Genomic DNA, 121,896 nt, shown 5'->3' on the forward strand with positions numbered 1-121,896 from the left:
TGATTAAGGATGTCGATTGAGATTTCAGTAGTAACTAATCCAAAAAAGTAAAAATTTTGTGTTTATGGGGTGGGGTAAAACTTATTCCCATTGCTGCCTAGTGTTTTCCTACAGCTGGTTGAGTATCTCTTATTCAAAATACGTGGGGCCAGAAGTGCTTGGGTTTTTATAAATAAATTTAAATGATTTTGTGCATGAAACAAAGTTTGGATACCTCAAACCACCAGAAAGCAAAGGTGTCACTATCTCAGCCACCCATGTGGACAAGTTTTGGATTCTGGAGTATTTCAAATTCTGGCATTCTGGATAAAGGAGGCTCAACCTGTGTTCACAAGTGATTTTAGGCATACAAAAAAGAGCTCGTATGTACACAACAAAACTATGCAGGTGATTCTTTCCATGTTCTGCTGACTACATGGGGCTACATACATATGGTACACATGCAAACTACATGTGAACAAGATTGTATTGACTTCTTTAGTTGAGTTTAACTAGGTCTAGTCCTGCCATGAAAAAAAAGATTTAACAGCTACTTGAAAGTAGAAATATCATCCCCAAATGCCAAAACCCATTTGTGCAAAGCTTGTGCTCCTGACTCCACATTTCATAATTAATGTCATGCTATGGATCTGGGATGTCAGACCCATTTTCATATCAGCCTTATGGTTGCCTTCAAAGGGCTGTTTCTAATGGTAAGACTGTATAAATGTAACTATGTTGTCCATTTGCCACATAAAATGACATGGGCTGGATTTGTGTGCTATAGATGAAACTCCTGATAGCTGCTTTAGAGTGAAGGGTGAGACATAAAATTGATATTCTTTTCAAGAAATTTCTTTTGGTGACTGCTATTGCTAAAAATGAATAGATTAAGCTGTCAAAAAGAAATAGTAACATATCATGACACCAATGCGGGTTAAAAATGTTCAAAGGAAAACCACGATTCATATTGGATAAAATTGTTCTCTGAAGGAATACATGTACCTTTTGTCATTGAAATGTTCATAGTATTTCTCGGCAATTAAAGATTGTTGAACGATAGATGCATAATGATTAAGAGCAAAACGGTGAAGAAACAAGGTTGAGGAAACGCTTGCTGGATCCATGAAGTCCTTTGAGGACAGTAGGGATGACACTGAGTTTTCTAGTGCAAAACCTGCATTTTATTAAAGACGTATTTTGGAAGGCCCATTCAAAAATACATTGTGCTCAGTAAAAATGATTAATTCCCATGCGGATAATTAAAGGTTAAACACAGGATAATTCCCTCCCCCCAGTTTCTTTCTCACACTATTTACACAAACAGTAAAAATTATACAGGAGTTAAGAATGGAATACATGCCTGAAAACAATTCAATATGGTGTTACCATAACATGATACAAGGTGTTTGATAAACACTTACAGATGGTTTATTGTTGGGAATGAAATATTTTTCAAATATCCAACATATTTGCAAACTCAGTCTTAAAAGATTTACATAACTTTTTTTTCAACAACAGAAAGTTGGAACAATTTTTTTTGCCTGAGATTTTGTCTAAAAGGGACAGTGAAAGTGGACAATTGTTACTTATAACATTTCAATAACCTAGAAGGCTGACTCCACAGTTGACTTTATCCATTGGGTTTACTTTGCCTCTCATAAAGCTATATGAAGCTTTGAAATATATTACCTCTGTTATTTTTAATCTGTAATTCTTGTTCAGTATTCAATAATGAAGATCTAAAGCAGTTCTGGATTTCCAAGGATATTAACTGCCAAAGTGTTTTTTTTCTAAGATCTCTACATGCTACTAATAATTCCTGAAATAATGTATACATAAAAATTTACTACTGCTGAATTAGTCATGTTTTTCATGATAATCGTGGTAAAATAATACAGGAGTAGAAAAAAGAAAGTGAATTATTTCGAAGCACTAAAAAGGCTTGAGCAATGCTAAGGAATGCAAAGCTCTCTGCTAAAGTTTTGTGTGTGTCAGGTAAACATATTTGTTGAATATAAATATATGTACGTCCATACTTTATACACCTTTGTACACCTTGGTAAGGCATTGGCCATCCTATGGTGTATTCCAATGCTACTAGATGGACATGCACAAATGCCAATATGCAATTATCCACATAAGCATACCTTTAAGAAATAATGGTGACTGTATTTGCTCAAAAACACTTTCAAGAAAGATTCTTGGATTGTGGACATAAGTAAAATAATCTTGGTTTTCCAGAAAAGTGCAGGGTAAATAATTGTTGTTGGCCATACATTTTCAATTGTTATTTAATTGTTTCTTTCTAAACAATATGTGTGTGGGCAGAGGGGGGCAAAGAAAAGGAAAAAGACATCCTAGCATTTCAAGCCGTATCATTTTCTGAATTCCACCCAGTGAACTGTATTTTGGTGCAGAAAAAGGACAAACGCCTTCTATAAAAATGAATTCACTGAAGATTTTTTCTTCTTCTAGAAAAACTGTGCAAGTGAACACTCTGACCAATATCAACAACATTTTTCTAAAACTATGTCAGTAAATAATCTCCTCTACTGCTTTCCCTGGAGGAAAAAATAATGCAACCCAGTAGCTAAAATGTAAACTAAAGGAAGACTTAAAAGTGATGTAAGGACTGAGCTGTTTTACCACTGGAAAAACTATTCAAAATCTAAATCAAATGACTACTGTTCTTATCCACTTTTCATATATAGACGCACCATTACTGGGCTATTTGATTACAAGCAGAACAACCAGAAATGAATATTGTAAATGCTATTTTTATTACTTGACAGAATACCAGGAATTCTCTAGGCACCTCTTCTAGCTTCTCATGCTAGTTTCTCCAGCATGATTCCATGGTCAACCTTCACTAGAGGTTGACCATATAATCATGCTGTAAGACCTAGAAATGCCTAGAAAGTGTTTTCTCAGATTTAAAAAAATGATTTTACAAAATGTATATTTTGTTTTTTGAAGGATGTCCAAACCCCCAATGTGGAAGGTCAATAGTAATGACTACATTTGGAGGGGGGGGGTGCTACTGTATTTCAAGTGCTAATCAGGCTACTTGAACATGACCTACATTTTCCAGAAGCAGCCATAGATTAATTGAAAGGCATAGTGACAGCTTCAGGCGTTTGACAGTAAATTGGGTAAGACCCTGTCAAAAGCTTTCCTCCCTTTGCAAGTCTACCTTCTCACTGCCATTGTCCCAGATGTTATTATTCCTCTTCCTCTTTATTATTTCTAGCAGTTGCCCACATGGCAGGTAAGCAGCCAAGGAGCAAGTAAGCAGGAGCATCAATTACTCTTCTTTCTCATCAATACAATTGTTTGGACCAGAGTAAGTAAACAAGCAGGTTGCAAAAGAAGAACATGATCCCCATACTCCTGCTTTCTGGAGTATAAAACCACAATAGGCCTCTAACCATATAGGATGCCAAACTAACTCCATGAAAGACAGTTACCAACATTTGCTAGATTACTTGTGAGGAAAGAGGCACCAATATTAATTCATTATTTTTGAAAGATTTACATTAAAATTTGATTCAGACAGAAACTCTCAGTCATTCAGATTCCAGTATAAAATGATCTCATTGTTTTTATGGGATTTTTATTCAAATTGTGGTTTACTGAATGTACACAATGAAGACTCAAGGAATGCCATAACAGTTGAATGAAGAGAATGAGATGTTAATTTGTTCTGAAAGTAACTGTGTTAAACTAAAGGTCCCTAACTATTTGCTAGATTAGAGCCTAGAAAAATTCCATCACCACCCCACCCCATCAGCTGCTACTAATTCTAATGTATGAGGAAGTCAGTATGGACACAAATAACAGAGGATAATGAATTTAGGTGATGAAAAACATAGTTTATAGAATAATAGCATGACGTAATTCATATTTTAAAATGTGATCGGGTTTCCAAAAAACTCTTGTAATACTTCCTGCAGTATACACAATAGGCCTACCTCTATTAAGTATAGTACTGTATAGACATTTGGTACAATGAACCAAAAGTAAAGTTCTGCAGGTTGTTTGCCTAGCGCCTGAATATATAGTTATCAATACCAAAAACAAGAAGAAAACTTTGTCACAGCATTATGGTTATAGGAAAAAAGTCAGACTACACATTCACATTCTCATCTAAGAATGTTATAGGCAAATGTCTGGCTGAATTTTCATCATTCTGTCTCTAACACAAAATAGGCAATACTCAACTAAGAGAGCTGTAACAGACATACTTTTTCTCTTCCAATTGCACAACCATGGATCAGAGCAGTATTACAAATTGAGATTCTTTAATTAAATTTGTATTTCTTCTTCTGTCTTCACTATTTTAGAATTTTGGGGAGGGGAATCATTACGGTATCTTCCCTTTTAGTTGAATCACCATATAGTACGAAAATAAACACTGAATGCAGTTAAGGCAACTGGAATCGTGTAGTTACCACTGTGGATTACTCACTCTTGAGGGTGGGAGAAATAAGAGAAAGGGGGAAGAGAATACATTTTGCATTGAAAGGACTTTTATAGAAAGGTCAAATGAAATAAGAAGTATCGGTGTCACTTTGTTTTATTCCCCTTCCAACCTTGGTTTGGAAAAAAGTCCACAAGTTACTTAAAAAAAAATATTAGTGGATGGGGTTGGAGGAGCTGACCTCAATATTATGAAAGGCTTTAGAAGCACAGAAATGGAAAGCTTTGAATGTATGCAACTAAAAATAAAACATGTTAAATACCTGAAAATCATATACTGAGGTCTTGGGTTGAAATGTCTGTAACAGGATGACGAAATTTGGAATGACAGTTACTATTTCTCTTCCCCCAAATTAGACAATCTTGTCTGCTGCTCAAAATATAGTGTTAATAGGCTCAGACATATCTTTGAAAAAAGCATAGCAGAAAAAATTAATAGAAAACGTATCAAATTTTAAGCAAGAAAATTCACAAAAATACACATAGAATTGATTTAGAAACCAAAGCTAATTTTGAGCAGCTTTTAAGCAGATTGTAGTACATCTGTACAGGAATAAAGGTACTTTTGCAAAACTGTCCACTAATGCAATACCATTTTGAAAAAAAATCAAACGATCTTTCACAAGTCAGTAGACTAATCAAGGCTTTCATCTCCCAGTTAATATCCCTAAATATCCATAGAAACATGTATGCTGTTTTTAGTAGCCTCCATTACCCCAACCAAGTCTTCATATTAGTAGTGCCATCAGAAAGAGAAAAAGATAACTAATGCTTAGCGGTTCTATCCTTGGTAAAGCTACAGCAAATTATTCCTCTAATCTCAGTGAAGAAAAAAGCTCACACTCAAATACTTCTTTAATGTATAATAGGCTTTGCTCTTCTTGTGAGGCTGACAAATCTCCATTAGTCTAATAAGATTTTTTAAACTTCTTAGCATATTTACAACTCTTGGATATGTAAACCAGATTGAGTGGGAGGCTTCTGAAAGAAGACTTTTTCCATTAATAGATTGAATATGAATGTTTTTGTTTTTGAACCACTACAAAGAAAAATCCATATATTGTGGAAATTTATGTTTTAAAATGGCTCAATTCAAACATCTAAATGCATTGTTCTATAATATACACAATCTGATCCTAAATAGTTTTGGTCAGAGGCCCCTTCAAATCAAGAGTGTTAAAATAAATATGCAAATAGCAAACAAGGTGAGAACAATTATTCAGTAACAGAACATAATTTATGGAATTCAGACAGTACTGCTTAGAGTCCAAGTCTCAAAGCAAAATTAAGAATTCTGTATGGAAAAACTGATTAAAAAGTTAGAAACAGTAGGGGCCTACTACAAAATCTATAAAAATCACAAAAGATACTATGTGAATGAATAGATGGATTGACATCCAGTTAATAAGCAAGCTCTGGCATGCTAATTCATATTTTCCATTGTCCTTCCACAAATAACAGCAAAAAGGACAGCTTCCACAAATAACCTCATCTGCTCACTATTGTATATTGTTATACCTGTTTTCTCAATAGCAAAACAGATACATTCATAGTCTTTGCAACTGACAATTTAAGGTTTTGTAATGGAAGAAATGTATTTATTTATTATTTACTACAATATTTATATCCCGCCCTTCTCACCCAACAGGGGACTCAGGGCGGCTTACAAAAAATATTGTGTTCCTACTAAAGAAGTCTGCTAGTTGTGTGCGCATTTGTGTTTAATATATCACATCTGTTGCAACTTTATCATACTGTGAAATACCAGAATACATGTTCCTTAACTTAGTGAGGTACTAAATAGTTATATATCACCAGTACACTGTTTGCTCTCCAGGTAAACTTTTGAAGGAAAAACATATAAATGGAAAGAACAAAGATGAGTTAATTAAGTTGTCCTGTTGTGAAGGTTTAATGATTTAAGATACGCGTATATTATTCTGACACTTTTGTTCCCATCCTCCCCCTTCCCCCACCCTGGTTTATACCAGTTACATAATGGGATGAAATTTTTCCAATTGTCTTTTTCCTGAGTCATAGTAATTGTAAGCAAATGGAATATTAGGTTCTACATATACTATATAGTAAGTCCACTTTTTAAAGTTATTTTAATATTTTAATAACATTCTATAGATAATTAGAAAAATCCAGCACTCTGAAGTGAGTGGAGCTTTAAAGTCTACAGAAAAAATTCTTATAAGTGATATAGGGGAAATACTACATTTCAGCAGAAACTGATTCTTTCCATATTCAAATACCAATGTTACAGGGTTCTTAAAAATTAAATCCTAGAAACAAAATGGAAGTGCCACAGCCTCTCTTACATTTAAATACAATATTTTACTGTCTGCGTAGTACAATTTCAAACAAAGTGCAAAGAATATACATAGGCTTAAAACCTTATACCATGATTTACAGTGCTGCGTCATGCCAACTTTGGCTTGCCACTTGCATCTCATGCTGTGGCTCTTTGGTCTTCACACCATGTATTGAATGGAAGATCATCTGCTCATCACGGGTTGTTTTTCCTGTATGGAGCATTGTAAGCAAGAGTGGGATTCTTATGTCACCATAACACGGATATTTATCTTCCATCAACACAATGGGGAAAGGTAAGCACAGACTTAGGGGGAAATACCCACATTTTATATGACTTTGTGGTTACATAGCTTGATACATTTAAGCTATGACCTCCAGTGGGGGGAAAGGCCAATAATTAAGTCTTAGGTTCACTGTTGTATTTTGTTATCAATAGGGTATCCAATGATGTCCTTCAATTGATGTAAGGATATTTAACTGAAACAGGGAAGGGGATGATTTTCACCAATATTCCTTACCCACACAGTTCTCCATGTCACCTTCAAAGCCATCTCAAATAGCAGGTCTGCACAACTGTGGCCCTCCAGGTGTTTTGGACTTCAGCTCCCAGAATTCCTGGCCATTGGACAAGCTGACAAGGGCTTCTAGAAGTCAAAGGTCCAAAGGCCTGGAGGGCTGCAGGTTGTGCAGGCTGACCAAAGAGTTTAGATGATTTAGATAGAAAAGGAGACAGGTTGCAGAGGAGAGCAGGAAGCAGCAAAAATGGCCTTCGCCCCCATTATATGAATAGAAGACTTGAATGGATCCTAGAATCTGTCATCAGTGGAGGGACATTACTGGATACAACTATATGTCACTTTATATAATAGAACAAAATTCCTATAGTTACAGTTGTATTTCAGTTCACATTCTGCTCCCTTTAAATTAGAAGTATAATACTGCACTTTATATCACAAATGTATAAAAATATGGCAGAGAGTGTCATAACAATACTTTTATTTTAAATGAGTATATTTTTTAAAAGACAGTTATTTACTATATATTTTATATATATATTATTTTATTTTATATATATATATATATAAAATAAAAATGCTCCTGATGCAATATAGGTTAGTTTTAATAGAAACTACTATAGCTGCTCCACCGCATCACAATGTTTCAAACAGCTCAAAATAACTTTACATAGTAACATAAGATATGATTATAACAATACAATAATAAATCATAAATAAAAATTACAAATCCTATCAAATATGGAAGATAAAAAATGAAGACATACAACTGAACTTTAAACCCTTATTAGGAATACCAGTGTATCACATAAACACTATTTAATTATTTTTCTTTTTAAAATCTAGGCAGCAAAAAAGTTTTTCATAAGGGCATAAGACATTTCTTTTAACTCCCCAAAGTGCCTATACAGCTTTGAGACAGATGTGCACTAGGCTGGAATGTAAATGAGAGAAAAGGGCACATAGTTCATTCTCCCTGAAGTGCACATTCTTCTGTCATGAGTATAGATGAATGGCAATTAATAAAGTTCATTTCACTGTAAGATCTCTACTGAAGTGGAACTGAATGGCAGCTCCATATATTGCACACCTTTTATACTGCTGAGAATTCAGTCTCCACCACAATCACCAGCACCGCTATACCCATAGGTAAATCCCTACTACAGCATTCCACGAAGTATTACTACAAAGCAGTCTCTTTTAAATCATTCAGGTTTGGCATTCGAGATCGGTTTGTTCGGTTATAAGTATGCCCATTCTGCCCACTCTTAGAAGGCATTTGATCGGGGTATGAAGGCCCATCGCTGGCACTCCTGTTCACTGGGGAAACATGCCAACTGGGATCCATCTGGCTTGGGATCTGGAGACTCGTTCTGCCCTTTGACTGGGACTCTTGTCGCATGTTGCTGCTGCTGCTAGTACCAGAAGCTTGACTTATAGGATGAATTCGGACTTCAGAAAAAGAAGTCTTAGCTTGCTGGCTCTGTAAGGGTTGGAATCTGGGGTCAGAAGGAATTGAATGATTTGAGGAAGAGGAAAGGTGTAACAGCTTGCGGAGAGACTTTAAAGGCTGACTCTGAAAGATAAAGGAGAAGTGACATTCATTACTACATCTCTCTTATTGCCATTCTCATTCCCAACATCATCATTTTATTTATTTGTACAGCAAAGCTGACAATTGTTCAGTAATGCTTTTGATGGTAGTCACAGTCACCATTAGATATGCCCCTATCCTCTGGGGCAGCAGAGAACAGGTCTGATCTGAATTCTCTGTTACAACCTTTGAAGTATTTAAAGAGAGTAAATATGTCTCAGTCATCTCTTCATTGAGCTGAACATGCCCAGGTTCTTTTCCTTATATGTCCTTTATCCAAATATCTTATCATTCTGGTTGTCCTTCTCTGAACTTGCTCTAACCGGTCTATAACCTTTTTAAAATGAGGTGACCAGAATTGAATAAAGTGCTCCAGATGATGACTGAACACCACAGAATACAGTGAGACTATTACTTCCATCAGTTTCAAAACTATGTTTCTATTATGTAGACCAGTGGTCCTCAAATTTTTTAAGCAGAGGGCCAGTCCATAATCCTTCCAACTGTTGAGGGGGCGAATTATAATTTGAAAAAAAAAACAACGAACAAATTCCTATGCACGCTGTACATATCTTATTTGTGGTGCAAAAAACAAAAAAACAAAAAAAAAAACCAATGAAAGAACAATACAATATTTAAAAATAAGAACAATTTAACCAACATAAACCTATTAGGATTTCAATGGGAAGTGTGTGCTTGCTTCTGGCCAATGGGACAGTCAAGTTAATTAAGATTGTTATTGTTGTGTGCCTTTAAGTCATTTCAGATGTTGGGTGAGCTTAAGTCTAAAACTGAGGGCAGGGGCCAGGTAAATGACCTTGGAGGTCGTAGTTTGGGGACACCTGATGTAGACTAATATAGCATTTGCTTTCTTTGCTGTAGCATCACTTTGCTGATGCTACAATGATAAGCAATAAGCTATGCACTCCCCATTCTGTATCTGTGGATTTGTGTACTTTTTTTTGGGCAAAATGCAGAATTTTGTCTTTCTATCTATGAAATTCCATTTTATTAATTTCTGCCCAGTGTTCTTGTTTATCTAGTTTACTTATTATTAAGATGAGTTTTTTTTCAAATCCAAGACAATACAGTTTAAATTATTATTATTATTATTATTATTATTATTATTATTATTATTATTATTATTATTATATTATGACACAGCAAACAAGATAGATATGCTGGATTTCGTATCACAAAATCACAAGTCAAACACTTCCTAAGTGTCTAGGACTGTGTGATGTATTTTTGGATGATGCGCGCAGATCCCAGCAGGGTGGCCTTTTGCAGTTGGCAGATCGTGATTTTGTCAGTGTCTATTGTTTCCAAATGCCGGCTGAGATCTTTTGGCAGGCACCCAATGTGCCCATCACCACTGGGACCACCTGCACTGGTTTCTGCCAGAGTCTTTGAAGTTCAATCTTGAGGTCCTGATACCGGCTGAGTTTTTCCTGTTGTTTTTCCTCAATGCGACTGTCACCTGGTATGCCGACATCAATGATCCAAACCTTTTTCTTTTCCACAACTGTGATGTCTGGTGTGTTGTGTTCCAGAACTTTGTCAGTCTGGATTTGGAAGTCCCACAGTATCTTAGCATGCTCATTTTCCAATACTTTTGCAGGTTTATGATCCCACCAGTTCTTTGCTGCTGGGAGGTGGTACTTGAGGCATAAGTTCCAATGAATCATTTGGGCCACATAGTTGTGCCTCTGTTTGTAGTCTGTCTGTGCAATTTTCTTACAGCAGCTGAGGATATGATCAATGGTTTCGTCGGTTTCCTTGCACAATCTGCATTTTGGGTCATTAGCTGATTTTTTGATCTTGGCCTTAATTGCGTTTGTTCTGATGGCTTGCTCCTGGGCTGCAAGGATCAGGCCTTCTGTCTCCTTCTTCAGTGTCTCATTTGTGAGCCAGAGCCAGGTGTTCTCCTTATCAGCTTTTCCTTCAATTTTGTCAAGGAACTTTCCATGCAATGTTTTGTTGCGCCAGCTGTCAGCTCTAGTTTGTAGTGTGGCTTTCTTGTACTGGTTTTTTGTCTGCTGTGCTTTGAGGAGTTTCTGATTTTTGACTTCAATCAAAGCAAGTTCTTCACTTTGCTTTACATATTCTGCCAGGGCATGTTCTTCTTCTTTGACTGCTTGTTTTACTTGTAAGAGTCCTCTGCCCCCTGATCTTCTAGGCAGATATAGCCGGTCAATATCACTGCGAGGGTGCAGTGAATGATGAATGGTCATGAGTTTTCTTGTTTTTCTGTCCAAATTATCCAGTTCTGCCTGTGTCCAGTTTATAATGCCAGCAGTATATCTTATGACAGGTATGGCCCAGGTGTTTATGGCCTTGATGATATTGCCTCCATTGAGCTTGCTTTTGAGAATTTTTCTGACCCTTTGTGTGTATTCTTTACTGACCACAGTCTTCACATGTTCATGCTTGATGTTGTCCAGCTGTAATATGCCCAGATATTTATAGGCCTCTGGCTGGTGACACTTTATTGTTTGGCCATTGGGCATATTTATGCCCTCACTTTCAATGATTTTTCCCTTCTTCAATGCCACTGTCGAACATTTGTCCAAGCCAAACTCCATGCTGATATCAGTGCTAAAAATTCGGACAGTGTTAGTCAGAGACTGGATTTCAGTTTGCGTTTTCCCATACAGCTTCAGGTCATCCATGTACATCAGATGCGAAATTTTGTGAGAATTCTTAGATGTTTTTTGTAAGATTGTAAGATTGTTGACAGAGGGATCATGGCAATAATGAAAAGCAGAGGGGACAATGAGTCTCCCTGGAAAATTCCTCTCCTGATGTTGACAAGTCCATAGGTTTCATTTCCAACAAACAGTTCAGTTTTCCAGTGCTCCATCATGTTTTCAATGAAGGTGCCAATGTTTTTACTAATCCCAATGGCGTCCAGGCACTTGATGATCCAGCTGTGTGGGAGTGAGTCAAAGGCCTTTTTGTAGTCAATCCACGTCATGTGAAGATTAGCTTTTTGGCTTTTACAGTTCTCCAGAATCATTTTGTCAATCAATAACTGGTCTTTTGTGCCCCTGCTTTTCCATTTGTTGCCTTTCTGTTCATCTGGCAAGATGTTTTTTTCTTCAAGATAGTCTTGAATTCTGTCAGCTATGATGCCAGTCAGTAGTTTAAACATAGTGGGCAGACACGTTATTGGCCTGTAGTTTCCTGGTGCTGCTCCTTTTGTTGGATCCTTTTGTATCAGGTATGTTCTTCCAGTTGTTAGCCATTCACTGATACTTCCTTTCTGCAGCATCTCATTGAATTGTTGGGCCATTTTTCCATGTAAACTAATCAGATGTTTGAGCCAAAATCCATGAAGTTGATCATTACTAGGCAATGTCCAGTTCTTGACTTTTTGCACTCGTTTGCAAAACTTTAAATAATAAACTTTATTTGTATTCCGTCCTAGCTCCCCAAGGGGACTCAGAGCGGATATATAATAATATAATAAAATATATAAATAATACAATACTATATAATCACAATACTATAAGGTTTACACAATTTTGATGTACATTTTGACAGAAATAGTACCAATTGTCTTTCATTCATATAGCCAGATTTTCTGAACAAACTGCGCTCTGGCACCATGAAATCCAGAGCTAACCTTAAGAAATGGAGCTACAAAGTGGAATCCACGACATGCTAGTGTGGAGAAGAGCAAACCACAGACCACTTACTACAATGCAGTCTGACCCCTGCCACATGCACAATGGAGGACCGTCTTACAGCGACACCAGAGGCACTCAAAGTAGCCAGCTTCTGGTCAAAGGAAATGTAGTATAATGCCAAGTTTTCAATTTTGTGGTTTTTCTATACATTATAACTGTATTCTCAATTCACTTCTAATATGATAAATAAAAATAAATAATTTTTTTCTGAAAATCAATTTTACACAGTTTTTGTTACAATTTGATTTAGCTGATACTTATTTTAATGTAAAACCGGAGTCGTTCCTGCTTTTCCATCTAGTCTAGGAGAGGGCTGACACTTCTGAGGAGGATAAACAATTGTTCCTAAGGCATGCCAACAACTCTAGCTTGTGACTAATAATTATCTATGCTTAATACAGGAAGTAAAGCAGCATTTTAGCCTGGCACAATTTCTATGCATCCTAAGGGGATGTAGTTCAACTACAGTAGAGTCTCACTTTTCCAGTATAAACGGGCTGGCAGAACGTTGTATAAGTGAAATGTTGGATAATAAGGAGAAATTAAGGAAAAGCCTATTAAATGTCAAATTAAGTTATGATTTTACAAATTAAGCACCAAAACATGTTTTACAACAAGTCTGCCACTTGTTTGGAAGTGTGGCTACACTTGTGTTATTGTTGGGCATGTTGGCCTGCTGCACATTGCTGCCTAGAGAAACATCTGTGGATCTGGACCAGAGGCAGACTGCGTTGGATAATACGAAGGTTGGATAAGTGAGACTCTACTGTATAGCACGCCATGAAATTTCCACATAGCTCTATTGGGCCCAGGGAACTGTTTCTCCTTTACCTGTTACGCAATTTATCATTGTTCCAGTCATTGCATTGTGGAGCCTGCAACTCTTTTATTTGCTTTTAAGAAACTGCTGAGTACTACCTCTAGTCTAATATCAGTGGCTTTAATTGGAAAGTGACTCTGTGGACAGACACTGTGGTCAATCTATCCATTATAGACTAATTCAGAAGCAAAGAAGGCAAGTATATCTCTTTTAAAGTTGGTAGAGTGAAAACTGGAGGGGGTTTCTGTTCGTTTAATGGTTGTATAGAAGAGGGAAAATTCAGCAGGTATTAATAACCAAAAATCTTCTCTCCTCTGCCTTGATCTGATTATTTGTCATGCTGGTTCTGTATACAGCAGAGTCTCACTAATCCAACATTCGCTTATCCAACATTCTGGATTATCCAACGCAGTCTGCCTTTTAGTAGTCAATGTTTTTGTAGTCAATATTTTTAATACATTGTGATGTTTTGGTGCTAAATTCGTAAATACAGTAATTACTACATAACATTGCTGCATATTGAACTGCTTTTTCTGTCAAATTTGTTGTAAAACATGCTGTTTTGGTGATTAATTTGTAAAATCATAATGTAATTTGATGTTTAATAGGCTTTTCCTTAATCCCTCCTTATTATCCAACATATTCGCTTATCCAACATTCTGCCGGCCCGTTTATGTTGGATAAGTAAGACTCTACTGTACTTATTTGCCTAGTCCTATGTGTTAAGAGTGAAGGTAAGGATGGGATGTGCCCTGAACAACCCGCTATTTCTACTTCATCTCATATTTAACGTTATGAAGACATTCTGACTCACAAATTGGCCTCTAGATCTACTGTTAGCAGCAAGATGTTCAATGATCACAGAACAGAATGAAGCAATAACCTCACTCACATGACTTTGGATTTCTGCCATCTTCTCAGAATGCCAATCCTTCTGTCTGTTGGATGGGTGATTAGATGAATGAATAGCTTTCTGTAGTGACAAAAGATCCTGATTGTCACTTCCAGGCATCTGCAACACAGAAAAATGTTGGGCACTAATCAGTTCCTGGCAACAAATACTCTTAAGATTCCCCTCTTATAATTGGCTCCCAGATCAAAGCAATGCAGGTGAAACCCATTACTTTTAATACCCTTTTAAAGGAGCTCCATATTCATTATTGTATTTGTAGACAGATGCCATGCAAATTTGTTATGACCTGCACCTTAAGGCATTCACATGCAGTTAGTCAAATCACTGTAAGAGAGAGACAGAGCAGTTAAGCAATTGCATTGCTGTGCTTCATCCTTGTTCCCACAGCATTCCCTTTTGCACTTAAGATCATGAGCCACCTCCACAAATAAAATACGACAGAAAAAAAATTAAAAATAGGTTTTTTTTCTAGAGACAGAACATTAGTGTGCAAATTTAGTTATCAGACTGTCAGGTTATTTATCCCCCAAGAACCTAAAAATATGAAGTTGTAGGCTAAAACTAGGTATTTATACATAAAAACAGCTAAGTAAATACAAGTTAGCTGTTGGAAAAAAAAAACCCTGGTTAAATTCACTAGTTGTTGATTCTAGTATTAATACTGGTAGATTTATAATGTGGTGGTGGGGGGGATTCTTAGCCAGATTTCTCGGCAAATTAAGTTTAGGATTATATGCTAATAAACCATTAAAAGTATATATGGTCTCTTTGTTTAGACTTTATTTGCCACTCGATAGTAATTCTGTATAGGTGTTCACCATCAAACAAACTGAAAATAAAGGCTGTGTGCCCTACCAGAAATTTAGAAAATAATGATTTATTTTAAAGGAAATATTTTAATTAAAACAAAGGGGAACAAAGGACAAACCACATAATCAGTAGGGCTCTATCAAATAATGTATATTTGAATCTCACTGATAGGATAATTAGTCATTTAGTGGAGCAGAGGGTGTTATCTTTAAGGGTTTATTAAAAGTATCTGTTGTGAATGAGTCTTCTGAGGCTGTGAGTAATAATTGAGGGATCAGGAGAGGAAGGAAGAACCCTCGCGAGGAGGGCTCGCTGGAAGATTTACACAGGAAGAGAATCAGGGAGATTGATGAGGAGTCTTCCGAGGAGGATTCATGTGGGGACTTGGGAGGGGATCTTGAGGTGGAAATGGTTGCTGAGGAACCGGTGGTGACAGAGGAAGTTGGCATAGATTGGGCACGGGCTCCAGAGGATCTTGGGGAGGAATCTGGGTCCATGGATACTGTGGATGGTGGAGAGGCTTGGGTATCTTCAGAAGCAGATCCCACATGGTCTGTTTGGAGGAATGAGGGTAGTTCCACAGCTGTGGACAGAGTTGGGTGTGGGCAGGATGATGTTGATTCTGATGGGGAGTTTGGGATGCCTGGTCCTAGGGCGTTGGCTGTTTGGAGCTCAGATTCTGATGAGGAACTTGGGACACCTGATCCTAGGGCGTTGGAAGTTTGGATGCCCAAGGAAACCTAAATAAATTGGGGATGTTTGGCCACTATTCTTTGTGTGTGGCAAGGTGTTGCTGGGCGCCATTGGGTTTCCTGTACGTGATTCTGAAGACTGGCTTGGGACTTTGCAACAGATCTGCTGTTCGCCTTCGTTGTCTTGGCTTTTTGTGCCATCCCTTGACGTGGACCTTCTTGTGACGACTTCACCCTTTGGACCTTGGACTGAATATCGACTTGGCTTATCTCTTCGCTCCCAAACTCGGCTTGGCATCATTCTCATCTCCGTGGCTATCTACCGTTGCTGACTGCTGGCTTTGTTCCCGACTTCGGACCGGCTTGACTTCGCTACAATGCTTCGCTCCTTTGGCTCCTGGCTTGGCTTCCGTTTCTGCAGCGGCTTGCCGCTAACTCCTCAGCGTTTTCCAGTTTTGTTTGTTTGTGCCGCTTTCGGCAAAGAGCTTTTTAACCCGGTTTGGGTTTTTGCCTCAGTTTGGAATCGCTGCTGTACTCCTGGGTTTTGGGGAAGGTTTTGGGGCTTTGTGGTGATTTACCTTTGTTTGTTTCGCCATTTTAAGCCCGTTTTGTGTCTTTGGGCTGAGTTCAAGTACTTTATGTTTAATCCGGATTATATCTCTGGTTAATCCAGATTATATGCCAGTTCATGTTTTTGCCGTTTTTTATGTTTTAACTGCTTAATAACACTGAAGATTAAGTGTTTTAAGCCTCTGACAATTTACTGAGCTATTTTTGAGTTGTTACTTAAATAAACTATATTTTGCTCTCAGTTGGCGTCTGACCTTTGACAGTATCTAGTGCCAATATTTCATGCTATAATTTAAGATACTGAAAATTTAACCCTCAAACTTTTGAACTTGTGGAATTGGCTCAGAATGCTTAATTTGCAAGAGTCTGTGGCCCCGTTGGATAAAATAGTACATGCTCTTGTGGTCAGTAAAATAGATATATTGGAGCGTTTTTATTCAGTGCTACCATTCTTAAAAGTTAATACCAGAGGGAGAGTGACCACAGGAATCTTTTTCAAAGAAGAGCTATGCTTTAAGTTACTCTTTGAATTAAATAGAGGAAAGAGAGATTTCTTGATGCTTGGATTCTCCGCCTTGATGAATTCTGTCTGCAATATAAGATACAAAATCTATTTGCATAAATAACTCTAATTCAGGAGTTACATATATTTTTTATCTGAAAATATATAAAACTTTTATAAGTTAGTAGTTTTTTGCACTGAATCCGCCTTTCTGTAGTTGTATTAAGAAAAGAGTAATTGTTCCACTAAACAAGAAAATGCTTATGGAAAAAGTCTTTTAGGATTACCTGTACACCTAGTACAATTGAAATGTTTTGTCAGCAATATATATAGTTAATACATATATACCTTTAGTGGGCTTTCAAATTTAGCACAGCAAGTGTGATCACAACTATTAACAAAATGTTTATTAGCTGATTTTCCATGCAACCCAAAGGGAACATAATACACTTTTATTCATAATATAATAAAATTCCTCTTTTCATGCAATTTTTTTTTCATGACAGCAATATTCAAGGACAACTGTGTAGAAGAAATTTTAAATGCTGTTTTGTTGTTCTTTCATTTGCACTATAAAAATTTATTTTGTGCTTCAAAATCTTTTTGTTTTTATCATTAAACACAACTGACACTATAGCTAGATTTAGAAAACAGTGAAAGGAATTGCAGAGAATTTGTGGCTTCTATATACATTTTCTCTCTCTTCAGTTTTATCATCACAATAACTGTAGGTTAGGAAGAGAGACTGAGCTAATATCAGCAAGAGTGTTGTGTTCCTGAGAAGTCACCTTAATGTAGATCTCCCTGATAGGAATTTAATTATCTTACAGTTTCACCATTTGATTATATTGTTTCACATCTATTTCAAAAATAATCAAGGCAAGTTTGCTGAAAACATGGAGCCAATCTGGAAGAGGCACAATACTGAGAACGCTCTGTCATCAGCAACAATTAAAAACAAAGCATTCACTGCAGTTATGTAAATCCGTTCCCTGCACCAGTGTGGCTATAGTAGCTTCCTGCATACAGCTATAATACCTGTTAGATGCCAAGTTACATTGCACTGATTTGCTACAATAGTTAGGCACACTGGTTTAGGTCAGTCCTATATACTGGCACACAAAAAGTCTCGTGCATGCTCCATTACCAATTTTGATGTCAGATAACAGTGATGTATGCTGATCTAGCATTGTAGTAGGCACAGTAGCAGAGAGCTACTATGCAGAATAGACTATGTACTATTCAAATATCATAACATGAAGACTTATGTTTACTTAGGTTTAATGCCTTTCTGTTTTTTTAAAAAATCTAAACAGAAAATTATTTATTTCAGTATTATCTATTGTTCAATTCATTTCAGAGCCCCAAATTCCTTTGTGGAAGTTTTTTTTTTTTTCAAATTCATGGTTGCATCCCATGATTGATTATAGCAGTACAAATGAAACAATATTGGCTTGACAAAAATGGCAAAGGCATGCAGGTAGTTTAACACATATAGAGTTGATAAATGAACATTAAATATCATAAGAACAGACAAGTCACTATAATTGTAACTTGTGGTATCCAAGCTATAGTAGATTTTAGAATGGCCATTAGATTAAAATTTCAGAAAGTATGTAAGACATGAAGTCAGTCTGTAATCCAATTTTGACAGAAGCATACAGCGGCTAATGCTTGGGTAAAATAAAAACATTGAATACAATTTCAGTGTTACTCTGTTTGATTTGGGGATTATTTATTCACTTATGTATTCATTTCATCTTCCTCCTTTCTCCCAGTATGGGATCCAAGGCACTTAAACAGCTTAAAATAATTTAAATCATAACAATAACCATGAAAGTAAAAGATACACCCACACAATGAACTATCTGGAACAACAAGCGAATAGTGTAAAGCCTTTCTAAATAAGAAAGTGCATGCTGGTGGAAGGAGAGCAGAGAGGGACGCCATACTGATCATTCTATGGAAAGGAGTGCCACAGCACAGGAGTAGCCACAAAAAAAAACCTCTGACATGTCCCCACAAGATATGCCTGTGACTGTGGTGAAACCAAGAGAACCCACCCTAAGAACCTTAGAGGTCGTGGACTCATATATAGATGGGTAATGTTTCAGGCAGAAGAGTATGGAGCTAGGGTTTGAAAACTCACAATCAAGACTCAGAACTATAAGAAGAATGCACCACCAGTTAAGAGAGCTGCTGTAATAGCATTTTGGAAAAGTTGTTCTAAACACTTTTTAAAGGCAGATCCACATGGATAGGGTTATAGTAATTCAAATGGTTTGCAATAAATGAATGTGACACTGTAGTCAGCTTTACCGTAGTAACTCCATCAATGGCCACAGCTGGTAGACGTTATAACTATACAAGCATATTCCTGGAGGCATGCAGGCTCAAGAGTACACCCAAGCTAGGAACATGAGGAGTTTAACACCATCCAACACAGACTGAATCTCTGTTCCACAATCTCCCTTTTGACTAGGAATATCTCTTGCTTTTTCTGATCTAAGTTTCAATCCTGATAGATCCCATAGGCCCACCATGATGGATCCACAAAGTGTCAAACCAGGATTACCTCAGAACAGCTGAGTTTATTTCGCCAGGTTGAAAACTACAGTAAAACAGTGCCCCCCAAATGCTATCCAAGAGGATCAGTTGAGGAGGATACTGTAGTTAATGGTATTGAAAGTCACTGAAAGATTACCAAAGGGCAATCCAGTGAGCTAAATGATAAATTGGCAAAATTAGAAGGAAAAATACCTCTGCAAGTATAATATTACAAAAAGCATCACTTGTTATGATTCTTTTGTTTACAAATGCATAGGACTTTTATTGTAAGCTTTCAACACATTTTTCTCCAAAACGAACAGCATATTTATGCAGTATGCAAAGAGATCTTATAGCACCTTGGAGACTAACTGGGAGAACAAGACTACTTTCTCAAATGATATTCCAGACTAAAACAGCTGTCTTTGAATTCTGCTAGCATATACATGCATGCAGGCAAAACATTCAAATACACCCTCAAAAATAAGATTGGCTAATTAACTGGTTTATTCTGCAACAAAGTTAAATGACCAATATGTTACCTAATAAATGTATAATACAGGCAGTCCCCAAGTTACGGACAAGATAGATTCTGTAAGTTTGTTCTTGAATTTGTATGTAAGTCAGAACAGTTACATTTTTCAAGTGCAAACAAAATATATATGTAAGTTTCATATAGTATAGGGAAGAGTTAATACACCTGTGGTGTTTGCTTTGCTGTCTATGCCCCTGTTCAGCTGCTTTCACCTCACTTTCTGTCCTTGTGATAATTGGATTTTGAAAAACATGGATGGTTGTGGAAACAAGGATTGGTGATAAAGCTTCAGTTGAGACACCTTTTCCCCATGATAACTCATTCTTGTTGTCTCACCCTAGTTTGTAACTCTGAGTCATTTGTAAGTCGGATGTTTGCAAATCAGGGACTGCCTGTACAATCATTTTAGTCCCCAGTTCCAAATCCAGTTTAATTCTTCTATTGCCCAATTGCTTTTAGAATTCCCCCTTTTCCTGTACATTTTCAGATGCTCATGGGAAAAGGAAAAATACAAATACAAAAATACAAAATGAAATGTCATACAAAACTTTCATTTCAGCAAATTTCATTACACAACTGTTTCAAGTTAGTTTTTGTCCATTATTGCATTGGTCAGGCTTAACTACAGCTTCTTATTATTTCTTTTTGAGGTGCTTAAATCCTTCCACCATATTATGCTGATGTGGAATACTGTTATGTCTCCTCCTCAGAACTAGCATGTTATTGGCAGCAAACCTAAAGCCTAAAGCCATCAGAAAACCAACCTTACTTATTTATTAAATAAAGTTTTTATATTCCACGGCAATGGAGCCTCCATCTTGGTTATTTACTTTCACCCGCACACTGTATGCTCAGGAAACTTTTCCAAGTTTCACCATTGCAATTCTATAGTGGCTCATGAAATGCAGAGACATGTTTTGTTAGCATCTCAGGTAGTAGGTGGCTGAGACCCACATAATTCTCTGGGAAGAATCCACTCAAGAAGAGGAGAAGCCTTTAAAAACATCCAATTTTCTATTATTTGTAATTTTTATCTGTTTCATAATCTCCCTGAACTAAAACATTGGGCTTCCTCCATTCCTTTGTTCAGCAAACTGCCTAACTTCCAATTGCAAATGCAATTAAAAATCTTGGTTAAACTCTCATTTCCCTTCCCTATTCAGCCTTTTTCATCAACATTGTGAGCCGTGATATCAAGGGGTGTGTGAGTGGGCAGACCCTTTGGCTCTGCTGTCACACTTATCCTATTTCCACAGATCTCAGGGCAATATACAATGGAAGCAATTTAAAGCAATTTTCAATTTTAAAATGGTGAAAGACAGTCTAAAAAAATTAGAATACAACAAGTTAAAATAGTCACAATCATGTGACTGCAGACTCGATAGAGTCATTAGATTCCAAACCCATGCTTTAGTTTGTTGCCTGAACGAAGTCAAAAACAGTGCTAATGGGGCCACTAAAGAGAAGTCGTTTTACAATAGGAGTAACCCATTGTGGGTAAGACTGCAACTTTCATGCCATGAATGCGATTTAGTGCCTCCACCAGGGATACATAAAACAGAGCGTCTCTAGCATAGACTTAAATCTTCAGGCAGACTAATCTTGGAAGTCTCAATCTGTTTTGGAATGCCAATATCATCACTGGCATCTTGAATTCAGTACAGCTGAGTGTCATCAGCATGCTACCTGGGAGGGGTGAACTCCATTTTTTGGAGGACTTTAAACAGAAGTTGGATGAGTCTATTACAGGAGTGCTTTAGCTTTGCATGTGTAGATGATCCTTGTAGTCCCTTCCAACTCTAAGAGTCTGTGTTTCTATGAAGCTATAATATAGAAGCAAGGAAGATTCTTTCATTGCCTCTGCTGAAATCTAGCTGCCTCTGGCATTCAGCTATCGGTGACAGGAACATAAAAAATGGGTTACCAAGCCCCCTTTTCCCCTTTCATTCTTTCTATCAATTTTTCTTGGTGTTTCAAGTCCTTTGTATTGCAAGGCAGATGTTAGAAATGTCTTACAGTTGATATACATTCAGGGATCCTTTTTGGATAAAGAATATCATAGGGCATTAATGTTTTAATAAATAAAAATAAAAGAAGCTAAACTCTGGAGGAATTCAATGTATTTTTCTTGAATTGCAATATTGCCTTAATTCACTATATAGAAAACCTCTTCTGAAAAGTAAAAGGAGTATTGAAAGAAAGCTGTGACAATTTGGAAATTCAATATTTAAAAGTAAAAGTAAAAATTACACTGAGCCTCTTGTGTAAGCCTAAGTAGCTCTTCAAATTCTAGCTTACATGTGTATATTAATTAGAGTAAATATCTTGATCTGCAAACTAATAAATAATAGCTTTATCTCCATATGTGTGTCACTAAAGTCATAGGCCACGCACATACAATCTATAACTAATATCTATCAACATTGTACACAATTTTTAGGAACCAAAACAGATACTTACAGATTGAGATTTCTTTTTTTTCTTTTTTATTGACCTAAAAAATCCTTGCTTTTCTTTTTCCTTCATTTGTTCTGAATGAGCATTTTCAGGACTTTTCCTTAAAACAACACAAAAAAACAGTTTTACTTTACAATGCACAATCTTATAAAATAATTGAGAGAAAGGGATATGTTATAAGAATAAAATGGAATTTATAAACATTTATATAATTTTTTTATCTATCTGCTGGATTGGGTGACTGAGTTTCACAGTGACCCCTTAATAGTGGTCTTGTAGCTGTGTGGGTTTTTTTTTAATATGAAGGATTAACTTGAGAACAAACTAGTCACATGTGGGCTATAATATACTACTGTTGGTGGATTTGTAATTGGTTAAGTGACCGAACTCAAAAGATGCTCACCAATGGTTACTCTTAATTTTGTGATGAGTGGGGTGTTCTCTCCTAGGCCCAGTGCTGTTCAACATCTTTATTAATTAAATGAAGGTTTAGGGCAGTGGTCCTAAACCTGTTGGTCCCCAGGTGTTTTGGCTTACAACTCCCAGAAATCTCAGCCAGTTAACCAGCTGTTAGGATTTCTGGGAGTTGAAGGCCAAAACATCTGAGGACCCACAGGCCTTGAACCATTGTTTTAGAGCGTGTGCTTATTAAGTTTGAAGATGACACTAAATTGGAAGGATTAACTAATACCCCAAAAAACAGGATCAGAATTCAAAATGATCTCAACAGATGAGAGAGCCAAAACTAACAAAATGAATGTCAACAAGTAGTGTAGGATACTTAACTTAGGCAGAAAAAATGAAATGCACAGATACAGAATGAGTGACACCTGGCTCAACATCAGTCCATATGAAAAAGATCTTGGAGTCTTTGTGGAGAGCAAGCTGAACATGAGCCAACAGTGTGATGCAGTAGCTTAAAAAGCCAATGGGATTCTGAGCTGCATGAAAAGGAATATAATGTCTATATCGAGGGAAGTCATGGTGCCCTTCTATCCTGCTTTGGTTATATCTAACTTCGAATACTGTGTCCAGATCTCGGCACTACAGTTAAAAGAGATATTGACAAGCTAGAAGTGTCCAGAGGAGGACAACTAAAATTATCAAAGGTCTGAAGACCATTCCCTATGAGGAGTGGTTTAAACAGCTGAGGATGTTTAGTCTGCAGAAGAGAAAATTGAGAGGAGACATGATAGCCATGTTTAAATATCTGAAAGGCTATCATAAAGCAGAGGGGAACGGCTTGTTTTCTGGTGCCCTGGAAACTAGGGCGAGGAATAATGAGTTCAAATTACAAGAAAGGAAATTCCACCTTAACATTAGGAGCTGATTGTAAGAGCTGTTCAGCAGTGGAACTCTCTGCCTTGGTGTCTGGTATAAGCTCCTTCCTTGGAGGCTTTTCAACAGAGTCTGGATGGCCATCTGTTGGGGTGTTTTGATTGTGCTTTCCTGCACTGCAGAGGGTTGGACTAGATGGCCCATGTGGCCTCTTACAACTCTATTATTCTATGATTCTATTACTCTAGTTCAGTATTGACAGAGAGCCAGAGACAGGTATAAAACAACAACTGGAATATATTGATTAGGCACAGTATAAAAATATAATAAATAGCAATATTCTGAACTTTAAGTTTCCCCAAACCATATGTGTTCTACCTTCTATTCTCAAATTGAAATCCGTTTCTACTTCAGCTCAAATCTTTGCATCTTAAAGCTCAAAGTCCTGCCAGTGTCAGTTCCATATCCTGTCTTAATTCTCTTAGAGACAAACCCATGCCGCTTGATGAGTTCTTTCCCTCCACAGCCTCCCTCCCTCTTTCTCAGTATATTTTGGTTAGTTGTCATGACTATATCATGACAAATCAACATAAAATATCATTCAGTGTTGGTTATTCTGCAGGCCTGGCTAGCATTAGTTTTAAGGAAACAACAGATGAAAGGTTAGAACAAGCAAACTGGAAACTAAACCAATATGCAAGGAATGGACTTTAATTCAAAATGTGAAAATGACTCAGTATAAAATATGAAGTTATAGCAGCATTTTTAAAAACAGGAAAGACAAGTCACAAGAACAGTTTGTTTGACTGGGTCTACACTGGAGTCAAATACTGACCTAAACATTCCCTTCTCACTAGTGGCTGCTATTTACTTTATTAAAATATGCACAATGATCAATTGCACAACAAATGTCACATCTACTTTGTTTCTCAGAGTTGAGAGAGTGGTATGTGAAAGGGGACAGACAAATTAAAACGGATGATGACTGAAAAACATCTTTAAAACTTTCTAAGATTAGTGCCAGCTGAGTCAATCAGGCTAAAAATGAGAGGAATCTAAAGACATGAAACTACAGACAGGCAAGACAGAATATCTTTGTAGATGATAAGAATGGTGCAGAAGGGACAATGTGGGAGGAACTGAGCTTCAAGCAAGGATTTTACTAAATCAAGATGACCCTGCATGATTTAAGAAATGCAAAAGAAAAAAGGACATTTGATCAATGGAGTAGGCTGTGGAAATGGATGAAGTGATCTAGTTTAGATATCAGAGAAAAATAAGCATTGATTCAGAATAAGAATGGCAGTGGCAGGAGGAGAGCAATTAAAATGGGCTCCTTTCTGGAGAACATTCAACAATAGTCCTAATCCATCTTGCTCAGAAAACCTTAATAGAGCTATATTTAGTGTGTAAGTTGCTAAAAAGTGTTCCTTCATTTTCCATAGAATTCCCTTAGCCCTATTTTAACTACCTGGTTGTGATTACTATTGCTAAGAACATGAATTGCCTTGCCAAGGTCCATTTTTCTCCATGATTTTCTTGCCAGTTGCAATTAGGTGAATGTCCATTATTAGGGTATTTGATTCTTTCTTTAAATCACAGTCTAAATACTTTGAGAATAAGAAAAATAGAATGTATTTGAATCAAGTCAAGAAAGGCATTAATAAGCAGGCTTACACTGAAAAAGTGATTTAGGATTAATACTGAGAAATAAAAAACATACAACTGGCATTACACTGAAAGGACCTAAAGTTGTGAAAACTAAAATAAGTTTGACTGTTGCTTGAGATAGACATGCTAAGAAATATAAGTGGTATGCACAGAAGTCAATGTTTTAAGAAAACAGGAAACATTAAGTGAACATTTGTTATATTTCTACAACTTACCAGGGATCAAAAGCAGTTTGTCTCTTTGAGTGGCTTGTTACACTACTGCTTTCTGTTGGTAGTGATGGTATTCTGTTTGAGGCACTGTTATCTAGGAATGTTCCTTCTGGGCGTGGAGATGGGACTGTAATAAGAAATAACAAATAGTTAAATATCCAAATAACTTCTTTTATAAAACAATAACTTGATACATTGGTATTTATCCACAGCAGAAGAAGGCGAGATTTCCAGCAATCTAATATTGACAGTTGCCTCTTTACTCCTGAATACTCGCATTGTGTCCTTGTTACCCCCTCTTCCTAGTCTTCTAAAAAATTTTAAACGTTGAGAAACTGGTACACTGTGAACTCACACAATGTCCTCCAGTAACATCTTTATTTTCAAAAATAGCTCTGGGCATCATGCAAGATATAGAGTCATGGAGTTGAAGTAGGCCCAGCAATCCAGAGGAAACAAGAAAAAGATGGGGTGAAGAGCATAAGACAATATTGGGAGTGAAGGGGTTTTTTTTTGGTATATTTTGCCACGTGAGTGCAAGTGTGCATGGGGGAATATATGGTCCAACAATTGGAACTCCTTTTTTATCTTTACCTTGGGCCCATTTTCCTGGTTAGGTCACTTAACTACTCAGAGTACTTATTAGTTTGCCTCCTATGAAATGGAGGTGTGGCAGAAAACTGATGTTATGTTTTGGAGCTCAAACCTCACCTCTGTCTAATGTTCATTTCTTTGGGAAGCTCCTAGGTTCTACCCTGCTTGCTACCAAGGAAACTTAATGAACCCATGAATTATGACAAAGAAGTTCCCATAAGGACAGTCAGAAGCCAGAACCATTTTTAAAAGCAGTAGTTAATGATAAAGAAAAAAAATACTATATTATATAACATACTATTTTTCCTTTGGCATGCTGCAATGTTACGTACATACAGAATATTTATTTTACTTAGGGCAGTTTAAATACACATGCAGGAAATCTGAGGATACCACATCTAGCGGTATCCTCAGTAATCCCTGTTTTTATTATATCAGTAGCGACTTGAGAATATACTGCAAGTAAGAAATATATTCTAAAGACAGGAGATGTGTGATTATAGAATTTATTGTGTGATCATAATACACATACATAATTTATCTCCCACTTTTCTCCTAACATTGAATCAAAAGATTGTAAGAATGTTGAGCATTTCCAAGTGACTCTCTAATGCAGCATCCTAATTGTACTTTGGCTCCAGTAGTCCATGCAAGACTCTATAGCAGTGGTTCTCAACCTCGGTCCCCAGATATTTTTGGCCTACAACTCCCAGAAATCCCAGCCAGTTTACCAGCTGTTAGGATTTCTGGGAGTTGAAGGCCAAAAAAATCTGTGGACCCCCAGGTTGAGAACCACTGCTCTATGGCCTAAATCCAATTCCAAGCACAACACAGAGACACTGATTCAAATGCTGAATGATAAAGCAACACCCATGTAAATGCCTGTGCTTCACTGGGTCTACTCTAGATATGACTAGGAAATGAATTTTGGTTTATATATTTCAATCCCATATCACAGTTTATCTGAGAAACCCACATGGGACCTATGAGTGACCAAAGTCATGAACAGTGAAAGCTGCTTGTATATTTAAACTTAAGGAACTTTAAAATGATTTGAATAAGAGGAATTTGCGGCACTCCAGATGTTAGTGGCCAAGCTAGCCTGTCTTCTGATGAAGAGAGTTATGGTCCAATAAAGTCTGGGATATAGAACATTTCCACTATGGAGTCTCTTAGACCCCTTCCAGGGTCGAACGGTGCTGCCAAACCCTGCACATCTACACTAAAGCAAAAGAGTGGAGAGGAATAACTTTAAGAACAAAACTACTGACTGACTACCAGTTAAAGTCTTGCCTGAAGTTCAAAGGATATTAGGTTTCTCCCACGTATCATGTATTTCTCTGTCTGGAAGAGGCAAAATCAGTTCCTTAGTGAAATGGGAGGTATTCTTTATTAGAACAATGACAGAAATCTTGAGTAAATAAGGGTACCTCTGTAAAAGCTACCAACTCTTCTAGGTACCGGATCATTATACAGAATTCTATTTTCTTTTGTGGATGTTCCATCATCTGGATGCTGATCATGGTAAACTCCACCCTAAATTTAAAAAGGAAAAATACATTGATTAAACCAAACAGCTTGGATATTCTGCCCTGTTTAGTAATGTAACAGTTCACAGCTCTGCAAACCTTGGTCTGTTTTTATTAATATCTGTTAAAATGAGATTTTACTTCCCACAATAAATGAGAGGAAGAGTTTGAGGTTAAATGATTTTTTTTAATCCATAACTAGTGTTTAGAGTTGTAAAAGTGAACCAGATTTAACATTTTTGTGTGAATGACCCTGTGATCACTTTACAGAATCCAAATGATTCAACTATTGAAATCAAATGGGAGAAAAGTAGTTATTTATACAAAAGTACAATCTGTTATTTCTCTACTTGATCCAATACCTATATAAAATAGGCACTAAAATACATGAAACTAATCTGAAACTAAAAACAATGCTGATCCCATCACTCCTAAAAACAGCTGAAATCATCTCACTTGCAAATTAGACTCAAAGCTTTCATAAGTAGCCCGAAGTAGAGAATTTTCTATAAGGTACAATCTACTCTAACAGCACCAAAACCTGTTTGATCTTAGACATGAAACAGAATCATCCCTGGTTAATACTTGGATGGGAGACTGCCAATGAATGGTACTGTAAGCTATATTTCAGAGGAAGGAAACCCCTATGAAATTCATGGGATCATAAGTTGCAGGCAATTTAAAATTACACACAACAGAGTACATGGCAGTCTGTGAATTGTTCTGTACATTTGATTTTCATTATTTGTGACAAAAGCAGGAAAAATCAGGCAATTTAATGTTGGTATATATTGAAAACCCTGCCTATATTCTGGAATCAAATCAGGCAAATAAACAACAATACCACCTCAGCAATCTTGGTAAAAATTTGCTTTTGAGTGGGAGGACAGCTCAAATGTTGAAAATTAGTAGATGAAAAAGACAGATACCATGATCATCAGATATAAGTTAACTACATTGTCTGTGCATAGTCCTAACATTATTTCATGAAAACACTGACAATGCAACTACTCAAGTTTTCTGGCTGTGTCTATTCATTCACAGAAATTTATAGAACTATCTGTATTCCAAAATGCATACCACTTTATAATAAAGTCCAAGAGCTTGCAACAGTTTGTCTTCCTTCTAAATGACAAAAATCTAGCCTCTGCTAGAAAGAGGTCTTTACGTGTTTACTCAAATAATAAACATGTTGGTACATTTGTACTCAAATAGCATAACTTCATATCCTAAGGAACATATACCAGGCATGGGCAAACTTCGGCCCTCCAGGTGTTTTGGACTTCAACTCCCACAAGTCCTAACAGCCGGTCTAGAATTGTGTCCTAATAATCAAATTCTTAAATATACATTTAGAAGTTACATGTGGCCCATAGACTGCAAATTTTCTATCCATGGTCTATAGGGTAGTTCTTGTATATTGTTTTAGGATACATTAGGTTCTATCCTAGTATTCTATGTTTATGAAAACTTTTTTTTAATTTGCTTTTGTGTGGAGGGGCATCTGATTATTCAGGAAGAAGCATTTAGGACCCATTACATCTATTATGAAAAAAATGACAGATAAGTGACATTTTATTTAAAAGTGGACAGCAGGGGAAAGAATGAACATCATCACTTCACTCAGCTTTTGACAACTATCATCAATCTCTGGAAACACATGGAAAGAGGAAGAGTGAAATCCTAAATTCCATTCATTATAGCAAATCATTTGGTTGACTCTGAATGAGGCTGACAAGTTCTTGGGTTCTGCAGAGGAAAACATGTTGGGAGAGATGTCTTACATAATGTCGAATGTTTAAAGCTGAATGGAGACCATAACATGTTTGAAAAGCTCTTGTTTTTTGGCATGGCAAAAGAATTTAAACTCAAAGGAAAGAGGTCATATACCAAGCAGGCTGACGGACTGTGTTATACTTGCTGGGATAGGATACCTACAAGGATACATTATGTAAAATTTATGAGCAAAACAAATAGAACCTTTACGAAATGTAAATCTAATAGCACAGTGGGCCAGCTTTTGTTCTTCAAAATCAGGAGATAGATAGAAGACAATGATAGAAAACCTTACATTTTTGCACTTACAATCTGCTGTTTCATTTCAACTATCCCAAGAAACACAGAAACAAGAACTCTCTTCAGAGCACAGGTCTCTTCTCTGGAGAGTTATCTTGGCATTATTAAGCCCAATTTCAAAAAATTATAAATCACATGACCCTATTTTAGACAATAAAGCAGCATAACTTGATTTTCTAGAGTTTACTCAGACAGATAGTGTGTAGATGCCTCTAAATCAACAATGTGAACTAACCCTGTTTGTGTCTTCTGTACAGTCTTCACGTGAAGAGCCACCAGACCTTGTAAGTGACTTATGCTGCACCTGTGGAGATAACAGTTGTAGGCTGTTTGCTCTGGCTGCCATCCCTTGCCCTACGCTTAAGCCACCCTCTGAGCCCTTTGTCCTCACTCTGTCCCGGCTCACATACATAGAATGTCTATGAGGGCGCTGTTGAGAAGAAAAGGGACTTGTGTAACCTAGACCATAAGAAAAAGATTCATGGGGAGCAGATAAAGAGTGTGAATGGCTTCCATCCATGTGATCCGGCATTTTCAGCTCCTCCATAGTTTTGGAATGTCTTGTAGATGGCCTTCGGGATTCAAGTGTACCGTCACTTCTGTTATTTCTCCCAGAAGGACTGAGCAAAGTTCTGCTGTCGGCATGGCGAGGTGGTGTTGGTGTGGTAGGAGAGTTTAAGTCCACGCAGCTGGATGGGAAGTATCTACTGTTGTTTTGTTCTGCAACTTGAACTCTAGCCTCAGACAGATTACCCACAGATTTGGAATCCGTCAGAGCCCCGTGACTTTTTGATTTGGTTCGATACGAGGGACTTTTTGAAGACTGAGGAATAGTATCAATATAGCTGTGACGACTGTGTCTTTCACCTGGCTGCAGTGTACCAGTTTTGCTTTGGGAACTTTCCATAAATGAATGACGATTATGCTGAGATCTGGAATTTGACTTCAGATATTTTGTACCTGGACCATCTGAACCCTTGGTATCCGAACTAAAGTCAAATTCATTTTTTGACTTTGCTTCTTTTGGACTCAGAAGATGTGGTACATTATTATTTGCTAGATCCTTGCTTCCAGATCCAGGAGGATTGCTTGACTTTTTTGAAAGCATAGGACTATGTGAAGTTACAGGAAGATTTCCATTTAGAAAGCTTTCCGTTGTTGGAAGAGCCTCTTCTCTTTGCAGTCCTATGTCTTTGCTGTTTGATCTATGATGAGACTGCACAGCACTGCCTTTGGTAGCTTGATTTCTGTATCAAAAACACAAAAAAAACCTGTTAATTTCAACTCCTTGAGTAAGAATCAGAATCAAAATGCACAAACCCCAGACACACATAAAATATCAAAATGAGAGTACTATTTTAATTTGTTTTTATACAAACAATTTGGGGCCCACTGAAAAGATTAGTCACAGAGACATCTATGTTTACTGTGTCAATAGTAATGGAGTGCTTTTTCAATTGGAATGTACTGGTAAACAAATGTGTGTGCAAAAGCCTTACATCTACTTCATTAGGAAGTTCACTACAGAGGTTGAAAAAACTTTATATGTAACAATTGTTTTATTCAATTAGAAGTATTTTGTTTCTTTATTAGTCTTCTTCTCAATAACAGACTGATAACAACTTTGACACTGATAATTACTTACAGTCATTTACCTGTTAGATAAGGTGTTGCTATCACCATGATAAGGTTTTCTTTTAGTTGACCTGGACGGTGATCGATCCAAGAGCCTCTGAGTTTGGAATGCTGGGTGGTTCAAACACTGCTCTGTCAAGTATCGATCTGCTGGATCCAGTTTCAGCAAGTTCTTTTGAACAGAAATTCATGTTTAAGAAACAATGCTGAGCTGCGCAGCATTAAAAACAGGAAGTATATGTTTAATATTTATTATATAAAAAGTATTATGCACAATTTGAATCCATCTGTCAACAACATGAAAATAGTTATCTCCAAATCCTGAATCTAAAATGTTGAGTCCCAAAATCTTTTGTTAACTCCCTTCCAACTACAAACAGGTATAATTACAAGCTGTACCCTTATGTTTAAACTGGGGAAAGTCATAAGGATTGGTAGCACTGGCACCTTTACAGACTATAACTTGGGCTACTTCAGAGAGCAGGAACCATGTATCTTCTTACCCTGAACTTAATAAATACCACTTGGTCCTAAATTGCATGAATACCTGTATATATTCATACACTTCAATAAGCTACAGAATGTATTTTTGGTATAAACCACACCACTGTAGATTAAACTAACATGCTTAGTAATAAATACATTAACAAATTTTGTTAACGACTAAAAAGAAACCAAGTTCCTGCTATGCCTTGAAATGGTTCTACATTGTTGTAATATGTGATTTATGCTGTTTCAACATAAAATGAGCAAAAGCAAGCTGACACAAGGGGAACATAATAAAAATAGGTCCCAAGAATACTCAGTAACAAATATATTTTCTAGAACTTTTGTCACCACCTCAAATGTTTGAAGAAGACATGTTTATAAGTGAACAAAGTAAATTAAACACATTTGCTATTACCGCCAGCATACTATAAGGGCCACCAGAAATATAAAAATACAGAAGAACAATGACAACATTCGTACCTTCATAAGGTCAAGTATAACACCACTTAAGATTCCCAAATATCTCCTTTCCAAAGATTGTGGATGGTTAACTGCTGGGAACTGTATAAAAAACATATAATATATATGCACAACTTTACAAAAAGCATTAAAATGTTATCTGTATTCTCAAAAACCACAAGGAAATAGTAGTCAACAAAACCTTAAATCCTACCTGAAATTCTCCATACATAATCATTATAAATAACACAAAATTAATTATTTTGAAAATACTAATTCAGATATGCTATCACAGTGTGATTTGAATGTCTATTTTTCTTTAAAATCAATACTAGCCATGTAGGAGTGGACAGGAGATGATGGATGCTACTGAAATATGTTAATAAAAGATGGAAGCTATCAGATCATGGAATGTGAGCGGAATTAACTTCACCCATCACTTCCCAGTTAATATGTAGATACTATAAGATCTGTTTTTATCCACAAACCGATAGAAAATTTAGAGAGGAGGAGAGACTATTTCTAGGGGTCAAAATGAATTTCCCCACCCAGCTATGGCAAATGTAAATGATCTAATTCTCCTGTTATGGTTAGTTAAACTCTGCCTCTATCACATTTCTATACTGGTGGATTTAAATGAACTTCCAAGGACTCAAAGGGAGTTTTGATATTACTCTATGGTCTGCTACATTTTTTTAATTCAGTATAGCTAAGCAATCCTGACACTATTAAAAGTAACCTGCTTGTTGCAGCATCTTGCAAGTGCAAGATTGCAGCAGGTTGACAGACAATCAGATAATCAGATGGAGGTGCAAAGGGGGATAGTATCCCCACTTTGTGAAATGAAAAAGGTTTATTTTTGTTTTTGGTTAAATGTCATTAAGTGAACTTGGGCTTACGGAATCGCTATGAACGAGAGACCTCCAAGTTACATTCTCTTCAACAGCCCTACTCAGGTTTTGAACCTAGGCAACTGCTTCCTTGATAAGAGCCTATCCATCTGGATTGGGGCCTCCTTCTTTTTCTACTGCCTTCTACCTTTTCAAGTATTATCTTTTCGAGTGAGTCATGTCTTAACTATCTGTAGCTCCGAATATTACCCAAAGCAAATGCTATCCTCAACATTTAAAAAACACATTTACCCACATAAAGGCAGATTCAGTGGTGCAATGTTTCACAGGTGTAGGAGCTAGTCATGATTGTTTATGCTATCTCTACGTGTATAGCAAGAGAAGGGCAGTGAGGATGCATCAGTTTAAGCTTGCCTGATGCCTCTAAACAGCCAGAAGCCCAAATACTATGGACTTCCTACTACTTTTGCCCCTCACATTCAAATTTCCACTTTTTGGAGATAGGGGCTGCTCCACAGAGCCCTCACACCATTGTCTGCTTCTTTCCATGGTATAGGAATAGGTTCTGAAGGTAAAATAAATTAGGCAAGGCATTGTGAAACTGTAAATTAATCAATGACTGTGGCTTTCAGTGCTTGGAGCATTTATATTGTGACAAGGTCATTAGAGGTAGAATTGAAATGTGTAATGTTTTACATGTTGCTTTGTTTAAAAAGGGAGTCTCTATTATTTTAAATCCTCCAGTGGTTCTAGCATGTCAGTCTCATCCTGTGTTTATCCAGCAGACATAGTTTTTGTTGTGTATTCATTCAGTCATTTCCGACCCTTTGTGACCTCATGGACCAGTCCATGCCAGAGCTTCCTGTCGGTCATTGCTGCCCCCAGTTCCTTCAAGGTCAAGTCAGTCACTTCAAGGATACTATCCATCCATCTTGCCCTTGGCCGGTCTCTTTTCCTTTTTCCTTCCATTTTCCCCAGCATCATGATCTTTTCCAAGCTTTCCTGTCTTCTCATGATGTAGCCAAAATACTTCATCTTTGCCTCTGATATTCTTCCCTCCAGTGAGCAGCCAGGCATTATTTCTTGGAGGATGGACTGGTTGGATCTTCTTGCAGTCCAAGGCACTCTCAAGATTTTCCTCCAACATCAAAGTTCAAAAGCATCTATCTTCCTTCACTCAGTCTTCCTTATGGTCCAGTTCTCACATCCATAGGTTACTATGGGGAATACCATTGTTTTAACTATGCAGACCTTCGTTACCAGTGGGATGTCTCTACTCTTCACTATTTTATCGAGGTTGGCCATTGCTCTCCTCCCAAGAAGTAAACGTCTCCTGATTTCCTGGCTGCAGTCTGCATCTGCAGTGATCTTCACGCCTAGAAATATAAAGGCTCCATGCTTTCTCCCTCTATTTGCCAGTTATCAATCTGTCTGGTTGCCATAATCTTGGTTTTCTTGAAACCCAGCTTTTGCACTTTCTTCTTTCACCATGGTGATAAGGCTCCTCAGCTCCTCCTCACTTTCAGCCATTTAGAGTGGTATCATCTGAATATCTAAGGTTGTTAATGTTTCTTCCAGCAATTTATTTATTTATTTATTTCAATTATTTATACCCCGCCCTTCTCACCCGAGGGGACTCAGGGCGGCTTACAAGTGGCAGTTGATGCCGTTACACTGTTATACAATGAACTAACGTTAAAACAGTTAAAACAGTCATAAAATACAATATACAAAGTTTAAAACAATGCAAAGTGCTTATGCCATTCATCTACCAGACCTTATACAAGAGCCGTAATTCAGACCGCGTCGAAGCCAACACATGCTTATTCTTCAAATGCCTTCAAAATTCTTCAAATTTTAACTCCAGCCTTGGATTTTTCAAGCCCCGCATGTTACATGATGTGTTCTCCATACAAGTTGAATAGGTAGGGTGAAAGTATACAGCCCTGCCGTACTCCTTTCCCAATCCTGAACCAGTCTGTTGTTCCGTGGTCTGTTTTTACTGTGGCTACTTGATCTTTATACAGATTTCTCAGAAGATAGACAAGGTGACTTGGTATCCCCATACCACCAAGAACATGCCACAATTTATTATGACCCACATAGTCGAAGGCTTTAGAATAGTCAATAAAGCAGAAATAGATGTTTTTCTGAAACTCCCTAGCTTCCTCCATTATCTAGCGGATATTGGCAATTTGGTCTCTCGTTCCTCTGCCTTTTGTTCCATGTATTGCTGGAGTCTGGCTTGCAGGATCTTGAGCATTACTTTACTGGCATGTGAAATAAGTGCCACTGTACAAAAGTTTGAGCATTTTTTAGCATTTCCCTTTTTTGGTATGGGGATATAAATTGGTTTTTTCCAATTTGATTGCCATTCTTGTGTTTTCCATATTTGCTGGCATATGGCATGCATCACCTTGATAAAATCATCTTTCAAGATTTTAAACAACTCAGCTGGGATCTCCTGCTGCCTTGTTGTTAGCAATGCTTCTTAAGGCCCATTCAACCTCACTCCTCAGGATGTCTGGTTCTAATTCACTCACTACACAGTCAAAGCTATCCTCTATATGATTATCCTTCCTATACAGATCTTCTGTATATTCTCGCCACCTTTTCTTCATCTCTTCAGCTTCTGTTAGGTCCTTGCCATCTTTGTTTTTGATCATGTCCATTTTTGCCTGATATTTACTTCCGATGTTTCTGATTTTCTGGAAGAGGTCTCTTGTCCTTCCTATTCTATTGTCTTCTTCCACTTCCATGCATTGCTTGTTTAAAAATAGTTCCTTGTCTCTTCTGGCTAATCTCTGGAATTGTGCATTTAATTGGGCATATCTCCCCTTATCACTGTTTCCTTTTGCTTTCTTTCTTTCTTCTTTCTCAGCAAACAACCATCTTGCCTTCTTGGTTTTCTTTTTCTTTGGGACACACTTTGTTGCCACCTCCTGTACAATGTTGTGAACTTCTGTCCATAGTTCTTCTGGGACTCTATTTATTAAATCTAGTCCCTGAAATCTATTCTTCACCTCCACTGCATATTCACTAGGAATATTTGTGAGATCATATCTAATTAGTCTGTGTATTTTCCCCAATCTCTTTAGTCTGATTCTAAATTGTGCAATAAGAAGTTCATGATCTGAACTACAGTCAGCTCCAGGTCTTGTTTTCACCGACTGGATCGATGTCCGCCACCTTTGGCTGCAAAGGATGTAGTCAATCTAATTTCGGTGTTGACCATCTGGTGAAGTCCATATATAAAGCCGTCTTTTAGGTTGTTGGAAGAGAGTGTTTGTTATACACAGTGAGTTTTCCTGGCAAAATTCTATCAGCCTACATCCTGCTTCATTTTGTTGTCCCAAACCATGCTTGCCTGTGATCACAGTTATCATTTGACTGCCCACCTTAGTATTCCAATCTCCTGTAATGAAAATAATGTCTCTTTTTTGTGTGTTATCCAGTAGGTGCTGCAGATCCTCATAAAACTGATCTAATTCTCATTCTTCAGCAGCTGTGGTTGGGGCGTATATTTGGATCATTGTGATGTTAAACGGCTTACCTTGAACTCGAATTGAGTTTTATAAACACATAATTTTTACTTTCCTAGTTGCTCATTTGTGAAGGTATCTTGTATATTGCATAGATTTTGCAAATTGCAAGATTTAGAGCATGTATGACAGTTCAGTGTGAGGACCTGGTGCTCCCAAATATACCTTTCTTAACTGAATAACTTTCTAACTGTAGCAAGTAACATCTCAAACTGTTTGTCTCCATTGCTGAATAAGTATTAATAATATTGAAAGCTGGATGAGACTTGGTCTGAAAAAACAAAATGAAAAAGTTGTTGATTTTATTGTGGTATTGTTTTATGTATTGATTATGTAAATTATGTTTTCCTTTGATATTGATGTATTTATATTTATAGCACCGTATGCATTGTTCCATTACTAGTGCTTTGTAAGCAGCCCTGAGTCCCTTTTGAGAGATGGTGGTGGGGTAGAAATAAAGTTTTTATCATCATCATCATCATCATCATCTTTCTTGAATCGCAGTGTATCCATAATAGTACTGCCCTACTGCACTTTAAATGAAAGTTACTGCAATTTAGCACTTTCCTAACTGCAATTAATTTTACAAATTGACCAACTAGAAGTTGCTGTTAAGTACATCTAAAAACATTTTTAATTCTCTCTTTCTGCTGATTAAATCAAACTTCTTCTTTGGTAAGTAAATCTTCTGTCAAGACATGGCTCAAATCCATCAGTATGCATTAAATCAAATGAACTGGTCTCTATAGAAAGCTGGACACAATGAACCATTTGTCTAGAAAAGAGGGGTGACTATGTTTTTTATGTGGTGTGTGCTGGGGAAAGCATTTAATTTAATTGTACAATGTACAATGACAATAAAATTATTCTATTCTCGGTATCAATATTTTTCTTTCTTATTTTTAATTCCTAACATATAGTTTGATTGATTGAATTGTACTTGTTTCATTCTAATGTTTTCTAGCAATAGCAAAGGACAAAACATAGTCTAATAAATTACCATGGCATGTTTAAATGGGAACAAGTCTCATCTATACATCAAAACATGAACAATGTTTCCCTATAATTCTTTTTAATCCTATCAAAAATCGTATACAGATATGGGTAAAACAATCATGTTTACAACCTTTTGTCAACTACCAAGTCTACAAATGATCCAAGTGTGTAAATATAATCCAATTTGCAACTTCTGAAACTCTCAGGAATCAGATATAGAGAAAGTATTTTTCCCATCACCAACAATTGAGTCCTATTATAATGAACCATAACTAGGCACTTATTATGCTAGTAGAAAATAGAAATTGAAATGTGTGCATATATATAAAAGTAATGCTACTACATTAGTAATGCCAAATAGGGAGATCATTTTGTAGACATATTTTCTACAATTAGCTATTTGAGAATACGTATGAAAAATGTAGGCATTACCCGTAGCCCATGGAAACGGGGATTACTGTAGAAAAGCTTCATTTGCTCTGCAGGAAGTGGTCCTAGCACCTTCTGGATTGTAAAAAGTTGGTCAATTTCACTTTCTCCAGGAAACAATGGTTGTCCATCACTCAGTTCTCCAAGAATACAACCTACAGACCACATATCCACAGACTTGCCATAGGGGGCTCTGAAAAGGAAACACCCATGTCATTGCTACTTGGCAAAGTAATTCACATACAAGGGTTATACTGAAAGTAATACCTGCCTGCTATTTCTTCTGAAGCTATTAATCCAAATCTGATGGTATTACACCATCAGACAAATGATTCTTATTGTATGACTGATGTAATTTCTGTGTCTCTAGGTGTTGCATTACTTTTTTTTTTTTTTGCACTTTTATTTATTCATTTTCCATACACATTACATAGTTAAAATAGAAGAGGCGTAAAAGCAGAAAGAAAAAAGAGAAAAAGAAAGAAAAGAAAAAAAAAAGGGATAAAGAAAAACCCGTTGCCTTCCGGTCCTTTTGCATGGCATACCCTCATCCCCTACTCCAATAAACATTGCTGCAGCCTCCTTCTTCGCTTTTTAGTCTTAAGTTCATTTTTAACTGTATGCTATATTTAGCTCATAATTTCTTTCTTCATATATTCACTCAACTGCGACCAGTTTGTCTCTCTGCCTGTTGTGCCATCTTGTTTAAGTGCTTGAGTCAGTAGATCCATATTTTGGATATCCAAAAGTTTCAAAGTCCAATCTTCTTTCGATGGTGTTTCTTTTGTTTTCCATACTTTTGCCAGGCATATCCTGGCTGCTGTCACCATATATATAAAGAGTTTTTCCGTATTGCAATCCCATCTAAAATCTAGTATCCCTAGTAGAAAATATTCTGGTTTTACCTCAAATTTCTTTTGAATTATTTTTTCCATTTCTTTATGTATTGTCTGCCAGTAATTTTTAACTTTTTTACACTTCCACCACATGTGCATCCAGTCCCCTATATGCTTCTCGCATTTCCAACATTTACCGTCCCCTTTTCCTTTGTTCATTTTAGCAAGTTTACCTGAAGTGAGGTACCACCTGTAAAAGATTTTATACCAATTCTCCTTAATTTCTGCGGCATATGTGTATTTTAGGTTTTTGTTCCATATTCTTTCCCATTCTGACATGCTAATTGTGTGGCCTACCTCTCTAGCCCACTTCGTCATTACCTCCTTGATCTGCACTTCTTCCGTGTCCCACATTAGTAGTTGTTGATATAGTATTTTTATTGTTTTCCTATCTACTTTTAGCACTCTATCCCAACCAGTCTCTCTCCTTTCGAATCCTATTTTATTGTCTTCTTTAAAGCTTTCTTTTATTTGCCAATAGTTTAGCCATGTTATTGATGGCTCTAGTTGCTTTAATTCTTCATAGCTTTTCAGACTTAACCCTTGGTTCCCTGTATTCAATAACTGACTATACGTTAGCCATCTTCTCCTGGGTAATTCCCTCTTGTGTTCTGCTTCTATCGGGGAATACCACATCGGAACCTTGGTATAGAATCTTCTCTTGTACTTCTCCCATACTTCTAACAGTGCTGCTCTTATATAATGATGTTTGAAATTCTTTTCTTTTCTCGCTTTCTCCTGCCACAGATAGCTGTGCCACCCTTTATTTAAGCCGTATCCTTCCAAATCTATAGTTTTGTTCTCTTTTAAAGTTGCCCAGTCCTTAACCCAATTTAGACTAGCTGCTTCATAGTACAGCAAAAGATCTGGCAGACCCATACCACCTCTTCTGATATCGTCTTTTAGGTATTTAAAGGCGATTCTGGCTTTTTTACCTTCCCAAATAAATTTGTTTATTTCTCTTTGCCAGCCTCTTATAATTCCTTTATTTCTCAAAATTGGTATATTCTGAAATAAAAATAATACCTCCGGCAGAATCTTCATTTTGACTGCTGCTATTTTACCTAGCAATGAGAGTTTCAGGGAGCCCCATCTTTTCATTTTATCCTTCATTTCTCTCCATTTCTTCTCATAATTATTTTTTTGCAACTGCGCATTGCTAGCTGTTAACTCTATCCCTAAGTATCTTATTTTCTTTACTACTTCTATGCCCGATATCTTTTGCAGGTTTTCTATATTCTTTTGTGACATATTTTTTATTAATATTTTTGTTTTTTCCCGATTAATCTTTAGTCCTGCCACTTCACCAAAACTCATAATTGTCTCCCACCATATTTTAAATTGTTTTAAAGGGTCCTCTATCAGGCAGACTATATCGTCCGCGAAGGCACGTATTTTATGACAGTGGTTTCTAATTCTTAGTCCTTGGAGATCCTTGTTTTTCCTAATTGATTCTAATAGTACCTCTAATGTCATGATGAATAGTAACGGGGATAACGGGCAGCCTTGTCTTGTACCTTTTTCTATATTTATACTGCTAGATAGATGTCCATTTGTTATTATTCTCGCCGTTTGTTGACAATAAACTGCTTTAACTGCATTAGTAAAATAGAATCCCGCATCCATTTCTCTAAGTATCTCCATAATGCAAAACCAATTAACGTTGTCGAATGCTTTTTCTGCATCCAAGAATAAAAAAGCTATTTCCTTTTTAGGATTTTTATCATAATATTCTATAGCACCCAAGATATTCCTGGTGTTCTCTTTCATTTGTCTGCCCGGCAGAAAACCCGCCTGCTCTTCTTTAATCCTGTCTTTTAGTACCTCTTTAAGCCTGGCTGCCAGTATGCTAGTAAAGATTTTATAGTCAGCATTCAACAGTGATATTGGTCTATAACTTTTTACGTTAGTACTATCTGCTTTGTCTTTAGGAAGCAATGTAATATTTGCCTCCTTCCATGTGGCTGGGATTTTCCCTTCTTCTAGAGCTTTGTTCATGACCTGCTGTATTGGTTTGACTAGTGTCTCCTGAAATATTCTGTAGTACCGCATTGTGAAACCGTCCGGTCCCGGTGCCTTATTAGGGGGAGTTCTTTGGATGGCCCTATATATTTCCTCATTTGTTATTTTCCTATTTAAAATCTCCCTCTGATCTTCCGTAATCCTTGGGATTTCCTGCTTCCCCAGATATTGTGTTACTTTGTCTTTTGAGATCTTATCCTCAGAATATAATTTTTCGTAAAATTTAATGAATTGTTTTCCAATCCCTTCGTTATTATAGTATACGTTGCCTCCATCTTTGATTTTACTTATTATATTTGCCTGTCTCTTTTTTGCTAGTCTCCTCGCTAGCCATTTGCCTACTTTGTTCGCGTTTTCGAAATTATATTGCTTGATATATTTCAGTTTTTTTCCCATTTCTTCTACCTGTAGTGCGTCCCATTCTTTCTTGGCTATTTCTATTTTCAATTTAATTTCTTTGTCCCTGGGTTTTACCTTTAGTTCTGATTCTAACTTATCTATTTCCTTTAGAATCTTAGTATGTTTAGCTTTTCTTAATCTATTCATCCTAGCATTATGCTCGATCAAGAATCCTCTTATGTATGCCTTACTGGCATCCCATATTATATCTATTGGGGTATCTTCCTGTCTATTGAGTTTGAAATATTCCTCGAGCAGCATTCTATATTTATTTTGATCCGACTCATTTTTCAACAATACATCATTTAGTTTCCATCTGTATTCTTTCTCTCTCCTTCCTCTGCTTTCTATTACCATTTCTATCGGTGCATGATCCGAATTCGTTCTGGGCAGTATTTTAACTCTGGTTACTTGATTTGTTATTGTTCTTGTACCCCATATCATATCTATTCGGCTCCAAGTTAGATGTCTGTTTGAAAGAAACGTGAAATCCCTTTCTTCTGCGTATTGATGTCTCCATATATCAATTAAGCCTAAATCTTCTTTCACTTCTTTAAATTTTCTGGGTAATTCTCCTACCACTTTACCTTTTTCCCCTTTCCCTTATCTGATTTATCTAATTTGCTGTTTACTACTCCGTTGAAGTCTCCCATAATCAGAAGATCATCGTATTCTTGTTCCAATATTTTTTGATGCAGCCCCTCTATGAACTGCGTTTTGCTTCCGTTTGGAGCATATATGTTACAAATCAGTAAGATTTTCCCTTCTATTTCAAGCCTTACCCCTAGCATCCTTCCATCTTGATCATTAAACACTTTTTTAGATTTAATTTTTTCGTTAACATAGGTTACTACCCCTCTTTTTTTTTCTGAACATGATGCATGATATGTCGTCCCTAAACTTTTTTGTGTTAAATGTGCAACATGTTTATTCATAATATGCGTTTCCTGTAAACAAATCACATCATATTTCCCTTTTTTGATTAGATGCCATACTTTACTTCTTTTATTGGGGGAGTTAAAACCGTTTATATTATTGGAATATATTTTAATTTTTAGAGCCATTGCCATCGTTTTCCTCATTTACCTTCCCTACTACCACTTTCTCAAAGTCCATTAAGTCTACCCCGTCCTCTGGTGATTTCTCTCTCAGTCTTTTCTTCTGTCTGGCCATCTCCTCCCCCTTGTCCCCTCCCCCATAGTGTTGCATTACTATGGATAAGAAGCAGAAACAAAGAACAGCCATTTAGTTCTTGAGGATATACTATTGCTGACATTTGCAGAAGGCTCAGAGATGACAGTAATGTGTGAAGTTGAGGAAAAAGTTTAAAGAAAACAAAACCAGTGCTGAAGACAAACCACTGACGACAGTTACTTGATGAAAATCAAAACAGGGACGACTTGATTAGTATAGACTGATTGACCAGATGATTATTGAGGTATTTGGCTGTGGACACAGTACTGTTGAGCAATTATGCACAACCTTGAATATAGAAAAATATGCACCAAGTGGGTTGCTCCTCAATTAACAGCTTATTTGAAAGAGAAGAGACTGCCCATGTGTTTGGAACTATTGGCATCATTTGAAGTCTACAAGCACACATTTTTAGGGAATGCTTGCCCTGATGGTGCCCTGGGCATATGTGTATAACCCAGAGACCTAGAATAGAGTGGCAGGAGTCCACCTCACCTAGACCAAAGAAATTCATGTCAGCAGTCAGCACATAGGATTACAATGAATGTCTTCTGGGCTGACAAGGGAGTGACTTTGACTAATTTCCTCAATCATGGGACAACAATGAACTGAATCTAATACATTATATCACTTCAGAAACTTTGAGGAGCTACCCATAATAAAAGACCTCAGAAGCAGTAGAATGCAATCTAGTTACATTTCAATAATACACTTCTGAGTCCCTAATAATAATAATTCTCTAGCAACATCACATGTTTTAGCACAAATGCAATGGGCAATGGTGCCACATACGCATTACAGTCTCAATCTGGTGTCCTCATACTTTCACTTGTTCGATCAGACGTTGTGATGACGTAGTCAAAATGGTAAATGCTATCAGATCCTGTCAAGGGAATGCCACTATCCAATAGTCCAGGGAGTGACCAAAAGAGTTTTCTGAAGATGGCCCAAATGCATCACCACTATTTTGAATAGTAACATATTATATGCAAAGAATTACTTTACACATGAATTCTGTTGCATATGTCCCATAAAGGAATTATGACTTGGCAGGCATTACTTTCAGTACAAAAATTGAAAAATGATACGTTAGATTGCTGTGAAGATTCATTTTGGGATGGCAAAAAAGTAATACAATACACTATAACTGGATTTAACAATTACACACCAACCAGACAAGGTAGGAGTTCATATTTTTCCATTGCAACAGTTAATCCCCTTCCCTTCTCTACCAGTTTTATTATCACACCTTAATCTCTAAATAAACCTAACTTCTTTAATTGTATACACAATTAAATATTTTTTCTCTTCCTAGGGAGGGAGGGATTGCTCCTCCTGCCATCCCAGAATGAACCTTCATGTTACTTCTCCTCTGTCATTCTCAAGATGGCACAGAAGAGAAAGTCACTATAAGTGGGAGTTACCTAACTCCTCCTCCCTTTTTCCCCCCTCTGGGTGCAGCACTAACAAAACAGAATACACTACAGGATACATGTGCATTCCTATTGTACACCACATATAGAGATTAAAAAATTCATCAGGTACCAAGTCTATCAAAGCATACCTTAACAACATTTTTAAAGAATACAAAATTGCTAAGTCTTTGAGGGAGAAAAATACTTGACTTAATGCTAATATCAAAGATGGACAAGACAAGATAGGAATTTGTGTGCTCTTTATACAGCAGTAGTATATAATGCAGCAATATCTTCTATCTGCAGTAGAATAAATGTGCATTAGGGAATAATGAATAAGATGAGTAAGATTAACAAAAACTCAACATCCACTGACAGATTCTAAGATTACTTACCCAAGCAAGAGTTCAGGAGAACGATACCACCTGGTGGCCACATATTCTGTGTAATTAGCATTGCTTCCTTCTGACAAATTCCGTGCAAAACCTGCATTCAAGGTGATTTGAAAATCACTTACAACACATTTACATTTTTAAACATCTCAAGTTTTTAAAGTTTCTTAAAATGAAATGCTTAAATCATCTCTATCTAGCTTGTTTTTGTGAATTAGTATCATGATTTTGCAGGAAGCAGCCCTGCCTCTATGTATTAAAACACTACATCAAGAGCACTGTACTGTAGATGCCTTTTCAAAACATAGATGGAGAACAACCTATTACACAGTCATTAAAACTGTATTAAAGAACAAGAACAACTGTTTTGTATACTACGCAGAAGAAGCATAAAAGAAAACATGACTTGTAACCCGTTTCCCCATCTCAAGCAAAAGAGAAGGGGTAATAAATACAGAACACATATCCCTCTTTACACTAGGCTCGGATGTGTGGGAGAAATCCAAATCATCCAATATCTCACTATTTCTGCATAATGTGTGATGTAGATAATTCACTAGAACCATGGCATTTTCCATTTGGGATTCAGTTCTTGCCTTCTAGAAGCTCACGTAGCAAGCTTCTCACTACTGTGTGGGAAAAGGCTGGTTTCCTTTAGGAGCTATAACCACAAAGCAGTATGTTCCAGCATTACTATGTTTCCTCCGTTATGAAAAAACACTACTTCTCTTCAAAGGCCATTTTAAAAAAACCGACTGAGATTCACTTGCTACTGGAAGGAAGAGAGTTATTTCTAGTAAAAAGCAGTCTTCCAGCAGACTGAAGGGAACAAGCTTAGCACCTGCTTATGATACATAGATGATATAAGAGAAGGAGCATGTTTTAAAATAGAAGAATTATGATTAACAGAAACACATCTATATAAAACTGTAAGATACAAAGTTTTTACTGCACAGAATATGAGATTCAACCCATATGATCATTTCCAACCAATTTAAATATACAACTGAATTATTTGATATCACTGTGCCATTTGACCCATCTGCGTGCATTCAAAACAGTTTGCTCTTTCCCTGGACTAAGCAAAATCCTATGCAGCATTTTACATAAATGTTCAAATGACGAGTACTGAAGTAGTGGGAGGGAAACACTCTCAACACAGCAGATGCATTGAAGAATGAAACACCAGAATGCAAAAACCAAGTGCATCTGTCATAATTAGTCTGTGCCTAGTACACTTCCTTCTACATTCTTACAAGAAAAAAACCACACCCACACAACATGTGTTCAAGTAGCTACTGCCTGCAAATTACGCATGCATGCAGTCCAGTCCAGTCAAGATGCAGCAGACATGCACACACTGCAGCCTTTAAAGCAGACCTGCACAATTCATGGTCCTCCAGGTATTTGGAACTCTAGGTGTTTGGAAGTCCTAGCCAGTTGTGAAGAATTCTGGGAGATGAAGTCTAAAACACCTGGAGGGTCACAGATTGTGCAGGCCTGCTTTAAAGGCACGTATGCATAGCATTTCTACCTTTAGCAGCAGCCTGAGAGAACACAAGAGTACTCATTTCCGAATGATCTGACAATACAGTAGAGTCTCACTTATCCAAGCTAAACGGGCCAGCAGAAGCTTGGATAAGCGAATATCTTGGATAATAAGGAGGGATTAAGGAAAAGCCTATTAAACATCAAATTAGGTTATGATTTTACAAATTAAGCACCAAAACATCATGTTATACAACAAATTTGACAGAAAAAGTAGTTCAATATGCAGTAATGTTATGTTGTAATTACTGTATTTACGACGTTAGCACCAAAATATCATGATATATTGAAAACATTGACTACAAAAATGGCTTGGATTACCCAGAGGCTTGGATAAGTGAGGCTTGGATAAGTGAGACTCTACTGTATTTACTGAGTTCAGTGAAATGTATTATTCCCTATTAAATATCTGTCTTCAAAGTAGACTACACTTTCTACCTCTAAGGAATCTTTCCCATAACCCTTTCCTCTGTCAAAAAACTTGTGCGTGCAGACTGTGCTAGGTGTGTTAGGATTCAGACTGGGCATTGGCTAAGTTTACCAAGGGTCAAAGTTGCCCTGCTTTAATCAAAAGGGTTTTCCGGAACATACTGCAGCTGCGTATTAGAGTAAGAAAAATAATTACAATCAAAGCAATGAAAGCCATTTGTAATATAAAAGACTACTTATTTTTTAAAAGGGCAATTTATTTCTCCAGCTGTCATGGTTGGTAAGCAATCATTCAGAAAAGCTTTTTACCTTATTACTGAACACTTTACTTAGAAATTACAATAGAATTCCAAGAAAACGAAGGATTTTTTTTAACTCAGACTGAAAACCACTGTTGTCAAATAATACCTAAAAACCACATGCATACTGAGATTCCCCAAAGAAAACATGAAGAAGCATTTCATTTTGATGGTGGAAAATACTGAATATCATGCATTAACATTGATACTATAACTACTGCTCATCTTATCTGTTCAAAACGTTTAGCTAAGGATTTTGACCACTACTGTCCCATAACATCTGGCCCTCCAAATGTTGTTGGAGAGTAACTGGATTTGATTTTTCAACTTTAAACATTACAATAGTTTTGGATATATTAATATAAATAAAATTTTAAAAGATAAACACATATTGACATTTTTGTATATTTTTATATTTTGTTCATAAGAATGTATTTGTTATTACATGCCTTCAAATTATTTTTGACTTATGGCAACCTTAAGGTGAACCCATCACAGGGTTTTCTTGGCAAGATTTGTTTAGAGTAAGTTTTGCCTTTGCTTTCTTCTGAGGCTGAGGGATCATATATGCAAACGTGACTATATATACCTGTATGTAGTACATGATAGATCACCCACAAAGTTTCTAACATCCCTCACAATGTTAGCTAGTGCTGGATGATCTTGCAACAACTATCAGAAATGCATGTCCCCCATATCTGGGTCTAGGTTGGGGTAGGCAATGCAGATGGATGAGGAAACACTTCCTAGTTTGGTCAAACACACTCAAACTTCTCTCATTCTCTCTCTCTCTCTCTCTCTCTCTCTCTTTTTTTTACATAAAAACCAAATACATATGGTTCAAACCATCTACATTACAAATGTACCCTCAGTTCACTTCTGACATGATAAATAAACCATCTACATGCGTATACACACTCACATTATTTTCAACCTGAACAATATGTTTCTTTCATGAAACATATGAACTCGATGTAATTAAAATTAAATCCTAAATAAATTGCCTGTCCTTTTAGGACAATAGCCTTATATTGCCATCCTTAAGAGGCCTTGAGGTCTTTAAAAACTATTCTTGATTTATGGACAGGAACAGTCTTGCCATGTAAGATCTCTGAATCTGATGTAAGCAAATATACATATTAATCTGTAATTAAATATTTCCGTTATTGACCATCTCCCTTCCTTACAGAGCTTTCTCCTACTTCAGAGCTTTTTTGCATGCCCTTTCCTCTTTTTACTTTCACTGGAAGCCCTCCAATCTTACTCAGCTTGGGCACAACAAGCAAAAGAGGGTTTAGTAGGGATGTGGCTGTGGGGGCATCATCTTTGGAAGATTTCTTTCAATAGCATTGGGGACTGAAATGCTGATCCCTGCTGGCACTTTGAAATAAACTGAGAACTGGAAACTGTGTGCTATTTTGTACTGTGGCGCAGTCTGCAAATCGGTCTCCCACTGCTGATCTTGCTCCCTGTTTCTGCAGTTCCTGGGGACAGAGCCATTATCAGGTTGCTGTGAGAGCAATCTCTCCTTCAATGAGGGGGTGAGATGGCTTGGAACATTTGAGCACTTTGTCTTTTGGAAGAAAGTTGCAGCAACAGAGATACCGTATTTCACCGCATAATAGTAGCACTTTCCCTCATTTCTGAGACTATCATGCGGTAGCAACTACTACTCAGTGAAAAAGGCTTTTTCAACTGGTTAATAGTCGAGGGCATGGCCAAGGGCGCAGCTGCACTGGCCGGTGATGCTTCATCTGCCCACACAGCAGCTGAGTCAAACTTCATAGGGCCAAAACTGAAAGATAAAAGGCGGGTGAGGGAGTGAATTCACTCCCTCGCCCAACTGCCCCTTTTCCTTAGTGCTGCGGGCTTGACTCGGCTCCCAGCTGAGTCAAACCCTATAACACCAAAACTGAAAGAAAACAGAGGGTGAGGGAGTGAATTCATTCCCCTGTCCACCTGCAAGTATGCTGGGAGTCAATCCTAAAGGCCAAAAGAATAGTCCGGGCAAGTGAACTAAAGGTGCGACTATTATGCAGGGAAGAGCAAAATACCAATTCCACTTTCCCGAAAAGGGTTATGTGTGCAACTATTACATTTTTTCCATCAGAGGTGGCTTTGAGAACTTCAGAGATTGGGAAGCTCAACAAAAAAGGGTCTTACATGGCCCACAGTCTTCAACCCAACCTACATAATACTAATGTAAAATTTTGGAAGAAATACTTATTACCAAGACTTTTTATCTGAAAAAAAAGGTAGGATGAGCTATTGCTAATCTGAACTTTTTCATTTCCTATTGCAGTGAGGAAATCCCACAGTTTCAAACATATAAAGTCCTATTTCCAGCTTTCACAACCCCCAATGACTTAATAAAAAAAACTGAAACATATTAAAGAAAGCTAATACAGACATAAAGTTAAGCTAATTCTATCCATACAATACATATTAAAGCCAGAGACACAGTTATTTATTTACTTTGTGATAACAAGCCACCATTAGAATTGCTGTATTATTAGTAAAATTGAAAACATGTTATATCTTTATCAAAGGTATAAAACAGATTGAATAAACATGTAAGCGATTTTTAGGTAGCACTTTAAAATGAATATGTATGTTTTAAATTTAATTTGAAATTATAGAGAAACAATAGAGAAACATATTTTTTAATAATAATAACCATGATAAAATGAAAAAGAACCTTACCAAAGTCACACAGTTTTAATATATCATTGTGGCTTATTAAGAGATTCTCTGGCTTGATATCTGGAATAGATACAAGTCAACAAATAAGAGCACATACTTCATTCTGCATCATTCATTTAACAGAAATTGGGTTATTTTTAAAAAGTAATGTATTTGAACAGAAAAAAATAGAAAAAAAACTAATAACTGCGTATTTCAGAAAGAAATTATCAAAAGGCATGATCCAGCTAAAAGTAAGCACTCATCAATAATATTGTTTGCAATTGGAACTACATAAATATGTGATAACACTCTCCTTTTCTATATTTGCAAGAAGCCATGCACGTGAGAGACAGACTAATCCAAGGAATTTTTAAAAGTGTGACCTCATTCTTCTAAGGTGCAGAGGAGCAATTCATAATAATATGAGTTAGGCCTTGCATTTCCCAGGTGAGAAGCTGGAGTCTTTTGATCTTACAGAATGTTCCTTTACCTTATATCTCCCTCCTCTTAATTTTCTTCCACATCCCTACCTTAACCAGATTGTAATGGAATGAAAGACCAAAACACATCCCATCAAGAAATACAGCATGAATGCTCCAAAACCACCTTGTAAGTTTTTAGTCACTGATTGTGCTTCTGCACCTTACAGTAAAATTAGCTTTTACTATAAGCCAACAATGAAGACATAGAAGGACATAACAATGTGGGACATATACAAGCCCATTTACCAGAACGGCTGCAAGCCATCTCACAAAATGGTCTGAAGTGCATTCTTCTGAAACCCTCTTTTGCTGATTCAGACTTATCTATTTTATAATGTTGAATAAAAATAGTGTGTGTGCGCCAAACTGCAGTCTTACATGTTCCCTGCAGTGATGAATCTATAGCAAACACCTGTGTCATCACCACTGTTTGTAATGAATCATAGCAGCATAGAATATGTATCTTGGTATAATTATTGGCCTAATATGCAGAAAATAAATAGTACAAATAAATGCAGGTTGCATATCTAGCAAACTCAAAATGGGTGGCTGTGTTTAGAAGAGAAATAATCAAGATCAAAAAGTTAAATTACTTTTCATAAAAGTACACAAAATAATCCACAATCTGTCTGAGAGTATGTCATGTTGCTCATCTGCATCTATCCCTGCACAATCTTTCTTTTTTCTTTTCTTTCCTTTCCTTTTATTTTGAGATAGAGATACAAGCTTGGTAGGTGTAGGGAATTATGGGGATGTAGCATATCTTGGGTTCAGTAAGTCCTTTGATTTATTGAATATGCTTGCCTCATTAGCTCATTGTTGGGGTTATGAAAATTTGTAACAGTAAAATTAACTGCACAATTCCAGAGGTTAGCCAGGAGAGACAAGGAACTATTTTTGAACAAGCAATGCATGGAAGTGGAAGAAGACAATAGGATAGGAAGGACAAGAGATCTCTTCCAGAAAATCAGAAACATCGGAGGCAAATTTCAGGAAAAATGGGCATGATCAAAACAAAGATGGCAGGGACCTAAAAGAAGCTGAAGAGATCAAGAATAGGTGGCAAGAATATATAGAAGATCTGTATAGGAAGGATAATAATATAGATGATAGCTTTGACGGTGTGGTAAGTGAATTAGAACCAGACATCCTGAGGAGTGAGGTTGAATGGGCCTTAAGAAGCATTCCTAAACAACAAGGCAGCAGGAGATGATGGGATCCCAGCTGACCTGTTTAAAATCTTGGAAGGTGATGCTGTCAAGGTGATGCATGCCATATGCCAGTAAATATGGAAAACACAAGATTGGCCATCAGATTGGAAAAAATAAATTTATATCCCCAAAAAAGGGAAACGCTAAAGAATGCTCAAACTTCCGTACAGTGGCACTTATTTCCCATGCCAGTAAGGTAATGCTCAAGATCCTACAAGGCAGAGTCCAGCAATACATGGAGCGAGAGTTGCCAGATGTACAAGCTGGGTTTAGAAAAGGCAGAGGAACTAGAGACCAAATTGCCAATATCCGCTGGATAATGGAGGAAGTCAGGGAGTTTCAGAAAAACATCTAACTTCTGCTTTATTGACTATTCTAAAGCCTTCGACTGTGTGGATCATAATAAACTATGGCATGTTCTTAGTTGTATGGGGATACCAAGTCACTTGTCTGTCTCCTGAGAAATCTGTATAAAGACCAAGTAGCCACAGTAAGAACAGATCACGGAACAACAGACTGGTTCAAGATTGGGAAAGGAGTAAGGCAGGGCTGTATACTTTCACCCTCCCTATTCAACTTGTACGCAGAACACATCATGCGACATGTGGGGCTTGAGGAATCCAAGGCCAGAGTTAAAATTGCTGGAAGAAACATTAATAATCTTAGGTATGCAGATGATACCACTCTGATGACTGAAAGTGAGGAAGAGCTGGGGAGCCTTATCACCAAGGTGAAATGGGAATGGGACTCGGAGGTACTGTTCTGCAGTGGCTCCACTCATTCCTGGAGGGTCGGTCCCAGATGGTGTCATTGGGAGACGCCTGCTCAGCCCCACAACCGTTGACTTGTGGGGTCCCACAGGGCTCTGTATTGTCTCCCATGTTGTTTAACATCTACATGAAGCCGCTGGGAGAGATCATCAGGAGTTTCGGGGTCCGGTGTCATCTGTACGCAGATGATGTCAGCTCTGTCACTCCTTCCCACCTGTCACTAAGGAGGCTGTTCAGGTCCTGAACCGGTGCTTGGCCACTGTGTCGGACTGGATGAGAGCCAACAAATTGAAATTGAATCCAGACAAGACAGAGGTCCTCCTGGTCAGTCAGAAGGCCGAACAGGGTATAGGGTTACAGCCTGTGCTGGATGGGGTCACACTCCCCCTGAAGGCGCAGGTGCGCAGTCTGGGGGTTATCCCAGACTCATCGTTGAGCCTGGAATCCCAGATCTCAGCGGTGGATAGGGGAGCCTTCGCAGAGTTAAAATTGTGTGCCAGCTGCGACCGTACCTTGGGAAGCCGGACTTGGCCACGGTAGTCCACGCTCTCATTACATCCCGTTTAGACTACTGCAACGCACTTTACGTGGAGCTGCCTTTGAAGACTGTTCGGAAGCTTCAATTAGTCCAACGGGAGGCTGCCAGGTTAATAACTGGAGCGGCGTTCAGGGAGCATACTACTCCTCTGTTACGCCAGCTCCACTGGCTGCCGATTAGCTACCGAACACAATTCAAGGTGCTGGCTTTAGCCTATAAAGCTCTAAATGGTTCCGGCCCAGCTTATCTGTGTCTCCCGCTACGACCCACCTCGAAGCTTAAGATCATCAGATGAGGCCCTGCTCACGGTACCGTCAGCCTCACAGGTGCGACTGGCGGGGACGGGAGACAGGGCTTTTTCAGTAGTGGCTCCCCGCCTATGGAACGCCCTTCCCATTGAAGTCAGGCAGGCTCCCTCCCTCCTATCCTTCCGTAGGAAGGTTAAAACTTGGTTGTGGGGCCAGCATTAATTATTATCATGTACGCTGGAACTCAATCGACAGTCCCAGTTTTTTGAATTGAACACGCCTACCTGTATTTTATAATGTGTTTTATGAATACTGATGTAAGTTAATAATAATTTTTTAACTGATTTATATGGCACTGTATAATTTTTATATATGCGTTTTATTGTAAGCTGCCCTGAGTCCCCTGTTGGGTGAGAAGGGCGGGATATAAATATTGTAATAAATAAATAAATAAGAAGAAAGTGCAAAAGCTGGGTTGCAGTTAAACGTCAAGAAAACCAAGATCATGGCAACTACACCTATTGATAACTGGCAAATAGGAGAAAACGTGGAGGCAGTGACAGACTTTATATTTCTAGGCACGAAGATCACTGCAGATGCAGACTGTAGCCAGGAAATCAGAAGACGTTTACTTCTTGGGAGGAGAGCAATGGCCAACCTTGACAAAATAGTGAAGAGCAGAGACATCACACTGGCAATGAAGGTCCGCATAGTCAAAGCAATGGTATTCCCCATAGTAACCTATGGATGCGAGAGCTGGACCATAAGGAAGGCTGAGCGAAGGAAGATAGACACTTTTGAACTCTGGTGCTGGAGGAAAATCCTGAGAGTGCCTTGGACCGCAAGAAGATCCAACCAGTCCATCCTCCAGGAAATAATGCCCGGCTGCTCACTGGAGGGAAGGATATTAGAGGCAAAGCTGAAGCATTTTGGTCACATCATGAGGAGACAGGAAAGCTTGGAAAAGATCACGATGCTGGGGAAAATGGAAGGAAAAAGGAAGAGAGGCCGACTAAGGGCAAGATGGATGGACGGTATCCTTGAAGTGACTGGCTTGACCTTGAAGAACTGGGGGCGGTGACGGCCGACAGGGAGCTCTGGCGTGGACTGGTCCATGACGTCACAAAGAGTCGGAGACGACTAAACGACTGAACAGCAGCAAAAGGTTTCTGAATGCCATGTGTTTCACAAATCTGTTAGCAAAAAAAGTGCAGTGCTTATAGTGGACTCTGCAGAAAATATCTCAGCCCGTACTGCACCAAAAGTAAAATCAGCCTGTTTAGAATGCCTTATAAATGCTGATTTTTTATATTTCAATCTGTTTTATATACCTATATACCTGGGATCACATAAAAATTCCTCAGGCAGGAAGGGTTGCAAGTGGAAAATGTTCAAGAAGCCCTGGATTAGACAATGCTACTAACAGGCAGATTTGCAATTGGTTGACTGGCTGAAAGAGTACTCACTAATGGCTTTTCTTCATCCTGTGGAAAACGTGACTATTGGGGTGCCATAAAGTTCTGTTTTTGGCCCAGGGCTATTCAACATCTTTATTCATGAAGTGGATGATGGAATAGAAGGCATACTTATCAAATCTGCAGTTGACACCAAACTGGGAGAGGGATAGCTAATATCCCAGAGGAAAGAATCGGAATCCAAAATGACCTGTTGTAGGCAGGCATAGTCAACTATGGCTGTATGTACACTGCCACATAATGCAGTTTGAACTGAATCAGATGGTCAGTGTAGACCCTTCAAATCACATTATTTGGCAGTGCATATCCAGTCTGTATTAGGATTGGTTGAGAAATAGCTCGAGGCTTATAGCACACATGCTGCTGCAATCTCACAACTGAATGCCTGTGCTTTTCCAGTCCTTCACCATCTTCCCAATGGTAATGCTGTTTAACAAAAGCTTCCAGCTAGACAGATGTCATGGAGGAAAAGGGGATTTATATCCCAAGACATAAACGATCTCAACTGAGGACATCACTGATGTTACTAAAGATGTTATTAAGTTAAGAGATGCTACTAACCATTGATTAGGATAGCATCATGACAAGTGAAAATTTATTTGCTGAGAGGTGTTCATAGCTTTAAATATACAGTAATTCTATTTCAACAAGTCTGCAGAAATTTGAACTACATTCAAAGCAAAAACCAAGTGCATGAGAAGCCATAAACTCTGATGCAAATCCATCATTCAGAGAAGGTACCACGGGGATGGCAAACTTCGGCCCTCCAGGTGTTTTGGACTTCAACAATTCCTAATAGCCAGTAGGCTATTGATGTCCAAAATACCTGGAGGGCCAAAGTTTGCCCATGCCTGATCTAGAGTCTTCAGTTGTCAAACAGTCAGATATTATTGGATTTTCAAAATGACAGATACTGCAACTAACCTCAGCTGAAGTCATTACCTTATTTCACTAACCTGTCTACACCATCCGTTGTTTATCAGTTTCCTTCATTTTTCCCTATCCAAACTTTCTTTTATTATCTCTCGAAACATCCTTTTCCTTTCCAGATCAACCTTGTCTTTTCCAGTTTTTAAAAACAAGACACAGCCAAAGCTGATTCCATTCCCTGTGGCAGAAGCAGTGATGTGCAATCCAATGTCCTTGCCTTCACACTAACCAGAGAACTGACATTTTTTTCTTAATGAAATTTCTGCTGTTGACTAAGGGACCTGCTGTTTAGCCACAACATGAGCAACTCTAAAGCATGTTTCTTAGCTGGTTGCTGACAACTATTGTCAATCTTCCTCTAGCACAGTCTGTTCTCTCATTCTCCCTGACCAAATGAGAATCAGGAACATAAGAAATATTGAAATGGTTTTTCTTTTTCTAGAAACAGGGATGTAGTAAACTAAGAAAATTGAAGAATGCAGAAAAATCTACGAAATTGCAGTGGTAAAGCAGAGGTAGTGAAATTGAACTCTGTTTAGGGCAAAGACAGAAGCACAGGGAATGAAGTTAGCAAAAAGCCTTTGTAAGTTCATGTGACTCCTGCCTTTGGTCTCTGTAATGCAAGAGTTAACCCACACTGTTATGTGAATTTCCTCTACACTGACCAGAGAATGACTCCCATTTTCTCACATTATGGAAATGATTACCTATTTCACATAAAAACTGTAGCTGTAATGTATTAAAGCAGTTGATATAGCCGATTCCTACAAAATCTTCATTTTACTTTATAAAAGAAACATGTGCTATAGTAAGGCTGTGTGCACTGTCCTGTATACCTTGGTTCATATTCTCTCTTAAGTGAAACCATGTTAAATAAAAATGTTGGGATATTTTTCATTGATTTTTGATCTTCAAAGTACTTCCAAAACTTGCGTGTAAGAGTGATTATCTTTTCTGATATACTCACCTCTATGAACAATATCATTCTTATGACACCAATGAATTGCTTTAATTAGCTGGTATATATAACTTTTTACTTTTTCAGGTGGGACTCCATTTGGCATTTCTTCCAGCAGTTCAAGCATATTCTAGGGGTTAAATAGAATTATTTTAGAGGCTAAATGGAAATGGATCCAAATTACCACTAAAATGTTTTGAATATAATTATGAACCACGCAGTTTGACACCTCAAAGCATTAGTCCAATATTAATACAGTAAACTAAGTTCACTCCAAACATGTACCTATCTTTCATATATGCAAATTAACAGAAATATGATTTAGTTATAAACTTTTGATTCTCTTATCAACAGAAAGAAGTCAGTTCTTATTTTACAAATATAAGTGAAATACATATACTATTGATAGTGTAAAGAAACACATAAAGACAAAATTAATAGCAGAAAAGAACAGCAATTCCTATGAACCTCCTAAATGTGGAAGCTTGCTAAATATCCAGGGTCTAACATTTATAATTTATGGAATTTCTCAGAGATCCTAAACCAAGGAAAAGTAAAGTGTTGCCCTACAGATCTCTTTTGCTGCAGCTTCTGAGACATTAGCCAGCATGCAATCAAACAATATCTGTAGCATGACACTTTGCAGACCTTAAAACAGAATAAATCATATTCTTGATTGGCTTTTAGAAGCAATGAGTCAGTGTACATCAACCAGCAACAGAAAACAATAACCTGTTGGAAATAGCAACCTTCTTCAAGCCTTCACTAATAATTTGTTTGTATATGATTCTGTTTGCTTAAAAAGGTAAAGGTTTCCCCTGACGTTAAGTCCAGTCATGTCTGAATCTGGGGGTTGGTGCTCATCTCCATTTCTAAGCCGAAGAGCCGGCATTGTCCATAGACACCTCCAAGGTCATGTGGCCGGCATGACTGCATGGAGCGCCATTACCTTCCCGCTGGAGCGGTACCTATTGATCTACTCACATTTGCATGTTTTCGAACTGCTAGGTTGGCAGGAGCTGGGGCTAACAGCGGGCGCTCATTCCGCTCCCGGGATTTGAACCTGTGACCTTTCGGTCTGCAAGTTCAGCAGCTCAGTGCTTTAACACACTTCGCCACCGGGGCTCCTTAGGGTTTGCTTACTGTATTGTATATGTATGTTTCTTGTGTTTATTTTAGATTGAAATGTTTTTACTGCTGTTTTATGATTTTTTAAATTATGTTTGTTTGTTCATGCCATTGTATGTTGTTTTGACAACTGACTGTTTTGTACATGCTGGAAACTGCCCCAAATCCTCTCAAGGAGATAGAGCAGTATATAAATAAAGGATTATTATTATTATTGTTGTTATTGTTATTATTGGTATGCAGCTTTCCCTTTGCTCTGTGTTTCTTGAGGTTGTGGGAGGGGCTGCAGACCACATGATCAGATCTGGGACTCCATTTTAGAACACAGAGATGCTATTAGACTTTAGACTGTTAAGAGCAAACTCGTGTTGTTGTCGATTATAAGAAAGATGCCCTGTGTTATCTGCACAGAGAAACTACTTCAAATACAGGGTGTTTGAAAAAGAACTCCCTAGTTTTAAATATAAATACATTAAAACTAGGGAGTTCTTTTTCAAATACCCTTGTGATGCCTCATGGGCCTTGTAGTCCTGTTCCTAGTGCTATCGTGGCAGATGAAGATGAAAACATGGGGTTTTCGCCGGTTCAACAAGAACCGGAGTCCTTTCACCTGCCAGATGTTGATGTTTGTCCTCAAGAATTCAGTAAAACAGACCTTGGGCATTCCTCGCCTCCGTTTCCCAGGAGGGAATCTTACTCTAGAGACAGAGGAGTCAGAGAAGCAAATCGCAGGAGTTTACAGATCGCTGCCAAACAACAGGCTGATTAGGCCTGCTTCCCTTGGGAAATTCTAAGGAGTCTTGCATCTGGACAGAGTTGGGTTTCGCTTCTCGTTCTCTAGGGAAAGAGATTGTTGGCGGGAAAACGAGACCCAATATAGGTGTTTGACGCGGGAGATTCTTTGCGGAGTCAACAGAGCTGCTTCAGGAGTGAGATCGTGTGTGGACTTCGTAACCCCAGTTCCTTGCTTCCCGGATCAAGAATTCAAGTACTGCCTTGCTTTGCTGTTATCCACGGACCTTGTTCCAAGATTCACTGTTTGCCTTGTTTCTAGTCACGGACCTTGTCAAAGAACCAAGTCTATTTCCAGCCTTGTTGTCAAGCTTCCTTGGACTTCTAAGACTCTGACATTTCCCCACACTATTGCTTGGCAATAGTGTGTGTTTCGGTATTGGATAAAGAACTTTGAACTCTAATATCATTTATTGGACAATACATTTTTGGACTATATTTGACCTCATTTGAAAGGTCTGCTTCTGAACTATATTCTTCACTTGATTTTATTGCTTTTATATATTTTCTTAATAAAGATATTAGATAGAGATTGGCCTCCGTGTATGGTTCTTGGTGCCCAGCTGCCAGGGGTCTGACAACCCTGTATATCTGTAACTAGTTTAACAAGTTATGTACCTGTATGCTGAATACATGAAGGTTGTGAATAAACCAGATAAGTTACTTTTAACGAAGTCTATTTTTGTCTCTTGAGAGCATGATATAGAAACAAGATGTTTTATGGGAGAGCAGATATTTTTGAGCATCTGCTATATTTTGTGCATTGCCATAATCTCTGTTCCTAACAGATCAGAGACAACCAGGTTATAAGTCCAATAACTGAAAACCAAATTGCCTTGCATAAATACATGTGGATATACACTTCGTTTCTGAAAGTTTTCAAACAGAAGCTGGATGGACATCTGTCAAGAGTGTTTTGATTGGATTTTCCTGTATGTCAGGGGCTTGAACTGGATGGCCTTATGGTCTCTTCCAACTAGGATTTCATGATTCCAGCTATTTTGAAAATACAGTAGAGTCTCACTTATCCAACCTAAACGGGCCGGCAGAACGTTGGATAAGTGAATATGTTGGATAATAAGGAGAGATTAAGGAAAAGCCTATTAAAAATCAAATTAGATTATGATTTTACAAATGAAGCACCAAAACATCATGTTATACAACAAATTTGACAGAAAAAGTAGTTCAATAAGCTGTAATGCTATGTAGTAATTACTATATTTACGAATTTAGCACCAAAATATCACGACGTATTGAAAACATTGACTACAAAAATGCGTTGGATAATCCAGAACGTTGGATAAGCGAGGCTTGGATAAGTGAGACTCTACTGTAACACCCTTCACAAAAGGTATAGTTGCCCAGCCAGGATATGATCAAGAAATACATGGTAATATCTATCTTTCTACAAAAGGTCTAGGATCAAAGCTGATGGTTAGGTAGCAGTTGTGGTTAAAAATGATATTGCACTCTTTCTGGTATGCAGTACACATTTTTGTTCCAGTGCTACATAAAGACAACTGGTTTTAAGTTGTAGCAACAGCTGTATCATGTTGTCTCAAACACTAGAACAGGGGTCTTCAAACTTTTTAAGTGGAGGGCCGATTCACAGTCCCTCAGACTGTTGGGGGGCCGGACTATGAAACAGTCCAAAATTAGGATTGTTGTTGTTGAGTGCCTTCAAGTCATTTCAGACTTAGGTCAACCCTAAGTCTAAAGTTTAGGACAGGGGCCAGGTAAATGAGGCCTTAGTTTGGGGACCCCTGATCTAGATCATCTAGATCAGGGGTCCTCAAACTTTTAAAGCAAAGGGCCGGTTCACAATCCTTCAGACTGTTGAGGGGCTGGATTATCATTTGAAAAAAAAAATACAAACAAATTCCGATGCACACAACAACAACAACAACAACGAAAGAACAATACAATATTTAAAAATAAAAACAATTTTAACCAACATACATTTATCAGGATTTCAATGGGAAGTGTGGTCCTGCTTCTGGCCAATGAGATAGTCAAGTTAATTAGGGTTGTTTTTCTTGTTGTTGTTGTTGTGTGCCTTCAAGTCATTTCAGACTTTGGGCAAGCCTAAGTCTAAAATTTATTTATTTATTTACTGCATTTATTTATCACACCCTTCTCACCCCAAAGGGGACTCAGAGTGGCTTACAAATTATATGTACATACAATATATTACATTATTAGCATAGCACAATATTAGCATTATATATTACTATATTGAACTATACCACTATACTGTAATATTATTAGTAATATTATATGTAATATAGAATATATAATTAATATTATTATATGGTATTATTATTAGTGTTATATTGTATTACATTATAATATTATTATCAATATTATATGTATATACAATATATTATATTATAAAACTGAGGGCGGGGGCCAGGTAAATGACCTCGGAGGGCCGCATCCGGCCCCCGGGCCTTAGTTTGGGGACCCCTGCACTAGAATATAATTCAAGTAGTCTCCTCTAAGATCAACTCTTTTTGTCAGTAATACTTTTTAAAACAATGTAAATTTTGTAACACTTCCTAGGGCTGAACGAGGAATTTAAAATTTTTACTCTTTTAAGGCAGTATCAGCTCTTCTGCGAAAGGGAGAACAGAACAAAAAAAAACAAAAACAAAAAAGCTTAGGTATGCAACATCCAAGATTTGTTGAAATAAAATTTAGCTGGTTGAAGGCACAGATAAATTACATTATGGAATAAAAACTGGCTACAAATTTTACTGATAAAAGCTGAAAGGGCTGGCTTAGCATGGGGCACAGACAACTTAACTGAGAGGCTGATCTGTTCATCAATAAATCACCTGCCTATCAGACAAAATATGGGAGGGAACCTGAGTGAGAATACTGGGATTCCACATGAGCAAAACCCACGGAGTGGTTCCCTTAATAATAATATAATAATAAAACTTTATTTATAGGCCATCCTATCTCCCCAGGGAGACTCAGGGCGGCTTCCAGGCAAAAAGGCAAACATTCAATGCCTTGGTGATAAACAAACCCATAAAACAAAAACAATACAAAATAACATAATCATAAACTCATAAATTACTTAACAGGAAAATAAAATAAATAATTAAATAAGCATAATTATCTAAACAGACACATAAGCTCAATGAAAACCAACACTACAAAAATGCATAATATAAGTAAAATTTAAGATTAATCTTACCACATGGGCCTGATAGCAGATAGCTTTTGAATCTGGATGTGTCCCTGAGTGCCCCAACCCATGCTTGTGGACCTAACTCTACCAAAAGAAACCACTCCTATGGCCAACCCACCAAACGTTGTGACAGAGCAAATATAAATAAGGATAAATATGACAAATAAATACAGAATTATTACAGAGATTCCTGGGAAAGAATGCAACTAATTATTCTGAATTTTCTCCCCTCATTACCTTGTAGTCCCATTGATCAACTGCAAACAGAAATCCCAGATAAGTCTGGAATCCTTTGCTAATGACAACTGCATTCAGGAGTATGGCCATGGGTCTGCTGCCACAGGGGTAGCAAATCCACTTTTGATTTTACTGTTGCTCTGATTTAAATGGAAGCTCTCTTCATACTGAACTTCTGCAGGGGTAGGGCAAAGTATTAGCAGAGTTCGAGCTCTGTTTGAAAAACTGTGGAAAGAGCAGTAGTAAAATAAAAAATGGAAATTTCTTTCTTATAAAGAAAGACAAACTGGCTACAGTTGACTATATTAATATCAACCACACAGTTTTAAGGGTTGGACAACAGTAAATAAAGAAGGTAAGAGGAATCATAGTTTTCATAGAATTGAAAGGTTTTAGCCAGTGGGCAGACTCATAAGAATTCAAATGGGGTCACATGGTTGAATTCTTATTCCCACTATTCTCATATTCGGTTTTAAAGATAGCAATACTTTCAAGTAATACTTTCAAGCAATACTTGTGCAGACTTTCAAGTAAAACCTTGATTGGCATATGCTAATAAAGGATGCTAAAAGCTAGACATTTATCAGATTTGAACTGAAATGTAAAATACAGTTTAGCATGTTTTTCAATGTCCAGATTTCCGCATGCTTTTTACTTATATCCCTCCTTTCCACCGGCACAGAATTTTAAGGTGGCATATACCATTTTAAAAATATAATACAGTTTAAAAAATCTTCTTAGTACAAAATTTAAAACACATTTAAACTACACTACTAGGACTACATTAAGCAGATGAATCATTAGCAAAAATATCATAATAATGAATAATTATAAATATTTTGCTTTTTTTTTCTTATACAAGAAGAACCTGGAATGACAAACAAAACCATTTATTACAAAACTATACAATCAAAAATATAAAAATACAAAATTGGTCTCAATGCAGATAGCAATAAAAACCAAATAAAAGAAAAAAATCAAATCAAGTCGAATAAAAACTCAAGACACTTTAAAACATCTAACACACATCAATAAAAGCAAAAAAGAATACCTGTCCAGCTTAACAATCCTTCTGTAACAATTCAACATAACTCCAAAGGACTACCTTAATAAAAAGGATGTTTGCCCAGAAGTAGGAAAGCAATAGGGCAGGGGTCCCCAAACTTTTAAAGCAGAGGGCCAGTCCACAATCCTTCAGACTGTGGAGGGGCTGAATTATCATTTGGAAAAAAACCCGAACAAATTCCTATGCACACTGCACATGTCTTATTTGTAGTGCAAAACAACAATAACAACAATGAAAGAACAATACAATATTTTAAAATGAAAACTATTGTAACCAACATAAACCTATCAGGATTTCAATGGGAAGTGTGGACCTGCTTCTCGCCAATTAATTAGGATTGTTGTTGTGTGCCTTCAAGTCATTTCAGACTTTGGGAGACCCTAAGTCTAAAATTATTTATTTATTCATTTACTACATTTATATCCCGCCCTTTTCACCCCAATGGGGACTCAGAGCAGCTGTATGTACATACAATATATTATATTATTAGCATAGCACAATATTAGCATTATATATTACTACAGTAGAGTCTCACTTATCCAACATAAACGGGCCGGCAGAACGTTGGATAAGTGAATATGTTGGATAATAAGGAGGGATTAAGGAAAAGCCTATTAAACATAAAATTAGGTTATGATTTTACAAATTAAGCACCAAAACATTATGTTATACAACAAATTTGACAGAAAAAGTAGTTCAATATGCAGTAATGCTATGTAGAAATTACTGTATTTACGAATTTAGCACCAAAATATCACGATGTATTGAAAACATTGACTACAAAATGCGTTGGATAATCCAGAACGTTGGATAAGCGAGTGTTGGATAAGTGAGACTCTACTGTATATTGAACTATACCACTATACTGTAATATTATATGAAATATATAACATATAATTAATATTATTATATGGTATTATTATTAGCATTATATTGTAAAACTGCTGTGACTGCGCCTTCGGGGACTATGGATGATGGTGGTGGGATCAGGAGAGAAAGGAAAAACCCTCGCGAGGAGGGCTCATTGGAGGAGTTGCGCAGGAAAAGGATTAGAGAGCTTAATGGGGAATCTTCTGAGGAAGATTCAGATGGGGAGTTTGGGGAAGAAATGGATGCTGGTGAACAGGTGGTGGCTGAGGAAGTGGGCACTGAATGGGCACGGCCACCGGAGATGTCTGGGGAATTGGGGCCTATGGATACTACTGAACCTTGGGTATCTTCAGGAGCAGATCCCACTTGGGCTGCTTGGAGAAGGGAGGATGGATCTTTAAGTGTGCATGGGGTTGAGTGTGGGCAGGATGATTGGAACTCCGACGAGCAATTAGGCATGCCTGATCCACGAGCCCTAGCTGTGTGGAGTTCTGACTCTGAGTAAGATCCGGGACACCTGCTGTTTGGGTGTAGGTGTTTGGACACCCAAGAGGAAGGGGAATAAATTGGGAATGTTTGGTCACTTCACTTTGCGTGTGGCAAGGTGTTGCTGAAGCGCCATTGGGATTTCTGTTCGTTCAAGAAGACTGGACTGGGACTTTGCTTCTGATCTGCTGTTACCTTCGTTGCCTTGGCTCTTTGTGCCATTTCGTGGACCTGGTTTTGATGACTGCACCCTTTTGGACCCTGGACTGGAACTCGACCTTGCTTCTGCCTTCGCCCTTTGATTGATGTCTACCCACGGCTCTTGACTACTGGCCTGCCCTCCTGACCCTGCTGCTGTCTCCTGTCCTGACCCTGGATCAACCTGACGACGCCTCTTCACCTTTTCCTAGGAGCTCCTGGCATTATCTGCATCTTTGAAGCAGTTTGCTGCGGTTCCAGTTTATTTGTCCTCAGACCAGTTTGGTGATTCTTTTGAGAACTGTCCCTTTAAATCCCCAGAGCCGGCTGTTTGCAACAGAAAGGGCTTGGACCCACAGTGCCTTTTGCACCGGCTCTAAGTTTGTTTTCCCTGGCTTTGTTTTCCTGTTTGGAGTTCCAGGTTTAGCTACTAATTGTAGCTCTTGGAAGGTTTTTGGAAGGTTTCAAGTCCTTGTTTGTTTTGTCTATTTTTCTAAGCCAACTCAATTTGTTTTAGAAGCTGAATGGAAGCACCTTTTTAGTTTTATCTAAATAATTTGCGTGGATAATCCGGTTGGCTTGTTAAAACATACTTTTGATATATATTTTTGTTTGGACTGCTTTTAAACACTGATAGTTAAGTGTTTAAAGCCATCTTCTGTGTTTATGTTTACTTTTTGGCCTATCTCCTGAATAAACTGTTTTGTTCGTTAATTGGCGTCTGACTCTTGACAAAAACATTATAATATTATTATCAATATTATATGTATATACAATTATTATATTATTAAAAATGATATACAATATTATATTATAAAACTGAGGGCGGGGGCCAGGTAAGTGATCTTGGAGGGCCGCATTCGGCCCCCGGGCCTTAGTTTGGGGACCCCTGCAATAGGGAGTGGGTAAATCTAGCTTGCCCCAATAGGATAGTCTAGTCTGGTTTCCATTTTCATTTCTGGCCATTTTTTTCCTAATAATTAAAAACATGGTAAAATAAAAGCACCTTCACATGATGTCACAAATTAATGATTTCAGGACTTAGTAGTACAATTTCTGTTGGAATCAAAGCTGTGAATGCTAATTTCTTTTTACATAAATTCATTTTTTCACCACTTGTGGGAAGGAATATTAACTTCTTTTCCTTCTAAATAAAGAACTTACCTTTTCTACATACTCAAATACCAAATATAGTTTCCCTCTCCTTCTGAAAGCTTCTTTTAGCTCCACTATGTTCTCCTGTTTCAAAGTACGGAGCATTTTAAGTTCTCGTAAAGTAGTTTCTTTGACCTCTTCATTTTCTGAAAGTTAAAGAAACATTGGTAAAATATACTATCATGTTTGAAAGACACCCCTGCACCAATAGTACAGAAGAGCCCATCAAATACTTACAACAGGCACAAGACTGAGAATGTTTCATAACATACAACATAAAATAGTAAGTATTTTGACTGTTTTACTCTTAAGCCATAATATGAAAACTATAATGTGAAAGCCATGACTGAAATGGCTGTAGAATACCTGAACCAATTAATTTAAACAGACAGGATGTGTTTTGAAAAAAAAATAACCCCACTTTTCTTCTGTTTGGCTGGCTCTGAACAAATTTGTCTAGTGATTTTCTTTTACAAGTAATTTTTTAATTTTTCTCTCTGCTGGAATGTGACTACTACTTTTTCTTCGTGAAAAGATGACTTAAAATATCACTGAGAATAGTACTGATCTTTATCCAATACCATACTTTACTGCAAATGAACAACACATGAAATAGTCTCAGACATGGAATAAAAATGTAAACTTTCATCAAAAGGTTAATTGCCTACATCAAGAGGAATAAGTCAGAGAGCAATTTGGGAGAGTGCTTCTATAGCACAGTAGGGATGTCTGAACCTTCCTAAATCAACTTCTTCCACTCCATCACCTCTTCCTCCAATAGTTTTTTCTCAACAGTTCCTAGACCAGTGGTTCTCAACCTATGAGTCCCCAGATGTTTTGGATTTCAACTCTCAGACATCCTAACAGCTGGTAAACTGACTGGGTATTTTGGCAGTTGGACAAAACACCTTGAGAGCAGGGCCGGCCCTAGGTAATTTTCAAGTGTAAGCGAACAGAATTTTGGTGCCCCCCCCCCAAAACCAATCACTGAAAAATAAAAGCGTTGGATAAGCGAAAATGTTGGAGAATAAGGAAGGATTAAGGAAAAGCCTATTAAACATCAAATTACATTATGATTTTACAAATTAAGCACCAAAACATCATGTTTTACAACAAATCAACAGAAAAAGCAGTTTAATACATGGTAATATTATGTAGGAATTACTATATTTGTGAATTTAGCACCAAACATTGAACTGGGATATAGGGCAGTGTGGACTCAGATAACCCAGTTCAAAGCAGATATTGTGGGTTATTCTGCTTTGATATTCTGAGTTATATGGCTGTGTGGAAGAGCCCTGAGGGTCCTTCCACACAGCCATATAACCCAGAATATCAAGGCAGATAATCCACAAGTATGTTTCAGTCTACTTGGAATACAGGAAGCGTGTTTAAGAACCGGTCCAAGAGTCCAGAAGAGCCTTGACTACCTGTATGATCACCATCCCACTTTCTTTGCTAGTTAACTTGAACCCAGTATGCTTTATTATGCCAACAGTTTGCCTTAGATCAGGCATGAGGCAAACTTTGGCCCTCCGGGTGTTTTGGACTCTAGCTCTCACAATTCCTAACTGCCTATCGGCTGTTAGGAATTGTGGGAGTTGCAGTCCAAACACCCAGAGGGCCGAAGTTTGCCCCGTGCCTGCCACAGATAGTAGAGCAAATAGTTTTCATGGTTGCCCCTCGCTGTTAGGAATTGTGGGAGTTGAAGTCCAAAACAACCAGAGGGCAGAAGTTTGCCTATGCCTGCTGTGAAGTAAACAAATGCAACTTGGCAGCACTTTTAACTGCCATGACTCAATGCTATAAAATCCTGGGAGTTTCAGAAAGTCTTCGGGCCGGTGACTCCCTCCCTCAAGCCCAGGTATCTGAAGCAACCAATCAGGAGGCCGCACCTCAGCCCTCCCCGGGAGCACTCGGAGAACTCCTTCAACACCCTCCCGAACAGTCCCAGCTTATGGCGCTGAGTCGGGCGAGGACTTGGGGCTGCTGCAGGAAGCGCCATCGGTTGAAGGAGCTGCCCACCTTAGCCGCTCCATAGGCGCCCCCGTCGCCCTGGCCCCCGCTTTCCACGCCGCCACCCACCATTCCTCGCCAGTGCTGAGAAAGCTGCGGCTGCCATGCCCGAATTTGAGTGGACTCCTCCTCAGGCCATGCCCCAAGGGAGGAGACTTCAACTCCCAACAGCCTCATTGCTTGGGCTGATGCTTGGGGTTGGTGGGAACTGGAGTCCAAAACACCTGTGTCACCACCGAAGCTTGGGAAGCACTTGAAGGAAGTGACTCTGCACCTCTGCTTTAAAGTGAAGGCACCTCCACACCACTTTTAACTGCCTTAGTGGCCCAGCCACTACGGAGGCCAGGCCAGGCCGCGGCCGCAGAGGCAGGAAAGCCACGCCTGGGCAGAGGTGCCTCAACAGTGCCCCCTAGGCGCCTCCTAGAGGATGCCGCCTTTAGCAACCGCATACTTTGCCTAATGGTTGAACCGCCCCTGCTTGAGAGCCACTGTTCTAAACCCTTCTCTTCCACAGTTCCAGAACACTGCCCTATCTGAAAGCAAGGAGAGAAGTATCCTATATACCATAGAAATCTTAGTCAGACAATCAACTCCCTTAAAAACCTGGGCCAAAAGCCAATGGCTTCTACACAGACAGCATAATGTAGTTTAAAGACAACTTGAAACTATGGCAATCACAAACTGCATACTATTAATTCACATTGCAGCACATTAAAAAAGTTGCAGGGAAATCTGACTTAAGCCATAAAATGTGCTGCAGCAGATCCAAGTATATCCCAAATCTGATGTGAAAGTGGCTCCGCAAAATGTGGAGTGTATTGTAAGCACCAGTTCCTGCAGGAATGAAGGGTAGAGGGACAAGGCATCTGGCTGGCCCTTGTCGCTCCAGCCGCCACCGCCACCCCTCAAGCACTCAAAGTGGCAGGGACCACAGAGCTCATTGACCTAGCAGCAGCATAAGCTGGTTTCACTACTAACCCATGGATGAGTCCATCTACATTTTAAAACTAATTTTCAATCTATTTTTTCATACCTTAATTGCAACAGCACTGAATGCACTAACTGGAGTATTATTGCATTCTCTCCCAGCACTATACAAATACATATGCATATTTAGGATAAATGGTATTGGATAAAAGAGATGTACAGTCTTGAAAATGATTCAAAAGATGTAGAGTTAATATTATCAACTGAGCACCAATGACACATATCTGTTCTTGACTCATTAAGTGCTGTTGCCTTTATTGGACAATACGTTTTTCAACAGAGAACCAGGACAAAGAGCAGTAGTTTTTCACATTCCTGTCAGCCAGTGTGGTGGATTTATGATATATTAGGCATAGAGATGTTTAAAAAAGCTTTGCATTTTGCCACCTGACAGCTCTTATTGTATGTAGGAGGCAAAAGGAAAATAACACTTCATATCTTTTTAAAAGGGCTAGACTATCTCCCAGAATATCCCAGAACTCTTTTCATGCTTTTTCAGTAACTGCAAGACGATTCACAGTTCAGCTATGTGGTCTGCTTTTTCCTCATTCATACTTTGGCAACAGAATATGCAGCATAAAGTGGGTCATGTAGCACAGCATGCTCCGTGACATGCAACAAATAGATCATCCGGAAAGTCCTGCAACATTTAAAGAATGTTGCTTAGTTTATAACAAATACTTTATGCTAGTGCCACAGAAAATCTCCCTACAAAATAGAGACTTCTGTGCTTTTTAACAAAGCATGTGAAAACTGTATACTAAACCAGAAGCATCTACAGAGTTCGTTTTAGGCATAAAATTTTTAAAAATTCTTCCGTATGGAATAAATCATCCAGAAAGTCTATGTAACATATGCCAGGATAAAACAGAATGGTAAATGAAAACTGTAATCTATTTTTCTGAACACAAAGTCTTTGGTTTTGAGAGAGCCTAGATAACAAAAATAGCAAGAACATGTCCACAGTTTCTGAAGCTTCCAGTTTTAACACTACTTCAACACTATCTCAAGAAGCATTATCTCAAGAAATCTTGGAAGACCACAATGCCTCCCTTTTGACACTCAATAATGTTTTTATTCTTGTAGATTATTCTCTTAATCTCAGAAAAATATCAATGTTCAGTGTAAATTACATTAAAATAAAGAAAGTTTATCTTAAGACACAAAACTAACTAAGTTTATTACAAATACATTCTCATACACAAATGTGGAAAAGTTACCTTCACTGTCTTTGAATTTCTTAATGGCCACAATTTCATGTGTTTCCTGAAAAATAAACAGTAAAATAAGTTGTTTCTCCAAAAGAGCAATAATTTCCACTTACCCAACAAACAAATAGTTTCAATTAATATTAGGCTTTGTTTTATTTATTTATTTAGTTAGTTAGTTATTATTTCCATCATTTCTATCCCGCCCTTCTCACCCTTCTCATATACTGTATGGCTAAGGAACAGATGGGGAAAATACCCTCTTGGACCTGTCAAATTGTGGACTCTCCTGGCCTTGATGCCAGAAACACTGATCTCATTCCAGTGCTAAATATAAACATTGTTGGTTCAAGCTTTTGGGGCTCAGTGATGTTAGCTTTATTGTTATCTACTGGAGCATTATAATTTGATTATGCTGAACAGTTCTTACTATCTAAGTTGCTTTTAAATTGTTTTAAACTTTGGGCCTTTTTTACTATGCTCCATCTCAAACTCTGAATATATGGCAGTAGAGTCTCACTTATCCAACACTCGCTTATCCAACGTTCTGGATCATCCAACACATTTTTGTAGTCAATGTTTTCAATATATAGTGAGATTTTGGTGCTAAATTTGTAAATATAGTAATTACTATGTAGCATTACTGTGTATTGAACTACTTTTACTGTCAAATTTGTTGTATAACATGATGTTTTGGTGTTTAATTTGTAAAAGTATAACCTAATTTGATGTTTAATAGGCTTTTCCTTAATCTCTCCTTATTATCCAACATATGCGCTTATCCAACGTTCTGCCGGCCCGTTTACGTTGGATAAGTGAGACTCTACTGTATAATATTATTTATAATAGTGAATGTTTTGTTCTATGGCAGCTATAATTCACCAGGGTTGTTTTAATTGTAATCTAAATTACAGTGATGACTTTGAAAAAGAAAAGCCAAATTCCCCAGACCATGGGGTCTTTCTTGAAATAAAAAGAAAGGGTAACCATAACTCATTAGAAGCTCATGGCAGACATCTTAAAATCTACATAAAGTTTGTGGTTGTCATCCAGGTTATAGAACCCAGTCTCAAGTTGAATTCAAAATAGGTTCTGTATGCAAGTCCACGTGAACCTTGAAAATACAATACAGGCAGTCCCCAAGTAACAAACATCTGACCTACAAACAATTCAATAAGGGTGAGACAACAGGAAAGGAGAGAAATCTATCACTTGGAAGAGAAATTCACCCCTGAAAGAATTATCATGGGGAAAAGGCGTCGCCATTGAAGCTTTTTCACAAATCCTTGTTTTCACTGCAAGCCAAAATTTTCAAAATCCAAAATTTTCAAAATCACAGGGACAGAAAGTGAGGTGAAATCTTCTAAACAGAGGCACAGATAGCAAAATAAAAATCACAGGGGTGTTAACCCTTCCCTATGCTATCCAAAGCATATACATACACACATACACAAACACAAAGTAGAGTCTCGCTTATCCAAGACTCGCTTATCCAAGGTTCTGGATTATCCAAGGCATTTTTGTAGTCAATGTTTTCAATATATCATGATATTTTGGTGCTAAATTTGTAAATACAGTAATTACAACATAACATTACTGCGTATTGAACTACTTTTTCTGTCAAATTTGGTGTCTAACATGATGTTTTGGTGCTTAATTTGTAAAATCATAACCTAATTTGATGTTTAATAGGTTTTTCCTTAATCCCTCCTTATTATCCAAGATATTCGCTTATCCAAGGTTCTGCTTGGATAAGTGAGACTCTACTGTATATATATTTGGCTGGAGTTACACTTAATAATGTACCTGTTCTGACTTACATACAAATTCAACTTAAGAACAAACCTAAAGAACCCATCTTGTTCGCAACTTGGGGACTGCCTGTACAAAGTTGTTTTAAACAGAAAATAACTCCATACAACCAAGCAACATTCAGAGACATGTAATATATACATTGCCTTTCAAATAGTGCAATTAAATCTGGCACAAAATTAACTCCTTTAAATTACAAAGATTAATATTCTATGATAAGCATTCATTGCCATATGCATGCTCAGACAAGAGTGACTACTTATATAAAATAAACACTCTGCTATCTTGCAGCAGTTAGTTCAATTTCAAAAAAACCCTGCAGCTTTCCAACTGCAGAATCTGAGAGAATAACCTATATGTAGTTCTCCAATTAAATTTTCTATTGCAATCATAATCCACAATTTGCCATCTCAAGGAATTTGGCTTCTTTTTTAACTTCAATCTTAGTTACAAAAAATCAATTCATACATGCACCCAGGCCACATATGACCCACAACAAATCTCCAGCAGCCAGCTTCCTCTTTCATTAAAGATTCTTTGGGTACAACTTTTGGAGATGCTTTATTTTACACTTATTTCCAATAAATGATACAATTCATATTATCAGTAAAAATCAACCACTCATCAGGGCCTTCCTCTCTATGTGAGGAACCTAGATTTTTAATAGTGAGACTCTTCAAGTCACACAGCTTGCGAACAGAACGTAACTCCCACAGTTTGTGCATGGGTTTTATCTGTGCATGTATGTTTTGGCTGGTTGTCTTTGCAATGCCAATACTAGAGATAAAGAGGCTCCATCACCAAAGAACAAAATATATACAATTTTGAAAGTGGTAAACAAATGATGCCATTCCAATTACTACTCCTAAAAAACCCCGAAACATAAAAACTACAGGAAATTATGTTGTTGCTTGTTTCTGATAAAGTAACAGCAAGATACAGATGGCATTGCATGAGAATTACTCTTTACATAAACATGGCAACATTCCATATTTGCTATAAATGTTAATTGGTTTCAGGAGAATAGTTTGGCACTTCATTAAGATGCAAGCTACAAAAGCTGGCGTATTGGCAAGCAAGGCAGTAACTTTTCAATAATCTTAGCAATTTGAAAAGCTTTAATGTAAGCATTCATACAATCCTGACAGTACTAAATGCAAATTGTATCTTTAATGATAATTTTAAATACTTTCTCATAAGGTTTCATGTGGTCCTGAAATTTATAAAGGCAAATCATACCCTTATTTCTCAGGTACAATGTGCCACCCACATATAGATGCCCTGAAAGCATTCTGATTGAACTCTATGTGCTACAATCATACACTATTTTACCAGCTAAAGAATCATAGTAGAACTCAAGAAATACCCTAATGTGCTAGTGAAATATAATATAACACCAACAACATGAGAAATGTACAGGTAGAATCCAAGATACATTAGCAGTACTGTCTGTCAGTACAAATGTGCCAACAAGATGGATGAAATGGGGAAAAACAGAGGCAGCAAGGAAAGAAGCACACATATTCTCTCCTATGCCCTTTGCTTTACAATCATACCTTGTTTGTGTAATTTAGAATAGCCCTACACCTGATGTAGGGATCTTCTCTCCCACCAAAGTCAAAATGCAGTGAGAAAAAGGAGCCCTCACACCAGCAGTTCTGCATGTGGCACAACTGTGATAGTCCACGAGCTCGATACTCAACACAGATACCTAGCACCAACTCCATTTTTACAACCTTGGGTGGCAAAACACATGCAAACAAGGAAAGAAAGAGCATTTTAATATGTAACTGCTTTGACTGTCTTCTCGACATTTTCCTTCAAGTGAGAATTAGTTCTCATCTGAACTGCATTTCTCTAAGTATTTTTCTACATCTTCAACAGCAGAGACTACATTTGTTACGTTGAGATGTGCTAGCTTTCTGGACGTGCATATCTTGTCCTTAGTATTCCTTGTATATTGGCTACAGAATCCAATTTGTCCCAGAAGAAGCAGTGTGGAAAGCTGCCAGGAACACCACTAAAGCTCTGAAGGTTGAGTCAAAGCTAAAGGAATTGTGTATAGATTTCCTCTCCTGACTAAAAAAAATGTTGTCTGTAGCTACAAAAAAAATGTGCAAAAGCTAGATCCCAGTCAGCAAACCACAAGGTACATTTAAACAAATGGATCTACAGGCCAATGGATACTCCACCACAGACATCAGAAGAGCTGTTAGGCCAAGAATAAGCCATGAGAGTAAAAACAAAGTTCCACCCAGAGGAAAAAATGTTCTTACCATACATCAAGGGAACCACTGACAGCATAGGAAAACTGATGCAGAAACACAACATACAAACTATCTACAGACCCACTAAGAAAATCTAACAAATGTTATGTTCAGCAAAGGACAAAAGGGATCCTCTCACCCCTGCAGGATTCTACATACCATGCAACTGTGGACAAGTCTATATAGGGACCACCAAACGCAGCATTGCCCAAACATGAATCAAGGAACTTGAAAAGCACTACAGACTGATTCAACCAGAGAAGTCAGCCATAGCAGAAAACTTGATGAACTAACCTGGGCAGATTATATTATTTGAGAACAGAAAAATGCTGGACCACTCTAATGACTACCATGTCAGACTACACAGAGAAGCCATTGAAATCCACAAACATGTGGACAATTTCAGCAGAAAGGAGGAAACCATGAAACTGAATAAAATCTGGCCACCAGTATTTAAAAACTCAAAAATTAGGACAGTAAACAAAAAACAACACTCAGAAGGCAGAGAATTCCAGACAAGAAACAATCAGGGCTAATTAACACCTCCCAAAAAAGGATTACCCCAGGCAGGAAGAAACCATGCTTTGAAGCTGCAAGGCCATTCAATGCTAATTAATCTGGCCAACTGCAACATTCACACTTGCCTCAGACAGACAATTCTTTCTCCCACCCTGGATCTTCCATAGATATATAAACCTCCCTTGCTTAGTTTCCAATATATCTCACAACCTCTGAGAATGCCTGACATAAATGTGGGTGAAACATCAGGAGAGAATGCTTCTGGAACATGGCCAAACAACTCACAGCAACCCAAATGGATCCAGCTTACCAGAAAATATTAAAGGACCTCTTGGATAGCCATCCTGTTATGTTATGTTATGTTATGTTCTGAATAACTCTTATTATCCTATAATGTATTGCCACTGTGTAGTGGTGTGGGCATTGGACTACATCACTAGAAACCAGCCTTCAAACCCTTGCTTAGCCATGAAAACCAATCAGATGACCTTGGGCAAGTCACATTCTTTCAGTGTCTAAGGAAAGCAAAGGCAAACCCATTCTGAGCAAATCTTACCAAGAAATCCCCATGGCAGGATCACCTTAGGGTATTGTAAGTCAGAAACTACTTCAAGTCATGTAATAACAACAAATGTGCTGTTCCTCCCATGCATACTGTTCAAAAAACTGATTTTCTATCACTCCTCTTCAGTAGAAGACTTATAATTTGCTAAGGAGAATGCAGTACTTAGAATAGGTAAAGATAAAGGTTTGCCCCTGACGTTAAGTCTAGTTGTGTCCGACTCTGGGGGTTTGTGCTCATCTCCATTTCTAAGCTGTCCATAGATGCCTCCAAGGTCATGTGGCCGGCATGACTGCATGGAGCACCATTATCTTCCAACCAGAGTGGTACCTATTGATCTACTCACATTTGCATGTTTTTGAACTGCTAGCAGAAGCTGGGGCCAACAGTGGGAGCTCACCCAACTCCCCAGATTCGAACCGCCAACCTTTCAGTCAGCAAGTTCAGCAGTTCAGAGGTTTAACTCGCTGTGCCACCTGGGGCTCCATACTTAGTAATAATATAATAATAAAATTTTATTTATATATCGTCCTATCCCCTTGAAGGGACTCGGGGCTTGTGCAATCTGGGTAAACCTTGATCCGTTTCAGTGTCCCGGATTTCAGTGGGGGCTCAGATTCATTATACGGGAGGACACAAATCCATTTTCGATCCAGGAAACTGAAAGATTTGTTTTCAATCTGGCCCATTGGCAGCAATGGGGGGGGGGGCGTTCCAAGGTTTAAGGCAGGGGCTTAAGAAACCCCCCTTCCTGAGATTCTTTCCCTTCTCTCTTTAGAGAAGACCCAGGTTTAACGAAAGGGCTTAAGAAACCCCCTTTCCAATTACTTTTTACTTAATTTTTTTTACTTTCTTTCTTTCTTTTCTTTTTGGATCAGGATGAACTATGGGTGTGGGTATTTTTTCTTCTTCTTTTTATTCTTGATCTATACTATCTTTTCACCCACCTTTTCTATCAAAAAAAATGTTCTCACACTTTCGCTGTATTTAATATCTGAAACTTCAATAAAAAATTATATATATATAAAAAGAAAACCCTGCAATCCTTTTCCTTTTGTATTTAGAGGAGACCCAGGTTAAGGTGAGGACTTGAGAAACACCCCTTCCTGCGATTTTCCCCATCTCACTTTAGAGGAGACCCAAGTTTAAGGTAAGGGCTTAAGAAATCCTGCTTCCTGTGATCCTTTCCCTTCTGTATTTAGAGGAGACTTGGGTTTGAGGCAAAGGTTGAAGAAATAAACCTTTCTGGGATCCATTCCCTTCTAGTGGCTGCCTTTCTCCTCATAACCGAAACTGAAAGCAGCCGGGTTTTCGACAGACGCTGTTTTGTTGTGGCCGAAAAAAATTGGGGGTGGAACCCATGCCATTACAGGCATCTGAACCAACCGAACCAGCCAAATACTTTTTTTGAAAACAGATCCGTGCACAAGCCTAGTACTTAGTACTAAGAGGGTAGGGCATAGAGTCCTGGGAGATAAAGAAGAAACCTGAAACAAAAAGAACAAAATATAATAGAAGACATCTGAAACCTTTTTTTTTAAATTGAATGGATTTTTTTATATAAAAAAAAACTGTCTCAGATACCTGGCATATTCAGTCCTTGATATCAAGGGGTTTTCTTTCCACAGATCTTCTCCCCAATAACCAAAATAAATATTCTCCACTTAATTCTCGCTCTTTCTGTTTAAACTCCCTTGCTTTTCTATGTAGAATATATCAAGGAGTATTTTTGACCAAATCTGATTTTCTTCCTCCTCTTCCTCTTCATTTTGTTTGAACCTAATCCTTTAAAAACTCGGTGTCTGCTTTGTCTTGTGCAGCAGGGAAGCTCAGCATAAAAATTTCCATAACAGCCTACTCTCAAAAACATAATCTAATTAGCTAAGTCACACAAAATTTCAATTGTCATCTTAAAATAAAAAGCTGTTCAAACTCTGTTGTCCTTTATCACTTCTGAATTTAGGTTGTAGAACTTGGTTTTATAAATTGTGGCTTTAAATATTCTATAAGATTATTTGTCTGGAATATTTTGTGGCATTCATATACTTATTTTTCTTTTATTCTTTAACTGTACAAAGGAGTCACATGACTCACAATTAAATACAAGTGATTAGTCCTGGATAACAAACCCAAGTTTAATACACTCCTACATTATCAGCAAAGTGCATAAAGTTAGAAGCCAGAAATAAGCACAGAATTTGCTAATAAGCACCAGTCAGTTAGTAAGCCTTGAAGAACTGTACAGGAAGAAAACCTCATTTGGGAAAAACACGCTACTCTTTATTTGAAGCAAAATCAGTGTATGGTAAGAAGTCTTACATTTCACATAACAAGCTAAATAGTTTTTGATGGATTTTGATGCATTTCAATTAGAATACTTATTAGTATAAAGATTGTCAGATAGGATGATTGATGAAGTAGCTAACTCTTATGGTTCTGTATTTTAGACTATACTAACAGCTTTAATCTCTCCTTTTTCATTTAAGAAATAAAATGGATTTTGGAAGGGCCCATGTTTGCAAAACATAAAAATCCAAATCTTCTTAGGTAACCATTCCAAATAATTAAAACCAGAATCTGAATGTATTCCAACATAAACATGCTGCACATAGCTTTGTTTAAACAGGATGAATTAGTTCCTTCTCATCTGCTTCCTTTTGTTGTCATTTCAAAGAAAATTATTTCCTTCTTGGCCAAGTTTTCTGAGCAGGTAGAAGTTGTGCAATTCTTGGATCAAACTGATAATCTGGATTTATTTCAATGTAGTTCTGAGTCTGATTTTATTAGTGTCATAATCAGCCCTGGGGATGGTCTATGCCTAGGGTACACAAAGAGGGCAATTCTATATTCTTCTCAACTTTTCTATAACTTTCAGAGCTTGGCTCTGGAATTTCAGTTGAAAAGCTGCATCATTAAAATATAATATATTTTAGAGGTTTTTGTAATGATATCCTCAACCCTATTTCCACATGAAATGCTTTAACTTTACAGACTGTATTGACAAAAAGTGCCTTATTCCTTTAGAACAGACATTAGCAAACTAAGGCCTGGGGGCCAGATGCGGACACCTGGGCGCACACCTCAGGCCCTCCTCATTTTCTATTTCCTCTTGGCATCAGGACATGATGGTCCGCTGCATCCTTATGAAGTACGGACGGGGGAGGAAGGCATGTAGCAGCTGAGAGCCCTCTGGAGAGCTCTCAGCCACCGTCTGTCCCATCCTCCTCCCGGCATAAGGATGGTGTGAGCGGCCCGGTCTTTATGCTAAGAGGACGGCCCGAGGAAGGCATGCAGCGCCTGAGAGACCTCTGGAGCATTCTTGGCCATCGCCTGTCTTCCTCTCCTCACAGCATAATGGCAAGATGACAACCCGAAGGGCGTGGGATGAGGATGCAGGAGGATAATCGGGGCAGTCGCCACATGTCTCATTTTCCACCAGCATAAGGATTGAGTGAGCAGCTCCATCCTTATGTCAGGAGGACAACCTGAGGATGACCCTGCCCACTCCTATCTCCACCCTCTAACAGGCCCTCTCCCTCCCGGGCCCGTCCCACCCAGGGCGTGCCAGGTTGCCCTCCCTCTTGGACCTGCCCACTCGGTTGGGCCCACAATGTGGCCCCCAAGGCAAAAACGTTTGCCATACCTGCTTTAGAAGAACCCTCATTACCTTTGATGTACTTCCCTGAACATTTTCAAGTTCTGGCATATTTTTAGAGCATAGGCTGGGAAGGTGTAACCTGCATGTTGCACACAAGGCTGTTTTTGTGGCTCTGAGGCCCACTAGCAAAATATTTTCCTCTTAAATGTGCATGGTCCCACCCGGCCATTTTATGCCAAGGGGAATGTATTTTCAAACAATAAATAGCCCAGAAACTGACTTACGGGTTAAAGTAGTATGAAATATTATTTTATATTACAGTAGAGTCTCACTTATCCAACATAAATGGGCCAGCAGAACGTTGGATAAGCAAATATGTTGGATAATAAGGAGAGATTAAGAATAAGCCTATTAAACACCAAATTAGGTTATGATTTTACAAATTAAGCACAAAACATCATGTTATACAACAAATTTGGCAGAAAAAGTAGTTCAATATGCAGTAATGCTATGTAGTAATTACTGTATTTACGAATTTGGCACCAAAATATCACGAAGTGATATTCCATTATTTGAAATGTATTTGCTGTACCAATGCTTTTGACACGAAATAAATAGATAAATCACGAAGTATTGAAAACATTGACTACAAAAATGCATTGGATAATCCAGAACATTGGATAAGCGAATGTTGGATAAGTGAGACTCTACTGTACTTTAACCTGAAATAGTTTAAGTTGATTCATGTCAGATAAAAACCCTACTATTGTCTGAAGGAGTATCCAAAACGTAATGAAATTACTCTATCGCTATCACTCCCTGGAAGTTCTTCCTAATGTTTAGGTGGCATCTCCTTTCTTAACATTTGAATCTGATGGTTCATGATTGGAGGGGCTGAAAATAAATTTGCTCCATTCATCAGCATGACATCTTTTCAAATATTTAAAAATGGCTATCCCATCACTTCCCCACCCCCCCCCAATTTTTTTTTCCTCTTCCCCAAGCTATACATTCCCAGTACCCTAAGCCATTACTCATAGGATATGACTTCCAGACCCCCAATGATCTTGGTCATACTTCAATGAACTCATTCCATCTTATCAACAACCTTCTGGGACATTTCAACCCAGGACTGTCCAAAGTATCTGCTCGAAACTGAGAAGAAATGTACTACTGTATTTACATTCCTTGATCTGAACACTAATTCTAGTCCTCTCCTTATGGTACTAGCAACATCAACCATAATTTGGTGCCATCTGCAAATTTTAAAACTATGCTCTCTATTCCATCATCCAAATCATTAATAGATATGATAACCAATTGGGCAAGGACTAAGCCCTGGCACTGACTAGTCTGTTCTTTCCAGGATAAGGAGGTACCAGTCAAGTACAGTAGAGTTTCACATATCCAAGCTAAACGGGCCGGCAGAAGCTTGGATAAATGAATATCTTGGATAATAAGGAGGGACTAAGGAAAAGCCTATTAAACATCAAATTAGGTTATGGTTTTACAAATTAAGCACCAAAACATCATGTTATACAACAAAATTGACAGAAAAAGTAGTTCAATACGCAGGAACGTTATGTTGTAATTACTGTATTTGTGAATTTAGCACCAAAATATCACGATATATTGAAATCCTTGACTACAAAAATGGCTTGGATTATCCAGAAGCTTGGATAAGCGAGGCTTGGATAAGTGAGACTCTACTGTATTATTTGGGTGCATCTATACTGTAGAATTAATGCAGCTTGATATCTCTTTCACTGCCATGACTCAATGCTATGAAACCATGGGAGTTGCGGTTTGGTGAGGCAGTGACATTTTTTGGCACAAGGTTAAAGGCCTTGCAAAACTGCAGTTCAACTGACAGTTAAAGCTGTGTCAAACTGTATTAATTCAACAGTGTACAGGCCTGTAGCCGTGGGGGGGGGGGTAGGGGTTCAACCCCCCCCCCTGAAATTTTTCAGGTTAAAAAAAAAACCTGGTTTACTCATGAATTTTAACTGGTTAGCCAAATCTCCATGCTAAGTCTATGAGACGCAAAAAAATTAAGAGTCCCTCCAGGCACTATTTCAAGCAGATATTAATAGGTCTATAGCCAGGGGGGGGGGGGGGTAGGGGTTCAACCCCCTCCCCCTGAAATTTCAAACTCCCCCCCCCCCCAAAATTTTTGCTGGCTATGGCCCTGACAGTGTATATGTACCGTTTGAATTCTGTCCTTTAACCAGTTACAAATCTACCTAACATTAGTACTGTCTAGCCCAGAAACCTTGTCAAAAACTTTATTGAAATAAAGGTTTACTATATCCATGAGACTCCCTGATGAACCAAGCTTGTAACTCTATTTAAAAAGAGAAATTAGATTTGCCTGGCATGGTATGGTTTTAAAGAACTATATCATTTTAGTAATCACAGAATCCCTCTTATAGATCATCTTTTTAATGGTCTGCTGAAAATTTCCTGGTATTGACAAACAAACAAAAAATCCACCCTTTGAACAATCATGAGTTCAGTCCAAGCTTTAGCTTTTCTGACTTTTTCTCTACAGCTACTGGCTATATATTTCTATTCCTTTTTGGTGATTTCTCCCTTCTTTCATTTCTTGAACATGTCCCTTTTCTATCTCAGCTCATTTGAAAGTTCTTTATACATCCACCTGGTATCTTCAGATACCTTCCACCTTTCTTAGTCACTTGAATTGTGTGTGATTGTGCCATAAATACCTTGTCTTTAAGATGCTCACACCCTTTCCCTTCAAGTATTTCTGATAATGGGATTTACAATATTTCTCTCAACTTATTGAAGTCAGATCTCCTAGAGCTGAGAGTGTGTTTGACCACCTCTGATTCTCCATTTCCTCTGTATAACAAAGCCCTATCTAAGAATCCCTCTATTTCCATCCCTTTCATCAATTCATTCCTGTTAGTTAGGATCAACTCCAAAATATGTGACCCCTTTGTTGCCTCCTCCACCTTCTGAACAATGAAATTGTCTGAAGGAAATTCACAGAATTTTACTTCCGACAAATATAGGGGAGGTTGGAAACCCCCATTATTATGATTTCGTTCCTTTTATTGATTTTCTCTTCTGTTCTAGGAAAGCATAATCCAAACGTTCAGTCTTACTTGGAGATCTATAATAGACCCCCACAGTGATGTTACTACTACTATATCCTGCTTCTTTAATTTACACCCAACTGCTTTCAACCTGGATATTGTCCTTTACATCATGGATCCCCTCTAAGCCTTCTTATGCTAAGAGTTTAAGTTCATCTTGTTTATTTCCCATGATCTGTGCATTAGTATGTAGACATTTGAGATCATAGATCTTTCCCTCCAACTGTGCTCTCACTGTACTCTTCCTCTCATTGTTGGCTACCTGTACTTTGGCCCAGTTCCTCCTTAATTATTGAGTTTTGTCTATAATACTGTCTCCTTTCCTGTCCTTTTCCTTTCCATTCCATTCAATTCATTCAGAACTTAATTTAAATTCCTCCTGATCAGATTTGTAAGTCTCTTAGCAAATATGTTATTGCCAACAGCTGTGAGGCAAAGCCTATCTCTTGCCAGAAATACTGCCTCATAAAAAGTGCAGAGTGTGATCTAAGAAGTCAAATCTTTCTTCGCAACATCATCTGCAGAGCCAGTTGTTCCCTTCCAGTGTTCTCTCTCTTCCTGGGCCATGTCCTTCAATAGGAGTGATGAAATCAAAACTTGTCCTTCAGGTCTTTCAGCTTCCTGCTCAGAGCATTACAGTTCCTAGATATTTGCCAAAGATGATATATTGTAGTATCATTAGTTCTCATGTGGATCAGAAGAAAAAACCAATAGTCGGCAGGCTTAATTAATCTTGTCACACTCTCCTTTATATCTTGAATCCTCACCACAGGGAGACAATATACCTCTGGTGATATCTCATCTGCCCTGTTCCCCTCAGAAGGGAATCGCCTACAGCTACCACCCCCTTTTTTTTTTGTTCCTTTGGGATCCATCTGCACCACCCTGCAAGATAAATACCTTACTCTCTGTGACTGAGGTCATTTTTCCTTCTGCTTTGCTTCATTGCCATCATTCAAGAGGAGTACTTGGAATTGGCTGTATAGTTCCAAATTGGTAGCATGTCTTTTGATAGTTCTACATCTGATTGTTACATTCTTTCAAGTGTCTGCCTTGTGCACTTGTTTTTGCCTTCCATGAGCCTTCTTTACTATGTTCAAAAAAAGCTTCGCCCACTTTGATAACCTGTGATATTGATACACGGGCCTCAAGCTGGCTGATCTTTTCTTCCAGCAGTGCAACCAGCTTACATTTGCTGGAGGTATAGCCCCAATTAAAATGTATATTTGCCTTGTCAACTGCGGTTTGTCCCCCTTGTTCCAACTCTCCACACAAAATGCCTGTTTCCTTTTTCCTGTTTTCCTTTAAGCAGTAAAGCATCTTTCCCTCTTGGGAATGGAAGAACCTGCTCTCATCCGCATGCCATCTGCAAAGAACAACACACACCATTCTGGCAGTGGAGGCCAATGCAGAAATCCCAGATGTACTGCACCATCTAGTAGTTTAGGTTCCAGTCTTGGAAAAATAATCTTTTAAAAAGCAGCAGCAAGCAATTTAAAACACTAGGATTAATGTTGGCCGAACCATACTCAGTTGGCTTCATACTGAATAGCAAGATTTAGTACTAAATCTTCCTCTTTTGTCATCTAATATAAATACCTTTAATCTGGCAAGAATTCTGAAGTGAATTCAACCCAATTAATATTTTTATATATTTTAAAATATTATTTAATATTTAAATGATAAATAAAATTATTTATATTTTGCACAATTCTCCTGATTTCATTAATATTTGCTTTCCAATAGACTTTACAACTATCTGTTCACCTTACTATATATAATGTACAATATCCAAGTACTTTAAAATACTTTCCTACTCCCCATAATGTTCTTCAAATTCCCTCTTGGACTGCTTTACTGTAACCTTAACATTAATTTCACTGAAAAGCAGAAAAAGTGCCAGGTACATGTCAGATAAAATGCTGGCATACAGAATAGTGCTTGCCAAATGTTAAAAGATACAGAGCATTTTATTTGGGAGAGAGATTCCAGTCCCATTGCATGTTGCATGTAGCTATATTTCAGGCAATACATGCTACAGTAGTCATGCTTATGGAAATACTTTCTCATGTCTCAAACACTTTAACTTTGAATAATTTTAAAAAAAGAGTTTTCTTCAAATACTGAAAATCTCTGTATCAATCATGAGCTGTGTTTATTAATTGTTCTACCAGCATGAGGTTATAATGCTTCAGAGCAAGGCAAAAATATTATTTACTTGTTTCTGCAGGGAGTGGGCATAAGACATGTAGCGACTTTTTGAGTCTGACTGGTTTGAGCAGTTTAAGCAGATGCCATGTTTCATAGTACTGCAGGCAACTCAGCAGCATTTGTCTGAGTTACTTAAATGGCAGGCAGTAAAAAGACTTGAAATATCTAGTCCAATTTACACAATCTATATATATAAAAGAGTAAAAAACTGGGGGCCTAGAAGTAAGCAACAAAACTACAAGTCCCAGAACCACGAAACTTGCCAACACAACCCACCATCCTTGCCCCTAGGTTCCAACAACAAAAAGAAAAGAAAAATAAAGTCCTCATTAAAGGGAGAGGAATAATTGTTTTTATCCAATTGCTGCCAGTTAAAAGGCTAAGCTCCGCCCACTTGGTCTGCTGCCAGTTAGAAAGGCTAAGCTCTGCCCACTTGGTCTTCTAGCAACCCACTCAGCCCAGGCCGTCTTCAATCAGGCCTCTTCCACGCTGCCTATAAAATACAAATTATCTGATTTGAACTGGATTATATGGCAGTGTAGACTCAAGGCCCTTCCACACAGCTATATAACCCATTTAGAATCTTATATTATCTGCTTGGAACTGGATTATCTTCAGTCCACACTGCTATATAATCCAATTCAGTGTGCATTTTATACAGCTATGTAGAAGGGGCCTCATATAATCCAGTTCTAAACAGAAAATATAAGATTATAAATATACAGTAAAGTCTCACTTATCCAACATAAACAGGCCGGCAGAACCTTGGATAAGCGAATATCTTGGATAATAAGGAGGGATTCAGGAAAAGGCTATTAAACATCAAATTAGGTAATGATTTTACAAATTAAGCACCAAAAACATCATGTTATACAACAAATTTGACCAAAAAAGGAGTTCAATGCACAATAACGTTATGTACTAATTACTGTATTTACAAATTTACCACCAAAATATCACAATGAATTTAAAACATTGACAACAAAACATTGACTACTAAAAGGCACACTGCGTTGGATAATCCAGAACATTGTGATAAGCAATTGTTGGATATGTGAAATTCTACTGTAATATGAAATAATTATTGTGGTATAAAAATAAAGAACAATACAATCTCTAAAACCAGGACAGTAAATAAAAAGCAACACTCTGAAAGCAGGGAGATTGGGAATTCCACAAAGGAAACAATCAGGGCCAGCTAACACCTCCCAAGAAAGGATTCTTTCAGAAAGGAAGCTGACAAGGGAGTGAAGCAGTATGTATTACTAAAGTCATTATTATTACTATCATTATTATTATTATTATTATTATTATTATTATTATTATTATTATTATTATTGTGTTGCTGTGAACCGTGAAAATGAACACAATCTGGCTCCCAGTATTCAAAAACACTAAAATCAGAATATATAAAAATTACTCTGGTATAATAAAACAGAACAATACAATCTCTAAAATCAGAACATTAAATAAAGAACAACACTCTGAAAACAAGGGAAATCCAGACATGAAACAATCAGGGCCAGCTAACACCTCCCAACAAAACTTCCCTCAGGGAGGAAGCTGCCAGGCTTTACAGCTGCAAGGCCATTACATGCTAATCATTTTGCCTAATTGCAGCATTCATACTTCCCTCCAACAGACAAAAAAACAACAACAACAACAAGCAGAAATATTGTATATTCACAAACTTTAGGAAATAATATCCCCTGATGGTACAGCGTGTTAAAGCGCTGAGCTGCTGAACTTCTGGACCAAAAGGTCGCAGGTTTGAATTGGGGGACCGAGTGAGCCCTCACTGTGAGCCCCAGCTTTTGCCAACCCAGAAGTTCAAAAACATGCAAATGTGAGTACATGAATGGGTACTGCTCTGGCGGGAAGGTAATGGTGCTCAATGCAGTCATGCCACGTGACCTTGGAGGAGTCTACGGACAACGCCAGCTCAGAAATGGAGATAAGCACCAACCCCAGAGTCAGACACGACTAGACTTAATGTCAGGGGAAAACCTTTCCCTTTACCTTAACTACCAACATTCCTCAATACTTTATTTCCCATACCACCATACTTCACCACAGCAACGCGTGGCCGGGCACAGCTAGTAAGCATATAAAACTGTAAACAAACATTTAAAAGTTTGTGGTTATATTCTCTTTTCAATAATATGTAAACAGAATAGATACAGATGATTATTTCACTAATATAATTTCAAAGCCACTGAAATAGAGGAAAACTTGACTCACTTTATTGGATTTAAAGTGCCTTTTAAAGATCCCATATACTAGTAGTGTAGCTTCCTACTTGGGTTTCAAGCAGCAGGTGCCATTATGAATAAAAAAATTTATTGAGTGGCATTTAGATGCTGTTAGGAGTGCTTCCTCTTAAAATAAAGCTGTGGCCAAAAAAATGATCACACACGTCTCTGAAGGATTTGAAGACCGTGGGCTGGTTTAAATACAGTATAATAATTGTTTGTCAGTTTGGATAAAATTATTTCAGTTCAAAAACAATAGCAAGTTTGCAGAGTAACCACAAACTTTGTCATTTTGGATAAAAAAGCTAACCCTGATATATCTTAAAGAAAAAATAAAGGAGGAAATGGGAGACCACAAGTCAGGTCACGTGCCTCCAACTATGATTTGCTGTATGTCCCAATCAGTCCAGTATGGTATAATTTAATTCAATTGTCTATTAAGAGAATTTCAACATTAATTGAGGACCTCAGTAATTTTTTGCATAAGTTGCAGTATTTTACTTACCTTATGCCTGCACTTAAGTACAACTCCATAAGCTCCTAGACCACAATCACAAAAGAAAAAACAAAATATTAGCCACCAGAGTTCTTGAAAACATTTCTATATTCTAGTGATGTAAAATAAGGTTTCAAATACTGAAAGTTGTCTAATGGATTTTCATGTGTTTTGAAATGTGTTTCTCTATTAATTTAGTTACTCTATATGTGCATATGTCTGTAGTTTTTCTAATACAAATGCAATCTCAATACAGTCTCTAACTCAAAAAGCAGTGATGCCCCTTTAAATGTGCGGGCAAGGAAATGTACTTTTGATTTCCAATGAATTTATAATGAACTAAAATAATCAGGCTTCAATGAAAGCTACTCATTTTGAAGGCTTGTAGTATAAAACTATGAAGGCTATGCTTACATTAGTAGCACAATTTTTCTTTATACTAAAAATGTTTTAAGCACCACAGAAATTAATATCAAAATTCTCAGATGAATATGATTAAGACACCCAAAAAAATTTAAACACCACATCCAGTAAAGAATAATGCACCTTACAAAAGATCAATGTGTGTTACCACATATGTTTGTGTATAAGCTGACTTCATGTATAAATTGAGGGCAGGTTCTGAAGCCAAAATTATTAAATTTACAATGACTGATGGATAAGTCGAGGGTAAAACAGAAGGGTCCGCAGCAAATCTTTTCCTTGTATTTTAAAAATGCCTAAAGGAAACACCATTAGGAAGAGCTAAAGAGAAGGAGAGGATCATATTTGAGGGATTATAAATGAGGAGGGGTTTTAAATTGCATTGCTGAAAGTGAAAAAATGAGAGGGAAAAATGAAAATGTAGCTTGGGGAAAAAGAGGGGAGTGGAGAGTAAGGTAAACTACATGTCTCCATTAGGGATCCAATATAAAGGCAGAGCCAAAAAGCCCTTCTTGGCATGAAAGCAGTATCCTCATTCACCCCATTATCCCTCACTTGCTTAAAATGGAAAAAGGCAGCCTTCCCTCTATCTCTACTTTCTACAGACACTATCTGATCAACCTGTCAATTCTAGCCAGGCTAAGTTCTTTTCATTCATGTATCCTCTAATTAAATTATATTAAATATATAAGCTTACCTTCACCTACAACTCCAAGGATCTCAAATTTATTCATCACATTACCAATGTTAGGAATCTTCATGAAGACCAATTCCTCATGGGACAACAATCACACAACATAGCATACAGAAGACTTGAAGGCTTTACTGTAGGTTTTTGATAGAAGAAATCTATAATTGCTGGTTATATTTTCTTGTGTTCACATACACACTTTTAGGGGCTCCTGCAAATGAAAAAAAATGTAATTGGCATTATCTAAATCTGCTTACAAATACTCTTATTAAAAGATGAATACAGTTCATAATTGAAGTTGACTTATAATCACCTCAAACTGAACAATGTATGAACAAGCCCTTACATGAACAAGACTTAGAAAAAAAGTAATTCTGAAAATATATATTAACAAAGCTTTAAGATAGTTTTATAATCATAGCACCTAAAACAGAAGAACAATATTATGTTATTAGAACAAATAGCTAAAATCCAGAAAGCCTCAGAAAAGATCCCCAGATGATCCTGCATTGGCATCTTGTCAGAGAACTCCAAAAGCCTATATCATATACAAAGCTTGCTAGGCATAAAAGCTCAAAACAAATCATTACAATCATGTCCTTTTTAACATTCTTTTGAACATCTTTGAGATATACATATTAGAACATAAAAGCCATGTTATATGCATATAGATTATCAGTATACCTAATCTTGCCTACTATTTCAAATATAGTTTCTGCTGAAGAAATAACTCATCATAACCAAAGAATGTAAGGGTGCCAAATACAGATAAAAATGATGAAACCCATTTCAGACATATCTGGAGTACAGTGTCACCTATATGCAGGGGACACCCAACTCTACTACTCCTATCCATCTAATGCCAAGGAAGCTGTCCTGACCCTAAACCAGTGCTTGACATCAGTAATGGACTGGATGAGGGCAAACAAATTGAAACTTAATCCAGACAAGACAGAGGTATACCTGGTCAGTCATAAGGCAGACCAGGGATTAGGGATCCATCCTGTGCTGAATGGGGCCTCAATCCCTTTGAAGACACAGGTTCGCAGTTTGGGGGTCCTTCTGGACTTGGCACTGAACCTGTAGACCCAGGTGTCGGCAATGGCCAAGAGGGTCTTTGCATAATGCCAACAGAACCTGTTCCTTGAGAAGCCAGATCTGGCCACAGTGGTACATACCTTAGTTACATCTAGTCTGGATTATTGTAACGTGCTCTATGTGGGGCTGCCTTTGAAGAGCGCTCAAAAACTTCAGCTGGTTCAAAGAGCCGTAGCCAGGTTGCTCACTGGGGCTGGCTACCTGCTGCAACAGCTCCACTGGCTGCCAGTCTGTTTCTGGGCACAATTCAAAGTGCTGGTTATGACCTTTAAAGCCCTAGACAGTTCAGGTCCAGGCTATTTGACTGACCACATCCCCTTGTACAAACCTGCCCGGGCCCTGAGATTTTCAGGAGAAGCCCTTCTCTTGGTCCCACCTCTAGCTCAAACTTAGTGGGTGGGAATGAGACAGCAGGCCTTCTCAGTGGCTGTCTCTTGGCTCTGGAAGTCCCTGCCCAGGGACGCCAGAATGACCCCCTTCCGGCGGCAGGCTAAAACGTTTTTATTCAGCAGGTTTTTAAAGAAGAAGGTTCTCAAAATCGGGTCAGGGGCTGCTGTGGTTTTATATGTTTTTATGGATTTAATCTGAATTGTTTTAATACTAATGATGTTCTATGCTGTTTTCATATTTGTATATTTTAAATTGTATGTATGCTCATGTTTTTATGTTAAGCCGCTTTGAGTCTTTTGTGGGAGAGATAAAGCAACATAATAATAATAATACTGGAAAAGTTTGTAAATAACTTTGAATCCTATATGAATAACAAAGCAAGTATGTAGTTAAATGAATTGTTTGCAAAATTTGTGTATTTTTTCACACTTCATTGCACTTAGAACAAAGCTGTTCATGGAAAACAAGCCTTCAGGATAGGAATGTAAATCACTCAATAAGTACATAGCAACAGATCAATAAATTGGAGTGCTAGATTCTGCATCCTTAGTACAATGCTGCTGCATAGCTAATTGTAGTGTATGTAAATGGAACAGAAATCTCTATTAATCACTCAGAGATGCAAAATGACAGAAGACCTTGGTCTAAGCTCTTGTTTTAAAGGAGAGTTATTTTTACTTGCATTATTGCTGATATAATTTGAAGACAGAACAGTTTCCCAAATATTTTATTCAAAATAGCATTTCTCCCTCAAGAACTTAGTTATAACATGTGATTCCTCACCTATGTACTACCAAGAGGAATCATTCTGGAACTTCTAATTCCATGGCAACAACTTTTAAAATAAAGGACACTGGAAAAACTAGACAGCAAGATCATTCTGAATACCAAGCAACAGCCTGAAAATAAATTTCAGATACCAGAAGCAAACTGTTATATTGTCTTTCACTAGCTAACAGAAGATTGCTTCTATTTTAACATTTCAGTACCATCTGAAAGTCTGAAAAAGTCTTGGAAAAAAAATCAATTGAGAGCTAAAATATATTGCAGAGACTCTTCACCTGTTTTGTATGTACAATGATCACTGACTTTCTTACAATTCTGCACTCTTCCCACTAAACCTTTTTTCTTTGCCTGTCCAAATTAGAGATTAAAATGTGTAAACCCGTATGTATCATAGCCTAGAATGACATTCCAATGGAGGTCCACTGAAGCTGATTCACTTTGATGCACCTTGCCATACCTGTCAGAAAAGTTAGGTGTGGTACAACTTCACAAGATGTAAAAGTGTGCATATGCAGAATTTCATTTGATCTTTCCTGCTCTTGCCAGGGAGCTGAAAAGCCATTTCTGAGAGTGAAGGGATCTAATGAAATAGAATGCAGGGCGACAGGTGAGGTAAATGGGAGGAGGGGGGTGTTGAAAATTGGGCGGGGTGACTTTCCTTGTTACAAAGTTGTGTATTAATCCAGGCTTTTAAATGAAGAACAATTATTTCACATAAAAAGTTGTTGCTCTTTTAATAGGAAGGAATCATTTGCCCAAAGAAACTCTTTAGTAGTGTACTGAAGCAGTAAGACTGAAAAAGTTAAATGTGAAGTAAACTTATTGCTCTACTTTGTTCAAGCATTTTTACTAGAAAGGAGGATCTGTTCATGATGTTCCCCCTGGTAGAGGCTCATTAGGTTACTGAGCAAATTTTCCATTATGAGAATTTTACACTCACTTCTCCTTATAGCAGCATTTTTCAACCTGGGGACCCCTGGGGGGTTGTGAGAGGGCTGTCTGAGGGGTTGTCAAAGACAATCAGAAAATACATATTTCTGATCATCTCAGGAACCCCTTTGGCAGAGAAGGCTGAAGATCTGCCTGTCCTTCTCTTCCTTTTTGGAAACAAGACAGCGAATCCTCTCACCAAAAGCCCTCTTCCTGCTGCTGAGATTGACTGGCCTCTCAGCTAAGGAGAGGGCTGTTTCTGAGACTCCAAGTGGGGAGGGGAGAGCAGACATGCTCGGCGCATGGCAGCATGGTGTGCAAGCGTGTGAAGCTGGAGGGAGGCTCCCGTCCCTTCAAGGCAGAAGGGAAAGCACCTGCGCGACATGGGACTGAGAGTGGCCCAGCAGCATCAGGAGAAGGAGCAGCAGAAGCAGCTTAGGTAATTGGTAATGCTATTTATTAGAAAAAAGTCAGTCTTTCCTTTTGTTTTTTATTAATGCTCCCATTAGGAAATGCATAAGAATGTGGGTGAACTACAGCTCTCAAAATCATGGGTCAATCCTCCCAAAATTCCACCAGTATTCACAGTTGGTCATGTTGGGTCTTAACCCTAGCCCTAAGTCTGAAAATGTAGTGAAAATGAATTAAAGTTAGGATAGTTGTTAGAGAAGATTTGGGTGCATCTGGGTTTGGTGAATATAGTCCAACATCACATTGTCCATCTCCATTGAATCCTTGAAAAAAATATCAATGTGATCAGGTTAAGGTTGTATTTGTTGTTATCCATAGCTACTGTATCATTTCCAATCACTTTGTGCGCCATTTGCTATTTAAGAAGTAATCACAATTACTTCAAAAATCTTTCTACCATTCCAGATTTTAAGCTTACAATCCAATAAATTAATAATTCCTGTATCAAAATATTCCAGACTCTGCAGATCAAACCTGGTTTTTGCACACTGGAAAAAGCTCAATATCTGTGGGTTTAAAAAAAAAAAAAAAAACCTCTGTTATATGGACACTTCTCTCCTACAGATAATTATAATTTATGAATTGGTTCAGAAGCATAACATACCAGATTTCTCACCTCCAACTTTCCATAGATAGAAGTTGAAATAATCTTTGTGCTTTTGCCAATATCTGTGTTGCTGCAGACATCTAACTATTACCATATATTCTTTTCATCCTTTCCTTTTTTTATCTGAAAAAATGTCAGAGGAGCCAAATGGAACTGATAGTCCAGTTAATAGATTGTATAAAAAGTATTGAAAGTGTACGGTACAACTACATTTACTTTAAGAAAATGAGAAAATATGACTGTTTCCTTTACTCATGATTCTTGTCAATTACTTGACCTCCATTTGTGTTTCTCTTCACTTTCCAGAGTACTCCCTTAGATGAAGCTTTTAGCTAGACAGACATACGTAAGTAGGGAAGAGAAACTGTGTGCTCAAACCGCAGAAGTAGATTTCTGTTAAGGCAAAGTCACAATTGAATATAATCCTAGTGGTTGCATCTAATTAATCCATCCCACTGATGTAAACCAGCAACGAGAGAAATGAAGCTCGGGGGGGGGGGGGGGACCTGGAAAATTCAGAGAAAAACTCCATTTTCGCATGAGCCTGATCTTTCATGAGACATAGATAAGATCACATGAAAGAAATCATAGATTTGGAAGAGACTTCATGGACCATCCAGTCCAACCCCCTGCCAAAAAGCAGGAAAACTGCATTCAAAGCATCAACGATAGATGGCCATCCAGTCTCTGTTTAAAAGCCTCCAAAGAAGGAGCCTCCACCACAGTCTGGGGAAGAGAGTTTCACTACTGAACAGCTCTCACAGTTAGGAACTTCTTTCTAAACATTAATCAAGGAACATGAAAGGCATTGTAGACTGACTCAACCAGAGATGTCAGCCATGGAAGAGCACTTGATGAACCAACCTTGACACAGTATATTATTTGAGAACACAGAAATGCTGGACCACTCTAACAACGATCACGTTAGACTACACAGAGAAGCCATTGAAATCCACAAGCATATGGACAATTTCAACAGAAAGGAGGAAACCATGGAAATGAACAAAATCTTGCTACCAGTATTAAAAAAAACTCTAAAATCAGAACAGTAAATAAGGAACAACACTCTAAAAACAGAGAAATTCCAGAAATAAGTCAATCAGGGCAGCTAACGTCTCCAAACAAAGGATTCCCCCAGGCAGGAAGAAGCCAGGACATGAAGTTTGCAAGGCCATTAATGCTAATGGTGATTAATTACAGCATTCACACTGGCCTCCAACAGACAAGAGTTCTTTCTCCCACCTTGGACCTTCCACAGATATATAAACCTTCCTTGCTTAGTTTTTCCAATAGACCTTACAACCTCTGAGAATGCCTGCCATAGATGTGGGCGAAACGTCAGGAGCATGGCCATACAGCCCGGAAAACAACCCTTTTCTAATGTTCAGGTAGAATCTCCTTTCCTGTAGTTTGAAGCCGTTGTTTCGTGTCCTAGTTTCCAGGGCAGCAGAAAACAGGCCGGCTGCCTCCTCCCTATCACTTCCCCTCACATACATGGCTATCATGTCTCCTCTCAGCCTTTTCTTCTGCAGGCTAAACGTGCCAAGCTCTTTAAGCCACTTCCCATAGGGCTTGTTCTCCAGACCCTTGATCATTTTAGTTGCCCTTCTCTGGACACATTCCAGGCTGTCAACATCTTCAATTGCAGTGCCCAAAATTGGACACAGTATTCCAGGGCAGAATAGAGGGGTAGCATGACACTATACTTTTATTTAGGTAGGCCAAAATCTCATTGGCTTTTTTAGCTGCTGTATGACATTATTGGTTCATGTTTAACTTGTCTACAATGACTCTAAGGTATTTTTCACACGTACTACTATCGAGCCAGGCGTCCCCCATTCTGTATCTTTGCATTTCATTTTTTTTCTACCTAAGTGGAGTATCTTGCATTTGTCCCTGTTGAACTTCAGGGACATCTCTCTAATCTGTTAAGATAGTTTTGAATTCTGCTCCTGCCTTCTGGAGTATTGGCCATCCCTCCCAATTTGGTGTCATGTGCAAACTTGATGATCATGTCTTATAACCCTTCATCTAAGTCATTAATAAAGATGTTGAAGAGAACCGGGCCCAGGACAGAACCGTGCTTATGGCACTCCACTCGTCACTTCTTTCCAGGATGAAGAGGAAACATTCATGAGCCCCTCTGGGTTTGTTCACTTAACCAACTACAGATCCATTCAATCGTAGTTTTGTCTAGCCCACATCTGACTAGTTTATTTGCAAGAAGGTCATGGAAACACAGAAATATATTCATTTTAGCAAGCCTATTCTGTACCTACAGTATCTACTAACAACAAAGCAGTTTAGAGCTACTTACTTTCAAGAAAAGAACAAAAAGTTGCAGCTTAGATGCCATAATCTTTTTCGTAATAAGAGTTTTATCTCACTAGTTTAATGATATTGTCTAAGATGTTCTCTTCATTAATTGTTTAACATTAATTCTTCAGCAAAAAAAACCCTGATAATACTATGTAACAAAATTAGATTTTTTTTCTGTTTTGAAAGTGGTGTTGTTGTTTATTCACTGAGTTGCTTCCGACTTTTTGTGACCTCATGGACCAGCCCACACCAAAGTTTCCTGTCAGCCGTTGTCGCCCCCAGTTCCTTCAAGGTCAAGCCAGTCACTTCAAGGATACCATCCATCCATCTTGCCCTTGGTCGGCCTCTCTTCTTTTTTCCTTCCATTTTCCCCAGCCTCATGATCTTTTCCAAGCTTTCCTGTCTTCTCATGATGTGGCCAAAGTACTTCATCTTTGCCTCCAATATCCTTCCCTCCAGCGAGCAGCCGGGCATTATTTCCTGGAGGATGGACTGGTTGGATCTTCTTGTGGTCCAAGGAACTCTCAGAATTTTCCTCCAACACCACAGTTCAAAACGCATCTATCTTCCTTCACTCAGTTTTCCTTATGGTCCATCTCTCACATCCATAGGCTACTATGGAGAATATCATTGCTTTAACTATGTGGACCTTCGTTACCAGTGGGATGTCTCTACTCTTCACTATTTTATCGAGGTTGGCCATTGCTCTCCTCCCAAGAAGTAAAAGTGTTACTTCCTGTTTAATTGTGTGGTACTTATTTTGAAAGTAGTTGCTATACCCCAGAAACTTTTTTGTGGCTGAGAGTAGTACTGTTATTTCCTTGAGTCTAGGCCAGGGGTTCTCAAACTTTTTCAGCTTTTTCAGCTTCAACTTTTGAAGCAAAAGTTTCTTGTGGAGCCCCCCAAAAAAAAGTTTATATAATATACTAGTTGTGCCCGGCCACACATTGCTGTGGCAAAGTGGTGGTGGTATTGGTTAAAAATTGTTGTGGAATTTTTATTTGACGTTATTTGTATTTTTAAAATAATTTTATTGTAACTTACCTTTTTATTTATTATATTTTATTATTTTATTTTATTATTTTTAGTTATTTTGTGTTATTATAGTATTTTATTGTATTAATTTTTAGTGTTTTTAATCATTTTTTGTGTTTTTTATTATTTTTATTGTATTATTTGAATGTATTTTATTTTTTACTAGCTGTGCCCGGCCACGCGTTGCTGTGGCTTAGTCTGGTGGTGTTGGTCAGTCTACATTAGGTTGTATTTATGCTGTGACCTCCACCCTTCTTTATACTCACATTAGTAGTAGTATTTGAAGTCTGTTACCTTCTTCAATTTTTTTGTTGATTGATAATTGCTTGAGATCCCTGTTGTCTTTGGTTTGTTGTTAATCGTGATGTCTGATTCTGCTGAGTGCGGTTTATATATTTATTGTGGTACAATAGTCTTTTTTTTTGGTTTTGCCTGTGTAGGTGTTTATTATTGTTGTTGTTGTAGTGGTCATGAAGGCTGAATAAGTTAGATGCTACTATATTGTTTTTTGGAGGCCCAGTGTAGCACTGACTGGCCTCTCAGCCTCAGTGCCTGGCTGCTTCTTGCCTCTGATGGTGTAGATTCTTATTGTTGTTGTTGTCATTGTTATTATTGTAATTGTTTTTTTGGAGGCCAAGTGTGAATGTAGGGATTGGGGAGGTGGATGAGCACTGAATGGCCTTGTAGACCCAGTGCATGTCTGATTCTTGCCTGTGTAGGTGTTTATTATTAGTGGGTGAGTGGGTGGATAGATGAGTGGATGGATAGATAGAGTGGGTGCTCTCCTTGTTTCCTTTATTCCTATGCTGTTCCCTTTCTCTCCTCCGATCCTGAGCTCGCTGATAAGAACACTCTGGTCAGAAAGGAGGGTAAATATAACCGGATCAATGGTCTTTCCCTCCCTTTTGCTCTTGGCCTTCCGGGCAGAGAGGGAGGGCTCTTGTCCTTGGCGTTCCTTCGTTTCCCTTCCCTCCCTCCTTCCTTCGTTCTATCCTTCCCAGCCTTTCCTGCCTGCGGAGCCATGGAACTGGGTCAATGGGTTGGATGGCGGGGAAAGGGAGAAGGAAGAGGCCTCTAATTGAAATGCATGGACTCCATGCCATGGGGTGCTGGGATTTGTAGTTTGCATCCAGTCCAACCCCTTTCTTTCTTTTTGTCATGGAGGAAGAACCCACCCAAACCTCTCAGACAGATGGCCATCCGGTTTAGTTGTGTTGTTATAGTCACAATGCGTTGTTGTGAGTTTTTTGGGTCCAGATTGTGGTTTTGTGGTGTGGTTGTGTTGTTACAACTGGGAGGGAAGGCTTTTGTGTTGTGTTGTCAAATTTTGTATTTCTGGAGCATTTAGTTGTGTTGTTATAGTCACGATGCGTTGTTGTGAGTTTTGTGGGTCCAGATTGTGGTTTTGTGGTTTGGTTGTGTTGTTACAACCGGGAGGCAAGGCTTTTGCATTGTGTTGTCAAGTTTTGTATTTCTGGGGCATTTAGTTGTGTGCCAAGTTTCGTATTTCTGGGGCGTTTAGTTGTGGTGTTATAGTCACAATGCATTGTTATGAGTTTTGTGGATCCAGATTGTGTTTTGTGGTGTGATTGTGTTGTTACAACCGGGAGGCAAGGCTTTTGCATTGTTTTGCCAAGTTTCGTATTTCTGGGGCGTTTAGTTGTGTTGTTATAGTCATGATGCGTTGTTGTGAATTTTGTGGGTCTGGATTGTGGTTTTGTGCTGTGATTGTGTTGTTACAACTGGGAGGGCAAGGCTTTTTCATTGTTTTGTCAAATTTTGTATTTCTGGGGCGTTTAGTTGTGTTGTTATAGTCACGATGCGTTGTTGTGAGTTTTGTGGGTCCGGATTGTGGTTTTGTGGTGTGGTTGTGTTGTTACAACCGGGAGGAAAGGCTTTTGCGTTGTGTTGTCAAGTTTTGTATTTCTGGGGCATTTAGTTGTGTGCCAAGTTTCGTATTTCTGGGGCATTTAGTTGTGTTGTTATAGTCACGATGCATTGTTGTGAGTTTTGTGCATCCGGATTGTGGTTTTGTGGTGTGGTTGTGTTGTTACAACCTGGAGGGAAGGCTTTTGCATTGTGTCGCCAAGTTTCGTATTTCTGGGGTGTTTAGTTGTGTTGTTATAGTCACGATGCGTTGTTGTGAGTTTTGTGGGTCCAGTGTGGTTTTGTGGTGTGATTGTGTTGTTACAACCGGGAGGCAAGGCTTTTGCATTGTGTTGCCAAGTTTTGCATTTCTAGGGCGTTTAGTTGTGTTGTTATAGTCATGATGTGTTGTTGTGAGTTTTGTGGGTCCGGATTGTGGTTTTGTGGTGTGGTTGTGTTGTTGTAACCGGGAGGCAAGGCTTTTGCATTGTGTTGCCAAGTTTCGTATTTCTGGGATGTTTAGTTTTGTTGTTATAGTCACTGCGCCCGCAACTTTATCCTTTTATATATATAGATTATTTTATTATTATTTGTTTTTTATTATTTCTATGTATTATATTTTATTATATTATTATATTATTTTTATTCATGTTTTTTAATTGTATTTATTTTATTTTTTATGTATTTTTGTATTTATTTTATTATTTTTGTTTCTTTTTGTATTGGGTTGCTCTGAGTTCTGTGGTCTGCTTGCTCATGTTCGAAATGTATTTTCTCCTGATCTTTCCCCTGTATGTATAGCAGGCATCCTCAGAGGTTGTGAAATGTGTTGTAACGAAAGCAAGTGGGGTTTATATATCTGTGGAGTGACCAGGGTGGAAGAAAGAACTGTTGTCTGCTTTAGGCAAGTGTGAATGTTGGAATTGGCACTCAAAAGCCTTGTAGCTTCAAGGCCTGGATGGTTCCTGCCTGCCTGGAATGAAGAAAATGTGGCTCCCAGTGTTAAAAAAAATCTGTGAAATCAGGACAGTTAACTAAAGAACAGCACTGAGCAATCAGGGAATTCCAGACATGATGTACTGAGGGCCAGCTAACATCTCCCAAGAAAGGATTCCCCCTCCGAAGCAGGAAGTAGGCAGGCCTTGAAGGTGGAAGGGCATTCAATGGTAATCAAGGTGCGGAAGTGGAACATTCACAGTCGCCTCAGACAGACAAGAGTTGTCCCATCCTGGATATCATTGCTGAGATTGAAAACAGACAAGTGGAATGTTTATTTCTAACAGATCTCATAATCTCTGAGGATGCCTGGCATAGACATGTATGGCAGTTTGGTAGCAGATAGGGTCATGAGGGAATGTGATGTTTAATAGGCTTTTCCTGAATCCCTTCTTTTTATCCAACATATTCAGTTATCCAATGTTCTGCCGGGGTGTTTATGTTGGATAAATGAGCCTCTACTGTATATTTATAATCTTATATTATCTGCTTAGAACTGGATTATATGAGGCCCCTTCTACACAGCTGTATAAAATGCACACTGAAGTGGATTATATGGCAGTGTGGACTCAAGATAATCCAGTTCAAAGCAGATAATATAAGATTATAAATAGGTTATATAGTTGTGTGGAAGGGCCTTGAGTCTACACTGCCATATAATCCAGTGCAAATTAGATAATATGTGGAAGAGGCCTAAGTGAGGCCTAACTCTGCCTGTCCCCTGGGCTGAGTGGGTTGCTAGGAGACCAAGTGGGCGGAGTTTAGCCTTCTAACTGGCAGCAATTGGGTAAAAACAATTATTCCTCTCCCTCTAATTAGGACTTTATTTTTCTTTTCTTTTTGTTGTAGGCACCTAGGGGCAAGGATTTTGGGTTATGTTGCCAGGTTTCGTGTGTTTGGGTCATGTAGTTGCATTGTTGTACATCTTTGCTGGTTTTTTCAATTTTGTGGCTCCGGATTGTGTTTTTGTGGTGTGGTTGTGTTGTAACAACCGTGAGGCAAGGCTTTTGCATTGTGTTGCCAAGTTTTATATTTCTGGGGCGTTTAGTTGTGTTGTTATAGTCACGGAACAAACAACTTTACCCTTTTATATATATAGATATATATATAATAATAAATTAATATATTTATAATAAGGTTATATTATATATAATGTGTGCATATATATGGCATGGGCAAATTTCTTGACCAACATAAACTTAATAGTATTTCAGTGGAAGGGTCCAGGGGCCATCCAGTCCAGCCCCCTTCTGCCATGAAGGAAAAGCACCCCCAACAGATGGCCACCCAGCATTTGTAATAATAGTAACAGTAATAGGAGCAATCCCAAGGGACATCCAGTCCAACCCCTTCTCTTATGCAGGAAAAGCACAAAGCACCCCCATGAGCGGTGGGAGGAAATAGGGTTTTGAAAACAAGGAAGGTAAGGGGAAAAGATTTGGGCGGCAAGGGAGGCAAGGAAAAATGGCTTTTGGGGGCAAGGGGGTGAGGAAAAAGGCTTTAGGGAGCAAGGGGGCGGGGGAGGACCAGGAAAGAGGGAAAGCTTGGAGGGGGAGGAGGAAAGCATGGAGCCCCTCAATATACTTCGCGGAGCCCCAAAGGCTTCACGGGGCACACTTTGAGAACTGCTGGTCTAGGTACTTCGTTTGATTTTCTTTAATGAAAAGATGCCAGTTTTAACCTTTCAATGTGCAGACCGTAAAAAGTTTTTGCAGTTTAATACACTTTTTCCATATTTTTATGTAAGAACCAATTAGTAAGGTAAAGGCTTCCCCTGACGTTAAGTCCAGTCATGTCTGACTCTGAGGTGTCAGGACCATAATTTCTGGGCCTGTACTCTGGCGCCAGAAATCAAGGACGCTTACACAAAGAACTGATAAGGCACCTGCGGCTCCCAGCTCTGAAGGGAAACGGCTGATGTGCAAGCGGGAAGAATTGTGTGGGGGTTTTCTCTAGGCGGGAATGACTACTTTGAATGTGCGGGGAGTGTATATAAGGGAATCTTGCTGGGCCGACCATCAATCTCGGCTTTATGTATGTCAATGTGTTCTTCAGTAAAGTTTTCAGTGACAACAGAGCAAGCCTCTTGTGTTCATTTGGAAGCGGCTGGAGTGAGCTGACATCAAAGCTGAGATTGCAGGCACTGTCCTGTGGCAGCGGTGAGGTGTGATGGAGACGGAGGGAGACGAGCTCCTGGGCACAGGAGGGGGTCTGTCGGGACGAGACACTCCCAACGAGTCGGATGCCGAATTCCACCGACTGGCAGCCCTGGCGTCCTCCACGGCTTATGCCCAGCCAAACGAAGTGACCCAAAGGCGAGGAGGAGCGCAGAGAGACAGCACCGAAGGAGAGGGCGAGCTACACTTCCCATCCCCACAAAGGATGGTGTTCCTGGAGGAGAGGATGATGGCAATGGAGACCACCCTGGCAATAATGTCAAGGGCAATGGAACGCCTAGCACCTTTGGCGGAGCTGGGAAAAGGAAGGGAACCTTGGGCTGGCTCAATGTGGGACTTGAGCATGGGAAGTAGCCAGAGCTTCGCAGACCTCCCAGCACCGAAGGGAAGGGGAATGAGAAGAGAGCTAGGCGCCCGACCCAAGACCTTAGCAAGCCTGGCACGGGTGGAGGAAAGCGACGAGGAGGAAAGGCCTCCAAGGTCCCCAGCTACCTTCCAGCCAGAACCCCTGGTGCCCCTAGTGAACGCCGGGCATGGCACAGGGCAACGTGAGGCGACAGCGGGGGCCCCAGGAACTCGAGGGGGCTTGCGACGGGCGGAACGTTGGGAGCAGCCGCCACAAGATATCCAGCAAAGACGAGAGGATCTGAGAATGGAGTACGGAGGAGAATCCTCCGAGCTAGACTTTTTCCTCACTACTGTAAAAGGTTACATGGAAGATAACGGCCACACGTTCCGGACGGAGTCCAGCAGGGTTCGGGCAATCGGGGCAGTCCTGAGAAGGGGAGCGGCCGGATGGTATGTACAACTGCATGCCAGACACGACCCATGCCTGGGGTCGGTAAGGCGCTTCTTAGCAGCACTGGAGGACCGCTTCCGAGACCCGCTCGAGCGAATCCAGGCGAGGAAGAAACTGAAAGCCATCTACCAGGAGCAGAGGTCAGTTTCTCAATACGTCAAGGAGTTCCAATGCCTAGCCGAGAGAATTCCGGAGTGGTCAGAGGTAACCAAACTGGAAATACAGTAGAGTCTCACTTATCCAACACTCACTTATCCAACGTTCTGGATTATCCAACGCATTTTTGTAGTCAATGTTTCCAAAACATCGTGATATTTTGGTGCTAAATTCGTAAATACAGTAATTACTACATAGCATTACTGTGTATTGAACTACTTTTTCTGTCAAATTTGTTGTCTAACATGATGTTTTGGTGCTTCATTTGTAAAATCATAACCTAATTTGATGTTTAATGGGCTTCTCTTTAATCTCTCCTTATTATCCAACATATTCACTTATCCAACATTCTGCCGGCCAGTTTATGTTGGATAAGTGAGACTCTACTGTATTCAAAGAGGGACTACGGCGAGAGATCCTTGCATGGGCAGCGCATCGGGATGATCCGGAGATGCTGAGAGGCTGGATCCAGTTAGCAGGCCGTGTCGAAACCACATTGGCCCAAGTGAGGAGGCACCGGGGGGGACAACAGCAACTTCCGAGGCCGAAGGAGGTAGCAAGGAAGCCGGAGCAACCCCCAACCAGGAGACAGACCGAGGCGAAGGGAACCAGCGGAGGAGCAAGAAGGGAGTGCTTTGTGTGCGCGCATGTGGGACACAGAGCCGCGGAGTGCTGGCAGAGGAAAGGAGGAGGGGGCAATCAGCCCAAACAGCAGGCAGCAACAGGAAAGCGTGCTGAAGAAGAATCGTCAACAAAGAGTGACGACCAAAGGATGCTGGTGGTGAAAATCAGGCTAGAAGGCAGTGGGAAATGGGCCACTTGCAAAGCATTTATAGACTGTGGGTGCTCCAGGAACATTATTTCACCAGAGCTAGCCAATGGATTAGGGTGGGAAAGATCCCAACTAGATGTTCCCGTAGCCTTCTCTCAGCTGGACGGTTCGATAGCCTCAGGCTCTATAGCCAAATATAGCCTCAAGAACGTAAGATGCAGAATAGGGCCTTGGGAAGGAGAGATATCATTTGTAGTGTCCCAGGTGGCAACATACAACATGATTTTGGGAATACCTTGGCTCGAGCAGGCTAACCCACAAATTGATTGGAAAAGGAGCCTACACTTCCAGGGAGCAGAGGACCAGGGGAGTAGGATAGAAATAGGGAGTCGAGGGGAGGACGAAGATGATAGAATAGCAAAGTTGGCAGGCGAATTGCCTCCGGAATACCGGGACTATGTTGATGTGTTTGATGAGGAGGCAGATAAGTTTCCACCAAAAAGAAGGGTGGAAGAAATTCAATTAATACCTGGGGCAGAGCTCCCAAAAGCAAAGATTTATCCCATGTCGGCTCAGGAGAAGGAGGAGCTAAAAAAGATATATCGACAAGAACTTAGAAAGGGGTTTTATAGAAAGATCAAATTCCCCTTTGGGAGCACCTGTTCTATTCTGGCGGAAAAAGGATAATTCCCTAAGACTATGCATTGACTACAGAGGTCTGAACGCTATCAGCACCGTGAATAAATACCCCCTGCCCTTTATGAAAGACCTGATTGCACAGTTGTCAGAAGGGAAAATATTTACAAAATTAGATCTTGCAGAAGCATATCATAAAATCAGGATAAAGCCGGAGGACAGATGGAAGACTGCGTTTTCATGCGCCTATGGACTATATAATTATTGTGTTCTCCCATTTGGTTTAAGCGGGGGGGGGGGGGGCTTTCATGCAATTGATTAATGAAGTGCTTCATCCATTGTTGTACAGGGGTGTTTATGTATTTCTTGATGATATACTTATTTTGGGTCAGACTAAGCCAACATGTGAAATTGGTCAGGGAGGTGCTCCAGAGGTTAAGAGAAGCAAAATTGTATGCAAAACTGTCTAAATGCGATTTCAACAAGGAACAGATAGATTTCTTGGGATACAGCATTTCCTCTCAAGGAATAGCGATGGACCCAGCTAAAGTGGAGGACGTGAAGGGGTGGGAAGCACCCAAGACTAGGAAACAGCTACAGTCATTCCTAGGGTTCGCAAATTTTACAGGGCTTTTATTGAAGACTTTGCACAAATCACACTGCCCCTCACGGATCTGGTAAAGACAAAAGGGAGGGGGGAGACAGCTAAGGTTAAATCCCCAGGGGCCAAACTGAATTGGATGGGGGAGTGCCAGCAAGCCTTTGAAGCATTAAAAAGGAGGTTCACCGAGGAACCCATTTTGCAGCACCCAGACACATCCAAACCTTTTGTGGTGCATTGTGATGCATCGGATTGTGCTTATGGGGTGGTGTTGTTGCAGAAGGAGGAGAAAGGGAACCTTAGACCCTGTAGCTATTTCTCCAAAAAGTTCAGCGAAGCGGAGAAACGCTGGCCAATTTGGGAAAGGGAAGCACTTGCAATATTGAAAGCATTAGAGAATTGGAGGCATTTTCTGGAGGGAAGTGGAATCCCCTTTGAAGTATGGACAGATCATAAGAATTTACAGTATATAAAGTCCCCTCGAAAGCTTTCGGCCAAGCAGATAAGGTGGGCACAGTATTTCAGTCGTTTCAACTTCAGGCTGAAGTTCTTCCAGGGAAAACATGTGTTGGCTGATGCCTTATCCCGGATGCCTCAGCACGGTGTAAACACCCGAGAGTCTGAGGGAAGCATCTTCTCAGACGAGCAAACAAAGAAGGGAGAAAATCTTGTAGCAGTCACCACAGTAGGGAAGGTATGGGAGGAGGAGTTGAAACAAGCATACGAGGGAAATGGCTGGCTACAATCCCATAAAGAGCAAGGGGAAACTAGTGAAGGATTGTTATTTGTGAATAAAAAGCTGTATATTCCAGAGAAACTGCGGCCAGAGATGCTGAAAAGGTGCATTTCTAAGCCGAAGAGCCGGCGTTGTCCGCAGACACCTCCAAGGTCATGTGGCCGGCATGACTGCATGAAGTGCCGTTACCTTCCCGCTGGAGCAGTACCTATTAGGAAATGACATTTATAACCCAGCAACAAAAATCATGTTACATAGTGTAATCTAACAACTACAACATCACTGTGTCTGGGCTATTCAATCAAAACAACTTCAGAACATAATTGCAAAGTCTCTCTTATTAAGTGATCTTTGTTAATGGTCATTTAGACATCACAGTAACATTAGTTTAATGCACAGGTCCATCTGTTTCATTTCCACAATCTCTGAGGATGCCTGCCATAGATGTGGGTGAAACGTCAGGAGAGAATACTTCTAGAACATGGCCATACAGCCCGGAAAACATACAATAACCCTGTTTCATTTCCTTTGGTAAAATGCAGCTTCACAATCTTTGTCTTCTGTGAAACAGTCATTTTAAGAGCTATATGCGTATTTTACTTACTCTAGGAATAAAAAACCACATTGCAAAATAACTGAAAGACTAAAAGTTGTTGCCTACTTATGAAGCTTCTAAGTTGGTGGCTGAAATGCTGTGCCATCACTGAATGTCTGAACATTCAATGTGCCTGAATATTCAATGTGTCTATAGTGGCATTATAAAAGAGAAAACACTGACAATTCAACTTCTCTGCAGGAAATATGAAACAGTTGTTTGAATTGGAAACAAAGCACAATGAAGAGTCACTAAGGAAACCAAAACCTAAACGTCTAACAAGAATCTATGGACATTTCATTGAATATTAGTTGGAACCAGGGAAGCCACAGCTCAGAAAATGCAGAAGTAGGATGGCTAAAATAGGTAACTTGGTCTGCACAGCAACAGAAAATTTGTATTAAACTAAGAAGAATGCATGCCAGGGTAGACCCATGAGGAGGAAGAGAAAAAAGAAAAGAGTTCAGCCATGTTAAGAAGTGGACCGATGTTTCAGTAGGTCACTGGAACATGAAAGGATAATATTGTTATGGAACAGGAGATAGGTGATGACGACATTGCGGGTAGTAATGAGCTGGGTAAGAGAAAGCATAATAAATGAGGGTCTAAAACAGTGATTCCCAGCCTTTTTTTGACCAGGGACCACTTTGACCAGGGACCACTCTCCAACATCAGTACCAAACGGGTTATGAATCAGTTTTTAGTAACCTTTAGATTCAGCTTGGTTATTTGGGGTGCTGATTCAAAAAATTGCATTGTATAGACCACATTAGCTCTAGGATGTATGCCATCTACAGAAAACCACATTTAATAATTTAGACCTGATGTGGTCCAATGCAATGGTCAGCTCTGCGGAAAGGAACGGAAATAAAATAAATAAAATAAAATAAAATAATTAAATAAAGAGGAAAGAGGTTTGTAGACCAGATTTTTGTTCTTGCAGTCTACTGCTGGGCCACGGCCCACTGGATGAGAACCACTGGTCTAAAAGAAAGGCAATACTGGTGGGAAAAGATTAGAAGAGTTTGTAAGAAGAAACATGTCAATAATTGCAAGAAACCCCCAAAGAAATTGCATAAGGAAAATATATTTCCTTTGCTGCTATAAACTTAAAAACTGAATTTTAGCTATAGTTTAATGTACATTTAATGCCAGTATATACACACATGAAATGCTCTAATATACATATTAGCAACCATATCACAATAATCAAATAGGAACTCAAGAGTTCTCATCTGCAAGATATTTTCCAACATAGTTGTAGTGCTTTAAACCAACATTGTAAGATGTCTATAGGAAACACCCAGTACAGAACTTCTTGAACTCTATTTAAAACCAAGACAGCACATTGACACTGGAAATGTTATGCAAAAAGCTTAGCTGCTATTTTTATTTTTTGGAACAACACACTAAACTGCAGAAATTAAATAATTGAAGTTCTCAGGAATCAACACTAGGTGTATTTAGCTAGTTTGTTCTTACTGTCTGCCTATCCTTTCTGCGTCATAAGACCCAACAGATATAGTAGGTGTAAAAAGAATTCTTTCTGAATTATTAATTCCCTGTTTTGGGGACCTAAAGAATAGAATGTGGTATTTAAACATATTTTATAATATTTGTAGAAAAAGCAACATGTACTGTAATAGAAAAGAGCTTGGAAAAATATATAAGGGTGCACAAGGCTCCTCTGAAAATTCAAATAGTCATTTACCGTATATACTCAAGTATAAGCCGACCCGAATATAAGCCGAGTCGCCTAATTTTACCACAAAAAACTGGGAAAACTTATTGACTCGAGTATAAGCCGAGGGTGGGAAATGCAGCAGCTACTGGTAAATTTCAATTAAAAAAATAGATACCAATAAAATTACATTAATTGAGGCATCAGTGGGTTAAATGTTTGAAATTTTACTGTATTCCAAAGAAACACAGTAAACTAAATCTATAAGTGGAAAAGCAGGGTCAACAAAAACAATGTGGCATCAACAATAACTTCATAATAATCAACAACAGCTTCTTTTGTATCCCACTCTATCTATCTCCCCATGGGGACTCAGGCCGGCTTCAACATAACAGGAAAACATTCAATGCCTATATACCGTATATACTTGAAGATAAGCCAAGTTTTTAAATCTCTTTTTGGGAGCTGAAAAAGCCTCCCTCAGCTTATAATGGGGTCAAGGTCAAGCCAACAGCCGAACCTGGAGGCCACAGTATGTTTTCTTTTCCAAAACCTCTCGCCTCCACTTCTTCTCCCAGGCTGGAGTTATCTTATTTTTTTAAGAGAGAGAGAGACAAGAAGGGAATGCTTTCAAAAGCGAAAGGAGAGTGTGAGAGAAACCCTTGCAAGCCAGTAAGACGAAAAAGATTGCATGGGTGGAAGGGGAAGAAAAAGAGAGATGCTTGCAAATTTGCAGGATTCATTACTATTACTACTAATACTACTATTATTATTACTACTACTACTATTATTGCAAGAACATTTGAGTCAAAAGGGAGGGAAGGAGGGAAAAGAGAGCAACAGAAGGTGTGTATTTCTTTTTATTCCTAAGGAAACAAAAATGAGGTGGGTTTTTTTGGGAGGGGGAGAGAAGTTTTAAAAAGCCTTTTCTGGCTACCTTTAGAGTCTGAAAAGGGGAAAAAGAAAAGAGGTGGGAAAGTGCAGGAGAAAAGAGGCCAAAGCTGTTTTTGGGCGGGCTTTGCTTGCATTTCTTCCTTGGGCAAATGCATGCCCCAAAGCTTGTAAATATTTATATAGATGTTCCCCCTACAAATACATTAATATATGAATTTTCCCCTCATATGTTTGCAAGACTCTGCATGTCCTATATATAATTATCTATAGATAGAAAGATGTTTAGATATATATTAATATAAATATATAGAGGTGTGATGTCCCATGGGCCTCGGAGTTCTGACCCCAGCGCCATTATGGCTCATGATGACGACAACATGGGTTTTTTGCCGTCTCAGCAGGAGACGGAGTAATTCCAGATGCCTGTTGTTGACAATTCTTGCCAAGAGCCCATTAAAACGGACCTTGAACAAGCTTTTCCCAGCGCCTCTCCCCCCTTCGCGAGAAAAGAGTTCTATGCGGCGAGTCGGGGTCAAAAAGAACAAACAAGGAGAAGCACCAGATTAGCAGTCAGACAGGACGATAATATTTGACCTTCCCTGAAAGGTCTATTGCTGGACTACATTTTCTATTTGTTTTTATTCTACTATAATATTTCCTTAATAAAGATATTAGATTGTTATTGGCCTCAGTGTATTGGTTCTAGTGCTCCGCTGCCTGGGCGTGACAAGAGGTTGCAAATATTACAGAGGGAAAATGTGCACACGCACACACACATAGAGAGAGATGTCTAGATAGATACAAACATTGATAAATAGGGCTTGCAAATATTGCAGGAGGAAAATGCACATAAAGGATTTGCAAAGGTTTCAGGGGGAAATACAAATGTGAAATTAGTATATATATAGATCTATATCTAGCTTTGTATTGTTTACCGTATATACTCATGTATAAGCCGAGGCACCTAATTTTACCACAAAAACTGGGAAAACGTATTGACTCGAGTATAAGCCGAGGGTGGGAAATGCAACAGCTACTGGTAAATTTCAAAATAAAAATAGATACCAATAAAATTACATTAACTGAGGCATAAGTGGGGTAAATGTTTTTTTGAATATTTATCGTATTTCAAAGAAAAACAGTAAGCTAACTCTGTAAGTGCATAAGTAGGGTCAACAAAAACAATATGGATATAAACAATACCTTTATAATAATAATCATCATCATCATTATCATCATCATCAATAACAACAACTTCCTTTGTATCCTGCTCTATCTATCTCCACATGGGGACTCAAGCCGGCTTCCAACATAGTAACAGGCAAACATTTAATGCCTATATAAACAACGCAGGGCTAGATATAGCTCTATAATTATATATACTAATTTCACATTTGCATTTCCCCCCTGAAAAGTTTGCAAATCCTCTCTCTATATATGTGCATTTACCTCCTGCAATATTTGCAAGTCCCATTTATCTATGTTTACATCTATCTAGACGTGTGTGTGTGTGTGTGCATATTTAAAAGGCCTATATCTATATTAACAAATATCTATCTAGACATTGCTCTATATATAGAGAATTGTATCTTTATGGGACTTGCAGAGACTTGCAAACATTTGAGGGGAAATTAATATATAAAATTAATGTATACATATAGGTACAGATATACAGGTACATGGAAAGCTCTAGATATCTTTATGTATATAGGATTTGCAAAGACCTACAAACATATGAGGGGGAAATTCATATTTTAAATTTATGTATTTGTAGGGGGAAATCTATATATTATTTACAAGCTTTGGGGCATGCATTCGCCCAAGGAAGAAATGCAAAAAAACAACAACAACAACAACAACAACTTTGGCCTCTTTTCTCCTCCCCTTTCCCACCTCTTTTATTTCTCCCTCTTTCAAACTCTAAAAGTAGTCAGAAAAGGCTTTTTAAAACTTCCCTCCCTCTCCCAAAAAAAAAACTCCAGTCCATTTTTGTTTCCTTAGGAATAAAAAGAAATACACACTTTCTGTTGCTCTCCTTTCCCTTCCCTTTGGACTCAAACGTCCTTGCAATAATAGTAATAATAATAATAATTCCTGAAAATTTGCAATAGTCTCTCTTTTTCTTCCCCTTCCACCATGCAATCTTTTTCTTCTTCCTGGCTTGCAAGAGGTTCTGTCACTCACTCTCCTTTCACTTTTAAAAACATTCCCTCCTTGTCCCTCTCTTTCTTAAAAAATAAGATAACTCCAGCCTGGGAGGAGAAGCGAAGAAGGGAGGTTTTGGAAAAGAAAACATACTGTGGCCTCCAGGCTCCGCTGCTGGCTTGACTGTGACCCGATTATAAGCCGGGGGAGGCTTTTTCAGCCCACAAAAGGAGATTTAAAAAACTCGGCTTATCTTCGAGTATATACGGTAATCATTAAGAACAAGCAAATATATCCTGCATTTCAGGCTGGTGCAAATATGTATAATTAACGTAGTGTCTTAATTCTGGTTACAGATCAAGAATGGCCCGTAACACAACATGCTCCCTTAATGCCTGATGTTCTTAACCATAGTTGAAAGTTGCAGATGCATACAAATATTGACCATAATCAAGTTTTGATCTTCATGAGATTATCCTAGCACCTCAGTAAAACTAACTATAGTTACAGCTAATTATGAACAGTCAAAATTTCTACTAACCATCCCATGATCCAAATCAAAATAGATTACCAGTATATAATATGTGATCTACATGTTGTTTAGCCTTTAAAATACATTTTTTGTATATAGCATGATCAAATAATAATAATGTTCTACATTCCTTCCTAGGAAATGCCCAATCCAGGAAAGGTTCCTTGATTTTTAGCCATACAACACAAGTGACCAACAACCAGTGTGCTTCAGATATTATAGATAAGTTCTGTTGAGAAATTACTGAATATACACTCTTCTTGATTCTGTTTAGTTGTTTTTTTTAATCATTCTACAGATCATCTTATAGGACTGCCAATATCAATAACTGATATCTTTAAATGTATAAGCATCAAACAGTAGAAAAGATACCGGTAGAAGATATACTAGAAAAGGAAGACAATGGAAATATTCTGAATCAGAACAAAGTTCATGAGCTCCTGATGATACTATATGCACATGCAAGGACAATACTACATCTAATACGCTTAACAGTGTTTTTTTAATTGGTTCTTGGTGGTTACCACTAACGAAGGCATTGTTTATGAAGATAAAAGTGCAAGGTTTCCCAAAATAGCAAAAATGATTCCTCTCATCCCTATATTACACTTAAGTTAAAATCAATCTCTAAAAGATATCCAGTATGCTGACCAACACCAAACAAGTCTTGCAGGCTCTAGCTCCAATTACTTTTTACATAAAGTAGTTTTATGAATAGCTGAGATAAGCCTTGTAGATTTAAGGACTATTTCACGGGTAGCAGAATAGCTTCATTTTATGAATAAGTTTAAAGTACTGTCCATTCCTGAATTATGTGAGGAGTTTCATTTATTTCAGCTAAAGTCATACGAGTATTTCCTCAAGGGTTGACATGAAGAAGCCTCCCACAAGGATAATAAAAGCATCAAAATATCCAGGCATCCCCGGGGCAACGTCCCTGCAGACAACCAATTATCTCACACCGGAAGCGACTTGCAGTTTCTCAAGTTGCTCCTGACACACAAAAAAAGAGTTGATGCACTGGGTTCAGAATCCTAAATTAAAAGTTATTTCAGACACAGAAGACTGTAGGAACCATCAGCTCCTCACAAATATGCTCAACTTGAGCAAGCTCATTTTGTAACTTCAGGTGCTGCTAGATAAAACGCCAAGTACTCTTGGATTTATCTGGTTTTAATCCTGATTTTGGAATATAGAGTACTTTAGATGCCATGATAGATGTTCTAGAACACAGCAATTGCAACCCTGCAAGTTCTCTTAGGGCCCTCAACAGCACTGGCTCTGAAACTCTGATCCTCCACATGCTTTGGATTTCAACTCACAGAAGTCTCACCAGTGTTGACAATAATCAGGGGTTCTGGAAGCTAAAGTTCAAAATAGCTAGAAGGTCAAAAGTCAAGAATTACTGTGTTAGAGACTTTCAACACTATTAAATGCAATATCCATCTGGACAGGCTTCAGAGTCAGAGTGACTGGATCTTCCTAGTATAATGTACCATGTTTGAGTCCAGGAAGTAGAACTGAAGGATTCAACCCCATAATGCCAATCCTATGAAATCACGGGAGGTTCTATTTTGTTCCCTTCTATGTTTTTGATATCTGTCTTGAGCTTAAGCATCAGTATGTTCATAGAATTGTATAGCTGATTCAGGTAAGATAGCACTAGTGGTAAATTGTTGCTTAAAGACAGCAGTGGATTGGGTGACAGCCAAAAAGCTTAAACACAGCCCTGAAAAGTTAGAAATACTGCTGGTGGGTGGTTCATCCATTTAGGAAGGTGACTTTCAAGCTGTTCTAGAAGGACCTGCACTTCCTCTGAAGGCTTAGCTTTGCTGTGCTCACTACTCCAAACAACTTCAGTGGCAGATACCCTTCCACCAGTGAAGCTGAAAATTATTCTGAATAGTACAATCTTATTTAATGCAAAGTGCTGGTGTTTAAAGTTCTGTAAGATTTGTGGCCATAATGTTAATTCATTTACATGTTATTTATGATGGGCAATTTAGAAATTAATAATAATAATAATAAAACTTTATTTATACCCCGCCACCATCTCCCCAATGGGGACTCGGGGCGGCTTACATGGGGCCATGCCCAGACACCATACAATATAACAAAATAAACAGCAAATCATAACACAATATAACAGTGCAAAATCATCATATATATATTACAACACAAATCGGAGAAAACAATGAAGACCAGGGCAGGCCACATGAACACTTAATTAAAAACTCGGGAGAGAGAGACATAGGAATAAGGGAACAGGGATATAAAATGGTGAAGCAGTCTAAAGGATAAAATCCAAGGGGAATAACCAGAGTGATATATTACATTTACTCCCCAAAGGCACATCGGAAAAGCCATGTTTTTAGATCTTTCTTAAAGGCTAACAAGGTGGGGGCTTGCCTAATCTCAGTGGGCAATGAATTCCACAGTCGGGGGGCCACAGCAGAAAAAGCCCTCTCCCTCGTTCCCACAAGACGGGCCTGGGACAAAGGCAGTGGCGAAAGGAGGGCCTCCCCGGATGAACGAAGGGAACGAGCAGGTTTATGGTAGGAGATACGGTCACTAAGGTAGGTGGGTCCCAAACCGTTTAGGGCTTTATAGATGATGGTCTGCACCTTGAATTGGGACCGGAAAGTGAATGGAGATAAACATCAACTTTTCCATACATCATGTCTTCCCAAGTTCCTACTCCATGTACCCCTCTCTAGATATCTAGAGATTTCCATATACCTGTATATCTGTATCTATGTGTATACATTATTTTTATATATGAATTTTTGCCTCACATGTTTGCAAGTCTTTGCAAATCCTATGCAGATATAATTATCTATATAGAGAGAGAGATGTCTAGATAGATATATATGAATATAGATATATAGGGCTTGGAAATACTACAGGGGAAATGCACACACACAAACACATAGAAATTTCTAGATAGATGCAGGAGGGAGATGCACATATACAGAGAGGATCTGCAAACGTTTCAGGGAAAAAAATGCATATGTGAAATTAGTATATATAATTATAGATCTATATCTAGCTCTGCATTGTTTAGATAGGCATTGAACAGACAGGCAAATGAAGTTTTGTTGTTGTTAAGTTATTGTTAATACCATATTGTTTTTGTTGACCCTACTTTTCCACTTACAGAGCTAGTTTACTGTTTTTCTTTGAAATACAGTAAATATTCAAAAATATTTAACTTACTGGTGCCTCAATTAATGTAATTTTATTGGTATCTATTTTTATTTTGAAATTTACCAGTAGCTGCTGCATTTCCCATCCTCGGCTTATGCTCGAGTCAATAAGTTTCCCCAGTTTTTTATGGTAAAATTAGGTGTTTTGACTTATATTCGGGTCGGCTTATACTTGAGTATATACGGTACTTATATTCTTGATGGATACTAAGAATAGTAGAAAACCCATCCACTTAATGTCCCATCATCCACTTTTGAGCTGAAAATTACTTTGACAGCTTTATATGGAATTTACCAGCAAAGCAGTACAGGAGTTTCAAGTAAAAGAAACCAAACCACCTGTTTCTGACAATCAAGGGTCATTTGTTAGTGGTGTAGCTGCAGAATCTCAATTGATGGGGAAAGTGTTCAATTTTGATGACATTTATAGTACATATGTTTTTTAAATCACATGAAGAACTACCTAGTCAACCTTACATCTTTATATTGTAATCTGTTAGCTACATTAGTGTCCATTTAAGATGCTGATGTTTATGACACATGGCAGTTGTAACTTCCACCACAGCAACATGGGGATATGAATAGCAGACTATATAATTGAGTTGTAATCAATATCTCATCCCAGTCCTACTAGCTTATGTTCTTCCTATCTTAGATATACAATTTATTCAATTAGTTGAGCAAAATGACAGCTATATAAAACAGAAAATTGTGCTTTCAAATTCAACAGACATTAAGAAGTTCACATAAGGGAAAAGATCCAGTCTCCCCTGTTCCACCCTACGACAGCCACTGACAACTCCTGAAAAGCTTCTGGACAGGAATAGAAGACAATGGAGGATGAGAAATCATTTTTGGCCCAAATCCAATTGACCAGCTGTCAGCTGCCTATATTCCAAAGGGGGAGGGAAAGAGAATACAATGAGGGCATTCTGAAGATAACTACAATTAATGGCAGGATTATGTGATGTCTAGCAGCTAGTACAGGGTAACAAGGATTAAATAGCTATGAACTGCCATCAGACCCTGTGATGTTAATCCATGCATACTTCCATTGCAAATTGTTGCCAAGAAATGTCTACCACAGTTTTTGAAAGTAATATTTCATCCACTTTACAAAATGTGCCTTTACATTTTGAAATAAAAAACATTTTAGGTTTTCTGTCTTCTCATCCCACTGACTAATCAAGCTACCCAGTTCTATTTGTTAACTGAAAGATACCAATACATTATCTCAAAGTCTCTGCATAATAAAAAATAAGGGTTCTATTCCTAGGATAAATAATGTTTCAATCCTCTATTTATTACTACAGACTGCACTGCTAACAGCACTTTCCTGGAGACATGTTTTACTAGTCAGGGTGGGTCAGGATGTACATGAACACATGAATAATCATGTATGGCACACACTTTTTGTGCATTTGCATATTCCAAAAATAGAATAATAATAGAATTGCATTTAGAGCAGCAATCAAGTGAAAATCTATAAGCAAAGAAAATGAAATATAAGAAACTTTATGCAGTGTTGTTGGGGATTTTTAATGGATCCCTCTTGATATGAAAAAATATTAGTAAGTTGTAGTTCTAACATAGAGAATTATCAGAAAATATTAATTAGGCCAGATAGTATACAATTTCGCACCTCCTCAGAGAATAAGGCTGTAGTTCCCTGCACAATAATATTGGGATGTCTCACTAAACACAACCGGCAAAACAAACATTCATAGAAGCAGACTTAACATTTATGTTGTAAATATATTCAACTCATAAATACAAACTCCAAATGATTATTTTAATAAAAAATTGCCTACAAGGACATGAATGTGTGTGCTGTAAAGCCATCCATAAAACGGTTAAACTATTTCAGCAGCATTATAAGCTTCTGTACAAGATATCATAGATATCTGAAATATTGGTGGAGAAAGATGAGGAAGTTTTTCCCTTAAAACTGAGACTGTTCAGTATCAATATGAGAATGACTATACACACACACACCCAAGACAGTTCCATACCTAGACCATCCAGAACTGATTAACAGCTACAGTATTCAGGAAGTTGTTTTAATTACATGTAAATAAAATTAATTAACAAAATTACTCTATTTTCCCTGTTGAGTGGACATCTACATTTGAGTTTTCTCAAAAAAAAAAAAAAGATGTGCAACACCTAGTTCTTTATCTCTCTCTTTTGAGCATGTTATTCAAGAACACTAAAAAGCCAAAGACTTCTATTACAAAAATGAAAATCCTGCACTTTTAATTTCATGGCACCTCTGGAAGTAATTTGTCATAGGATCATTGTAAGCACGAATCACTAAATGCTTCAAGATTAGTATTTGAAATATAGTGTGAATCTGAAATTCAGTATTATTACTACCGGTATCTACCAGTTGTTCTACACCGTTATTTTACTGATTTCAGTGGGGCTGACCTATGCATGTTGGATTGCACTAAGCTGAGTCACTGAATCATAACTACTGCAAATACCTCACTAATTTAAATAAGAAGTGTAATGTGACAATGGCTAAGATGGTTCAAGTTTCAAATCCAACCATATGATTTTATTGAAGTTACTACCTCATAACCTCAATATTGGTACAGAAATACTAACCTATCTTACATAATTGTTGTAATGATCAATATAATGTATGTGCTATGCTTTGGAAACTAGAGTACACGTTGAGCATCCCTTCTCCAGAATTCCAAAATCTGAAATACTCCTCAAAGTTCAAAATTGTACATATGGTTGGTTGAGACAATGATGACTATGCTTTCAGATAGTTCAATGCCAAAAATTTGTTTTTATATACCAAACTATTACAAATATTGTGTGAAATATTACAAATGTGTGTGTGATACATATAGCCTGGAAGTAATTTGGCACAATTCACATTGTGTATGAGGCATACATGAAATATAAATTAATTTATTTTTAGATTTGAGTCTTATTTCATTATGTACACATAAGCAAATATAGGCATTCTAACACATAAAATCCAAACCACTTTGGGTCTCAAGCATTTTTAATTAGGGATACTCAAAGTCTGCTCTCTCTATATATGTGTGTGGGGGGTGTATGTATTTGGAAATATACTGTCACTAGTTTTACAAATGTATAGTTACTACTTTTTTCAATTATTTATATGTATTACTCTAAGGAATGCTTAATTATACCATTTAACTGTTAGCCTATGTCAACATTAGATACCATTGAGTTCAAAGAGGATTACCCCCTCATTTGATTTAAAAAAAAACCCCACAGGATTGTAACCTATGCTTCTTTTGGCACACTTTAATGGTCTGCCTCCACCCGTCATCCCAAACCTCATAGTTCCACATCCATAGCAGATAGGAAAAGGAATGAAATTGACATAATCTTTTTGCATGTAATAATGCAACTGTTACATGATAAATGAAGTTCATATTGGTGAAGTGGAGGGAAAGAGTACAAAAAAATATCTCTATTAGGCTCTTTCCTCAATATCTCCCTCTCCTAGTAATTTATATTACCACTGCTCAATTTATTAAAAGTGTCTAATTGGGGTCAATCTTGGAATATTGCCAGAAGTTATAATAAACATGAACACAGGTAAGAAAAGCAGGCCATGGGTCCTGAATGACACTTACTATGAGAGAGAAGCCATAAAAATTGTGAAAATTATACACTCTAATTAGTCCTTATATTTTGTCTTCCGACCTTTCACATTTCTTTTACACTAGGGCTGCCTTGTACAGAAAGGACTGCTGGCTGTTGTTTTCTTGTCATTTGTACCTCTCCTTGTAATAGAGTAAAGCAACCATTACAATGTTTTAGCAACAGCTACATCAGTTAAGAACGTTTAGCAGAGATAATGGCGTCTCTTAACTAAACACATACAACAAGCCTTAAGAAGATTCCAGATATGATGTGCAAATCAAGCAATGTACATAACCTGCTTTGTTATAAAATCTAGTTTTTTCCACAGGAAATAGCTTCACATACAGGGAGAGAATGTGTATTTTAAGTCTTTACTTAGGAACACAGATCAATCAATAGAGCTTCCGACCGTAATACATTCATTAATTGATTGCAACGTGATTGACATTTAAAGTGCACTAGAGACCAAAGTCATGGCATGGCACCATGAAAGGGAATCCCGAAGCCTCATTTCATGAGGAAAATGGGGAAGAAATCTCTGCCCCATGGTATTCCCTGGATTTCGCCCTTGTATCTAGCCACCACCTGAAAACTGCCTCTACCATTACAGTACCATTACAGCACTGCAACATCTGGAAGCTTAAGACTAAAAATTATACCACAAAAAATGCACCAGGATTTTTTTAAAAAAGGAGATAACCCGAAAACCGATTTGTCAAAATTAACATCCCCACACCTGTGTGTGCATACCCACATAAGAATTCAGTGACTGACCCTTATATTTCAAGCACCTGAAGTGAGCCAGCAAGCAAGATGAAGCATGGCATAGAAACCATCCCTGCCACATTTTCCATAAATACCACAGGCAGAAAAGAGGCGAAAGCTGAGCCATAATAAGGAGTCTGCGGCAGGCAGCATTTCATACAGAACATTACTCACTGGTTGCTGAGGAAAAGGGGAGCACGAGGGGCTTTTAAAAAAGGGAATGGGGGGAATCTGAGGGAAGATGCTGATATATGACACACCACGAGCATACAAGAAGGAAGAAGGGGTTCCTGGGGTGTTCTCCTCTCACCTTGATCTTAAAACCAGGGCAAAGAAAAAAAAAGATTTGGAGTCAAGTGGGCCCCTTGGATACCATTAACCACCATGATGAAGAGGAACAGGAGCTGAATGATGGAAGAAAGGGGCGACAGAGGCTCCTTCCACACAGCTGAATAAAATCCCACATTATCTGCTTTGAACTGGAATATATGGCAGTGTGGACTCAGATAACCCAGTTCAAAGCAGATATTGTGGGATTTTCTGCCTTGATATTCAGGGATATAGGGCTGTGTGGAAGAGCCCTAGGGAGGAAGAAGGGAGGCATCCCTGGGAAGTTCTTGTCACCTTGATCTTCAAACCAGGGTAAACCCAGGGCACAGAAAAGGGGTTTTAGAGAAAAGAAATGGTTCGGTTAACCACTGACCACCATGATTAAGAGATACAGGAGATGAATGATGGAAGAAGGGGGGCTGTTAAGGTGGATGCAGACAGAACTAGAAATCCACCCAGAAAATACAAAAATACCTGAAATGGGGATGCTGATAATAAAATAATAATAATAATAATAATAATAATAACAACAACAACATCTGTACCCACCAGTATGATATAAATAAATAACATAATAATATATTATAATATCTACACCCAACCTTATTATAATAATGTAACTATTTATAATAATATCTACACCCATCCTTATGATAATGTGATAATAAAATGATAATATAATAGTAATATAATATTTGCACCTATCCTTATAATAATATAATAATAATCCTTACGATAATCATATTATTACAATACTAATAATACCTGCACCCACCCTTAGAATACATGGATGAGGGGAGAGGGAAGGAGGGAGGGCGGGGGTTGAGGGAATGGGGCGCAGATGAAGGAGGGCGTGGGTGGGATTTGAAAAGGGGGGGCGGTTATTATGGGATGGGCTGAGGGGGAAAGCGAGGGGACAGGGCGGTGGGTGGAACAAGGCAGGTGCCCCCATTTCCCACTCACCAGGCCTCGCCTCCCACTCTCACTGCTGCCACTGCCGCCTCTTCTCCTCTTCGCCCTCCGTGTTATGTTCTTCTTCCCTTCTCGCCTCTCTCTCTCTCTCTCTCTCTCTCTCTCTCTCTCTCTCTCTCGCTCCAAAAGGCGCCGAAGGAAGTGCTGCTGCCGAGGACTGGGTTGTTGTTTTCTCCTCCCCTACCTCCCTCACCATCACTGACACAACTCCTCGCCAATAGGGACGGGGCTCGGGGAAGTGGAGGCCACGCCTCCCCGAGGAGGGGCCCAATGAGGACGCGGCTCCTCCTCTTTGGCGGAGAGGCCCCTCCCCCTTGTTTCTGGCCCCGCCCACTGCACGCCCAGGCTCGGTTGACTTGACAGTTCCGAGGGAGAAGGCGGCTGAGTCGTGACTGGGGAGACGGCGGCAGCTGTTGCTCCTCTGGCTCCAGAGGAAGGGGAAAGGGAAGGGGAAAGGGAGGGGAGCCTCAGGCGAGGGGGTCTGGCAACAACTGCACCCACAACTGTTGCTGCCATGACTAAGCAGCCCTAGCTGAAGCACACCAGCTCCCTCTTTTCCTCCTTCATTCTCCCCACACATAACTGTTGCATTTATTTTGATTTCTAATGTATGGCTTCTAATAATCATAATAACAATAATACTCTTTATTTACAGACCGCCCTATCTCCCCGAAGGGACTCAAGGCAGTTCCCAACAATATTCAATGCCAAAAGAAAACCATAGAAACAGTTTGCATCAAGACAGGACACATTAAACAATACAAACAACCTAACTTATCGGAGCCACTGGTGGCACAATGGGTTAAATTGCTGAGCTGCTGAACTTGCTGACCAAAAGCTTGGCGGTTTAAACCCAGGGGACAGGGTGAGCTCCCACTGTTAGCCCCAGCTTCTGCCAACCTAGCAGTTCAAAAACGTGCAAATGCGAGTAGATCAATGGGTACTTCTCTGCCATGCAGGCATGCTGGCCACATGACCTTGGAGCCGTCTACGGACAACACTAGCTCTTCAGCTTAGAAATGGAGATGAGCACCAACCCCCAGAGTCGGACACGACTAGACTTAATGTCAGGGGAAAGCCTTTACCTTTTGTGAGTCCATACTGCCACATATCCCAGTTCAAAGCAGAAAATGTGGGATTTTATCAGCTGTGTGGAAGGGGCCTAAGCAGAATCACACCACCTCCCTCTTTTCGTCCTTCATCTGCCCCATACATAACTGTTGCATTTATTTTGATTTCCCATTTATGGCTTCAAAGAAGTTTTGCACCAATGTGCCCTGGAGTTCCTTGCCCTACAGTACACTGTCCTGGATGTTTTATTTTATAAACAGAAAAAGAAATCCAGATATTGTCAGCCAATTGGCTGGAAATGCGTCACGTTGGGTGCATCTTAACTGCAGAAATAGTCCAGTTTGACACCCGCTTCTCATGGCTCAATGATATGGAAGGCTGGGAGTTGTAGTTTGATGGGGCACCAGCACTCTTTAGCAGAGGAGGATAAAAAACTTTAGTAATATAATAATAAAACTTTATTTATATGTTCCCTATCTCCCCAGAGGGATTCAGGGCGGATTCCAACATACAATAGCAAACATTCAATAAAACAAACAAATATAGACATAAAATCCCATAAAAACCCCACATATGAAAACAGCATTAAAACTTAACATCAAATTAAATCTAACATCAATAAATTTAACCAACGCAAACAGACAAAAAATATACAATGACATAAAATCTAAACTAACATCCAACATTAATTTACAGAAGCTAATTGGTGTTCACAGAGTTGTGTGAGCTGGTTTGTAAAACTACGGTTCCCAGATGCCATAGCATGTAGCCATGGTAGTTAAAGTGTCAAACTGCATTGATTCTACAGTTTAGAGACAGAACTTTGAGGAAGCAAGGATGTGTCTAGACCAGCCATGGGCAAACTTCGGCCCTCCGGGTGTTTTGGACTTCAATTCCCACAATTCCTAGCAGCCTACCAGCTGTTAGGAATTGTGGGAATTGACGTCCAAAACACCTGGAGGGCCGAAGTTTGCCCATGGCTGGTCTAGACTACAGAATGAATGCGTCCTGACACCATTTTAACTGCCATGGCTGAGTACTGTGGAATTGTGGGAGTTAATAGTTTTACAAGGTCTTTAGCCCTCTCTGCCTGAGAGTGCTGGTGTCTCAGCAAACTACTATTTATTTTATTTTATTTATTTTATTTATATACTACTCTTCTCCCCCAGGAGGACCCAGAGCGGTCTTACATAATGGCAAGATTAATGCCACATATAATACAAAATATAGTAAAACCAAACAATCGTAAAAACACACTTAAAACCAATACCATACCCCATTAAAACAGTAAAACACTGTGTGACCGTTACAACAGGGCCAGTAGCATTGGGCCAAAAGTCAGAACCAGTCTGTATTCAACTTCACATTAATCCAACGAATACATCAGATTATATCAACCGTATTTTAGGATGGGCCAAAAGCTTGGTCCCACATCCAGGTCTTCAGCTGCTTCCTAAAAGACATGAGTGAGGGGGCTTCCCTAATCTCCCTTGGCAAGGAGTTCCACAGCTGCGGAGCCACCACCGAAAAAGCCCTGTCTCTCGTCTCCGCCAAACGCACCTGTGACGGCAGCAGGACCGAGAGCAGGGCCTCACTGGAAGTTCTTAATCTGTGGGGCGGCTCATAGGGGGAGATACGTTTGGAGAGGTAAGTTGGACCAGAGCCGTTTAAGGATTGTAGGCCAAAGCCAGTACTTTAAATTGTGCCTGGAAGCTAACAGGCAGCCATTGGAGCTGCTTCAACAAAGGAGTTGTAATGTGACGGCGCGAGTGGCGCCATCTATGTGTTGGAACTATAAGTTGCAAGATTTGAATTGTTGTATCATGCCTGATTTTGCCCTTACCCTGTAAATGTAGTTGGATTGGTTATTTATATCTGTCAATCAATGTTGTGTGTACCTGTTATATTGCTTGCTCAGCAAAACTGTTTGGCTCCACCTCTTCCTGGAGTAGGACTGTGTTTCCTCCTTTTCATTCCATCAGCAAGTTCTCTATCGGATGGACGTGAAAGAGAGGCTTGGCACTAAAAGCCCTTCAAAAGTTACCTCTCAGCACCAATTCTGAGGTTCTTACCCTTGGGACTCACACTTCATGTTCAGGGCCAACCTGAACAACGTTGAGGAGTCTCAAGCGCCTTCACATCAGTCCTTTGGCAACAGAGGAAGACTCTTGTCTTCAGATATAGGTCATTGGACTGAGGCTGAGTTTGCTCCGGCATTCACAGCCAGAGAAAGAGGGATCTGGACAAGCTTCATGGACTTAAACAATCAAAGACTGTAATGTATATTTTCTTTTACCCCCTTTGTGAAGAATAAACCCAGTTT

At 38.5% G+C, this 121,896-nt stretch overlaps 1 protein-coding gene across 2 annotated transcripts; it reads right to left on the bottom strand.

Moving 5' to 3' along the window:
• Window positions 1–1,140: 1,140 nt before the first annotated feature.
• cdkl5 (cyclin dependent kinase like 5) lies at window positions 1,141–118,678 on the bottom strand. Of its 2 annotated transcripts, XM_008107287.3 has the most exons (18): window positions 118,494–118,678; window positions 87,378–87,582; window positions 86,267–86,301; window positions 69,434–69,479; window positions 65,220–65,356; window positions 56,089–56,209; window positions 49,486–49,545; window positions 44,510–44,600; window positions 38,192–38,381; window positions 32,392–32,472; window positions 31,443–31,594; window positions 30,023–31,034; window positions 27,613–27,718; window positions 25,592–25,715; window positions 22,431–22,527; window positions 16,853–16,975; window positions 14,294–14,413; window positions 1,141–8,871 (listed from the first exon to the last, which is right to left on the bottom strand). In XM_008107287.3, exons 2-18 carry the CDS (start codon window positions 87,439–87,441, stop codon window positions 8,479–8,481), a joined length of 2,952 nt encoding a protein of 983 aa, XP_008105494.2. In that variant the 5' UTR covers window positions 87,442–87,582; window positions 118,494–118,678; the 3' UTR covers window positions 1,141–8,478. The 2 variants fall into 2 exon arrangements, with proteins under 2 accessions (XP_008105494.2, XP_003218949.2); XM_003218901.4 differs by lacking the exon at window positions 16,853–16,975 and having other exon boundaries at window positions 118,494–118,676.
• Window positions 118,679–121,896: the final 3,218 nt, after the last annotated feature.

Source organism: Anolis carolinensis, chromosome 3 (genome assembly GCF_035594765.1).
Source record: "Anolis carolinensis isolate JA03-04 chromosome 3, rAnoCar3.1.pri, whole genome shotgun sequence".
NCBI lineage: Eukaryota > Metazoa > Chordata > Lepidosauria > Squamata > Dactyloidae > Anolis > Anolis carolinensis.

Excerpts from the sequence above, each read along its gene's own strand:
- cdkl5 (XM_008107287.3), bottom strand. The coding sequence starts at position 87,441 with ATGAAGATTCCTAACATTGGTAATGTGATGAATAAATTTGAGATCCTT. Across the intron at positions 69,480-86,266 it reads TACTTAAGTGCAGGCATAAG|GAAACACATGAAATTGTGGC; the intron begins GTAAGTAAAATA and ends TTTATTTTTCAG. Across the intron at positions 49,546-56,088 it reads GAATGATATTGTTCATAGAG|ATATCAAGCCAGAGAATCTC; the intron begins GTGAGTATATCA and ends TATCTATTCCAG.